The sequence below is a fragment of the Heloderma suspectum genome, chromosome 6, assembly GCF_057233095.1.
Source record: "Heloderma suspectum isolate Gila_16-S chromosome 6, 16-S_ref, whole genome shotgun sequence".
NCBI lineage: Eukaryota > Metazoa > Chordata > Lepidosauria > Squamata > Helodermatidae > Heloderma > Heloderma suspectum.
This window is the reverse complement of record NC_139463.1, coordinates 16530181-16674359: the sequence shown is the minus strand read 5'-3', so window position 1 is coordinate 16674359 and position 144179 is coordinate 16530181. Positions and strand designations below refer to the sequence as shown.

The following is a 144179-nucleotide window of genomic DNA, read 5'->3' as shown; positions in this document are numbered from 1 at the left end:
TCTCCCAACTGTCAGTCAGTATTCCATGGCTACTGAGCATGCTCAGTCTTCATTGGGCTGCTTTGGATTCCGCCCCCCACACACACACTTTTTAGCCTCCCCCCCACCTGCCCCCGGCCGAGACTGCTGATACCTCCCTCTTGTGCATGGATGGTGCTGTTTTGGCTATATAAAGATCCACACTCAGAGAATGAGTTTCCTATTGGTATATAAGGAAATGGGGTGGAGAAAGTGGATAGAGATAAGTTGGTTTCCCTCCTGTAAAACTAAAACCTGGGGTCATCCTATGAAGCTGAATGCTGGGACATTCAGGACAAATAAAGGAACCACTTCTCCACATATCACACGCTTAAATCCTGGAATTCTCTACCATTAGACGTAGCGATGGCTGCCTGCCTGGACAACTTTAAAAGAGGGTTAGACACATTCATGGAAGGATATGGCTATCAGTGGCTACTAGTTATGATGGCGATATGCTGTCTCCAGGATCAGAGGCTGTATGCTAGGGAAGAATAGGAGGGGAGGGCTATTAGCTTCATGTCCTGCTTCTGGGCTTCCAGAGGCATCTGGTTAGCCACTGTGGGAAAGCGGATGCAAGATTAGTTTGGCCTTCGATGTGCTCCAAAAGGGATCTTTTGATGTCCTCACAGAACAGAAGGAATGTGTTTCAAATCGGGGTGTCAGGGAGCTTTCATATACAAATGAAACCAATGTGGTTCAAGGGGTGAGCACAATTACAAAGCTGCATTTCCGGATCACCCTTCTAGCGAGCTGTTGTGGTTGCACTTCTTCTATGCGAACCTGTTCTTGAGAATGCCCCTTGGTGATAGGAAATTCCACAGAAGGGCTGTGCGTTGTGAAAAACCCGTGTACGCAGGAGCACAGGAAGCTGGCTTACGCTGAGCCAGACCACAGGTCCATCTAGCCCAGTATTGTCGACACTGACTGGCAGTGGCTCTCCAGGATTTCAGGCAGGAGGTTTTTCTTGCCCTACCTGGAGATGCCGGGGTTCCAACCAGAGACTTTCTACATGCAAAGCAGGTGCTCTATGATTGAGCTTCAGCAGCACCACCCCGCTCCACCAGAGTGTAAGTCCGCACTTCCGCAGGCAGCACCTTTTGCTCATGTGCAGGATGCGTTGTGGTAACATTCTGAGTCGGAACCTTGCACGCTATTTTAAAATGAAAGCCGAGACATCTTTCTGATAAGTTGTGGTGCAGGCCTATAGCCAGATGTCTTGCGATGAGAGGGCCTAAGGGAGTGGGGGAATCTTTGAAGGACAGCCAGAGCATAAACAGAAATAGCCAGATACATTTAGCATTATTTACACAGCAATCCTATGGAAGTGGGGGGGGGGCAGGATCAATAGGGGCAGAGCCAGCACTTCCTACGGTGGAACATGCAAGGTGATGGCTCTTTACCTTTTTAAAACATGTATTCTCACTGCTTTGTCTCCCCACCACCCCCTGCATTGGTTTCACTGTGGGAGAGAAAATAATGACAGCTCTAGGGTTGGCATAGTTTCCCCCCTCCCCACTCTCCCATTCTGGGGATGTGTCCAGGGAAAAAGGGTCTCTCCTGATCCACCTCTGACACACCCCTCGAACGCCCTCTTCTTGCTCTTGGGGCAGCAACGGTGGAGTGGCCATGGCAGCCTTCCACCACTGGTCAAGGGTGTTCCTCTGTAGCAGACTTCCCTCTCTGCAGGTGGACTTTCCTCTCTTCCCACAGAGGGGGAGCTCCACAGTCTCCTATAACCTATATTGGTTATATAGTTATATGACTATAGGGTTGCAATACATCATAAATTGTATTACATATCAAATCAATCCATTTTCATCTTCTAAAATGTCAAAAGAGGGATGTAGCACTTGTCAAGCTAGTCCATTGCCATAGCACTGGCCAGATTCAATTGGCCAGAATATTCAGAGCTAAGAACAAGTTTACTTTTTAGGGAGCAACTGGATAGAGATACCACCTTCATGCTTTTCCTTATATCTTGATGTGAAGGTTTGAGGCCAACAGAGGCAAAGGGGGGGTGGGGAAAGGTCAGGCTTAGAGGCTTGGAGTTTTCTGTTGGGAAGGGGGAATCCTGAGAGGAGGAGTTTCATTTCTTCTGTTGGATGTGTCAGTTTCATTTCTCCACTTAAGTTTCATTTCTTCAGGTTTGAAGCAGTACTTTCAGTTAGGAGGGAGGAGGGTATATAAAGAGAGTAAGGGAGCAATCTTATGGCCTCTAGTCAATGGCTAGATGGCCATAGGATATGTGGTTTTCCAGGAACTGACCTCAGACTCCACGCTCTGAGGTCGGTTCCCAGAGAACCAACCTCCCCCCGCCCTTCCGAGCTGCCTCACAGGCAGTGTGGAACAGCCCTGTGCTCCGTGCTCAGAAGAGGAGCGCAGAACGGCCAAAATGGGGCATTCTGGGGGACGTTCTGGGGTAGGGAAGGTGGAAATGCCAGTACGACACATCCTATGTGTCATCCAGCGGCCTCCTTCCCCACTCCACCTTCCTGTGGCTAGACAGCCACAAATGCAGGGCAGGAGAAGCATGGAGGGAATGATCCCCTCTGTGCTTCTCTTGCCCTACATTGGATAGGCGGTCGCCTCCAAGTTCGGAGGCAGACGCCTATCCCCATAGGATTGCGCCCTAAGAGAGCCAGTAAGAGAGAGACAGCCAGAGCCTGAAGTGAGAGCAGAGTCTGAAGAATGAGCAGGAAGAAGCAGCCTAGAAAAGTCTAAGTACAGCTAGGGTAAAGGAACTTGTGTTTTTGTATCACTAGGTTCTATTCTGTAAATACCTGTAATTAAAATTTATTTGCTTTAAATCTGCTAGTAAACTGTTGTGGCTAAACCCTGAATCTAGAATGTCAGTCACCACACATCTACAGCCTAAACCCCATGTTACTGGGAAGGGGAACTTTAAAAGAAGGAAGGTGGTTCTCTTAAGAAGGCAAGAAATCCTTAAGGGGTTGCTCAGCGGGTCCAGGTCATAAGTGGAACCTTGACGCTCCACAAGACAAAGGGCGTGAGAATTCCATTGTAATGAAAGCTGAACATTAAGGGAGGGAGCATGAAATATTCCTGAGGGGGCCCAATCACCCTCCTCCTTATTCCCATAGCTCCTGGAGCTGATGATCTCTCATTGAGTCTCAAGAAAAGCACAGTAAGAATGAAGAGAGCTACTATACACAGTCCAGTGCTTGGACAAAAAGCCATTTCCCCTCTCCTCAAATAATGAAGTTCTTTCAGAAGAATCATAGTGTTATAGATCAGCAAAATATAATACTTGTGTTCATTCACTCTCTCTTCTCCCTTTAGAACTTCTTCCAGCCATTCTCTCAAACTCATTCCCTCTGGGTGTTTTTATTAATTTTTATTGTAAGTTTCAACAAAACAAAACCATAAATATGTAGCTTTGAATTGAAAAAGCTGATTGACCAATGTTTTTTTTTTTAACCAACGATCAAATAGGAAATTGCTCACAACAGTGTCATAAAATCAAAACCTAAAGATTAGCTAATAACCTGAGGTCTGAAAAGAACTGACACGCCAGCCCACAAAGGCGCTCTGACAAATAAAACGTGGGTTGTTGTTAAACTCCACCAGCTGCACGTCTGTTTTCCACTGAGCCCAGTGTGAAACTTTAAAGGGGCCACTGAGCAAAGGAAAGTTTTTGACAGTTTTCTAATTGGGGCAGTGCATGGGAGTCTTTGCAATGCAGACGTGGGCTGTGAATTGGAACCCTCACTGTAAAACATACAACTTTTTTTTAAAGTGTGCCTATTGTTCATTCTCCAAAATTTTGCAATATTATTTCCTTATTTATTTATTTTTAAAGCATGCAATGGATTTGTGTCTAAGCTAATGGGAACAGCTGTGCTGGATGGTGCTTGCCAAGTGTTTCCTCTGTCTCCTAGTGTCCCCGTTGCCTCTCTTGACAGTGCGAAAAGTGAAATGTGTGGGCATTGTATGGTGGGCACTCCCTGGCATTGCATAAAAGCCTTAGAAAGTGCTGGAGGAGAAAGATTATAGTACACCCTGTTCATGCCAACATATTTTCACAAGTCACACTTTCAAAGCTAATTTCAGCCTACTGAGGCATTCAATCTGATAATGAAATGATTGAAGTCAAGCCTCCCCCCCCCCCGCCCAATCAGCTTAATTAAGGATAGCTACCATTTCAAGCAGTCCCACACTGGCTCCCAAGAGTGCACAGGAAGTAAATAGACCTCACTGTGGAGTGACATGAGAGGCAAGGAGCAAGAACCCCCATGAGGGGATGTGGCATGCTTCAAAACACAGGAACATTTACTATGTCAAAGCAGGACGAATTACATGTTACTCCTCATAGGCTGTAGGAATACCAGCTTGGCAGCGACCCAACTGGTAAACAAAATTATTTAAGTTCTGGACATCACATAGGCAATGATAGGGAAAGGTTTCGGTCAACGTAGGGTGGTGAGAACAACAATTGTTTGCATAAATACAAAACCTACATTGGTAAGAAGGCTTATCGCATTACCATCACTTCTCTTCCTCTTCTACATTAAAAAAAAGGTAAAGGTGTCCTCAACCAGTCGTGTCCGACTCTAGGGTGTGGTGCTCATCTCCATTTCTAAGCCGAAGAGCCAGCGCTGTCCGAAGACGCTTCCATGGTCATGTGGCCAGCATGACTGAACACCGAGGTGCACAGAACACTGTTACCTTTCCCACCAAAGCGGTACCTATTTATCTACTTGCAATTTCTTGCTTTCGAACTGCTAGGTTGGCAGAAGCTGGGACTGAAGACGGGAGCTCACTCCGTCATGCAGCACTTGGGTCTCGAACTGCTGTCCTGCTGCAATTCAGCGTCTTAACCACTAAGCCACCGCGGCCCCCTAAGCCACCGTGGCCCCCTAAGCCACCGCGGCCCCCTAAGCAACAGTTAAATGTTCACATAAATCAAGTGAGAGAGGTTTAAAGGCGAGTGTTTCACCAATGCATATGTGTGCATCAGTAATGCAGGGAGCGGAGATGCAAATGAACAGAAGAATGGATTGCTGGAGCATCTGCACGTCCTGCTTGTGGGTTTCCTCTGGGCAGCTGGTTGGCCACTGTGTGAACAGAATGCTGGACTAGATGGACCCTGGTCTGATCCAGCATGGCTCTTCTTATGTTCTTATGTCCTTACTTACTAGAATCCAGCTATCAGGCTAAAAGAGGTTCTGCACCCCCGGTGTATATCCTTAAGGGGCATGATTTAGACCATGTGTGTGATTAGAAAGCAGGAATGCATAGAACTTCTGTACCTTTCTGAATACTGTATGCTTGTGAATGTACAGATATAGATGTAAATGCTTGCAACTATGTGAATATTTAAAGGGTGCATGTCTTCATGGCTAGAGCGCATGCATGACACTGAACAGATCTGGGGGTGGGTTGTAGTGTTCTGATTGCTGGGTAAGTTTCAAAAGGATTCCTATTCCAGGAGAAGGGATATATTTAAAGCATCAAGATTTTTCCCACTATGCAAACCAAAACTCTGTAAATCTTTGAAATACACACTTCCCCAAATTTTGCAATGGAGTTCTCCACTCAAAAAAAGGTGTACAAAAATGCATATATTAGGAAAAATAACATACAAAAATGCATCACCATAGGAAAATGGGTTGCAAAAAGTGCGTAAATTAGGTAAAATGCATACAAAATGCATGCATTAGGAGAAATGTGTACAAAAATGCTTATGAATTTTCATATACACTTTAAAAAAATGCTCAGAATTTGGGACAAATGGATTTCAAGACTGGAAAAATGAGAAACTGAGAAAACCTGAAAAACTTGGCAGAAGTCCAGGTTCCTATTGTTGATAACTGGCCTGGCCATTGCGTAGGTTTTCATAGGTACATAGGAAGCTCCTTATACTGAATCATACCATTGGTCCATCCATACCAGTATTGTCAGCACTGACTGGTGGCAGCTCTCCACGGATTCAGGGCAGGATTCTTTTCTAGCCCTACCTGGAGAAGCCAGGGATCGAACCTGGGACTTTCTGCATGCAATGTTTGTGCTCTCCCACTGAGCTACAGCCCCTCTCTGAAAGGCTCTGTAGTGTCTACCATCACAGGGGACATTCTTACATCTGCAACATTCTTACATGTTGCATCAGAAGGGAGCTCTGAGGCCTCAGCACACATAGTCGACAATAATGAGGTTCTAGCTTCCAATTGTAGCCATGGCTTTCCTGATGGACATTTATTTATTTATTTATTTGCATCTTTCCCCACTGCACATCCCAATCCCACTCTTTGTTCCAGTTAAAGCAGTCAACCAGCTATTATCTCTGACTGATAAATATATTGGCTTAATGCATGCATACAGGTTTCAAAGGGGTGTGTGTGTGTGTGTGTTTGCAGTGCTCTTTTCCATCTTGGCATAAATTAAGAGCAATGGCATTGAAATAAATCAACCAATGCAATTGCAAACCAAGGAAACAGAAAGCAGGATTGGCTCGGTGGAGCTTTGGTTGAGCTCCCAATTTTGCAGAAGCAACAATTGACTCAATTCTAGTCAAGAGAGTAGCACTACTGGTATTAAAGCACCATGAAAGAAGGAGACTTGAGAGTGTTTATTAGCAGTCATAACCTTAATCAAGTAACACTCAGGGAAGTATAAAGAAACCCTCCCCGGCCCCAGCACCGCCTCCAAAGCCAAGTAAAGGAGGAAATAGGACTTCTCTCAAGACTCTTCAAGGCAAGTATATAGGATTCTAAAAATACCTCTAATTCTTGGGGAGCTGCCATAGCTTACGAGGATGAAGCCAGAGGATCCATCTCATGCCATCCCTCCTCCCACAACAGACAACACCTGATGCTTTAAGAGAAAGGAAATTCCCATAATGCACCTGGCTAATTGCTCAGGCTGTATGTTTTGGAGGCTTTCAGAGATCACTTCTTTCTTTTTTACCATCCAGGGTGTTGGTGGAGAAAGTCCTTGACTAAATTCGAGATGATGGCTATGGAGAGAGAAAGATGCATGTCAGATTGTGAGCTGGGCGCACAGTGGAAAAATCAGGAGCATATTCGGCTGCCTTTCTTTGTCTTGAATCCGCGAATTGAATCCGTGAATTGTATGTCGCGAAGACCCATGGACTCGCCAGGTATGTTGTCTCCCGGGAGGACAGATTAGAGACGTGACTGAAAGGTTGCCTGCACTCATAAAGCCCACTGACAGGTATCCCTTTCTTCTCATCCATGTGGGAACAAATGATACCGCCAAGCGGAGCTACGAAGAGATCACGTCAGACTTTGAAGCTTTGGGAAGGAAACTCAAGAACTTTGGGGCCCAGATAGTTTTCTCATCCATCCTTCCAGTAGTTAGAAGAGGGATAGAAAGGGAACGAAAAATACTCCGGGTGAATGACTGGCTACGAAGGTGGTGCCGACGAGAGAGATTTGGATTCTGGGACCACAGGCTATACTTCCTGGAAGATGGGCTGTTGGCTAGGGATGGGTTGCACCTCACAAAGGATGGGAAGAATGTGTTTGGCCACAGCATGAAGAACTTCATCAGGAGGGCTTTAAACTGAATCCTACGGGGAAGGGAGATGTAATGTTGGGGGTAACAATGGACGTAGGCGCATGCACTGCAAGGGAGAGAACAGCTCTGATAGCGCCCAATAATAGTCTTCAGACACATGAAGGAAGAAAGCCAGACTATGAAGCACATGGTCTTCAATGTCTATATACTAATGCCCAGAGTATGGGAAACAAACAGAACGAACTTGAACTCTTAATTCAAGAGGGAAATTATGACCTGATAGGTATAACTGAGACTTGGTGGGATGACTCTCATGACTGGAATATAGCAATTGAAGGATATAACTTGTTCAAAAAGAACAGGAGGAACAGAAAGGGAGGTGGGGTTGCACTGTATGTGAAAAATACATGTCTCTGCACAGAAATACAGGAGGAGGAGCTTGGTAGCCCCATCGAGAGCATCTGGGTTGAAATAAATGGAGCAAAGAATAAAAGGAACCTGGTGGTCAGAGTCTACTACCGGCCACCCAATCAAGGAGAAGACAAGGATGAAACTTTTGAAAAGCAAACAGCCAATGTTTTAAGGAAGCATGATGTAGTAGTAATGGGGGACTTCAATTTCCCCGATATTTGTTGGGAGACAAATTCTGCAAAACATGGCCCCTCCAGGAAATTCCTGACTTGTGTGGCAGATAACTTCCTCCTACAGAAAGTAGAGGAAGGAACTAGAGGATCGGCTATCCTTGACTTGATCCTAACCAACAGAGATGACTTAGTGGATAAAGTAGCAGTTACAGGAACTCTGGGGGAAAGCGACCATGTTGTACTTGAGTTCTTGGTTCTAAGGGAAGCAAAAGCTGAGTGTAGTCAAACGCGTACCCTGGATTTTAGGAAAGCTGATTTTCATAAACTCAGATCAATGATCAGTAAGGTCCCATGGCAAGCGAGCTAGCGAGAAAAGGAGTCCAAGATGGGTGGGAGCTTTTAAAAAAGGACATTCTCAAGGCACAATCACAAGCAATTCCAACAAGAAGAAAAGGTGGAAGACAACAGAAGAAGACAATGTGGCTTCACAAAAAGCTTAGGGATGACCTGAAAACAAAAAAGGACACATATAGGAAGTGGAAAGAAGGCCAAGTAACAAAGGAAGAGTACAGGCAGATAGCACAGAATTGCAGGGATGGCGTCAGGAAGGCTAAAGCTGAGAATGAGCTGAGGTTAGCAAGGGATGTTAAAAACAACAAAAAGGCTTTCTTCAGCTACGTGCATAGTAAAAGGAAGAGGAAAGAAATGGTGGTTCAGCTATTAAATAAGGATGGCAAAACGATAACAGATGACAAAGAAAAGGCAGAGGTGCTCAATTCCTACTTTGGCTCAGTCTTCTCCCAAAAGAGGGTCTATGACCCCCCTGGCAAAGGCGAAGTACAGGCTGAAGGGGCAGGATTGCAGCTTGAGATCGACAGGCATATGGTCAAGGAACACCTCATTACTTTGAATGAGTTCAAATCTCCAGGGCCAGATGAACTGCATCCTAGAGTCATAAAGGAACTAGCAGAAGAACTCTCAGAACCGCTGTCTATTCTCTTTGAGAAATCATGGAGGACGGGGGAAGTGCCAGATGACTGGAGGAGGGCTAACGTTGTCCCTATCTTCAAAAAGGGTAAAAAGGAGGAACCTGGGAACTACAGACCAGTCAGTCTGACATCAATCCCTGGGAAAATTCTGGAGCAGATCATAAAGCAATCCATCTGGAAGCACCTTGAAAACAATGCCGTGATTACTCGAAGCCAACATGGATTTGTCAAAAACAAGTCCTGCCAGACAAATCTGATCTCATTTTTTGATCAAGTAACCTCTCTTGTAGACTGTGGGAATGCTGTAGACATCATATACCTCGACTTCAGCAAAGCTTTCGACAGAGTGCTCCATGATATCCTGATGAGCAAACTAGCTCAAAGTGGGCTAGATGAAACAACAGTCCGGTGGATCCACAGAATCGGACTCAAAGAGTGCTTATCAATGGGACCTTCTCAAACTGGGGAGAGGTAACGAGTGGGGTACCGCAGGGCTCAGTCCTGGGCCCAGTGCTCTTCAACATTTTTATTAATGACTTGGAGGAGGAGGTGCAGGGAATGCTGATCAAATTTGCAGATGACACAAAATTGGGCGGGATAGCTAATACTTTGGAAGACAGAAACAAAATTCAAAGTGATCTGGATAGACTGGAGCGCTGGGCAGAAAACAACAGAATGACATTTAATAGGGATAAATGCCAAGTTCTGCACCTAGGAAAAAGAAACCAAATGCACAGTTACAAGATGGGGGATACGTGGCTCAACCACACTACAAGCGAGAAGGATCTTGGAATTGTTGTCGATCACAAGCTGAATATGAGCCAACAGTGTGATGTGGCTACAAAAAAGGCAAATGCTATTTTGGGCTGCATTAATAGAAGCATCACTTCCAAATCCCGGGAAGTACTAGTTCCCCTCTACTCAGCACTGGTTAGGCCTCATCTGGAGTACTGTGTCCAGTTCTGGGCACCACACTTTAAGAAGGATGCAGACAAACTGGAGAGGGTTCAGAGGAGGGCAACAAAGATGATCAGGGGACTGGAAACAAAGCCCTATGAAGAGAGACTGAAAGAACTGGGCATGTTTAGCCTTGAGAAGAGAAGACTGAGGGGAGATATGATAGCGCTCTTCAAGTACTTGAAAGGTTGTCACAGAGAAGAAGGCCAGGATCTCTTCTCCATCATCCCAGAGTGCAGGACACGGAATAATGGGCTCAAGTTACAGGAAGCCAGATTCCGGCTGAACATCAGGAAAAACTTCATGACTGTAAGAGCAATACGACAATGGAACCAATTGCCTGGGGAGGTGGTGGGCTCTCCCACACTGGAGGCATTGAAGACGAGGCTGGACAGCCATTTGTCAGGGATGCTCTGACTTGGATTCCTGCACTGAGCAGGGGGTTGGACTCGATGGCCTTGTAGGCCCCTTCCAACCCTACTATTCTATGAATCTATGAATCCAACTGGGTGGCAGCCCTGCCTTTATGGAATCATCAGGCAGCAGCATTTCTAATTAAGAACTAGAGCTGAATTATGAAATGCTTGTTTGGGAGTCAAAGCCAAAGCACATGTCATGCTAAATGCATCTTTACCAGCTTTGACAGATATTTACATTTATTTAATAATAGGCGCACTGGTGGGTGTGTATATCCCGATTTTCATCATGACCATCACACTCATGGAGGGAAGGTTTTATCCTTTCCTCTCCAGCTGAGATCCTGATGAAAATTGCCCACTTCACCCCAGCCTGGCTATGAGACTTAGGGGGGAAAAAGATCCCTATTGATGCCAATGGGAGCTTCCCCACCCCCAAGCCTTATAACCACATGGGGGGGGGGGTGTCATCAGGATTATGGCACAGAAGGGAAATATTTTACCTCCCCTCCCAGTACTCTGCAGTTCGCAATTAAAGTTGCCTTCTGTGCCTGCTATTAAATACTTTTTTTAAAAATATGATGAACTTGTTCATGATGAGCGATTTACCCTCACATGTAGAAGCAGAGTTTTTAATTTATTTATTTACAACATTTGTATGCTGCTCCACATCTAAACAGATTCTGGAGCAGTGAACAACAAGTGATAAAATGAACAAAAGATAACAAGAATGAAACATGATATTAAAATTATTCTTTAAAAAACAGAGTGCTGATAAAACCGAGGCCAAATAACCAAGGAAGGCTTCCTGGAAAAGATCTGTTTTCAGGAGGTGCCAAACGCAACCCACTGTTGGTGCCTGCTTGACCTCCAGAGGCAGGACATTCTATAGTCAAGGAGTCACCACTCTGAAGGCTCTTCTCCAAGTTGTAAAATTTCAGAATTGGAAGGACTTTGGGAGTCATCTAGTCTGACCCTCTACTCAGTGCAGGGATCTTGAAACTACAGCATCCCTGACAGATGGTTGTCCAGCCTCTGCTTCAATGTCTCCAGCAAAAGACAGTCCACCACCTCCCAAGACAGTCTGTTCCACTGTGACCCTATGTGATCTGTACAACAGGACACAGTTTCAACCGTAACATGCAACATCATACCAATTTTTACTTTAATTGTCCTTCTCTTCCTCCTTCTCTCTCTCCCCTCTTCTCTCCATCTTTCTTCTCTTAAAAATGACAATTCTCCAGTAAGCAAGCAAGCCCTTGTGATTCCACTGGTGTTCCCCATCTATGTTTGAGGCACTGGTGGGTCAATGTCACTTCTCTAGGTGTGCTATCAGAAGTAAGAGGGGATTGGGTTGTTTGCATGTGCATGATGAATACTTGCATGGTGGGTGCATGAATATGTGAATCCACCTTAGGGTGCATTCTCTAAATCCCTTCCGCACCTATGATAAGCACATCCCCATCAGTTTCAGAGGATCTGCCTTGCACCTTTGGATATGCAAAATGCTCCAGTGAGCAAGATGGAGAAAGACTGAGAAAAGTGTTGCTTGGGGGTAGAGTTGGCAAAGTATCCCTCAACTGGCTCTACAGCTTTGCCTCTAAGGCTTGGTGTCTGGTGGGAGGGCCAGCCTCTGTAAAGCAACACCTGAAAATGCTCTTTTTTGGGAAGGATTAGGAGTCATTTTTAACCTCTGCAGAGATTAGCTGGAGCCCTGAAGTGTGAAAATTAAAAATACGACCATTCTTGCTACATCCCATGTAAGAAAATCTGAAGCAAAACAAGCTCTGTCAGGATGTTCTTTTTCCTCTCCCCTCCCAGCAACCTTCATATATTGCAAGGCTTCACGTACGTTATGTAAAACTACATTTGAAAGCAGAGAAAAGAAACAGAGCCCAGTTCGAGAGGTGTGTGCAACTAATCACTAGGCTAATCTTCTCTGGCACTGAAAGATGCTTGGCCAAATAATTTTTCAGGCCCACGACTCAACGGGTAATTTAAGCTTCAAGGAAACAGAGTCAAAAGGGGACTCGAATTCCCATGCAAACCTCTGTACGTCCAAAGCCTGGGTCCCCATGCCAAAATCCAGAGCAGGCTTCCAATCCAGACATAACAGCAGAGACTGCAGGGCTCACAGTGGGAGTGGCTAACCTCCGCTGGCGAGACAGCCAACCCGGCAGATATCCAGGGGGAAGGCAAGGCAAGCCATCACATCAACATGGAATGGTTCATTTCGGTTTAGTGCATGAGCTCTATGGATTATTTTTTTAAAAAAAAAAATACTAGAAAAGTGTCTGTCGCCGTGATGGGTGGTAGAGCACATGCTCTGCATGCAGAAGGTCCCAAGGCCAAGTACAGCTCCAGGCATTTCCAGTTAAATGGTCAGGTAGCAAGTGATAGGAAAGTCGTCTGCCTGAGACTATGAGAGCTGCTGCCAATAGACAACACTGGACCAGATGGACAAATGATCTCACTTCATCTGCTGCTGCTGCTGCTTCTTCTTCTTCTTCTTCTTCTTCTTCTTCTTCTTCTTCTTCTTCTTCTTCTTCTGCTTCTGCTGCTGCTTCTGCTGCTGCTGCTGCTTCTGCTGCTGCTTCTTCTGCTTCTTCTTCTTCTTCTTCTTCTTCTTCTTCTTCTTCTTCTTCTTCTTCTTCTTCTTCTTCTGCTTCTGCTGCTGCTTCTGCTGCTGCTGCTGCTTCTGCTGCTGCTTCTTCTGCTTCTTCTTCTTCTTCTTCTTCTTCTTCTTCTTCTTCTTCTTCTTCTTCTTCTTCTTCTTCTATCCTTGGGAGGTTTAATGTGTTTCTGTCCAGCATTGCACACCCTGCTGGATGGATCTGTATCAGTGAGGCAGGTTTTAGCCCTCTCTGTGCCTCAAGCTCCCCAGATGCAGTGCTTTACTTTCCCCCACAGCATGAGGAATGACAATGGTTCACGTATATGGGAGAAAGTAAAAGGGTGCACTCAGGGTAGAGTAGCCATTTACATGTGGCCAAAAAAGAGGAAATTCATTGCTAAAAAAACAGAAAAGAGAACACAGAATTGCATCATATTTGCATCTGCTAATTTATCTATCGTCTGTCTGTCTGTCTATCTGTCTATCTATCTATCTATCTATCTATCTATCTATCTATCTACCTATCTATCATCTATCTATAATCAAATTTAGAAATATTGACTATAATTTAAAATACACTGCATCTCCAGTGTTGTGTAGTAGTTAGAGTGTTGGACTGAGAATCAGGAGATCTGGGTTCTAGTCCCCATTTGACCATGAAATTCATTGGGTGACTTTGGGCCAGTCACTGACTCTCTCAGCCTAATCTCCCACACAGGGTTGTTGTGAGGATAAAATGGAGGAGGACCATGTAAGCTGCCTTGGGTTCCTTGCAAGAGGAAAAAAGACAGGATATAAATGTAATAAATAAATAAATAAATAAATAAATAAAAGTGGGGAAGACTGTGACCAGGTGACCTGTGTGCCTGCTCAGTCAGCTATCCAGGGGTAACTGTTGATGGACAACTTCAAGGTTCAGCTATTCCTTCTGATGGGTCTTTCTCTTGAAACCAGACTTGGACTGGACAGCCCTTCAAACAGAAGACACCTTCAAATAGAGGACAACTTTAAATAAAGGACTGTCCTCTGACAGCCCTACAAAGTAGGACAGATGGTCACCCCAACTCAGGGACACCATTGGGATGGGGGTTGACTTGCTCCATGCTTCTGGTGACCCCAGTCATATATACATCACCCCATCCTTTCATCTGTTTATTCCCATTGTAAGTTCTTTTTGTTAGGCCTACCTCTCACTGAAGTGGAAAAACTCTGTCTGGACTAGGGATGTGTGGTGCTGGGAATTCCATTCCATTTAAACCTGATGTTATTTTGCAGGGTTTCCATTCTGATAAGTGGTGGTGGACTGTAGTGGATTCCCCCCCCCCCAATTCCAGAAATGTTTTGCACGTTGGGGGGGGGGGTGATTTTCTCAAATGGTGATTTGTGCAAATTTGATCTTTTCCCCTTCTTTTGGGGGTCTTTAAATATGTGCAAATGGGGTTGTAATTTTTTAAGGATTTTTTTTATTGGAGATCTTCCACATATGTGTACGACTGCAAGTCTGCCTGTCCACTAGGTAGCCCCGCAAAGGCACAACCCTCTCTTGTAAATATCCTTGTCATTTTCATCCTCTTCACACTCTACTTTGCTTGGGAAGCACAGAAGTGGAGGAATAAATTGACAAGTTCTTTGACAAGTAGGGAATATGGTTCTGCTGGGCTAAAGGAAGCAGTATGTGGAGAGGATGAAACTGACAAGGATATTTACAAGAGAGGAATATGCCTCCATGGGGCTATGTAGCGGAGAGGTGGACTTGCAATATTGTGCACTTGCACAAGGTTGCCATGTTGTTGTTTTTTAAATGATCCCATTTGCACAAATTTCAAGATCCCTCCCTCCAAAAAAATAAAAGATCCAATTTGTGCAAATTGCCACCTTTAAAAAAATCCCAGAATCTGCATATTGGATCAACTCACTACAGATTGAGTTGATGCCAGCGGGGGAAAAGGAACAAAATCCGCCAGGGCTGAACTGGAAAAATCCATTGAGATTTCACCCCCAAAATAGAATTCTCATGTATCCCTAGTCTGAACTGTATTACTTCAGACTGCAGGTGGAGGGTCATACAATGGAAGGCTCTTCCATACAAGAAGGATCCCCGGCATATTAAAAACTGGCACATAATATATTACTTATCACATTTGTATTCCACTCCTACCTCTATGGAGGTTGAAGCAACAATATGCTCAGGGATGCTCAGTTGTGATATAATAAATGTGGGAAGATTGGTTGAAACCCAACATTTGCAGAAAACACAACCACCAAACATTAGGAAGTACTAATTCCCAAGTGAACAAGCATGTGGATTAAATGATTCCCCCCCCCCCAACATTTGGAACAAAATGCAAAAAAAAAAATAAAAAAAAATACACAGCATGCTGTGGAAAATGGATCACCTCTGCAGCCAGAGACTATTCCACACTATAAAACCAAACTTCCACAAGCATTTTCTGTTATTTCTTATGATGACAGATGAACACTCAGAAAGGAGCACAGGTCTAGGCTGCAACAATGTCAAGCTGAATTGGAAATTCTACCAAACAATCACTGGAGATTATTTATTACATTTGTATCTCACCCATCTTCTAAAAAGCCTGGGTAGTGTACATAGGGTGGCCATGTGACCTCTATACAAAGACAGTCTTCTGTTTGAAGGACTGTACAGTCCAAGTCCAGTTTAAAGATAAAGAACCATCAGAAGGAAGGAAGAGCCGGGCCTTGAAGTCACTCATCAACATCACCTGGACAGCAGACCGAGCAAGGCACATTGGTCACATGGTCACATATGGTGAGCTGTACTGTATTTCTATTTGAATCATAATGATTATTTCTAAATGTGCATGTATACATAGATCAGCTTATACACATTTTATGCAAGTTGGTGTCCTCTTTTGTTCTCCTTTCTAATGGTATGTTTTCTTTTTGGCAATTCATAAATGGCCACCCTAAGTGTACATGGTCCCCCTCATTTTATCCTCTCAGTAACCCAGGGTGTTAGGTTGGACTGAGGCTGGCCTATGGTCACCCAATGAGCCTTATGGACTAATGAGAATCTGAATTCAGTTCTCTTGGTCCTAGTGATCTGACACACTAATTGTCACACCACAGATAGGCAATGCAATGCCCTCCAGGTGTTTTGGACTACAACTCCCATAATCCCTTACCATTGGCCATGCTGACTGGCATTGAGGGGAATTGTAGTCCAAAACATCTGGAGAGCACTGAGTTGCCTGCCCCTGTGTTATACCATACTGGCTCTATAGAATAGTGTTCCATATAATGGCTCCCACGGTGCTTAGAATTTCAGGTCACATTCTGTTTGGGTCAAGGAAAAAAACACATCACTAAAAAATAAAGTTGATTAGAACAACTGAGGCTTTTCACTCAGGTGACCCCATGCAAAGAAGTTATAGGGCTCCTATATTTTTCATGGTTGTGCTGAAGAGATTTGGCAGCTGCATGCAGGGATGACAGAAAAGTAGGACTGGCCAAAATTTGCCCTCTGCAAGGCACAAAAAGCCCCATCCTCTTTGGCATCTGGTCACCTCTATTTTACAGGAAGTTAAGGTGAGTAGAAAAGGAGCAACACAACAGACAGTGAAGAATCGCCATCTCCACTTGCTATTTTTGCCGGATGGGCTGGGCCCCTCTCCCCCCTCTCCCCGCCCTGCCCTGAGGCCATTGGAAGTAGCTGCACTCTGAGGCAGAGCAGTAGGACCATGTGCTCTGGGGCAGAACTTGGTATTATCTGCCCCGCCCCCTGAACCTTACTGCAGTAGCAGGAGAGACAAGATGCCAGCAGATTCCAACTAGGCTTCAGAAGGTCAAGGTCCAACCTGTAGGACCAACAAAGTCCAGCTGCATTACAACTAGGATGGCCATATGTCCTACTTTACAGAGAACAGTCCTCAGTTTGAAAGAATCCTCTTAACTGAAGGGTTGTCCATTTCTAGGAATGTCGGAAGCTGCCTTATACTGAGACAGACCATTGGTGCATCTAGCCCATCCAGCTCTACCTGGTGATGCCAGGGATTAAACCCAGGACCTTTTGCATACAAAGCAGGTGCTCCCATCCCCCACAAGTCCAGTTTAAAGATAAAGAGCCAACAGAAGGAAGAGCTGGGCCTTGAAGTTGGCCATCAACAGCACCTGGTCAGTAGCCTGAGCAGGCACACAGGTTGTGCTCTTTTTGGTGACACATTTCCTCTTTTTTGATGATGTACTAAGTGACCACCCTTATTACAGCCATTCTGAGGAAGACCAGGTCACCAGGCTATTTTTGGAGGCCCATCTGTCCAAGGTCTGTCTTTGAACTGTGAGCAGCCTGCTTCCATCAAAGCTTCCCACAAGAACTGTATAACATTAAGACTTGGTGCCTGCATTTTCCTCTTTTCCTTCCTCCTCCTTTTTTCCTTTTGTGTTGATGTAGATCGTAAGCATTGGGGCAGGGACTGTCTTCTTTCTGATGCTTTGTAAAACACTCTAGGGGGCCTTTCGAGATGAAAAGTGGGGTATAAATGCTTTACATCAATAAGCAAACAAACAAAGAACGCATGATCCTTTCTCATTGCTTGGTGACTCTTACAACGGAAGTGTCCCTGCAATCATAAGAGGAACCCTGCTGGATCAGACCAAAAGATCCACCAGCTAGACAAAGGACATGCTTCCAAATAAGCATGTTTATGACTCTGCTGTGCAAATGTGTGTTCCCAGTCTACAAAGAGGCTGACACAACTGATTTTTATAACACCAAGAAAGAGGCAACATGTGAGGTCTAGTGCTGACATCAGTGGTGTGCATCTCATCCCCGGAGGCTGAATTAGACAAGAAAGAGAGAACAAGCAGAGATCAGCGAAAACTGTCAACAGCCAGCAGCAGGTGCAGCTTCCACACTTACAAGACTTCATTTGAGATGCATAACTGCTGCTGTATCAGTCCCAGGGAAAAGAGAAGCATCAAATACAAAGGGGTATTTTGGGAAGGGGCACATGTAAATCACACATCCATGTAAGGGCATATAAGTTTTAATGTTGTTCAGAGCTCTTCAGTGAACAGGAATGAAGCCAACAGTGCCATTCGCACATGCATATTCTTCACGTGATGGTTGCAGCATCAAGCAATATCTGTTTATTTAGTTATTTATTTAAAGCATTATTAGCCAAAAAGAGTCCCAGAGCAACTTCCATTAAGATCAATAAAAACAAGGCAGTCCCTACCTGCAGGTTTACAATTGAAAAGACAGAGCACAAAATGAAAGAAAGAAAGGAAAAAAAGGATGGAGAGGGAAAACCAGCAACTGTGGAGTCCAATTTTTTATAGTGACATAGCAGTTCTTATAATGACCAGCTAGAATGGAAATAGCTCGGGGAGGGCAGAAGCCCAGCATAGCTGGTCTTTCAGGAGAGCTGACTGAGTAGCCCTGCTTCGTATTGTACAATTTGCAAAATCATATTATCATTCATATATATATATATATATATATATATATATGGTTGCATGTCTGCAATATTTCAAAAGAAAGCCATATTAGAAAACCTAACATGGCTTTATTTTGAAATATTGCAGGAGAAATGAGAATTTGCAATTTCATAAACAACAGCTAACACTTACTGTTAGAAGAGAGAGGCCATATTTTCTCATTCCTCATCATTGTACCACACTAGAATCTCCAGTAACCAATATATGCATTCTTGACTCTCAGAACAGAACCATAACACTGGCTGTGTCAACTGATCTACCAGTTAAACGGCTGAAAGCTTGCAGCCATAGTAGTCATAGTAATCATTTTGCTTGGATCACATGCAAACCTTTCGCCCCTTTTGGGGTGAGCAGAGGAATGTTTGCACATCCCCACTCTCATTCCCTATTGTCTCTTCCACGATTAAAATTTAGATTGTAAACTATCTGGCACCAGGGCATAGACCCGTGGGGTGGGTTCTTGTTGTTGAGTTGTTTATATTACTCTATAAAGAATCATGTACCTGATGGCACTATGCAGTAATCATCATCATCATCAACAACAACAACAGCAGGTATTAAAATACCCAATGTACTTATTTGCTTTGGAAATTCTTTGTCTTTTCTTTGGAAAGTTTAGAAGATATATTTCAAAACTGATTCAGCACTAAGCTATAGCAATCAATCTTTTACCCTTCTTGTACTGTGTGATATGCATCTATTGTTTAGCCCTAATCACTCCTGGGGGTGACACATTTGTGTGTGGTGTGGGCGTGTGGCTGTTGTGATGGCCGAGGCAACAGCACCACCAAGTGTCTGGCACAGCTTTCCACTGATATTTTGATGAGGAGGCAGACAGTTCCCTCTAGCGGCTTATACTGAGAATGGCTGATCATGCAGAAGGGATGCAAGTACAATGAAAATTGGACCTATGCTATGTCTGTTTCCATTTGCTGTCTTGCAAACATCTTTAACCCAAGCCTGTAAGGACAAATTACATCTCCATAGCAGTACCTTATTTTATTTGAAAGTGTATATATTGACTAGATTTGCATGACACGCCAACCCATTGTGGGTAAGTAAGCGCAGTGGCTTGTCAGGTTGTCCGAACCTAGACCCACTTCCTACAGGGTGGCTTATTTGGGGGCAAGAAGTCACCCTGACACCCCATGGCTTGTTCTAGGGGTTGTTCCACCCACGATGGGTTGGCGTGTCATCCGAACCCAGCAGACCCAAACTGTTGCGGGTTGTGGAGATCCAGGCACAGAGCTGCTCAGCAAGAGCAGCAAAAACCCCTGCCACTATTCCCGATAATGGCTGCCGATGCAGCCTCAAGCCTCCCTCACCAGTGACTGCCCCTCCAATGATGCTCAAATGACACTTTGGAGGGGTTGTCCCTTGTTTGCCAACATCTTAAAAAAACAAAACAAACAAAAACAGCCCCAGAAATTTGCAGAAATAGGATCATTATTGTTGTGATGATGATGATGATGTCGGTCTTTGGGAGGTGCACAAGTGCATACTTACGGCTGTCTGATATGTAGAGCGTTGTGTTGTCTTGTACATGTCCTTGTATGTTTCAGCTGTCAAAAGGAAGAGCAGTAGGAAACATGCAAGGAAATTGACAAGGCGAGACTGCTTAGAGGCTAAGTTGCGCACCACTGACAGTAACAGGTTGGAAAATGGGGAAAGCTCAGGAGAAGTAGGACCATCAAAAGTGGTGGTGCAGGGACACGATATTGCCCACTTAACAAGGTGATCCTCTGGCTTTAACTGTTAAATTGACACGTGTCAGTGTCCTGGTTCCTTTCAATATTTCCCCGACTCTCCAGCTACTTGAGAAAGGGGAGATCTAGGCTCTCCCCTCTCCTTTTTGTTGCTCCAATTTGCAATAACCATGGAAGTAACTGCTCCGAATGGGAGCTGTGAAAATGGCAGTGTGTGTGGGGGGGTGTCAAATCATCTGTCGGGTGCACTGTGGGTTGTTCCGTGACCAACCCTCACTGCATAGCTTATTTGCAGGGTGGGTTGTTGTGTCATGTAAACATTGTCCCAGTTATCGGCCTTTCAAGTGGTTAACAAACTACATTTTATTGTGCTTTTTTGTATTGGCATAGCAGAAAAAGGCCATGACACATGGTTACAGTTTGCCTTTAACGGCACTGTTGCTTTCCCAAGGAACTGATGAAAGTGGGCATTTTTTCCTGTCCATTTTTTCAATGGAAATATGATTTTGCTTAGTAGATACCTTCAGCCATTTCCTGCAAGAGCAAGTTTTGAATACTACTCTCTGGTGTAAGAAGAAACTCTCTTCCCCAAATTGTCTCCTACAAATGTTAATGTTGAATATTATCCAGATATTCACTGAATACCTGACCATTTGATGAATATTCCCTCGGAATATTTGTCATCTGTATTGGACATTTTGATGGTATTTGATCTCAGTATTTGATATTTGATAGCATTTGAGATAATTTAATATGTGACTGTATTTGATAACTGACATATAACGGTGTTGAGTATTTGACTGTATCTGATAGTTGGGATCTAATAGTATATACTAGTATTTCAAATTATTGGATAGATAACATGGAATCACATTTAATATCTGACAGTTTACATCTAATGTGAATTCATGTTTATGAGATTAAATAAGAGGAAGAGTTGGGAAGCAGGTGCCCTCTCCGCTAGCTTTGCTGAGAGACCAGCTCTGCAGGGCTCCTCCCTTCCTCAATTGTCATTTAGCGGGAGCTATTCCTCCAGGGAGAAATGGGAACCAGGGTCTACTCCATCAGCACTCCTGAGAGACCAGTTCCATTTGTTTCTTCCTATCCCTGAACTGTTTCCATTTATTATAAGACCACTGCCATTATAAGAGCTTTGTAACTTTAAGAATTGGTGACCGAGCTTGCTTGTTTTCCCTCCTCAGCCCCTTTCCCTTTTATTTTTCTTGCCTTTCACTTGCTGTAATAAAATTAATCATACTATTCTGGGGCTGACAGAAACCTGAGCCTCTCAGATAGTGGTCAAGAGGCTAAAGTATTGGCTTTGGTGCTGTGTACTGGCTAATATGTCAGACTAGGATTGGAGAGACCCAGATTCAAATCTTTACTGAGCCATGAAGCTCGCTGAATAACCTTGGCCCAATCACAATCTCTCAGTCTAACTTACCCAACAGGGTTGTTAGAAAGATAAAATGAAGAAGGGGAGAACATGTACATGGCCTTCAGCTTCTCTGAGGAAGGGTAGGATAAAAGCTTAATGAATAAATGAACCCAGGTTCAGCTCACTAACTCTTAATCTAGCCTACTTTGAAGGGCTGTTGTGAGATTGAAATGCCACTCTGAGCTTTGTAGAACATAAGAAGTGCTCAGCTGGTTCAGACCAAAGGTCCATCTAGTCTAGCATAACATCGATCAGTCTTCACCCCGATGTAATCATGTATACCAAGTTAGAGATGCTTTTTTTTTTTTCCTCTCCCATTTTCTGACTTTCTGTGGTATATTCGGTACTGGGTATTGTTCCCAACACAACACTGGACTGGAGAATCTAACAGACTTTCCTTCTATACTTGATTTCAACATTTTTGTCCTGCTTAGTTAATGTTTACTTGATAGTTTGATTATTTTAGAGTGGAGTTCTCTACCCCACAGCGACAACTTGGGAAAGTGATAGTTTCCTATCTCAAAGGAACAGAAACCACATTATCACTCCATGAGTGTGGTCTATATCCACTGTCTCTTATTTCTTGGCCATTCTTTGTGCTTGAAGTTCAGGGCCAGCTCTACCATTAGGCAGAGTGAGGCAATCGCTTCAGGCAGCAGATACTGGGACATAGCAGCAACATCTTGGAGAAGAGGGCTGTGGGTTACACCCTTGCCCTGAGCCTCCTAAGCTAGCCTGCTGCCTTCAGGTGTGGTAGAAGATGCTGTCCCTGTGCCAGTGTTGAAGAACAATTCAACTGTCAGTCCAGTCTGCTTTTGTACATAGTATGGGACCTTGTACTTTGCCGCAGGCAGCAGAATGGCTTAGGCCAGCCCTGTTGAAATTCTCCAGTCTTCTTTTTGCCCATCCTATTCCTGTGAAATTGCTAAAGATGTTTGCAGCTGATTGCAAAACAGTCTCATAAAATGGGTCCAAGGGCAAAAACTGGTCAAAGTTGTGAGGTGGTTGAGGATTAATTTTACAACCCTTTCATGTCTGTTGCTGCTGCCTCTTACATTTCATTTCCATGCCCTTTTGGCCCCAGTGTTTAAAATTATTTTTCTTTGTACCCTAGTGTATATACACCTGCCAACTAAGGATAACATTTCATGTATCTGATGACCTGGGCTCTTGTCCATGAAAGTTTATGCCACAATAAATCAGTTAGTTTTTAAGGTGCCACAAGTTTTTTTTCTTGCAACAGACTAACACAATTAACTCTTGGGAATTTGGAGAAGGCAAGCCAAAACAATTCCCCAAGTCGTTTCAGCAGAAATAGCACACTCAGGGTGTTTAATCAAACAGAACCACCTTCTGAAGCCATCTTCTGAAACCCTTTTAAAAGAAAATGGTTATTTTAGACTGTCATTGGGAAATTAATTCATGAAGGGCGCAATCCTATGCATGTTTAGACAGAGAAAAGGCCATGGCTGGCTGGGGCATGCTTGGAGTTGTAGGCCTTTTCTCTGTTGCGCCGTAAAAGAAAAATGGCTGTAGAGCAAAGCCCCCAACAGCACAGACATTTGAAGATAATAGACTTGATTTCCCCAGGTTTGAAGGGAGAACTATTAGCATTACCATCCCGACTTAATTCAAGAACAGCAAGTTGAGGTGGTAAAAAAGAAGGATAAGCTAGCCTAGGCCTCTTCTTCCAAACAGCTAGTTTTCTACATGCAGAATCTCCATGTAGGTTTCTACAAGGAGAAGTCATGTTATTTGCAGTCTATAGTGGTCTAGTCCAGGAACAGTTTTACCACCGTGTCAGGCTGCTGTTTAGGTGCACTAGGACTCATTCAGAACAGGATGCAAAATACAAGAACTTCCTTCATCTAGGGTGTCCATCAGCCTCAATGTCAGTCTATGAGCACATTTAAGAGTTTGCATATGTTGAATGAATTTGCATATGCAACTCACCACTGGTTGCCTCTCCTTTCCCCTCTCCCTAGAGAGAAGCCAGCTCAGTTATCTAGTAATACTTCATTCGCTAACCAGCATTTTGAAGGATTTCAACCGCGATCTCACAAAGGAACCAATGACCTAGGGAGGTAGTGGGCTGTCTCACACTGGAAGCATTCAAGAAGAAGCTGGACAGCCACTTGTCAGGGATGCTTTGACTGGGATTCCTGCGTTGAACAGGGGGGTGGACTCGATCTTATAGACACCTTCCAACCCTACTGTTCTGTGATTCTATGATCATATGCAGGTTTTCCCATGCAATCCTGAGCAGGCATGTACTCCCGGTTTATGCCATAACAAGGGCCAATAAGGTCGCGCAGTTCAAAGTGCTGGAGGGGCTCTGATCGCCTTGCGGAGGACGTGGATGTCACTGACTTGCGCTAATCAATTAACACTATTAAATATCAAGTATTTCCCATGAAGCTGACATTTCTAATCCTCTTCGCTGCCTTCTCTTTTCACACACCATTGACTGAGGCCTTTCCCCACTGAGAGGGGTCCTTTTTTCCAATTTCTCCAGGCTTATTGCTCCCTCCCTCCTCAAGATTAGAGTTAAAGACATAATAAAGCGGCCCTTTAACTAGAGGGGGAGCGTCGGGTGAGGGAGGTGGAAGCGGGGACACAAAAAGGCAGGCCCCTCGTTTCAGCTCAGACTTCATCTACTTCTTCCTGTGGAGAATAAAGAGGCCCTTTCACCCCAGCAACCAGAAGGTGTGAGCTGGATATGTGCTTTCTAGATAGGCCATAGCTGGAAGCTGCCAGCCCGGGGCCTGCTTGTGGTGACATTTTTACCTCAGATTAGACAGTGAGCCTCAAAACACATTAGAGACATGGCCTGACTGGTTGCTGGGGAGACAGGCCCTTCAACAGTGGCTGCTTTTCTTCAGATTAAGGTTAATAAGGAGCCTCCCCCTAGTATCTCTATATATCCACACTTTTCTCACAGTGGACACCAGACCTAACGGAGTTGGGAGTCTAATACTTCTAATATCCCTACCGGAGAGCCTACTTCTAGCCTGCTTTTGTTCTCGGCTTATTTTTCATTATAAATATCCTCCCTCATAATGTGAACATGGGGAGAAGAGTGGAGGGCAGGAGGAAGGGGAGGGGTGCGGCTTAGGCCCACACAATGAGAAAGAAAAGCCCCGCTAGCTGCAGAATCAATAATTATCGGACCCCAGTTTCTTTTGCCAATGAACTGAAAAGATTTGTATAAAATTGGCATGGTTCGGTTGTGCTTCAGTCACTTCAATAATCTGAAAACAACAACAACAACCAGCAACTAACAGACAGCTGCATTCAACTGAGCTCAAGATCAGTAGCAGGATGCAGTCCATCACACAAATAATAAGTAAAAGGTGACTGATGATTTAGAGATAAACATCAAGTGATTTAGTTAAATGTTTGAGCTTCATCGTTTTAAAGAGAAGCCAAAGATTGAACTTGACACCCTATGCAGGCAGAGAACGTGCTCTGCTACTGAGATATGCCGGTTTCTAGAGAATAATCATCAAAAAGCTGAGAAAATATACCAGAAGCTCAATCCTATGCACGTTTACTTGGAAGTAAGTCCCACAGTGAAGCCAATGGGACTGAATCCTAAATTAGCGTTTACAGGATTGCAGCTTAAGTTTGCCATCAGATTTTATCTGGTCAAAACTAGACAGAATCAATGTATGCAACAAAACAGAAGTTTAACTTCCTACACATGTCTAGATTCTTCAGATTAAAACATCAAACAAAATGAAACCCCTGACTACTACTTTGAGCAGCTAATAACACATTTATATCCATTGCATTGATTGTTGTTGTTGTTCAGTCGTTCAGTCGTGTCCGACTCTTCGTGACCCCATGGACCATAGCACGCCAGGCCTTCCTGTCCTGCGCTCTCTCCCAGAGTGTGCTCAAGTTCATATTCATTGCATCGGTGATGCTATCTAGCCATCTCATCCTCTGTCGTCCCCTTCTCCTTTTGCCTTCAGTCTTTCCCAGCATCAGGATCTTTTCCAGAGAGTTTTCTCTTTGCATTAGGTGGCCAAAATATTTGAGCTTCAGCTTCAGTATCTGTCCTTCCAATGAGCACTCAGGGTTTATTTCCTCTAGGATTGACTGATTTGACCTCCTTGCAGTCCAGGGGACTCGTAAGAGTCTTCTCCAGCATTGCATTGATAGGTATTCATAAATTTAATTTGCTTCAGTTTGTCCCATTATATTCTATTTATTGCATTTATACCCCACCTTTTTTCCTCTTGCAAGGAACCCAAGGCGGCTTACATTATCCTCCTCTCCATTTTATCCTCACAACAACAACCCTGTGAGAATTGATGGTCAAACACACTGGACTTCAGATAACTTCACCAAAGCCTTTCTGAAACCAGGTTTAACTTTGAATTGGTAAAGTGAGAAAGAAATATGTGCGTGTACAGTCCCCTAACTTACTGGTGTTGGGGGACTTCAACGTACATTCGGAGGCCATCCTCACAGGAGCACCTCGGGACTTCATGGAGACCATGGCCTCCTGGGAGCTGCACCATATTCTAACTGGGCCCACCCATGTAGCCGGTCATGCACTAGACCTTGTGTTTGTTTCTGGAGAAGTGGGGAGTGATCTGGAAGTCGGGGTTATATCCACCACCCCCTTGTCATGGTCAGATCACTATCTGGTGATGTTGGACTTCTCGGTTCCACAACCCCTCCGCAGGGGTGGAGGACCCATTAAAATGGTCCGCCCCAGGCGTCTTATGGATCCAAATGGATTCCTGAACGCGCTTGGGGATTCTCTGGGGCATGCCAACGGCCACTCGGTCGAGACCCTGGTGGGTGGCTGGAATGCCGCAATCACTGGGGCATTAGATCGGGTGGCTCCGAAACGCCCTCTCCCCCTGAACAGGGCTCGGACTGCACCATGGTTCAATCCGCGGTTACAAGCTCTGAAACAGGAGGTGAGACGGCTAGAGCGCTGGTGGCGGAAGTCTCGCTCCAAAGACGATCAGACACGGGCTAGAGCTATATCTTCAGCCTATCACGTGGCGGTGAAGGCAGCAAAAAAGGAATATTATGCTGCCTCCATCGCGTCTGCAGAGTGCTGCCCCAGGAGGCTGTTCCAAGTGGTCCAGAGCCTGGTCGGTCCTGTGGCTCCGGAACCACTGGAGCATTCTAAGGCCTCCTGTGAGGCTTTGGCAAGGCACTTTGCAGATAAAATTGATCAGATTAGGTGTGTTACTCTGCACACTGTGGATACAGTTAGTGAGCAAGAGGCGGCCTGTGGCAAACCGGTTTTGTGGGATCGGTTCCAGCTTCTTCCTCCTGATGAAGTGGACAAGGTGCTTTCATCTGTAAGGCCGACCACCTGCTTACTTGATCCTTGCCCATCTTGGCTCATTATGAGCTGCAGAGAGAGACTGGGTGAGGGGATCAAGGCGGTGGTGAACGCCTCCCTTGAGGAGGGAGTGATGCCATCAGCCCTCAAGGAGGCAGTGATAAGACCACTCTTAAAGAAGCCCTCCTTGGATCCTCAAGTTCTGAACAACTTTCGCCCAGTCTCAAATCTGCCATTTTTGGGCAAGGTGATTGAGCGGGTGGTGGCAGTGCAGTTGAAGGCACACTTGGAAGAAACTGATTATCTAGACCCATTTCAGTTGGGCTTCAGGCCTGGGCATGGGACAGAAACGGCCTTGGTCGCCTTGGTGGATGATATGAGGAGGGCTCTGGATAGGGGTGAATGCTCCTTCCTTGTTCTCCTCGACCTCTCAGCGGCTTTTGATACCGTTGACCACGGTATCCTCCTGGACCACCTGGAGGGGTTGGGCATTGGAAACACTGTATTGCGGTGGTTCCGGTCCTTCCTCTCCGGCAGGTACCAGAGGGTAGCACTGGGAGAGGAGGTTTCGGACCAGTGGCCACTTACTTGAGGGGTGCCACAGGGTTCCATCCTCTCCCTGATGCTATTTAACATCTATGTGAAGCCACTGGGGGCTATCATCAGGAGGTTTGGGGTGCAGTGTCATCAATATACGGATGACACGCAGCTCTACCTCTCATTCAAATCTTCACCAAGGTTGGCCGTAGAATCCCTGTCCAAATGTCTGGAGACGGTGAGTGGCTGGATGGGGAGGAATAAGCTGAAGCTCAACCCTGACAAGACCGAGGTACTTTTGGTGGGAGACAAGAGGAGGCTGGGGGATGTTGACCTGGTGTTGAATGGGGTACAGCTACCCTTGAAAGACCAGGTCCGCAGCCTGGGGGTCATTTTGGACTCCCAGCTGTCCATGGAGGCTCAGGTGTCAGCTGTGAGCCGGACAGCGCTGTATCAACTCCATCTGATATGGCGGCTGCGCCCCTTCCTTCCCGACCATCTGCTCCCATCGGTAGTACATGCCCTGGTCTCCTCTCGTTTAGACTACTGTAATACGCTCTACATGGGGTTACCCTTGAAGACGGTTCGGAAACTGCAGCTGGTACAGAACGCGGCGGCTCGCCTGATTAAAGGCAGCCGCCGGCGAGATCACATCACTCCAGTGCTGAAGGAGTTGCACTGGTTACCAGTTGTTTTCCGGGCCAAATTCAAGGTGTTGGTTTTGACCTTTAAAACCCTATATGGTTCCGGCCCAGCCTATCTTAAGGAGCGCCTCCAGCAACACCAGACAGGCCGCTTAACAAGATCAGCCTCGGATGGCCTTCTCTCTGTCCCATCAGCCAGGACAGCTAGACTGGTGGGGACGAGGGAGAGGGCCTTCTCTGTGGTGGCCCCCACTCTGTGAAACTCCCTCCCTAGGGAACTCCGTCATGCCCCCTCTTTAATGAGCTTCCGTCGTGCATTAAAAACGTGGTTGTTCAGGCAGGCATTTGGGGTGGGTTAGGGTATTTTTTTAAAAAAAAAATTATGGTAAAATTTTATTGTTTTAAATTGTTTTATGGTGGGTTGTACATCGCCCAGAGTGGCTGGGTGACCAGTCAGATGGGCGATTAATAAATTTAATAAATAAATAAATAAATAAATAAATAAATAAAATAGTGGTAATAATATTTGTGCTGAATTAATAACTATAAACCCCTTCATGGATCACTGCCTTGTTGTGGCGAAGGGGCTTGCGTAACTCAGTGAAGCCATAAGCTATGCCGTGCAGGGCCACCCAAGACGGACAGGTCATGGCAGAGACTTCTGACAAAATGTGGTCCACTGGAGAAGGAAATGGCAACCCACTCCAGTATTCTTGCCAAGAAAACCCCATGGAACGTATCACAAGGCTAAAAGAGATGACGCCGGAAGATGAGCCCCTCAGGTCGGAAGGTGTCCAATATGCTACTGGGGAAGAGCAGAGGGTATTTCCAAGTAGCGCCAGAAAGAGTGAAGCGGCTGGGCCAAAGCCGAAAGGACACTCAGCTGTGGATGTGTCTGGTGGTGAAAAGAAAATCCGATGCTGTGAAGAACAATATTGTTTAGGAACCTGGAATGTCAGATCAATGAATCAAGGTAAGCTGGAGGTGGTCAAACATGAGATGGCAAGATTGAACATCGACATCTTGGGGATCAGCGAACTCAAATGGACAGGCATGGGCGAATTCAATTCAGGTGACCATCATATCTACTATTGTGGGCAAGAATCCCTTAGAAGAAATGGAGTAGCACTCATAGTCAACAAAAGGGTGGGAAAAGCAGTACTGGGGTACAATCTTAAAAATGATAGAATGATCTCAGTACGAATCCAAGGCAAACCATTCAACATCACAGTAATTCAAGTCTATGCCCCAACCACTGAGGCCGAAGAAGCTGAGGTTGATCAGTTCTATGAAGACCTACAACACCTTCTAGAACTAACACCCAAAAAAGATGTCCTCTTCATCATAGGGGATTGGAATGCTAAAGTAGGAAGTCAAGAAATCACCGGGATAACAGGCAGGCATGGCCTGGGTGTACAAAATGAAGCAGGACAAAAGCTAATAGAGTTTTGCCAAGAGAACATGCTGATCATAGCAAACACTCTTTTCCAACAGCACAAGAGGCGACTCTACGCATGGACGTCACCAGATGGTCAATATCGAAATCAGATTGATTATGTCCTTTGCAGCCAAAGATGGAGAAGCTCCATACAGTCAGTAAAAACAAGACCTGGAGCTGACTGTGGCTCAGATCATGAGCTGCTTCTTGCAAAATTTCGGCTTAAATTGAAGAACGTCGGGAAAACCACTAAACCGTTCAGGTATGACCTAAATCATATCCCTGATGAATATACAGTGGAGGTGAGGAATAGATTTCAGGGATTAGACCTGATAGACAGAGTGCCTGAGGAACTATGGACGGAGGTCCATAACATTGTTCAGGAGGCAGCAACGAAATCCATCCCAAAGAAAAAGAAATGCAAGAAAGCAAAGTGGCTGTCTGATGAGGCTTTACAAGTAGCTGAGGAAAGAAGGGAAGCGAAAAGCAAGGGAGAAAGGGGAAGATATACCCAACTGAATGCAGAGTTCCAGAGAATAGCAAGGAGAGACAAGAAGGCCTTCTTAAATGAACAATGCAAAGAAATCGAGGAAAACAACAGAATGGGAAAGACTAGAGATCTCTTCAAGAAAACTGGAGATCTCAAGGGAACGTTCTGTGCAAAGACGGGCATGATAAAGGACAAAGAAGGCAGGGACCTAACAGAAAGCAGATGAGATTAAGAAGAGGTGGCAAGAATACACAGAAGAACTATACAGGAAAGATCTGAATGTCCCTGATAGCCATGATAGTGCGGTCACTGAACTTGAGCCGGACATCCTCGAGAGTGAAGTCAAGTGGGCCTTAGGAAGCATTAGTAACAACAAAGCTAGTGGAGATGACAGTATTCCAGCCGAGCTATTTAAAATCCTAAAAGATGATGCTGTTAAAGTGCTGCATTCAATATGCCAACAAATCTGGAACACTCAACAGTGGCCACAAGACTGGAAAAGGTCAGTTTACATTCCAATTCCAAAGAAGGGCAACGCCAAAGAGTGTTCAAACTACCGCACAATTGCGCTAATTTCACATGCCAGCAAGGTGATGCTGAAAATCCTACAAGCTAGGCTTCAGCAGTATGCGAACCAAGAACTACCGGAAGTACAAGCTGGGTTTCGAAGAGGCAGAGGAACTAGAGATCAAATCGCCAACATTCGCTGCATCATGGAGAAAGCAAGAGAATTCCAGAAAAACGTCTATTTCTGCTTCATTGACTACGCTAAAGCCTTTGATTGTGTGGATCACAACAAACTGTGGCAAATTCTGAAAGTGATGAGAGTACCAGACCACCTTACCTGTCTCCTGAGAAACCTGTATGAGGGTCAAGAAGCAACAGTAAGAACCAGACATGGAACAACCGATTGGTTCAAAATTGGGAAAGGAGTACGACAAGGCTGCATATTGTCGCCCTGCTTATTTAACTTATATGCAGAGTACATCATGAGAAATGCCGGGTTGGATGAATCAGAGGTCGGAATTAAGATTGCTGGGAGAATTATCAATAACCTCCGATATGCAGACGATTCCACCCTAATGGCAGAAAACGAAGAGGATCTAAAGAGCCTCTTGTTGAGGGTGAAAGAGGAGAGTGCAAAAGCTGGTTTGAAACTCAACATTAAAAAAACGAAGATCATGGCATCTGGCCCCATCACTTCCTGGCATATAGAAGGGGAAGAAATGGAAGCAGTGACAGATTTTACTTTCTTGGGCTCCAAGATTATCGCAGACGGTGACTGTAGCCATGAAATTAAAAGACGCTTGCTCCTTGGGAGGAAAGCTATGGCCAACCTAGACAGCACAGTAAGAAGCAGAGACATCACCTTGCCGACAAAGGTCCGTCTAATCAAAGCTATGGTTTTCCCAGTAGTAATGTATGGCTGTGAGAGCTGGACTATAAGGAAGGCTGAGCGCCGAAGAATTGATGCTTTCGAACTGTGGTGCTGGAGAAGACTCTTACGAGTCCCCTGGACTGCAAGGAGGTCAAATCAGTCCATCCTAAAGGAAATGAACCCTGAGTGCTCATTGGAAGGACAGATAATGAAGCTGAAGCTCCAATATTTTGGCCACCTAATGCGAAGAGAAAACTCCCTGGAAAAGACCCTGATGCTGGGAAAGACTGAAGGCCAAAGGAGAAGGGGACGGCAGAGGATGAGATGGCTAGATAGCATCACGGATGCAATGAATATGAACTTGAGCACGCTCCGGGAGAGAGCGCAGGACAGGAAGGCCTGGCGTGCTATGGTCCATGGGGTCACGAAGAGTCGGACACGACTGAACGACTGAACAACAACAACAATAACTATAAAGCGTTAGATCAGGGGTGCACAACTTGTGCTTCCCTCCCAAAAGTCTTTATTGAAGTCGCCTATGGTGCCCTGACACCGACACCAATTTCTCCCTCAGCTGTGGTCTCCACTTGCTCTGGTGCAGCTGCCTGGGGGTGGGCCCCAGGGCCAAAGTCCAGTGGGTCCTAAACGACCAACTAGAAAGTGCCAAGTAATGGGGGGAGCAGCAAACCAGCCCAGCACGGGCAAGCTGGAACCTGGTGGGCCTGACACAGCTCTCCACAGCATCCTTTCTTACCTTAAAAAAAATAAAAAATTATATATATAAATATATATATACACACACACACACACACACACACACACACATGAGGGGCCACGGTGGCTTAGTAGTTAAGACGCTGAACTGCAGACCGGAAGGTCGGCAGGACAGCAGTTCGAGACCCGAGTGCTGCATGACGGAGTGAGCTCCCGTCTTCAGTCCCAGCTCCTGCCAACCTAGCATTTCGAAAGCAAAAAATTGCAAGTAGATAAATAGGTACCGCCTCGGCGGGAAAGGTAACAGCGTTCTGTGCACCTCGGGGTTCAGTCATGCCGGCCACATGACCACGGAAGCGTCTTCGGACAGCGCTGGCTCTTCGGCTTAGAAACGGGGATGAGCACCACACCCTAGAGTCGGACGCGACTGGTTGGGGACACCTTTACCTTTTACCTTTTTATATATACACACACACACACACACACACACACACACACACACTTGGGGGAGGCCAACCAGGTATGTACATGATTAAAAAGGCTAATTTTATTATTTTTATTATCCCTTTGTACAAAAAGATGGTGCATATTCCTAAGTAAATGTGTGTTTCGCGTTAGGGCAGCAGAAGCAAACTCCAATTTCTTCCTGTAGCCATGAAGGGGTTATGATTTAAGTGTCCTTAAAAAGTGGAATTGCACATGCTCAGAGTATTTTTTTTTTTAAATCAGCGTTGGCAAGCAGGGTGTCTTTTTGTTGTAATATATCAGGAACGTAGAAGCAGCTATAAAGCAGTGAATGGCAGCAGCGGTGAGAAGAAATAAACATTAGTTGCGTGCTTCACACAACTGAATTAATATACATGACCATCCAAAGCCCCCCCCCCCCCGCCCCAATACCATTAAGTCCAGGGTCTGAAATGACTTAGCTGCAGCAATGCCCAGACAGCCTCATAGTACAGATCACTCTGGTGTTTGTGCACATATGTGTCTGTGTAAAAGCATGTGGTCCTTCACCCCCCCCCCCAAGCCAGTGTCACATGTGGCCCTCAGGGTGAAAAATCTGTGCACCCCTTTATTAGATTCAGGTAATCCTTGTTCTTTCAGTTTCTAATAGCAATGTCACCAAAGTGCATAATTAACTTGATTTGCAATACACATTTCTCTAGCTCATAATTCTCAGATGCATTATGAACTGAGCATCATTTCCCCAGTTTGTCTCTGGCGCAGAATGTCAAATGAGACTGTACATAAATGATGTTTTGCTTTCAGCAGACCAGGTGTCCAAATCTTAGTCCTAATGCATCTCTCATTGGTTGCTGTAATCTGTGTGACCAGACCACACAGACAAGCAGCTCTTCCTTCCGATGGGGAGAGTAACTTCTCTATACGAGTCCATTCTTTCAGTTGTTTCTTGTAAATGTTTTATGAAGTTGTTATCTCCCATCCAGATCTAATCTCCTCTTTTGTTCCTAAGTGCACTTGCTTTTTTGGAATGAGTGTGTGTGTGTGATTTACATGTGGTTCCCAGCCCTTGGCTAGTGCTGAGAACTTCAGTTTCCAGAAAGCAATATGCTAACGTGCACGCACATTGCACTATCAGTGCGTGTGTGCCGACTTAATGAGCCAGAACAGATCTCTAAGAAAAGAAATGCTTGTTTTCTGAAAGCATGTACATTTACAAGAAAGCTTGTAAATACAGAGACAATTTCAACAGGACCAGGTTCACCCATCACTAGTTCTGAACTGAGAAGAAACCCCCTTCTCCCCACAAAAGTTTGATATCTGGGAAGCGGTGGGGCAAAGAGCGGGTGAGAAATGCTATGTTCCCATGTTTGCTGCTCTCAAGAGCTGAGACCTGAGAGCACCAGGAACAGCAAAAGCTAGAAATGCGCAAGAGAAAAGCTAGAAATCCATAATATCTTCCAGATCTGCAGACATACAAACTGTATGAAGGCAATCAAAGGTCCTTCTGTAAGGAATATAGATGGCCTTCCTAAAAGACCAAGCACACAGTGAGACTTCTAATTCAGCAGCTGCTGAATTAGCTGTTGGATTAAAACATCTACTCTGGCCACTTAAGTGATACACACTATCATCAGTTTTCAAACACTTGTCAAATCCAGACTATAGAGTTTGGGGTTTCAGGATCTAGGCTTTAAATATTTGTTTGGGTCCTTCTTTATTCCCAGCACTTTCCCCTCCATTGTCTTGCTGATTTTCGCATGGCTCTTAACAGTCTTTGGCTCAAGAGTTGCATTACATGGGCCTCTACATATAGGTAATCCTACACATAGCTTTTGGTGTGTTTTTTTTACTTTTGAAAGAAAGGTCATCCCATATGGATGTTCAGCATTCAGCAAATAAAGGCAGAAGCAGAGACACTGGCAAGCATTTGCAAGGTTCTGGCTGTGAACTTCTCTGAGAAAATGCCAGGGTTGGGGCAGCAATAATAGACTTAATCTGCAGTACAAGGGGATTAAAACACCTTTCTCACAGGTCCTGATAATAATAATAATAATAATAATAATAATAATAATAATAATAATACAAACCTAAAAGGAGCAGAAGCGGAAGGGGGTATGTGCAAATAAGAGATGGAGGGAACAGGGCCTGCTGTCGAAAGGAGTGGGTTGGGGGGAGTTAAAACGCCCAAAATAAAGAGTGCCAGGGAGCTGCATCCTGTCTTGTATGAAATGTGAAGTGGCTTATACAGAAAAGTAGTCTTGGAAAGCAAACAGCTTTGGTTTTACCCTTTGCACTAAACACACACACACTTATACTCTTCCGTCATCTTCAGTCAAGGTAGCCTACTTTGCCTGGCTCTGTTGATTTTAAAGCTAAAGAATGTCCAAAGAGGTTCTGTGAGCACTTGAGAGAAAATACGTACGCTTTGCTAGACCTTTCTTTATTATTATTTTAAAGAGCTTTAAATAAAGAAGTGTATTGTCTTTGATCCTCATCGCTTGTGCTCTCTTTGAGAACCGCCACCAAGTGCCGCCCTCACCCATTTGCTCTGAGAAGCTTGGGAACAGGAAGGAAGACTCATTTGGTCAAGTGATACTTGACCGCTCTGTTTGCCTGGCTCTATGAAATAAGATGAAGACAGGATGGAAGAAACTGTGGGGAGAAAGGAAAACATCTCTTTGAAGCCTCCTTACTTCAAATAACACCCAACTTTAAATGCTGAAGGTATACTAAAGACAAAGCCCAAGACACTGTGGGGCAACAGATCACTTATCCTTTCCCCCAGCCTGCTCATACTGTTAGGGATGCTGTTCACATACAGCTCTCCCAAACATGTTACTCCACCTGTTTGACATAGCAGCACTTACTTGATGCATAGGGCATGCTGTCCTAAATGCACATACACGATACCTGGATTGCAACCTAGCAACCTCAATTATATGATGGGCCAGAACGTGTACCTCCATCCGTTCTTGCCCTGTTGAGGATAGAAGGAGGTACAGCTGTAATTTAGATGCTATTTGATTCTATATTATTATTATTATTAGCTTGCATATCGAAGTAATGCTGAGCCTCCAGGTATGGAGTTGTTAGGAAACCTCATTAGACATATCCATTATCCATAACATCCATCCTCACAAACACTGCAATACTGCCAAGCCAACTCTTTGGTGTAGGGTTCCCAATTTGATCTGGTATTAATTATGCTGTATTTTGTGAGAGGATAAGTGCTTAATCTTAGAACTGTTGACACTGGAAATAACCCAGTCTAGCCTGGGGTGGATATTAGGGAAAGGAACTTGGCTTTTGCAGCTATCGCCACATCATGTGTTGCGCAAATGTTCGCTTTAGTTGTAGGTAATGGATTTCCGACAGCATCTGGGATCTTTCTCTGGCATGTCTAATCTGGAATAATATATGATCCAAGTGCTTTGCCGTATAGGGTTTCCCCTCATTTTAAAATGAAATTAATATTGTTTTAATTCTTGGCTTGAACTTAAAAAAAAAGATGCATTCCCTCTACCTACTTGGTCCTGCCCTTTTTCAATGATTGGGACACAGTCAGCCATGACAGATCGGATCACTGCAACCTGCTTTATGTGGTACTACCACTAAAGATAGGTTGGAAGCTCCAGCTGGTGCAGAACAGAGTCTGGTTCCTGTCGATCACCAGGCAGCAGAAAGCATATTACTTTTATTGTGGCTCCTATGTTCAATTCAAAGTGCCGTTTATCGCCTTTATAGTCCTTAACAGCTTGGGATCAGTGTAATTTATGGAACTACTTTTCCACCTCCCTTTCCTTTCCGATTGTCTAGTAAGGCTTTACTTGGGGCCAAACTAGACATTAAATCAGCCATGCAATTAGCGATCATGTGAATGGATTTTACATTGTAAATTGCAGGCGAGGAAGACCTGAACCACATCAGGACCAGGGTTGGGGAGACAGATGGGGACTTTAACCATTTGCCCTCCACTGCTATTTGCATCAGGAGGAAAGTTCCCATTGATGCCAATGGCAGCTTTCTTCATGTAAACAGGAGGCACAGGGGTGGAGGCAATCTTGATCTGGACCACGGGGGTAAGGCAAAAGATTAAACCTACCCTGATATTGATTGGGGTCCCAGCATCTGCAATTTACACTCTTAAAGCCACACATGCAACTGCCAGTTGCTTGAATCATGTAATGTCCTATGTGTTCCTTTTACCCATTTAGTTGGAACTTCTGAATATGTCGCTTCTGGGTGCTGGCAACCATATTAGGGAACAGTCTACCCAAGCTAATTCTCTTCTTATAAAGGAAGAATAGGTCTTGACTGTGGATGTGTGTGCATTATCCTTTTGTGTGACGTGGTTCTAGTATGGAATAAGGAGCGATTAAGCGGCCTTTTCCTACACAATACTGCTCAAGTCTTTCATCCCCCTACAGCATCCCCTTCCAAAATGTTCAACCACATTGCCAACTGAGGCTCCATTCACACAATCCTTAGGCAGACAGCAACCTGATTTTTCCCCTATATGGACTGACTGCCTACATTCAATTCAGGCAGTCGTTCCATTGAAAGCACACTTGAAACTATACTGTCAGCACTGACAGGAACAAGGTGGCCTGCCTCACGCTTAAGAATCTACATACCAAGAAGTGGGGATTGGGACACATTCTCTCACTTGCTTGGGTAGGTCTGTGTATGATGGCAGCCACACAGACCAGCATCCTATCTGTTTGACCTCACCCTTGCAGCAGCCCTTCATAAAGAAGTAGGAAGAAACATATGAATTAGCTAAAAAAGGAATGGAGATATATAAATTAGCCAGTGACTGAGCTACAGATTCAGATGGTGTTCTGTCATCGACTTGTGCTCTGCAGATCATCTTGCTGATTCTACCAATTCCATACAATAATCAAACTTTCACTTGGATAGTTTTTTGCTTTAAGAGACAATGCAAATCTCAAGAACAGTTACATGCACACCAATAAAGGGAGAGTGGATTTATTTACTAAATGTTTGGTTTTCTTCTCTTCATTGCAATTGTTTTGTAGGGAAGAAGAACGGACAGGTATCATGAAATGGAATGCCCATATAGCTACAGGTAGTCTTGGAGTGTCCAGCTTAAACACAGCTTTAAAAGACATGCAGGGAATAAAATCACATCTATCCAGGAAAGTCAGTGAAGTCTTGTTCTATTCTCAAGATTATTCACTTCTTCAAGAAGAGGATACCTTCTAATGAAGAACTGGTTTTCAGTTCTCCCACGTTATGAAACCGACACTATTTTGCAGTGCAAATACTTTGGATCATACATCTAAGATTCAGCAGCCACTGAAAGTCAGTCTTATGGGCCTTCTTCTACAGCCCTCTTGGCTCAGTCCAACAGAAATGTAATGTCAAAGAATTGATGCTTATGGTTTCTCCTCTACACACGCTCTCTGTTCCTTGGCTGCTACCAACACCAGTCTGAGTTACTGGGATGAAGGACCAGCTCTCTCAGCCACTCCACAGACAGATGTAGCTACAGATGTTGTTTTAGACTTATCTATTTGGGGATCAGGAATCAAAAACTCCAGTAGGATGTCTGAAAGGCAGTAAACCATGTGCCTGAAAGAAAGGAGAAAACAGGATTTTAATGGCACTTGAAAGTTTGGCTGAGATTCCAAGCACGAATGGCCATCCAGATGAAGTGGTGACCACTATACAACCCAGCGCCTCAGCTCAATACAGACTACAACGAAGAGGGGAAATATTTGGATGACATGTGATCAATAATGCTGAATAGGCTGAATTGCACAAATAATAATACTCAACATTTATATAGTGCAGAGGTGATGAAACGTTTTCAGCACAAGGGCTGCATTGCATTCTGAAGAAGCTCGGGGGCGGGGGGGCTGCATTCCAGGGGTGGGCGGGACCAAAGGCGAAGTGGGCAGGGCTACAGGCAAGTGGATGGGGCCAGTCCCCCACCATGCCATTGTTGCCAATTTATAGCAGGAAGCATGTATATACAGAACTAAGCAGGGCAAGCCTCTGCATGTCTACTCAGAAGTAAGCAGGACTGAATTACTCAGCAGCTTTCTCTCTGTCCTGCAAGGAAAAGGTCTTATTGAAGATGACTAGAGGTAAGTGCTTTCCCCTGTTAAGCACTGTGAAAGGGAGCCTTCTCCAGCTCTAAGCGAGGACAAGCACTTCTCTCGGATCAGCTGCCCATTGTACACATGTCTTTATTTGCCTGTAATGATGCCATGATGCCAAGATTACCTGTTTATGATGGGATGCTGCATGGACTCGAGGACTAGGCTCCAGCTCTGCCGGCATTTACTGGTCCCAAGGATTTCTAAGAGGAATTCTGTGGACATCAGAGATTGGCATGAATTCCCAAGGGCAATTTGACTCTCACAATATAACCCCTGGTGTATACAGTGAGATTTTTCATTATTTGGATACCAACAACTTGCTTGGAACAGAATAAATATCACCAGAAGTCAGTTGTCGTTTGAATGACTATACCCTTTAAATAGATCTCACGGACTTAAAATCAAATGGATTATCCAGCCTTCCCGACTCCTGATTCTAGAGGAAGATTCCTGATGAGACAAACAACCCTAATGATGAAAACTCTAAGGTAATATCTTCGAAGCCGCAGTTTATGCTTAACAAGTCATGTGTACAGAGTTTAGACATGCACACAAGCCACAAAGAACTGTCTCACTCAGGGGTGTTGAACCCCTTGCAGCCTGAGGGCCGAATTCCATTTCAGAGAAGCTCTTGGGGGCCGTATTCCAGTGGTGGGGTAGGGCCAAAAGAGGAGGGGCCAACAATACCAGCCTAGTTTAGCTTAAGTATTAAAGCCTTAGGAGTGACATTTCAACCTTTTAGAATGGGGGAAAACTGCACCAAAGCTGGGAAATCACCAAACCATTGGTGCTTAGGGGCTAGGGGGTGGGGCCAGGGGGTGTGACCATCTGAGAAACCCTGGACAACCAGATTGGGATCCCACGCAGGCCAGATTTGGCCCCCAGGCCTGAGGTTCTGCACCCCTGGCTTAACCATTTAGAGCAGAATATTAAGGCTGTGACAAAATTTTAGGTATTTCATTTTCCTAAAACCAAACAACCAGGCTTCTAGCCCTCATGGTTGCACTCAGTGTGGTTTATGATTTAACAGTATGGCTTGCCATCTCAAATGCATGGCATTAAAAGGGGTTAGGGAAGGAACTGGGAGGGATAGGGAAAATAAGGAAGTTGAGGTACCAACTCTTTCATGCTGTGACACAAGGAAGAGGTGAAATGGCCACCAAAGGATGAAGATTTGGGAGGTGAAGAGCCAAATGGCAGTTCATCACACAAATGGCATTTGTTTAAATGGCATTCAAAGCCTTAAATGGCTTGGGGCCAGGTTATCTGAAGGATCGCCTCCTCCTCCCATATGTATCTGCCTGGACCCTAAGATCATCTTCACGGGTCCTTCTCCAGGAACTCCTGCCAAAAGAGGTAAGGCAGGTGGTTACCAGGAAAAAGGCATTTTCTGTTGTGAGACCCCAGTTGTGGAATGAACTCCCTAGAGAGGTTCCCCTGGCGCCTACATCGTACTCTTTTCCGCACCAGATGAAGACCTTTTTATTTTCCCAGACATTTTTAGCATTTTAGTATTCCATTTTAGCTCTGCTGTCTTAAATCTGCTATTGCGTTTTAAATATCTGCACTGCTGCTAGGTTTTACTCTGGTTGCATTCTTATTCTGCAGTTTTAATCTATTATTTTTTATATTGCATTTTCTGTTGTATTTTGTGGTTTTAATTTTGTGAACTGTGCAGAAATCTTCAGCTATTGGGTGGTATAAAAATGAACTAACTAAATAAATAACCCTAGCCTAGCTAACAGAGGGACCTTTGCTATCTTACGTCTCCCTCAACTACTGCCAGGTGGAATGGCTGATGATGAAGACACTTTTGGAAGGGGAGAAACCAAATGGCGGGGAGCCCCAGCCAGGCTGCCTCACCTATTCCTCTGCTGCAGTCAGGTAGAACAGCAGCTGATGTGGACAATTCTGGGAGGGGAGATGCCAAGTGGCCTTTGGTGGATGGCACTCCACTGTCTCCTCTCCCTGTCTGATGCAGCCAGGGGAGAAACAGGATCTGCTTGCTCTTGCTTTACCCCCTGATCCCAGAGACCCATGCCATCATGCTCAACCATGATATTCAGACCGTTATCTGAACCAGAGGAAATCTTAGCCTAGGATGAACCTTGGAGTCCTACACCGCCATGTGAATGAGCTAGTTTGCAACACCAGTTCATTACGACCCTTCACTTGCACAAAGAAACAAACAAGCCTCACTCACCAGGCAGGATTCCCATGAGAATCTGCAAGGCCTGACTTTCTGCTGCTGCCTTCTGCTCCTCTGTCCTGAGTGGTTTGGGTACCATGGGGAGAACTCCACCAGGCCATATCGATTCCTGAAGCAACCTGAGGTACTGCACCCAGCGCTGAGTGCAGGTCAGATTGTCCACTTGAACTTCCAACCACCTGTAGAGGGGGATGGGTGGTAGTGGAGGAAAGAGATTTTTGATCGATATTTGCTATGCACCACTTTAAATCTGCAAAGCTGGAACCTCATGCAACCGCTGCTATTTAAAAGCCCAATGCTTTACAATAATATCGCACAGACAGTAAACAGGCTAAAAATAAACACGCTGATGGACCCAAACACAGGAGGTGTTTATTTGGGGTGCTTGAGAAAGTATTTTCATGCCAGTCCTTTGGGCAAAAATAGCTTGACTGTGAATATAAAAAGAAAATGAACCCATTGCTGAGCCATGACTGGTACTTCAAATGAGAAACTGACCATGTCAGACCTGAGCAGTTTTGACCCAGACAGTATAAAAAAAGAGAGAGAAAGCAGAAGCAGTGGGTGTTGCCTCTCCATTTGGAAATGCATTGCTTATGCATGCCATAACAGGGTCTGTGTTTCAAACAGATGCTGACAGAGGGATGAAGCCATTGCTAAAAGAGAACGGGTTTCATACCAGTGCTTACAATGATGCGAAGCAGGGCCAGCGTCAGGAGTGGGCATTGTTGGGCACCTGCCGAGGTCCACACCCCAGAAGGGGCCAACTGCCCGCCCCCACCCCCCATTCTGTTGCTGCCATGTGATCTGTCCAAGCACGCGAGCAATGGCAAAAGCATGCTTGGAGGCCTGCTCTTGCTTTCTGGGCCGTGGTGTGGATTGGGCCCAGAGGGAAAAGGCATAAGGCAAGATGGACCCACTGGGGGTGACGCTGGTGAGAGGCCAAGGTTGGCTGAATGTGCCCTTCAAGAAGAGAAGAGCAACAGGAAAGGCCAGAGTTGGAGAAAAAAGAGAATCACAGATCTCTTCCCCAGCATCATCACCAGCTGACAGATTAATACATCTTCTGAGTGGGGAGCAAAAGAAGAGCAATGCCTGAAAGGATGCGAACAGCAGAGGGTTGGTCTGCACATTCCTGCACATCACTTGATGGCTCGCAAATGTGGCTTGGTCTACGTTTTCAGCAGAATGAGGTGGGGATGAGGTAGTGGAGTCCTGAGATGGCAGAATGGGCTATACCATTGCAAAATGTAGGTGGTGGATCGCATCTTTAAAACTGTCCCGGCAAGTAAAAAAGTAACACCTCCTAAGAAAGATTCAAGACCAGCCAGTTCCCTATCGAGTTTTCTCCTTGTTCACATATGCTAAAAAATATTATCCCCCACCTGCAGCTTATATGGTACAGTCCATTCTAGCACCTCATAGGAGCTTTATGCCAAGCCAGATCTTTGTTCCACCTAGCTCAGTCTTATCTATTCTGACTGGCCATGGCTCTCCAGGGTCTTTCCCAGCCCTACCTGGAGATGCCAGGGATTGAAACTGGTAGCTTCTACATGCAAAGCACATGCTGTGCCTCTGAGCCTTGCCCCCTCCCCTCAGAATTTCCCTCACTACTTGAAGGATTGCCTTTTCCTGTACCAGCCTGCCTGGACTCTGAGGTCATCAACAGAGGCTCTTCTTACCTGCCCTCCACCAAAGGTGGTTAATACAATGGAGAGAGCTTTCTCAGTGGTGGCCCCACACCTCTGGAATCAACTACAATCAGGGGTTCGTCAAGCCCCTTCTTTGCAGATCTTCAGGAAAGCTCTGAAGATCCACCTGTTTTTGCTGGCCTTCCCTTAAGTCGGGGCCATTGGTATTTCCTGATAAATTTAGTTTTTAATGATTTTAATTGGCATTCTCTGTTTTTATAGATTTTACTGGAACATGTTTTATGGATTTTTAATTGTATCCACTTTGCGTGATTTTATCTTGTACACTGCCTTGAGAGGGTTCCACCCTTAAAGGCGGCCTAGAAACAATTTTAGATAGCAGAATTCAACTGCTTGCAGAATTCAACCTTTCAGGGCAGTGGATGTGAATTGCCTGTGACCAGAAAGTTATTTTTTATAAGGTTCTCAAGCAGTTTCCTATCCAGGCTCTGTCCAGAGCCATGCCCACTTAGCTTCAGCAAAGTTGCTGCATCATGTGGCTTCAGACTATAACCCTAGAATACACACACTGACCTGGTCTGTATGAAACAGTAGGCCAGAATATGAGTTGTTGAATCCTAGGTTGTCGTTACATGTGAACTTGGAACTGTGGGTTGACTATGGTTTGTTAACCACAACCCAAGAAGAGAACACATGGTTTGTTGCTGGGTTGGTTTAATGGGCTGTTTATCGGTTGTCATTACATGCGAACCCAGAACCACGGCTTGTTTCGTAAAGAAAATCCAGCTGCTCTACATGCCAGCACTACACTGCTGCAAATTTGGGATATAGGGAGGAAGCAGGCAAAGGAGGAGGCAATCTAACAACCCAGGAATTGAAAATCAACCTGCACTTTGTGTGACTGCCTGGCAGACAAATCACTGGTAAACTCTGGATAAGGCAACAACACATACTCTGGGTTGTTGTTATGTGCAAACCAAGTCACAGCATTCTCATCTATTAGAAACAAATGGGACCAACAACAAAATGTTGCAGTGTACAGTGCTCCTGTTCACTATCCCAATCCCTCGGCCATGTCCTCCTCCATTCCAGTCCCCTTCCCATCCAATTTTCCACCCCCAGCCCCAACTCCAGCACTCTATGGCCACTGAGCAGGCCTCACTGGGCTGTTTTGGGGGGAGGAACCCACATTAGGATTCCCCCCCGCCCTTTTTTATACTTCTTCAAACAGTGGTGTTCCTCCAGGCCTACTCATAGCTCCCTTTTGTGTGTGGATAGCACAGCTCTGGGTGCATCAGAGACAGAACTCATGCCCGGACAACAGAACTAATAGGAAACGATGAGTCCAGCTTCTAAAAAGGCTGTCATTTTGCCTCCTCTGCATCCTCAGAAAAGTTGTTTTAAGCACATCTCCCACTCTCAGCATCTGGCAATGCCACAATTCCCTGGTATTACAATCCCTGCCTTTCCTCTTATGCTGGAAAACTTGGACCCGGCAGCAGCCCACAGAGCAAACTAAACTTTGCTGAGCAAGTTGCTAAATAGTGTGTGAGGGAGAGAACAAAAAGAAAGAAAGAAACCTCCAATAAATCAGCAAATATGAAGCACTCAGAATGCTTCCCAAGAACTGGCCAAGAACAGAAGAAAGCAGCTCAGTATTTTACTGGAAATGTTACTCTTGCCTACCCTGTAAAAGTTTACAATGGTATAAACCGTGAACAATGTGTTCTGTACCCCTGGCTGGAGGACAGTATGATGAAGTGTTTGTTTAGCAGAACTGTGATCCTTCCTGACCTCAGAGGGATGGGAGAGAAGCTAACTAAGCTCACAGCTGCTTTGCCAGTTTACATCTAGCAGAAGGAATAAACGTCTCAGGCCCAACTCCAGGCCCAGCCTCCCCTTAAGAGGGCATACATCTGGAGACAGTCAGAGGCTGGACAAACCTTCATGCCCTGCTTGTAACCTTCCTGGAGGCATCTAGGAAAACAGAAATCGGTTAGATCAGGGCTGGGAAACCTGCGACCCTCAAGATGTTGTTGGACTACAACAGGATTTACCCAGTTTGCATATTCCGGACTGAACATGAACTCAGATGCAATTTGTGGTCAAGTCTGTATATTTCCAAGCTTGCAATGTTATTTGCGGATCAATCAATCAATCAATGCATTCGACAGCAATCGATGGGAGAAAAATGCATACCTTTCCAGGATGCGTACGTTTGGAAAAATACACACAAAAATACGCATGGATTTTCATGCGAAAAGAAAAATAAACAAACAAATCAAAGCTTGTAATCTGATATGGACTCGAGTCAGAACAAAGTTTGAAATGGAATTCTGAGAACTTTAGGCGAGATCGACTTTTGCTGATTCCCACATGCCAAGGTTCTAGTCCCCACTCAGCCATGAAGCTCACTGGGTGATTTTGGGCCACTCACTGCCTCTCAACCTAACCTACTTCACAGGGTTGTGAGGATAAAATGTAGAGGAGGAGGACCATATAAGCTGCCTTGGGTTCCTTGTGAGAGAGAAAAAAAGGCAGGCTATAAATATAATAATAAATACTTTTACTATGCTTTTTGGAAGTTGCTTTGAAAAAATGCTTTGAATTTTTAAAAGGCATGATATAAATGTCTGAAATAAATACAAACTAGGCAACTCCTAGTTTATGCCCTTATCCCAGCTTTTCAGCACAAAATTCTTCCCCTGTGCGGCTCACAATAGTTTAAAGCAAAATGTTTGCCTCCAACATCTGTTACAATCAGCACAACAGGCTCTTGCTGTATGTTCTTCCTGTCCATATTTACCAAACAAGATAAAGGTTTGAATGTGGAATGGGAAATGCAGCAGTGCTTCTAGGCCATGACTCCATCATTCTATGAAATCTGTTACAAGTTTAGGGCGCAATCCTATGGAGGTAGGTGGCTACCTCTGAACTCGGAGGCGACGCCTATCCAATACAGTGCGGAAGAAGCACGGAGGGGATTGTTCCCTCCACACTTCTCCTGCCCTGCATTTGCGACTAGACAGCTGATCTTGGCTGTCTAGCTGTGGGAAGGCGGAGCGGGGGAGGAGTCTGCTGGACGACACATAGGATGTGTCGAACCGGCATTTCCGCCTTCCCTGCCCCAGAACACCCCCTGGAATGCCCCATTTTGGCCGCTCTAAACTCCTCTTCTGAGAGTGGAGTATGGGGCTGTTCCGTCCTGCCTGTGAGGCAGTGTGGAAGTGGGGGAAGGTCGGTTCCTGGAAACACACATATCCTATGGCCATCTAGCCGCAATAGGAGTGCTCTCTTACATATTTTTGGAAAACCATACGAAAGCCACCAAGGGCAAAATGGTATGCATGTTTAGACAGGAAAAAAAGTCCTACAACATCCAGCATTCCCCAGCCTGCCATGTTGGCTGGGGAATGCTGGGAGTTATGGGACTTTTTTTCTGTCTAAACATGAAAAAGGATTGTGCCCTAAAATGGCTTTTAGTGATCTTGCAGGACATACATAATTATAACGGGATCTTTCTCATCTTTCCATTTGACCGGTTTTAAAACTGATGTTGCATGTTAATTGAGTAACCATGTTGCTACGTGATGGCTGTTTATGGATTTAACTTCTTAATTCGTGATTTTTTAAAGATTCCTAGAGTTCTTCCTGCTTATTTAACTTATATGCAGAGTACATCATGAGAAACACTGGGTTGGATGAATCACAGGTCGGAATTAAGATTGCCGGGAGAATTATCAACAACCTCAGATACGCAGATGATACCACCCTAATGGCAGAAAGTGAAGAGGATCTAAAGAGCCTCTTGTTGAGGGTGAAAGAGGAGAGTGCAAAAGCTGGTTTGAAACGCAACATTAAAAAAACAAAGATCATGGCATCTGGCCCCACCACTTCCTGGCATATGGAAGGGGAAGAAATGGAAGCAGTGACAGATTTTATTTTTTTGGGCTCCAAGATCACCGCAGACGGTGACTGTAGCCATGAAATTAAAAGACGCTTGCTCCTTGGGAGGAAAGCTATGGCAAACCTAGGCAGCATAGTCAGAAGCAGAGACATCACCTTGCCGACAAAGGTCCGTCTAATCAAAGCTATGGTTTTCCCAGTAGTAACGTATGGCTGTGAGAGCTGGACTATAAGGAAGGCTGAGCGCCGAAGAATTGATGCTTTCGAACTGTGGTGCTGGAGAAGACTCTTACGAGTCCCCTGGACTGCAAGGAGGTCAAATCAGTCAATCCTAAAGGAAATCAACCCTGAGTGCTCATTGGAAGGACAGATACTGAAGCTGAAGCTCAAATATTTTGGCCACCTAATGCGAAGACAAAAACTCCCTGGAAAAGACCCTGATGCTGGGAAAGACTGAGGGCAAAAGGAGAAGGGGATGGCAGAGGATGAGATGGCTAGATAGCATCACTGATGCAATGAATATGGACTTGAGCACACTCCGGGAGAGAGTGCAGGACAGGAAGGCCTGGCATGCTATGGTCCGTGGGGTCACGAAGAGTCGGACACGACTGAATGACTGAACAACAACAAGAGCTTCTTCAATGAGGCAAGATATGCTTCCAATACACCCAATGCCAGCCCACGGAATTCAATCCAAATGTTTTGTGGAATGCTTTGTGAAGCCATGGAGGGGTGGACCTGACTAGGAAGGCTCTTGTTCAAATCCTAGTCAACCACACAGCTGCTGGATAGCTTTGACTTTTCATCTATAAAAGTAGGAATAATAAGGGCTGACCTCACAGGACTGTAGTGAGATAACTACTGCAGAGCACTCTGCACATCAAAAATGCAAAAGATCTTGTCACTGATTCACTTTAGAGTGGGGATGTACGAACCCCCCAATGTCCGGTCCGGTGGGCAGGTCTGCCTTGGCCATTTGGGGCCCCGCGGATTCCTCCGGAGCCCTGCTGCATCTGCTGGAGTTGGTGAAGTGGCTCTCCAGCTTTCTAAAAATGTGATGTGCTAATGGTGCCTGCCATTAGCCTATTGCAGGAACATGACAGATGTAAATGGCATATTTTATGCTATTTGTGGCCGTAAAGCACTTACTTCTACCTAAATTGCAGCTGTTTATGGCTGTATTTAGGTAAAAGTGCTTTACAGCTGCAAATGGCCTACAGTATGCTATTTATGGCTGTAACGTTCCTGCGATAAGCTAACGGCAGTCGCCTTGAGCGTATTGCATTTTGTAGAAAGCTGGACAGCCGCCCCGCAGGAACTCTTCCATATGCAGAGGTGAGTGCAGCCAGTCCGCTACGGACTCCGGAGGTCAGATTCTTTGGAATCTAGCCTCATTTGAGCCCGTAGCGGGTTTCTCCAGCATCCCTACTTTAGAGCAAAGCCACCCAGAGCAGGAGATCGTGGCTGATGGGTTAGTGCCTCTTCTTCATCCTGCCAAATGGATTGCCAGCAAATCCTGTTACTATGGCCCGAAATGAAAGTGTGTGTGTGTGTGTGGGGGGGGGGGTGTTGAAGGGGGCTGCCCTTCACAATTGGCACATAAACTTTTGAAGAAATTTCCATAAGGAGACTCAGAATGCCTTTTAAAACTGTTGATGCTTTTCTTTCCTTTAGGAGATAAAAGACTGCAATGAATATTTGCTATGCATTAGATAAACCTTGTTTTAACTGTGTTTTCTTTTAGGTTTAAGTACTTGTTTTATTTGCTTTGAGAAAGAGTACAATGCAAAATGTGCACATGCTGGATATGTAATGTAATAAACATGTTTTATCTTGCACCCATGGACTAGTTCCCTCACTCCTTTTTGTGCTGTTGCTACAGAAAGGACCCCCCTCAACCAACTTCTCTCACTTCTGGGCTGGCCAATGGAGGGGCCAACTGGTACCCTTGGGTTGGAGGTGGCAGTTTTGGCTTTGGTGCTGCCAATCCCCTACAGAAATGATTGAACGACAAATACTGAAAAGTAAGAAGATCGTCCTCTTGAGTGTCCTTCAGATGTGGGGCTACTAGGCTACCTGAGGTAAAGGCCTCCCTCCACTAACATTTCATAAATGAACTCTGTTTTCCCCCCTGTGGCAAACAGACACACCTCTGGCCACTGCATGCCATAGACCTGCCAATGTGAGTAACGCAGTCTGACTGGAACACCGCTCAGCTGGAAGGAGGGCAGCCAGGCAGCTGTTCTCATACTTAGTGGCGAAAATCCCTCCTTGCCCAGAACCAAGTTATAGCTTCTGTAATAAAGGAAGAAAGGATCTGGCTGCGACAGCTGATGGGTTACATGTGGCATTGCACAGGAGCCGCCCACTCAAAGAAGCTAAGCCACTGATGTCCTTGGCTCGGGGCCATTGGAAGATCCAACTGAAGCCCTCCAGGTGAAGTTCAAATTTCAAGAAGGATCATTTCCTTCCACCTTCCTCTGATCCCAGGAAAAGCTGATGCTCAGAGGAAGAAAAAACAGTGCAATCCTATGCAGGTTTACTCAGAATCAAACCCCATTCTGGTCAAACTGTAGCTTGAGCATTACACCCCAAATGGGATTGCCAACAAGGGCCAAACCGTGGTTTGTATGAATCGCTCAAACCAAAGTTTGCCAGTTTGGCCTTAGCAGCAAACTATGGTTTGATTGAACAAGGAAACAGGGCATTACGCTGAGCACAAGAAGGGAGGAGGACAGTGCTCCAATTATGGGAGAAAAGTTAGGGGAGGGGGCCTTAATAAAACCCACAAGCCCCATCCTGATTCTTCTCAGTTGTAGTCAGGTCATGCTTCCATCTAAACTGACAGTAATAAAAAATAAAAACAGTAATAAATAAAAGGTAAGATAAAGGGACCAGGCACCCTCTGCCCACCCCACCTCAATGATTTGAGCACTGAGAGAGGAAAAGAGGGGAAGGAGAGTGAAAACGCATGCTCAGCCTTACCCAACCTGGCACAACTCCAAATGTGTTGGACTGCAACTCCCATAATTCCCAGCCAGCATAGCCATTGGCTGGGAATTATGGGGGCTGCAGGCCAAGACATCTGGAGGGTACCAGGTTTAGAAAGACTGACGTAGCTTGTTTACAGTCCTCCAAACCACATTTTGGCAGATTAGTAATGTGAGGCAGGATTGCAGTCTGCATTGCCACTGACCACAAGGAGTTACCTGAAACAAGGACAGGCAGGGACAGAGTCCAACCTTGGCAGCTGGATGGCTCTGGCAAGACAACTGACTCACCTGCCCCAGGCATCTGTTCTCAGCAGCCACAGGGCCAATGGGAGCAGGTGCCTTGAGAGAGTCCAGTTATGGTCCAGCTGCATGGGCAGGTTCCCAGGCAGATGGCTCAGAGATGCCACGGGCAGCATTTCAGACCCATGGCATTTATAAGAAGGGTGCAAGGATCCTGGACGCTGCCCAAGTCTTTCCTTTTCGCCAGCTCCTTTGGCACTAAAGCGGTAGAAGCTGTGCTCAGAACTGCAGAGGGGCCTCAATTTTCAGCTGGATCCACACCAGCCTTTTCAATTTGAGAAAGTAAGAAAGGCTGTGCTGGATCAGAACAAAGGCTGATGTACCCCAGCATTTCATTCCCACTGTGGCCAACCAGATGCCAGAGGAAGCCCACAAGCAGGTCCTGAGTGCCTTCTCCAGTGCCTGGTATTCAGAGGCATACTGTATTGCCTCTGATACTGGAGGTAATACATAACCATCATGACCTTATTCCTCTAAGCAGAGGGGGGAGAAAGGCAATCCAGCAGTTCTTGCGTGCATACAGAAAGGCGTTTGGGCTGGGGCTGCTCTCCAAGGCATGGCTGCTCATGCACCACTTCGGGAGATCATCAGTTCACTCTCTCCATGCCATTCACATGGGTATAAGTCACTATCAGATCCTCTTCAATTGGGGACAGGTTGGCTTTAGATGGAAGAGCTCTCTCCTGAATAACCTGCTAGTGGGCTTGCGAGAGGTACCTGGCTGTCCTCTGCATGAAGCAGGATACTGGACTAAATGGACCTATGGACTGATCCAGCAGGGCTCTTATGTCTGACTGTTGAAAGAGTTGTGGCTCTAGTGTGGCTAAAAGACTCAGCTAAGAACCACAAAGTCCCTGATTTGAATGTCACCTCTGTCATGGCCTTACTGTGCAGGCTTAGGCAACTCCCTCTCAGCCTCAAGCCATCCCCAGCTGCAATATAGGTACACAACATTGACCTACCTTGCAGGGTTGTTGTCAGGATCCACACATATTATCTCGTAAAGCATTTGGCACGGTGCTATATAAATGCTAAAAATTATTACATAAATGCCAAGTGTGGTCTATGAAATGTGCTTTCAGGTGTTTTGACCTGTATTTTTGTTGCTTAATTGTCTTAAACCAGCCTTCTCCAAGGTGTTGGACTACAACTCCCATTCATTCCCAAACAGCATGGGTACAATGGCTGGAGATTATTGGTGTTGTAGTCCAACACTTCTCGAGAACACCAGGTTGGAGAAGGCTTTAGAATTTCTTGGTTAGTTTTACAATTTGAATTAATTGTAAACAATCTTGAGTGCCGGAAGAGATGGGACACACACACATATTTTAAATAAAGACGTTTCCCTTTTCACTCAACTTACTTCAGAGCAAACAGCCACAGGATTGCAGAGTTAGTGTGGAGGAACTGATTCTTCTCTCATTTTGGTGCGAACAGCTTCCTTTTCCTGTTCTCATTCGACAACTACCAGTGGGCCAGCAAATCTGCCTTCCCCAGTGCAGAGTCCCTGGGTAGAGAGCTAATTAAACTGGCCACACAGCTTGATTTAAAAAATGCACACACACACCAGAAGACCCCCGCTCCCACCTGTCCCCTCCCCTTCAAAACAATCTGAGACTCAGCAAGGAGTTGCGGGTGTGAAATCTGGCTATGTGGAGAAGAAGCTATGGCAATTTAATGGTTGTCGTGGTGACTGGGAGCCCCATTGTCCACAGTGACTTTACCTCAGTGGGGAGCGACCTCCATCACAGCAAGGCCAAAGGACGGATTACAGAGGTGCTGGGAATGAACAGCTGCAAGGGAAAGACCTTGAATAGAGTGGGCTTGGGGGGAGAATTTGGGGCAGTGGGATGCAATGCGATAACTTACTCCCCTCTCCCACCGACCCAGGGCAGCAGATACTGTGAGCCTTCTGGGTATCGCTTCGCTAACAGAACAAAATATCCCAATATTGGCACAATGGTGTGAACCTCTTGGGCGGAAGAGATGGGCAACCAGGAATGACCAAGAGGTCTGATGAACCATACATCAGTCCAGCAGTATCCCCAACTGGTGTTCTCGAGAAGTGTTGGACTACAACACCAATAATCTCCAGCCATTGTACCCATGCTGTTGGGGAATGAATGGGAGTTGTAGTCCAACACCTTGGGGAAGGCTGGTTTAAGACAATTAAGCAAGAGGGGAGACGGCTAGAACGCAAGTGGAGGAAAACTCGTGCTGAGTCTGACCAAACACAGGTAAGAGCCCACTATCGAGCCTACTCTGTGGCGGTGAGGGTGGCAAAGAGACAGTTCTTTTCCACCAGCATTGCATCTTCTCAGTGTTGTCCAGCGGAGCTTTTCCGAGTGGTTCGCGGCCTGTTACATTCTGGGCCAGGGAGAGAGACGGTGGAACCCTCGGTAGCACGCTGTGACGAGTTTGCACGGCACTTTGAGGATAAAGTCGCTCACATTCGTCATGAATTGGACACCACCATTAATGCAGTTCCATTGGTTGAGGCGTTCAGAGCACTGTCTGGTCCAGTTTTATTGGATGAGTTTCAGTTACTGAGGCCTGAGGATGCGGACAAGGTGCTTGGCCAAGTCCGATCGACCACTTGTGTGCTTGACACTTGCCCTTCATGGCTTATTAAATCAAACAAGGAGGGGTTGTCCAGCTGGGTCCAGGAGGTTGTAAATTCCTCCTTGAGAGAGGGAGTGGTGCCTGCCGCTTTAAAAGAGGCAGTAATTAGACCACTCCTGAAAAAGCCTAACCTGGACCCAGAGGATGTTAACAATTATAGGCCAGTGGCCAACATCCCCTTCCTGGGCAAGGTGCTTGAGCGGGTGGTTGTAGGACAGCTCCAGGCACTGTTGAATGAAACGGATTATCTAGATCCATTTCAATCGGGCTTCAGGCCTGGTTTTGGAACGGAAACTGCCTTGGTCGCCCTGTGGGATGACCTCTGCCGGGAGAGGGACAGGGGGAGTGCGACCCTGTTGATTCTCCTGGACCTCTCAGCGGCTTTCGATACCATCGACCATGGTATCCTTCTGGATAGGTTGTCTGGGTTGGGAGTAGGAGGCACTGCACTACAGTGGTTCCGCTCCTACTTGGATGGCCGATTCCAGAAGGTGGTGCTGGGGGATTACTGCTCTGTGCCATGGCAATTGTGCCATGGGGTTCCACAGGGCTCTATTTTATCCCCCATGCTGTTTAACATCTACATGAAACCGCTGGGGGAGGTTATCCGGAGGTGTGGGCTGAGGTGCCATCAATATGCAGATGACACCCAGCTCTACCTCTCTTTTACATCAAAACCAGGTGAGGCAGTGACTGTTCTGAATCAGTGCCTGGGCACGGTAATGGACTGGATGAGGGCTAATAAACTGAAACTCAATCCAGACAAGACAGAGGTACTGTTAGTGGGTGGTTCGTCTGCCCGGCTAGGTGATATTCAACCTGTTCTGGAGCGGGTTGCACTCCCCCTAAAGGATCTGGTTCGTAGTTTGGGGGTGCTCTTGGATCCAGAACTGTCACTTGAGGCACAGGTGAACTCAGTGGCACGGAGCACTTTTTATCAGCTTAGGCTGGTATACCAACTACGCCCTTATCTGGACAGAGATAGCCTAGCTACAGTTATCCATGCTCTGACAACTTCTCGTCTGGATTACTGCAATGCATTATATGTGGGGCTGCCTTTGAAAACGGTCCAGAAACTTCAGCTGGTTCAAAATAGGGCAGCAAGATTGTTAACAGGGACTGGCCTGCGAGCTCATATTACGCCAGTACTTTTCCACCTGCACTGGCTGCCAGTCCATTTCCGGGCCCGATTCAAAGTGCTGGTGTTAACATTCAAAGCCCTTAACGGCTTGGGGCCAGGTTACCTGAAAGATCGCCTCCTCCCATATGTGCCTGCCCGGACCTTAAGATCATCATCAGCGGCCCTTCCCCGTGAGCCCCTGCCAAAGGAAGTGAGGCGGGTGGCTACTAGGAGGAGGGCTTTTTCTGCTGTGGCACCCCGGCTCTGGAATGAGCTCCCTAGTGAGGTTCGCCTGGTGCCTACATTGTATTCCTTTCGGCGCCAGGTGAAGACCTTTTTATTTTCCCAGGCATTTTAGCTTTCTAAATTTTTATCTTTGCTGTTTTAAATCTGTATTTTAAACTTCTGCACTGCTGCTAAGTTTTATTGTGGTTGTATTGTTATATTGTGGTTTTAATGTTCTGTATATTTTAAATTGTTTTATTGTGTGTTGTTTGGATTTAATTTTTGTGAACCGCCCAGAGAGCTTCGGCTATTGGGCGGTATAGAAATGAAATAAATAAATAAATAAACAAACAAACAAACAAACAAACAAACTGGTCTCAATGTGTACGGGGAAGAGGCAACAGCATCACACCAGGTGGGTGTGGCTTCCTCCTAGAAGTGGACAAGGCTGCATCAGCGGACACAGGTGATGACTTTCTACTACATGGATAGGCGCTGAGGTACAAAGTGTGGAGAATCAGAGCCAAGGTGCCCAACAGCGGAAAGAGGACCATCGATCGAATGGCATTGCCTCTTTGATTTAGCCTGTGGGGGCACAGGGGATAAATCAGCCTTCTCCAACCTGGCAGCCTCTAGACATTTTGGACTTCAACACCCATCGGCTGCTGCCAGCATGGCCAATGGTTAGGAATGCTGGGAGTTGTAGACTGACACATCTGGAGGGCACTAAATTGGGGAAGGCTGGTTTAAACTCTCACCTCACAGCCAGCAGGTTGAACTCGCACTACAGCAGGGGTAGCCAAGCTAGCACCCTCCAGATGTTTTGGACTGCAACTCCCACAATTCCTGACCATTGGCTGGTGCTGACAGGAGTAGTAGTCCAAAACCTCTGAAGGGCACCAGATTGCCTACCCCTGAACTACAGGCTCAACTCCTAAGGATGAGATGGTCTCTCCCTATGCCCCAAGACAAAGCACTTTCTTTGGGGCAGGTCGTAGCTCAACAGCAGAGGACGACATCATCATCATCATCATTATTATTATTATTAATACATTTCTATACCGCCCCATAGCCTCCACTCTCTGGGCAGTTTACAGAAGTTAAAACATTAAATATAATATAAAAACTTTGAAAGCGATTTACATAAAAGCACACAGAGAATATATACAAACAACATATAACTAAAAACAACTTTGAAGAAATGTGGAAGGCCCCAAGAACAAGCCTTGGCATCTCTAGTTTAGAAAGGAGGACCTCCGCCTGCACCTTTGGAGAGCTGCTACCAGCCAGAGGATCCAATAATAGGCTAGATGGATCAAAGTGGCAGCGGGGAACCGGCATATGAATTTCATATAGCCTGTGGCCTGCTCTGGTATCCCTCCCTGGGCATCCTGACCCCCCTCCCCCCCCACCAGATTCTTTGGAAGTGCAGATCCAGCTGGATTGATGCTTTCAAAAGGCATCCCTGCAAGCAACTCTGGCAGCTACTGGTTAGGAAGAGGGCAGAGTTGGTGGGTCCCTGCTTTCCTATGAGGAAATGTGAAAAGCACGTAGTGTTTCTCTAGTGCAGGAAAGAGGTAAGAGACTACCAAATTCTGAATGGTATAGGGGGGGTCGGAGGGATTGTTCTCCCTCTCTCATGGTACTAGGATTCGGGGACGAACTAGACATGATGCATGATGCATGAATAGGATCTCCTGCAGGGTTTTAATGCACTGATAGCGGCTACAGGGGAGTGCCAGTCCAGATCAAGATTGCAGTGCTAGGTGCGGGACAAAACTCCACCTCCCTACAACTCTCCTCTAGTGGATTAAAGATACACACATAGAAAGGTGCAGTTCTGCTGGAGAAAATGTAGAGAGAAAAAAGGAGGTGCGCAGGGGGAGGGTCGATTTGGCTTTGCCCACCATCGGATGCAGCTTCCGGTTGGCTTTTCCTGTGCATTACCAACCCTTCATAGGAAAAAGAATTCCTCAGCCCATGTCCAAAGCTCTGTCTCTGTATTAGGCAGCTCCATGCGACTTATGCCCAATAACTTGAGCAGAAAGCACCATCTGCAAGGTGCGGTATTCCTACACCCACACTCCACACACATGTCAAACTACAGGTAGACCAACACGACATAGGCTTGGTTTATGCCAGCGGTCTCACAAGGCAGGATAAGTATAAATCCAACAGCTACGTTACTAAGGTGCAGTATGGAATGGTAGAAGGAAAATGTGTATGGGACAAGACTATGGGGAGGGGGATGAAAAAAAAGAGGTGGGGGGATAATTGCAGTCCCAACTCCCCTGTCTGAGCCCATGGCCTGCCATCATCCCAAAATCCTGTTTTCCCCCCTCTCCTCGGAGAATTCCAATACTGTGCTATTTTGCATTTGGACGGAACATCTGTCCTAGCATCAATGGCAGACTCAAATGAATGGTTCTTAACTTACTGCCAATTTTCTGCAGAACGTGTGCCCAGAATCTAACAAAATTGCCCTAGAAAACTAGAACGTAACAATGCACAACTGTCCCTAGTGATGCACTTAATTATTAGAAGCAAGTAGATTGGACTGATTTATTGGGCTACATAAGTTTGCGTGGCTTGGATCAATCCATATAACCTTTCCCACCTGCAGGGAGCATTTTGGCTTTCCAAGTCTTGGCACTTTAGGTTTTGACTTAAAGATAGCAAGTGTCTCTGGGCTAAGGAACCATCATTTTCTGCTAGTCGACTTCATGTTTCTGCATTAGATATCACTTTTTTTTCCTTTTCATGTTTGCCTTGGAAGGTTTCAAAATGGGAACGAACTTTCCTAATCCTATGAGCTATACAGCACACATTTTTTTAATACAAAGAGGGCTGAGGGAGGGAGAGTGCGTCCTTGAACTGAGGTTCCTTGCAGCCAGGCTCTGGTGTCTCATCTCCTGTGCCATCAGCTTCCTGTTTCCACTGTGCTCTCATAGTGCCATCTAGGCTAAAGTACCACCTTATCCAAGCACCAGTCAGCTGATTTCAAGGGCCAATCCCTAGCCACGAGGCCCTATAAAGCTCCAGCCTCTGGCCACTTGCTCTTCAGTCTGAGCAACCGGCCCTTTGTATGAGGACACTGCCTAGGCTCTTGCTCCCTGTCCGTGGTTGCTGTTGTGAAACTTGACCTCTCCATGTTTGGGACCATGTATCTGCTTCTGGCCCAATTTGATTGAGAGCCAGCTCTACCCCCTGCCACAGTTCAGTCCCAGACCCCAACTCCCTGGAGGCTGACAGTATGTCACCAGAGTAATAAAAATGCAGAACACTGACAAACAAGAATCCCACACAGATCCAAGAACATAAGGGCCATGCTGGATGAAACCAAGGACCCATCCAGACAAGCATTCTTTCACAGTGGCCAAACAGATGCCCACGGGAAACTCACAAGCAGGACACAAGAGCAACAGCACCCTCCTGCCCATGTTCTCCAGCAACTGGTGTACATAGGTGTACTGCCTCTGATACTGGAGGGGGCATATAACCATCAGGACTAGTAGCCATTGATAGCCGTATCCTCCATGAACTTGTCCAATCCCCTTTTAAAGCCATCCAAAGATCTTATGCTTATATGCACTTTCTCCCCAAAGCTGTTTTCATAACTTAAGAATTGCCTGATGAGAGCAGACCAAGGTCTGTCTCGTACAGTCTTCCCAGCCTGGTGCCCTCCAGATGTGTTTAACTGCAACTTTCAGCATCCCTCAGCCAGCCCTGCTGACTGGAGGATACTGGGAGTTGTAGTCCAATGCATCCAGAGGGCACCAGGCTGGGAAGGTGGCTCTAATCCAGCATTCTGGTTCCCAGAAAACTTAGTCCGTGTTCCCATCAACTGACATTCAGAGTTATCAGTGAAGAACTGCAACAGTACATTGCAGTGTGGGCTGCTCCTGTTCAGGGTTCCAGCCATTCACCCACGTTTTTCCCCACATTTTTTTCCAAGTTGCCCATCCCTGCTCTAGAGCTTCCACTAAGACAGACAAATCATCCATGAATTTGCCTAATCTACGCACACATCCAAAAATGTCTCCTACTATTAAGTCAGAGGCAGCCATTTAAACGTTGGAAAGAATTCCCACCTTCTGGGACACTGAAAAACTCTGCAGGCACCATCCTAAGAACTCTTGAGACCGTGCAGTTTTTCTAGGATTCAGAGGGAGGGGGGTGAAAATGGCCCCTGAAGATCTTTGGGTCAAGCTTGCCGGTGCAGGAGCTGCAGTAAGCAGCAACAGCCGCAAAGCATTGCTCCGCGAGAATAGCCCAGTGGGAATGACGCTATACCATGACGTTGTTGACCAGCGGGGGCACTCATCTTTTCTTTCCTTTTTTAAAACCAAGAACACCACTACGAATGATGATACCTTACGGTGCAGTCTTTCCCACTGGGCCTTTCTGCAGGCAAACAAGAACGCTAATGGACTGCTGCTTACTGCAGTTATGCTGCTGCCTGAAGTGGTAGCAAAGCTGCTTAAAAAAAAAGTTGAAAGGAAGATGAACTACATCTCTCCGCTGCACCGCTTACCTACTAGAATTTCCCCCCTCCCCACCCACAAGGTCCTTGAAAAAGTCTGCCACTTTTGGGGAAGACAAATAGCCCTCCAAGTTTTATTGGGGTGTGTGTGTATTTTTGGCTTAGCCTTAATCCTAAGGTCGTTGACCATTAGGTGATTTCCTGGGAGCACGCAGCTATAGTGCTTTGATGCAGAGCTATAGTGCTTTGATGTTGAGAGGAGAGCACCATTGGTTTTACTTTCTACATTACAAACAGGTGAGAAGTTGTGCTGCAGTGAGAGCCTGAGATATTGGCCTGGTTTACACAATTGCCACAGCCCACTGTTCTTCATTTAAGCCACGGTGGGTTGTGGCACATGCCCGTGGCCACTGTGAACATTCAGGCCGTGGCAGGCGGGCACCAAGGCTTATTGCGATGTCCGAACCTGCCAAGGGTGGATTGTTGCCGTGGTTAACACCCCCCACCCCCGTTCCTATTTCTTTTGAAAACGTGAATGACCTTAGGACACGCTGAGCTGGAAAGCTGTTGTATTATAGCAAAGCCTTTGGGTGCATTGGAAGGCGAGTGGGAGCCATTTGTTCTTTCCTGAAGTTGGCAGTGGAACGTGCTGGCAGCCTGTTTCGCAGGCTTAAGTTGTGCCCCAGTTCTGATGTCGGACATGCATCAGTGGTACACCGCTTGATCTGAACTACAGCTGAAGGAAGAAAGCAACATAACCAAGGCTCGCAGTGCCCTCTTGTGCTTACAAATGAGAATTCCAGTGCAGTGAAAACCGATACGGGACGGATGGGGTCAAAACTACTGCTGTTGGGTTTGTTTGTTTTTGACCACATGGCTGCCTGAATCCACATGAACCCAAGTGTTTCAGTGTCTAAAATGACAAGCGTCGGAGCTGAAAACCTGCCTGGACGTTATACCTGCTGGATGTCCCTTCCTATTCATTCCCAAGGTGCAAAAGCTGGTGGATTTCAGCATGCGCTTCAGCAACACTACCTTGACGCACTTTTCTTGCCTCTGGGTTAGCAAGTAGGGAGTGCTGAGGCTGTGGTATTCCTCAGAGGGCTGGCTTTGGGTCAGGGGGCTCTCGCTGCCAATTCCTTCTAGACACAAACACAACGGTAGTGAACATCCAATTAGGCAGAACTTGCTCGACCACATGAAGATGAAAAGTAGATACTTCTGATCTGCATGAAGACCATGTGTGTACAGCGATGTATCAAACTGGTGGCAGATAAAACGAACTGCCATTGGGCGCGCTAAAGAACACTAAGGAACTACAGGAATCTTTAACTCCAAAATGCTGGGTTTTCCCAACTGCTTGATAAGACTTTAAAAAGAAAAGGAAAAAGAAAAGGAAAAACATTCAGCGTATTACAAATCTGCATATTTTTCTGCACCATATGATTGCTTTCAGAGTTTCAAACCCAACTGAATTCAACGACTGGCAGTTCTCGCAAACAGAAGATGAGGCTGTACCACTTCAGGCTGCAGGTGGGGCTCACATGGTTTGAAAGCTCCTTTATGTACAAGTGAAAATAATATCATCATCGTCGTTGCTGTCACCACCACCAACCATGCACCTAGCAAACGAACAGGCTAGAAGCCTTTTCCTTGACATATTAGTTCTTTCTGTACAGGGAGGTTTTTTTGGGGCGGTGTCGCAGGAGCATTTGAACGTTGTTCACTGCAACCTGAAAAACAGTTTACTAACTTTATCTGCTGTTTGTGATAACCAAACTATTACCATGAATGTTTTTTTTTTTGGGGGGGGGAGGTAGAGTGGGGGCAAATTTCTGTCAGCTGAGTGCTGATTTCTACCAGGGTAATTAAGAAAGAGAAGGGTTTCACATTGGCCGTGGAGGGGGAAGTGTCTGTAACATGCAGGCCTGTTCTAGACTGTCAAAGTGCCACAATTACAAAGAGAGGCATGCGTGGGCAGGCACAAAGGCTAGTCAAAGCATTTCTAAGCCAGTGGCTTTTGCAGCATTCTCCCTGCAAGGCTGCATACCAATTCTATGTCACGCCAAAGGGTCAGGGAGAGGGAATCTGAAAGGAAGACTGACTCGGTGGCAGGGCCAGAGGAGGCTTGCCTCGCCACCAGCCAAGCTGAGGATGTTTCTCGTTTATTTTAACTCCTTCTTTGGAACCTGACACCGACCCTGCTGGGTGCGTGTACCCGCATTTCCCTTGAAGACACAGATGCTCTTCCGAGCCCCCATCCCAGAGGCCGCTCCGCTTGAGCCCTGCTCAGGTTTCCAAGCGCAGACAGGCCAGGATGTGACGAGACGTGCTCTCTTTATCTTTGGATTAACAGTTTGCATAGAGCGTGGAACTCAAATGACACTCAGGAAGGAGGCCAGGGAGGTGGACTTAGAAGAAGGCTGCAGAAACAGTCGAGTCTTCCCCAGCCTGGGCTATGGGACTGCAACTCCCACTGTCCCCCAGCCAGCATGGCTAGTAACAAGATCAAAAGGAACAGGGGGCTTCGCTTTGGAAAGGAGGCATTCCCAAAAGGAGCAGCCAGGCAGGCCACATTAGGCCCCGGGCCGGAGGGTCCCCGTAGCTGCCCTAGAGCAACACCACATGGCAAGAGACGGCTGGTGGCGGCAGGCAGGCGAATCCATCTTCATTGATCTTCTCCTTGAGAAGACAAGCCTCTAAGGAATGCATCATACGTGGGGCTGCCTTTGAAAACGGTCCAGAAACTTTAGCTGATCCAAAATAGGGCAGCGAGACTTAACGGGTTCTGGCCAATGTGATCATATTACGCCATCTGCACTGGCTGCCAGTCCATGTCCGGGCCCAATGCAAAGTGCTGGTATTAACATTCAAAGCCCCAAAAGGCTTGGGATCAGATTACCTGAAGGATCGTCTCCTCCCATATGTACCTGCCCGGACCCTAAGATCATCCTCAGCAGTCCTTCTTCAGGAGTTCCTTTCAAAGGAAGTGAGGCAGGTAGTTACCAAGAAGAGGGCCTTTTCTGCTGTGGCACCCTGATTGTGGAATGAGCTTCCCAGAGAGGCTCACCTGGCACTTACATTGTGCTCTTTCCGGTGCCAGGTGAAGACCTTCTTATTTTCCCAGGCATTTCAGTATTTTAGTTTTGTTTTAAATCTATTACTGTATTTTAAATCTCTGCATTGCTACTAGGTTTTATTTTGGTTTTACTTTTATACCGTAGTTTTAAACTTTTAAATTTTATATTGTATTTTATGCTGCATTTTGTGGGTGTAACTGTTGCGAACCACCCAGAGAGCTTTGGCTATTGGGTGGTACGGACATGTCATAAATAAACAAACAAACCCTGATGCCCCCCAGACACCATTCAAAAGCCACTGGTCTACACCCATTGCCAGCGACTAATTTGGAAAAGTCGCGTGCACTGATCAAGGTCAGGAAGAGCACTGCCTCTGCCCACTCTCTCTTCCCCATAGGAGCCCGGAGAGGGACCGCAGATGAGTGGAACAGCACATGCTTTGCATGCAGAAGTCCCAGGTTCAATCCCCAGCAACTCCAGTTAAAGGGACCTGTGCCTGCGACCCAAGAGCCACTGCCAGACTAGCCAATAATTGCCTAGATAGACAAATACTCTCATCTGGTGGAAGGCAGCATCCTGTGAGCCAAGAGACAGGCATTCCGTCCCTTCCTCTCTGCTGTGAACCAACCACAAAGGCTTCGGCAGACCTTTCCCCTTTATTATATACCAGCTTTCGCCATGCTGTTGCCCTCCAGGTGTTTTGGACTTCAACACCCATCAGCCCCAGCTAGCATAGCCAATGAGCAGGAATGCTGGGAGTTGTTGGTCCAAAACATCTGGAGGGCACCAGGTTGGGAACGGGCTGATTTGCACGCTTATTCCAGCTGCTGAAGCTGGCATACACATGCAGAGTAAACCTGCGATCCTGCCTGGGTTTACTCAGAAGTAAGCCTCACTGGATTCAACAGGGCTTGCTCCCAGGTAGGTGCGCCCAGGAATGCTGCCCAAAGGCCTAGTTCTCACAAGCAAAATGGGGTGGCACAGTCCTGAGGTGGTTGAATGGATTGTAGTGCTCCAAACTGCAGGTCAAGGAATCGTAATTTTCATGTTCCCTTACATAACCCCCATCCCTGCAAGGAGAAAACTAGCACCACAGGGAGCAGGCATACAGATACTGAGACAGAACGTAAGGTTTGGTCTGGACATGCTGCAGAATGAACATCAGTAAGCGCTCTTAGAAGGAAGCATGGAATAAACCCCCAAACTGCTGGTCGGCTATCCTTCATCTACATGATTGCCACTTTGACTAGGGAGAGAAGAAGTTGCCTGACACCAATTCAGCCTATTTGATCATCAAGTTGCAGACTCTGGCCTCATCCATTGGCTAGAGAACCAAGGGCCACTGGGGGGCTGCACCTCCTGCCTCCCAGGATGAACATCATTGCATTCCACATTTCTCTAAGGGTCCCTGGGCAACATGTGTCCCCAGAGATGTTCTCAGAAAGTAAAGCTGGCAGGCTTTGCTTTGAAGTGCTCCCACCATTTGAAAAGATAAGGAAGCAAGCAAGCAAGCAAGCAATGGACCCCATCGCCTCTGGCTAGTAAAGGAGGAGGTTTGGGGATGGCAGTGGGACAACTGGAGAAAGAGCCGGGAGTGACCCAGCACAGCAGGTCACTCCCAGAAAATGCACAGGTGGACTGCGGTGAGCAACAGGAGGGTTTAGGAAGGTCCAACAGAGGGCAGAGAAAACAGAGAAGGGGGCTCTGTGCATGTGTTTTGGATGGTGTGTGTGTGTGTGAGGGGGGGTGATCCTGAATGAGAGAGAACTGTGGGTTCACAGTGCCTTGTATCCAGGTTCTTGGGTGAGTTACTCATCTTTTAGCATCACCTGTTTCTATGAAATTGGTGTTTTGACTGGCACACCCACAATGGCTGCCATTTTGCCAAAGGGCTTCCTCATGGCAGCCATTTTGCGTCGGCATCCATGACACTCTCGGAATTCCAAATGTGCCGACTGGCCCAGGAAGATTGGAAACTCCCTCCGCTAACTGGCAACAGGGTCTCAGGCAGAGAGAAGCTCTTCCCATCATCTGCTAGCTGATCCTTTTAACTGAAGATGTCAGGGATTGAACCTGGGGAGTTCTGCAGGGAAAGCATGTGCCCTACCTCTGAGTTATGGCCCCTTTCTCCGAAACACCATAATCATAAATGATACCATGAGCAGATTCTCCAAAAATGGATTAATACCTTTCCCATAGCCAGCCTGGAATTTTATTCTTCCAGGAAGTCTATTTTTAAGTCACTAGTTCTCAAGAGCAGTCGCCTCACAGGACCGCAAGGGAATCTTGCCAAGGGATGAGGCTGTCTTTCCCTTGACAAGCCAAGCCCACGTTCTCAACTCCTAACCCTATCTCCAGCCTTCAAACAGCTCTGCCACTCAGGTGTCGTATTTCTCACAGACGTACGCATTTCCCGCCATGCTCCCTCCTTCCAAATCACGCCTTGTCTATATCTGTTGGGTTTCTTGGCTGTTCCTCACATCTGCCTTAAGAGCCGGCATTCTGTGGATCCGGTTTTGTTCACATTAGGTCTACCCTCAAACCGGACCCTGATTTGACCAATGCCAGAGTTCTAGAACATTCTTTTTTTCTCTTGGTGTTCACACCTTCCCAGTGTATGCTGGATTAACGTCATCCCTCCTTCTGACACAGTGGCGTTTGCTGCCAAAGAGGACAGTTTGAGGGCAGGGCCCAGAGAGGCAGGGCTGACACCTTGCGCTCTAGCTGCCAGGCCTGTATTTTTATCCCTCCGCTGACTCACAGGCACAAAGAAAGAGATCAGCATGGCGGGGATGCTCACTGCTCTCTCACCTGATGGTGCCAAAAGCCACGAATAACCAGGGCATGCTTTGTCCCTCCTTTGAAAACAGACCTAAAGGGTCCTGAATTTCCTCCCCCTACAGGATTAGTCCTCTCACCGATGCCAACAGACCATTCCATGAAATGATGGTGGAGGGGGATGAATTCTAATCTACATGCAGACACACAGACGTTCCTGACATTTCATCACATTTGCAGTCTGACCCAGAAGCTGAACCCAGGGTGAAGCGATGCAGAGGCAGGGGTGGAGCTATGCAAATGAAGGGGGCATGGCTATGGAGAAGAGGGGCTGTGGCTTGATTCTTAATAGCTGAGATCACCAGCAGGCTTATCCACTTGTCCTAATGGTGTCCCCTAATACACCCATGGCTGCCGTCGACTCCTATAGTGAAAAAACATTAAGGGGTACAGTGAGGGCTGCCACAGACGGGCAGTGCAAAGTATATATCTCCCCCTCCCCGCCTCCCCCCTGGAGTCCTTTGGTGATATGCAAGGCCCGCCTTCACACACACACACACCGCTTGTCAAAAAGACAAGCCCTTTGCTAGCAGTAACAGTAAAACGCCGGGATTGGACCAAAGAGGATTGTTTACAGACTGGGCAATGAGACCACCCAAGTTGCAATCTTTTCTTGGCTTCAGATGATCTCATCTCTTGGCTGACTGACCCCCCCCCCCCCCCGCACACCCTATCTCCATTAGCCACCAAAAAAGGATCGCTCCACGTTACATAATTGGTCAGGACTGCCTCTTCAGATGGGGCGTCGTACTCCTTCCTTCCTTAGCAATACCTTTTTCGGTCATCTACTTTTTCTCTCCTGGCCGTTGCCACAGAAGCCATCACAGGGAGAGATTTAGAACAGACACCCTCTGCAAATTTCTCTTCCCAGTCATGGAAAGAAGGATTAAAAGTGGAGATGTTGCCCACAGGGCAATGTTTAGGGGGGAGGATGCCCTTGTCTGACAGCAGCAGAAAGTACAAGACAGGTGCTGCGGTTTGCAGGTGCAGAGGCTATGGCCAAAGGCTTCTTCTTTTTTTTAAAAAAAAATAAGAATACTGTGGTTCAAAAGGTAGTGGATGGTTTGAAAGCTGCTTGGAGTACCTGCGAGGAGCTGTTTCAACCCTCTATCCTGCCCCAAGCACAATGCCAACCTCCCAACCCCACTCTTCCTGCCTAAGCCCTATCTAACATTTCTATAAAATCTACTTGCCCGCATTACACAAAACTCTTTAAATTAGAAGCCTGAAAGCAGTGTTTGCTTTTTTTAAATTTAATTATTGCACAGCACCCAGCACTGGAAGCACTTTACAGCTAATAACAATAACTAATTATAATAACTTAATATTATTGCTAAAGCATTACCAAGAAGAACCCAGGATGGAGCTAAATAGAAAAGAGCAGGCGATTCTCAGCAACTGGAGTTATTGGGAGGCAGGGAGATATGATCTGACCGTAATGGTGCCCTTCAGCACACCTCTTTAATATATCCCATATAAACACAGGAAACTGCCTTATACTGAGTCAGAACACTGGTCTATCTAGCCCAGTACTCTCAGCACTGACTGGCAGCAGCTCTCCAGGATTTCCGGCAGGAGTTCTGCCAGCTCTACCTGGAGATGCTGGGGATTGAACCTGGGACCTTCGGCATGCAAAAAAAATGCCCTACCACTGAACCACGGCCCCTCCCTCGAACAGCTGACATTCACTCCTGTGGGGGAAAAGAGGTCATGCTATTAGGGCCAAACCAGATGTTTTAGTGGCACAACCTATGCAATACAGTACAGGCCCATGAGCTGGGGTGGAGGGAAGTATGAAATTACTTTGCAACGAAGAAAATTAGAGTTGATCCAAATGCTTCTACTATTCATACGCAACCAAATGGGGTGGGGGATTGGTAATTTTTCAGGAAGGGGAAATGTTTTTGGTGGAGGGGGGATGATGAATGGCTGTGGTGCTCCCATGGCCACCACCTGCCATTTTCCTTCCCAGAATGCCCTTTGGGAGGATGCTACTGTCATCTTGCAGTGTCCTTCCAAGAAGCATTACAGGAGGAACACTGCAGTTGCCACTGTGGAACAGGCAGTGATGGCAGCAAAAATGACTTCTTTCTAATAAATGACTTCTTCTCGTGCAGCTTGGAGGCTTCCTCTTTTGTTGTTTTGCAGGACCCTTGATTAGCCTCAAGAACGGTTGATGTTCCTGCCAATGTAGTGCTTAACCATAGTTAAGGTCAGAGGGAAGAATTTGCTCCAGGGAGAGAAGGGAGCAGGCGACCTGGCCCCCGTCTGCCATTGTCCAGAGAGACCCCCCCGCTGCATTAAATCTGCACTAGCTCCCTGCAATTTCCCCCAACTGCAGTCTGTAGTAGCAGAGTCCAGACACAGTTTTAATATACGTGGCCTTCTGTTTACATAGACTGGTTCTTAAGAGCAATCCGTATCAGTCAGGATTGAATGACGCACACAGACGTCCATTTCTTGGATCATAGAATCATAGAATACTAGGGTTGGAAGGGGCCTATAAGACCATCGAGTCCAATCCCCTGCTCAATGCAGGAGTCCAAGTCAGTGCAGGAATCCAAGTCAGATCTGGTCACTGTAAGGCCAGAATGACGCATTCTGTGGCAGAGCTGGTTGTGAGAACCCAGGCCTCTAGCGAAGTGCTGCGACTTGGCTGAGCGAGGGGCTCCAATTACAACATAGAAACTATACGTGGGATCGGGCTGTTTAACCCTTTCATATCACTTCCCCCCTACCCTACCCGTGACAACCTTCACCCCCCACACACCAGTTGAGGTCCCAAACACAACTTTGTCACATTGCGGGGGGGGGGGGATCAGCTAATTGGAGGATGTTACAGGTAAAAAGCAGTGGTGGTAGTGGTGGAAGCACCCCCACCTGCTGACCAGATCTGACTTGGATTCCTGCACTGATCCCCCCTCACCCCGCCATTGTGCAGCTGTTCAGCAGAGAACTGGGTGAGCTGCTGAACATGGTGTTCTTCTCGAATACACAGCCCTGCACGGGACATTTTTGAAGCTCAGCCCCAATGGGAGTCCAAGTTAAGGCAGGCATTTAACATGTGACTCCTTTTCCCTTAACAAAAAATACCAAGTTCACATGACCAGCACCTCAGGCTTATCAGGGCCTGGCATATTAGCAGGCAATGACATTCCACTGCAAGGCCTCGTGCCTCTAAGCATCCCTCTCAAGGGTATCGACTTCCAGCTTGATCAGTCCAGTTTTTAAAAAGCCTGTTTAGGAGGTGCGGCTCATTCTTCCTGACCCGATTTTCTTTAAAAAGAAAAACGGCATTCCAGCACCTGTCAGCATCCCCTCAACCTCAACGCTTTTTTGGCAACCTTTGACTCGGGTAGCTCAAATAAGCCAGAACGCTAACATGCTGTCCCTCGTACCCCAGACGGCTGGCCTTTGGGGCTGTCTGCAGGTTTTGGGTCTTAGAACACCAGAAAAGATTCAATAACACCAGAAAAGATTTGATAACACCAGAAAAGATTTGATAACCAGGGTCTTTCTTGAGGCTTGCAAGGCTTAACTGGTAGATTAATAAATTAAAGCTTTAGCTGACTAATGTGGCAAGAGCGCATTTTCATTGGAGGTGCTGGAAAGAACCACAGTTGCTTATATTTTTCAGAGGGCACTTTTGCTTCTGGTGCATTGCTTTAGTTGGGAGCAAAACAAAATTGGAAATGCACCGAGATCCTCTTCTGAAGCCCTCCTGAGGTGAGGCAGGTCCAAATGGGGGTAGGGGGGAAAGCTCTCTCTCTGTTGTGACACTCCATTTAGTGTCACAACAGAGGAAGGTTTGCTTGGCACCTACACCAATATCTTTTTCAGCACCAAACAAAGACCTTTTTATCATCCCAGGCTTTCAAAATATGAGTTTTTAAAAAAATAAAAAATCATTTTTAATTGCTGATTTTATTATGCTACTCTGTAGGTGAAGCATGTTTGGTGACTACACGAGACAGGGCCTTCTTGGTGGCTGCTCCCAGGCTCTGGGGCTCTGTGCTAAGGGTAGCTCACCGAGCCCCATCTCTGAGGACCTTCCATCAACAGGTAAAGAGGTTTTTATTCAGACAGGCCTTTGGTCTAATAAGCTGTGTGGTGATGGCCACTGTAAACATGCCCCGACTGGCTTAACTGGTTGCTTTGATTGGTTTCACCAATGTGTTTGCCTCTTAAGTTTTTCATTGCTATTTTACACTGTATTTTACTGCTGTTCTCTGCCTTGAGCAGGATTTAATAAATCAATTAAATGTCATTGTGGGTTATTTAATCATCTTGTTGTTTTACTGTGCAAACTATCCTGGAAATTACAAACTCAAGTGTAACATTTATAAAGTAACCAAGCAGGACAGTAACCAGGATCTGTAGGTTCCATTGCCGGGTTAACACTAAGTGTTTGTTCTCATCAAGCCATACCCTATTCCAGCCTTCTCCAAGCTGGTGCCCTCCAGATGTTTTGGACTTCAACTTCCATCAGCCCCAGCCACTACAGTCAATGGTTGGGAAACTTGTAGTCCAAAACATCTGGAGGGCACCAGCTTGGAGAAGGCTGCCATATACAATCCCTTTGGGACCTGGATTAACAGCAAGCTGACCAAGTACATTTAGCTTTCCTAACGGCAAAGCCTACTAAGGACTCAATGAACTAGAGGTGGGCGAATGAGTGACATTCAAACCCACCAGGCGTCTCCAAACATTGTCTTGCCACTCATCTCATGACAGATTCCCATTCATGCTTGCTGCTCGCTCTGTGCAAACAGGGAACTTGTGCAAATCGAGCTGCAATCAAACGGCAGATTTGCGCAAGTTTCCCCAACTTTAACTTTTGTCCAGAGACTAAAGTGGGTCTGATTTAGTCTACAGATGAAATTTGCGCAAATCGAACTGGGAATCGGGAGTGAGAAGAGCGTGAGCGCATGTCTGACAATTTGCAGATATTTTTGGCGGAGCATCAAATGGGGCAAGCGTATGCTTTGTGAGCAAAGCCAACATTCTCATACATCCCTAGAATGAGCTCTCTGGATCCGAGATCTGAGGCTCTTCGTCCTCTGCCTAGCACAGCCTTACCTTTGGATCAGGGTCCCAAACAGCAAGTGCAGAACCTTCTGCATATTTTCCGTGCACAGCCAGCTCCAATGATCAACCATGATCAAACGGAGAAGGTCCAGAGCAACGTCAGCCAGCAATGTCTCCGATCCTGTCAAGTCAAGGTAGAACGTAAGGAAAACTCTTTTATACCAGGTTAGACTATTTGTACAGCCAGCTATCATCCTTCCTCTAAAGAAAATGTGGCTTGGCATGCGGCCTCTTCTGGGCCAGATTAGCAAGAGGGCTGCCATAGTGGAGGTTTTTTGGCTTGTTCTGATAGCCAGAAAGAATACAAGTCAGCCAGAGTGGGATGGCTGATGAGCCATACTTGGCTCTACAGTAGCCACAGAACTTGCTCACCCCAAAGTCCACCGGGTGGATACATTGCAGCTACACAAGCAGACTCTGCCTGTTTAGAGAGAAACCTTTTCATCTGGGGTGACCAAAGCAGGTAATACTCCTGGACAGTGGAGGCTGGTGGCTCCTATTTCAGTGGGGTTGTAAATCCGTTCTGGGTTTCAGTCACAACTCTAAGGGAGCTATCCAAGGTGCTGAACCCATTTTGGGGCTCAGCACTGTGGATAGATCCTTTAGAATTCTGACTGGTTCTAACTGAAGCCCAGAGCAGATTCTCTGCCCCACTGAAATAGGGGGCACCGGCCTCCACTGCTCCTGGGTGAATACTCCATGCAACAGAGAGGTTTGGATTCAATGCGCTTTGGGTAGTCACTGTGCTGCCAGAAGTGTGCAGACATGTGTTGCGCTGGCCGGCATGGAAAGGATGGAGCACGCATATACATGCGCTGCAAGGCACGTGTGTAGAGAAAGGGAAACAGAAATGAAGGGTGGCATAAGTTAGGTGGGTTGGAAACGTAATGCCTCGAAACGGATGAGGTGTGGGAGCTTCAGGAACTGGGTTCCTGAAAGACCAGGCAAGGAAGACAAATATTTGACAGTTGGTGTAGCGTAGAGGCTAAAAGGCTCAGCTATGGTTTTGGAAGTCCCCATCCGAGCCTTGACGTTGCCATGAATTGGCTCCTCCCCCTGCCAACTGGGGAATAACAGTACTGATTTACCTTACAGGGTTGTTGTAAGGATTACAGTGAGATAATGCATACAAAGTGCATTATCTTATAAGAATATAAGAAGAGCCATCCTGGAACAGACTGAAGGTCCATCTAGCCCAGCACGCTGTTCACACAGTGGCCAACCAGCTGCCCATGGGAAACCCACAAGCAGACACGAGTGCAGCAGCACCCTCCTGCCCATGTTCCCCAGCAACTTGTTACATAAGCACACTGCCTCTGATACTGGACGTAGCATATAGCGTCAGGACTAGTAGCCATTGATAGCCTTCTCCTCCAGGAATTCATCTAACCCCCTTTTGAAGCCATCCGAATTGGTGGCCATCACTGTGTCTTGTGGTAGCAAATTCCATGGGTTAACTATGCACTTTGGACACTTAAATTAAAAACGGTAAGTATTATAATTACCTACACAATGGCATTGCCTACTCAATGAATTTGTGTTTAAGTGTCATAGCTTTCCCCAAAGAGCCTTGGGAATCATCGTTTGAGATCCCTAAACAACCCCTCCTCCCTCATAAAACTACAGTTCCCGGTGTTCCTTGGGGAGAGGTAAGGACAACTCAACGATTTTAAGTCAGTGCGATAACTACGCCCTTAGTTCACTATTGCTACCTCTTCCTGTTCCTCGCCTACCACACAGACGACGGTTCTTTTAATTCACGTCTCTGCTGCCACCTTATGGTGCTGTCTGGACTTAGCAGTGGAGGCCGTCAGCCACCGAGCAAACATCTCCTTGCAAGGCCTCTGCTATTTGCCACATCAAAGGGAGTTCAGGAGAGGAAGGAACACAGGAAGCTGCCTTACACCAAGTTCAGACATTGGTCCATCGAGCTCAGGCTGGATGACGTCGATTGGCAGCGGCTCTCCAGAGTTTCAGGCAGGGCTCTTTTCCAGCCCTGCCCAGAGATAACGGATCCTTGGACCTTTTGCATGCAAAGCATGTGTTCTACCACTGAGTTATGGCCCTTCCCCTAAAAGTAAAGCAAGATTCCAGTCCTCATGGCTCTGAATTAAAGTTCTGAATTAAATGGGAGCAGTACAAGCTGCCTTATACGCAGTCAGACCCTTGGTCCAACTAGCTCAGGATTGTCCACATTGACTGGCAGAGGATCTCCAGGGTTTCTGGCCGGAAGCTTTCCCAGTCCTTGCTGGGGACTGAATCTGGGATCTTTAGTATGCCAAGGAGGTGCTCTGCCATGATGCTACAGCCCCGACCCACAGAGGAATACAAACACATAATGTACTAATTCATATAACGTTCAATTCTCCCTCTCCTTGCATAGCCAAAATGATGCCATCCACGCATAAGAGGTTTGCAGATGCACCCAAAACTCTTTAGGAAATAAAGACACCCTAACGTGCAGATGGGTGGGGGAGAACCCCCCAAACAGCCCAAGGGGACCAAGCATGCTCAGTGGGCACAGAATGCTGAGGAATGGGATATAACTGCTGTGGAATGGGATAGCGTATCCTGGAAGAAAGCCCGGCTGAGTGGCTGGAACAGTCAACAGGCGCACCCCATTCCGCAACAGCTCCCACCTACATCACCGAATGCCAGAGGCTGGGAAGAACAGCAGGGGAAGGTCACTGAGTCCATGCCCCCCTGCTTGTGAGCTGCAAGGTCCCCCAGAAGAACAACAACTCCTCCTCCTCCTCCAGAATAAATCCTTCTGTTGGACACTAAGGCGAAAGAAGCAGAAGGAGAACTCACAAGAACCTGCATGCCCATCTCCTCCTGGGATCCCCGCTCTTCCAGGTCTAAGCCTGGCATGTGAAGACTGGAGCATGTAACTCTGATCTTATTTCAGCTTCACTGCTGCCTCTTTGTTTCTGGGCTCGATCCGAAGTGCCAATATGTAAAGCCCTAGACAGCTTGGGAGGCAGCTCCCTTCGAAACCACCTGCTGCCATATGAACCTGCCTGGCCTTTGAGACTGACCTCAGAGGTCCTGCTGTCTGTTCTGTGAATACATGAGATCGGGGGGGTGGGGATAAGAGGCACGGCCTTCGTAGTGGTGGCACTGTGATTGTGGAACTCCCTTAGGGTGCAGATATGCCCCTCTTTTGACGGTTGGCAAACACTTGACTTAGGCTAGCTTTTAATCAGTAACCAGCTGCGTTTGTGAAGTTCCCAAAAGTTTTAGCACTGCTGCCTCTTGATGTTTTATTACTGATGCCTTACTGTTGTTGTGTTTATTACTGATGCCTTACTGTTGTTGTGTTTTGGAATGGTATTATTTAATTGTTGTATTTTTTGTACTTTTTTTTTTTAACCGTAAGCTGCTGGTTATTATAGGATGAATATAAAAACAACCACCTAAAAGAATGCTATGTTCTGAAAAGCACTGAAGATTGACCAAACCTGCAAAAACTTTCACCTACCAACCACATGTAGCGCACCCACCACACACTGTGGCCTCTCAGTTGCTCAACCACCCCATTTTTGTAATCCCAGGAAACAATCTCTCTCTCTCTCTCTCTCTCTCACACACACACACACACACACACAACCCTAAACAAGGCCAGAAACGTATCATACACAGCTGGTATGCAGAGTTAAGCTCGAAAGATCACAAGTTGTACAGACCTGCTGCACTTGACCAATATTTCTGGGAACCCATAAACCCATGCTAGCCACCCGGGATGATGGGATGTGAGGCCCAACACAATCTGGAGGTCACCAGTAAATGAAGCTGGAGGAGTTATTGTGAGTAATGATAATAGGCCTCCTTGAATAAGGCAGCTGCCTACACTGTCTCCCAGAATGCACCGAGGCAGAGAACAAATTCAGTTTTACCTCTGGATAAGCTTCGCTCTTGTGTGGATGTTTAGAGTAAGCAGCGAGGGAAAGGGTCAAATGCTCGTAAACAGAAGGTTAGGCCTCACGAGGACAAACATCCAACCAGGAACCATCCCAGTTAAATGGATTGCTGTGGCTCAGCCTCAGTTACTCCCCTGACTCTCATTCCCCCTGCCCAGGTCACTCTGAAAGGTCTATTAAGCCAGCACATTTTGAACATCTTTGAAAAAACACATCCACAACATTCCTCAGAGGCTTCCTTTCCAGAACATTCCAGGCCTTCTATGCCCCGAGTGTTAACAGGGCCCTGTGGGTTCTCCCTCAAGAATCTTCTTGAGAGGGAAAGCGTGGAGCAAGGTGGGCCAGAGCAGACATCTCTCCTCTCAGAGCAGGGGGAGAAAACCCAGGGAGGGGGGTTCCTGGGAGGGGGGAAGTGTAACCCTTATCTCCCCTAAGATCCCAATGAAGATCAATCTTTGGGGGAAGGTAAGGGGTGTGAGTGTGTGTGACAGAGGCAGGGAGGGAGGGAATATGTGTGTGTGTAGTATTATTATTATCATCATTTATATCCCGCCTTTCCCCCTCTTATAAGGAACCAAGGAGGCTCACATGCGCCTCCTCCTCTCCTTTTTGTCCTCCCAACAACCCTCTGAGGTAGGCTCACGACAACCCTGTGAGGTAGGCTAGGCTGAGTGAGAGCTTCATGGCCAAGTGGGGACTAGAACCCAGTTCTACCAAGTCCCAGTCCAACACTCTAACCACTACACCACATCGGCTCTCCTGTGTATCTGTGTATGTATCTGTGTTGGAGGCAGTGCCTGGGAGGAAGAGAGTGTGTGTGTGTGTGTGTGTGTGTGTACAAGGGAGAAAGGGGGAGCTCAGGCATCGATCAACACTGGCTCTGCCCACGGCCACTGTTGGCACAAGGACCCTGGCCTGCCATCCACCACAAGTGGCCCTTGGGGACAAAAAGGTTGGCTGCCCGTCTTAGAGGCTCACAGTCGTTGTCAAAAAGGACGGCATGTGAGGTAAACAAGACTGAACGCAAACGCTTGAATGGGAGATGAGACTCACCAGGCTCACTGCAGCCCTCTGCTGGCTGCTGTGGCAACTCCACGGGGTTCACGTCCAAACGTGGCACAGGTTTAGGAGCATCGGTAACTCCGTCTCCCTCGCTCTCCGGGCCCACGCTGAACGCCGCCTCCAGCAGCCGTTCCCGCTTCTGAATGAAGGACTCCATTCTTGCCAGGGACAGGAACTCCGAGACCTAAGAGGAGGGGCAGGGAGGAACGTCACGTCACCTTCTCAGCACAGTGGAGCAAAGGGGAGGCAGCCCAGCCAAAAGCTGCCTTCTGCGACGACTCAGTGGCCAGTTTCGGGGCGGGTGTGTTGCAAGTATTCCTCCAGCCTTCCTCAAATATGCATAAACACTTACAGCAGTGCCTTCCCTGAAAGAGTATGCAATCTTCTCCTGTGCTCCGGGCACGTTCAGAACCGGGGCGATTTTACTGGATGGAAACCTCAGCCGAGGCCTGGGAAAGAGAAAAACCGAAATTATTATGATTTATTAACTGCGCTTCCTCCAAGGAGCTCACACAGGTATGTTCCTTGGTGATTGCTGGTCAGAGTGTGAGTACAGTTCAGGTATTTCGTACATCTCTATTTTCAACTCTTTAGGAACATCGGAACCCGCCTTATACTGTGACAATTCTTGCCTAGTATTGTCACGCTGACAGGCAGAGGCTCTCCAGGGTTTCAGGCAGAATTTTTTTTTTCCAGTGCTACCTGGAGAACTTGGGGATCGAACTCAGGTTCTGCATGCAAAGCATGTGCTCTACCGGTGAGCCACTACCCCAAGCAAACAATGCACAGCACGCTGCTGTTAGTCCGTTGATCTATTTTTGATGACACACAGAAGCAGCAATTGCAAAAAGACCGAACGTTGCTATTATTAGCAACGGCAAGGATGGAAATAGCATGGTACTGGAAAACAAGTGGAGGATATGCAGTGGCTGGATGGTTTCCCAAAACCTGCACAGTAGCCCTGGCTGCAACAGTTCACACAGGATAAAGGATTAATCAGAGGGACAATTTAAAAAGACAGGTTCATGGAAATGTGGTTTCCGTTTATAACTTATATGAATAAAAGCTCCACTGAATATCCAGTCATATTTCTGGATGGGAATAATAGTGAGAAAGACTGGAAATCGAAAACAGGAACGTTACTGGTAGCTGTTGAATATGAAGCTTATTTTACAATCATACATGCCATCTCAAAGTCTCCTATATCTACTAATATACCTGACAAGCAATGTAATACAAACTGTATGAATTGTGTACTGTTGATGTTTTGATTGTAAGTAAAATTTTTAAAAAAATGTTATCTAGCTTCAGGGCAAAAGTGAAATGAAAACATTAACAACAACAACAAAAACCACAACAGAAACCAACACACTGTGTTTTGAGGTAGCATGAAAGGATATGGATACACCATCAGTGGTGTATCTATTAAGTTCCATTCACAAGTGGAAGTTATTCTACAGCAATGGATATACACATGTGAACCAAGCTGACCATTAAGATCCATCAACTTAGCAGGCACAGGAGACAAGGCCTTTTCTGTGGTGGCCCCATAGTTGCAGAACTCTCCCGCACAGGATGTGTGTTTGGCTCCCTCTTTGATTGTTTTTGAAAGACCAGACTGTTCCAATCTGCTTTCAACTGAATGAATGTGCTGGTCTTAATTTTAACTGTCACCATTATTTTTATTTATCAGCAAAAGTTTCAGCAGCTGGAAGGAACAGAATGTTCTTACATTTAAATTAATTGGTCCTGGATGTGTCTTTAGTTATGACTGGTAGTTCAATGTTTTTAGCTACATATATGTTGTTTGTTAATATTGTTTGTGTGGTTTTATGTGCTTTTTTGTTAATGGCTTTTAAACTTTTTATATGGTATTTAATGTTTTAATTTCTGTAAACTGCCCGGAGAGCTTCGGCTATGGGGCGGTATAGAAATGCAATCAATCAATCAATCAATCAATCAATTTATGCTTCATTTTAAAATGTGTTTTTCTCTTTTTAATTGTTTCATGATTTTATAGGTGAACTGCCTTGAGATGGCTTCTTGCCCTGAAAGACAGTATACAAGTCATACCAGCAGGCTGAAGCAGAGGGATATGAGATGGGAAACAGAGCTATTCCACCACTCTGGCAAAAGACCACATCCTTTTTCCCCGCCTCTTCCCTCGCCATCCCTTTTTTCTTTTGTGCCTTCTTTTTATTGTAAGCCTGCAGGCAGGGACCATCTTGTTTTTATTGATTGTATGTAAGGCACTCTGGGAACCTTTTTGGCAGAGTAGTGGGATAAAAATGCTTTAGGGAACAATCCTATGGAGGTTTAGACTGAAAAACATCCTACAACTTCCAGCATTCCCCAGCCAGCATGTAGGACATTTTTCAGTCTAAAGATGCACAGGATTGTGTACTGAATTAATTAAATAAAAAATAAAAAATATTTAAACGAAAGAAGAAAGGTTTATGTTGTTTCCCATGTAGTCATATATCCAGATGGCTTTACGGGGCCAAATGGAAGTGAATTTGGAAGGTCCACCTTGGATGAAGGGAAGTTGAAAAAAGAGCATTGGTAAGGCCAGAGAAATTCTTCGGGGGGGGGGGGGGAAGAGTCGCACACCCCTAGTTGTTAGCCTAAGTAGATCTCGGCTGAATCACACCAAAGGGTTCATTTAGTCCAACGTCCTGCTTCTCACGCTGCTCAACCAGACACTCTGGGAGTGCTGCAAGTAGGATGCAGCATTAATGACCCCCTCCCATTGTTTTTCCTCCAGCAACTATTCTTCAGAGCTATAATACTTCTGCACGCAGCAGTTCTATTTCACCTCTGTATGTTTGTCTAATACCCTCCTCAAGCCACTGAAGCTAGTGCCTCCACCACGGTTCCATACATTTCTTATGCCCAGTAAATTCTGAAGTGCAGGAGTTCAGCATGGCCGTCCCTATAGCCACACCCCCAAGGAGAGTCCAAAAATGCAGCTGTATTGATCCATCTATTTCTCTCTTCGTAAGATATATGATATATGTCTTTTGTATATATTTTGTAAAGCTGATGGGTCTTAACTATCCATTCAATGCCACTTCATCCCAAGATACTTTGCATTACAACAGGGATAGTTCACATCAATATATTTATGCTGGGAAAATCCATTTCCTCCCCCACCGAGAGCTAAGCTAAGAGGGAACAGGGAAGCTGGGGGGGAGGGGGGAGATGATGTAATTGTCCCTGCTTACCTTAAAGTCCCAGCATTTCCACCCAGTGAACCCCCCCCTCCCCGGAATACGAACGTGGATGAAGAAATGCTTCCTCTGCCCAGAGCATCAGTGATATCCGGGTCCTAATATTACAAAAGGAGGAAAACTTCTCTCTCTCTTTGCTTTCTCGATGCCGTACATCATTTTATAAACCTGTGCCGCTCTCCCTTTACTTACTTACTTATTTATTTATTTATTACATTTATATCCTGCCTTTCTTGCTCTTTCAGGAACCCAAGGCGGCATACACAATCCTCCTCCTCTCCATTTTTAGCCTCACAACAACAACCCTGCGAGGTAGGTTGGGCTGAGAGTCTGTGTCTGGGCTAAAGTCACCCAGTGAGCTTCCATAGCTGAGTGGGGACTAGAACCCAGATCTCCCAGTCCAACACTCTCACCACTACACCACACTGGCTGTAGTCACCTTTCCTCTAAACTGAATAGCCCCAAACTCCTTCAAACATTTCCTCCTAAGGAAGGTACTCCATCCCTCCTGATGGTTTGGCTTGCCTATTTCTGCCCCCTTTCCAGCTCTGCAATATCCTTTTTGGGATGAGACATCCAGAACTGTATACAACGTGCAGCATTTCAAACTGTCAGGTTCCCCCCCACCGCCCCCCAGGGCACTGGGTTTTACGCACGAAGCCCGCTTCGGCGGGGCAATTTGGAAGCAGCATTCCAAAGCGCACTTACTAGGAAGGATGTCTCGCTGAACGCAGTGGGACTTCCTTCCGTGTAAACGCACCCCGGATCTGGCTGCAAACCCGACTGCCAAATTTCTCTCTTGAACCTACAAATATGGAGATGCCTGAATGGTTTGGAAAGATCTTGCAAAATGAAGTAAAAAGTTTAGTTTATTGCTAAAGAATGCCACTCCCCTGCCAAGATTTTTTTAGAAATGTGGTTATCTTCCCTCCCCCCGCCCCTTCCCATTTGATTACTTTCCAGGGGTGAAGTCTCTTTCCAGGAAAAACATTAGGTATGAACACAGGCATTACAGCTCCCACTATTCCAGCAAAGACTTGTTAACCCACCCAATGGACTCAGTAACATTTAGCAATGGCAGACACTGAACAACTTTGCTGAAGTTAGTCCTCCAGATAAGCATGCCAAGTGTTTGCTGGCCTCTGCATCTGGTTATCTCTGAAGAACATGTGGTGCTTGGGATAGAAAATAAATAAATCAGGATTTAGAACCTCATGTGAATGGCCAAATAATTATCTTGTCTTTATATTTTATTTATTATTACATATCTATCCTGGCTTTTTTCCTCTTGCAAGGAACTCAAGGCAGCTTACGTGGTCCTCCTCCTCTCGACAACCCTGTGAGGTAGATTAGGCTGAGAGTCAGTCACTGGCCCAAAGTCACCCAGGGAGCTTCATGGCCTTGTTGTTGTTCAGTCATTCAGTCGTGTCCGACTCTTCGTGACCCCATGGACCACGGCACGCCAGGCCTTCCTGTCCTGCGCTCTCTCCCGGAGTGTGCTCAAGTTCACATTCATTGCATCGGTGATGCTATCTAGCCATCTCATCCTCTGCCGTCCCCTTCTCCTTTTGCCTTCAGTCTTTCCCAGCATCAGGGTCTTTTCCAGTCAGTTTTCTCTTTGCATTAGGTGGCCAAAATATTTGAGCTTCAGCTTCAGTATCTGTCCTTCCAATGAGCACTCAGGGTTGATTTCCTTTTGGATTGACTGATTTGACCTCCTTGCAGTCCAGGGGACTCGTAAGAGTCTTCTCCAGCACCACAGTTCGAAAGCAGCAATTCTTCAGCGCTCAGCCTTCCTTATAGGCCAGCTCTCACAGCCATACATTTGTTCAGTCGTTCAGTCGTGTCCGACTCTTCGTGACCCCATGGACCATAGCACGCCAGGCCTTCCTGTCCTGAGCTCTCTCCCGGAGTGTGCTCAAGTTCATATTCATTGCATCGGTGATGCTATCTAGCCATCTCATCCTCTTTCGTCCCCTTCTCCTTTTGCCTTCAGTCTTTCCCAGCATCAGGGTCTTTCCAGAGAGTTTTCTCTTCACATTAGGTGGCCAAAATATTTGAGCTTCAGCTTCAGTATCTGTCCTTCCAATGAGCACTCAGGGTTGATTTCCTTTAGGAAGTCATACATTAGTACTGGGAAAACGATAGCTTTGATTATACGGACCTTTGTCGGCAAGGTGATGTCTCTGCTTCTTACTATGCTGTCTAGGTTTGCCATAGCTTTTCTCCCAAGGGGCAAGCATCTTTTAATTTCATGGCTACAGTCACTGTCTGTGGTGATCTTGGAGCCCAAGAAAGTAAAATCTGTCACTGCTTCCATTTCTTCCCCTTCTATACGCCAGGAAGTGATGGGGCCATGATCTTCGTTTTTTTAATGTTGAGGTTCAAACCAGCTGTTGCACTCTCCACTTTCGCCCTCAACAAGAGGCTCTTGAGATCCTCTTCGCCTTCTGCCATTAGGGTGGTATCGTCTGCGTGTCTGAGGTTGTTGATAATTCTCCCGGCAATCTTAATTCCGACCTGTGATTCATCCAACCCGGCGTTTCTCATGATGTACTCTGCATATAAGTTAAATAAGCAGCGTGACAATATGCAGCCTTGTCGTACTCCTTTCCCAATTTTGAACCAATTGGTTGTTCCATGTCTGGTTCTTACTGTTGCTTCTTGACCCCTGTACAAGTTTCTCAGGAGACAGGTAAGGTGATCTGGTACTCCCATCTCTTTAAGAATTTGCCACAGTTTGTTGTGATCCACACAATCAAAGGCTTTAGCGTAGTCAATGAAGCAGAAATAGACATTTTTCTGGAATTCTCTTGCTTTCTCCATGATCCAGCGAATGTTGGCGATTTGATCTCTAGTTCCTCTGCCTCTTCGAAACCCCGCTTGTACTTCCGGTAGTTCTCGGTTCACATACTGCTGAAGCTTAGCTTGTAGCATTTTGAGCATAACCTTGCTGGCATGTGAAATTAGCGCAATTGTATGGTAGTTTGAACACTCTTTGGCATTGCCCTTCTTTGGAATTGGAATGTAAACTGACTTTTTACAGTCTTGTGGCCACTGTTGAGTGTTCCAAATTTGTTGGCATATTGAGTGCAGCACTTTAACAGCATCATCTTTTAGGATCTTAAATAGCTCAGCTGGAATACTGCCATCTCCACTAGCTTTGTTGTTACTAATGCTTCCTAAGGCCCACTTGACTTCACTCTAGATCTCCTGAGTCCCAGTCCAACACTCTAACCATTATATCAGACTGGCTCTCAATGGGCTCAAATATGCTTCTTAGCTCACCCTGGCTGTGTTGGTTATTTTGCAACCACTGCGTGCTGTTTATACAGTCAGTCAAGTCAAGCGGTAAAGCCGTTCCTAGACTGTACCACTTCAGGCTATAGGAGCAGGTGTGTGTACATGCGCTAGGGATTTGCACATTTGAATGCTCCCTCACAAAACGAACTCCTTGAATGTAGAAAGCTAGCATAGCAGAAAGATTCAGCCTAGCCTTCTCCCTATCATGCTTACTCTCTATGTTTTTTTTTCCTATGTGCTTTCTGTGGGGTTTTTTTTTTTTTCACAAGAGGGAGCAATCAAACATGGAACCTGCAGTTTCAAGCATTACGAGTAGTGATAAAAATGCAGCCCTTACCTAAGGTTACCTTATGTAGGCTCTTGGCTGCCCTTTCTAGAGAAATATCAAGGGGTGTCAGGCCCATGCGAAAGCCTGCACTACTAACAGCCACCGCTTCATATAACCAAGCCTTGCAATTTACTGTCAAAAAGCCAGCCGTGTAACTGCTAATGGTGCGAACAGTGCCGCATCTAATTTGGCCCTAGCAGAAGGATTGAGCCTCAAGAGCACCCTTACTTCGTAGCCTTCTTCCCATCCGTCTGCGACTTCCCATCCACCTCGGCCTCGCTGAGTTCTTCCGTAGGGCTCTGCGGCTCGGACCTGGGAAACGCTGTTTTTAATGTGTCCACAATGGCATTCATTACAATCTGCAAGAGAATGAGGGAGCAGAGAGGGGCCTTCAGAGACAAAAAAAATTAAAAAGGTGATGCACCTACTAAAGAGAGATTCACAGCATCTTAAGAACATTACTAAAAATGGCCCTGACTAAGCATGTGTACATGGTGGGGAAACCTGTATGTTGCAGGAATCTTGTGTGTGCAGAAGGTTAGGGTCCTTGTTGGTGATGGCACATCCAATCAAGAGCGCTGGGCAGGTTTTGCCTTTCCCATGCTGCAAAGTTATCCCCAGCTATTGCCTGGCTTTTCCCTACATAAATGGATGTCTGAAATTCACTTATAAGGGAGAATCGTAGAGTTGGATGGGATCTTGGAGGTTGTCTAGTCCAACCCACTGTTCAACACAGAATCTGCAATGCAGGATGCAACCACAGCAATCCTGGCAAATGGCTGTCCACCCACCAATTAAATACCTCCAGCAGAAAGCGCCCCCCCCCCCACCTCCCAAGGCAGTCCAGTTACACCACTTACCATTGGAAAGCTTCTCCCAATGTTGAGCCAAAATCTACTTCCCTGCCATTGCCACCCGCTGGTTCTAGTCCTGACCTCTGCAGAAACAGAGAACATGTCTGCTCTACCTTCTACGGGACAGCCCTTCAGATATTTGAAAACAGCTATCCTGTCCTGCCTTAATCTTCTCTTCTCTAGGCTACAGAGAGCCAGCTCTTTCATCCATTCCCCATGGGACTTTGTAAAAGGGTGAGTGCTCTATCTGCCCCACAATGACCAGCATTTGAGCTGAAAGTCAGGTTTTACCCCCTCTCAGCAGTATGCCAGACTGCAGCTAACTTACTTAGGCTGCAATCCTATGCAGATGTATGTGTGAGTAAGGCCCATGGAACATAGCGGGACTCGCTTCCAAGGGAACATGCACAAAGTCACGCTGTCAAATCATACAGAACTCAATAGTGCTGTTCACACTAACCCACTCTCAGTGGTTGAGTGTGGGTTGTTCTTGATCTGTGGGTTGTTTGTTGAACTGTGAGTTAGCGTGTTGTCTGGACCCAGGACATTTTCTGCAGGGTGACTTGTTAACCACGCAGTGTGGCTTGTTAACCACCCTGAACAACCCAACAACACCCTGAACAACCCAACAACAACCCATAGGTTCTCAAGGTGGCTTGTTCAAGAAAGGTAAGTCACACTGCATGGTTAACAAGCCAGCCTGTGGAAAATGTCCTGGGTTCAGACAACACGCTAACCCACAGTTTAACAAACAACCCAAAGTTCATCAACAACCCACATTCAACCACTGAGTGTGGGTTAGCGTGTTGTGTGAACAGCTCCATGGGAGACACTGAGAATGGAGAGCCAACCACCATCTGCATAGCCCCACCTCTTCATCTGCATAGCCCACCTTGGGTTCTGCTTCTTGCTCACGTTGCAATGTGGCAGAACATTGAGAAGTGACTCTTAGCTATACAGTAATGATTTTTTTTTTTTAATCGTCTTTCTCTAGGAGAGCTTTCCACTAGGAACACGCTACCTTGTCAATCCTGGAGACCACGAAGGGCTTTTTGACAAAGGCAATTCTGGCATCCGTGTTCAGGGCCAGGAATTCCTGCATCTCCTCACTGTTGGCAATCTCAGGAATAGCACACAATTGCTGGAAGATGAAAACACTCTCACAGTAAGCTTAGGAGCACACGCACAGGTGCATTTTAACCAGGGTTAGCAACAGTCACACCTAACACCAAAACCAAGGAGAGCAGGACATACTCCCTAAACTCTAGTCCGTGGTTTTACATAGCAAAAGAAAAAATGGCTGCCCGGGCCCAAAACAATTCCCGCTGACTGCACCATGCAGTCACGGATTTCTCCTTGCATTACTACACTGGGAAGGCCCACTCTCCTCCCAGCCCCCACCCTTGCTGTCTGGATGGTCCGACAGGGTAAAGAAAAGAACTGTGCCTACCAAGTCCCCCGCATACGGTTTATAAAATAACAACAACAACCTGGACTTAGATCTCGAATGATATATCACAGCTATTAGTACAAGTCTGAAAGAAAACTTTTCAAAATTTATCCTCTGCTGGTATTTAATGCCTACAAGGCCTAACCGTATTTATCATAGGGTTGATAACAGGTGCTGGAGATGTAAAATGTCTAACGCAGATATGGCCGGTATTTTCTGGTTTTGCCCAGTGATTCAGGACTATTGGCTAAAGATGATAGATGAAATTGAAATCATATTATGTATAGACTACCACTGGATCCACTAGTTATTCTCTGGTTATGTAAAGGAAGTTGTTCTGTCTGATGACATAGAGATGACAGTGCATTTACTGATCGCCACCAGAATGCTGGTATCTGTAAAGGGGGAGGGATAAAGCCCCCACAATTGATGATTGGATTATTAAATTATGGGAAATAATATATATAGTTAAGTTCACTAATATAGTAAGGGTTAGGGAGGGAAGACAACAAAATAATAGATTATAGAAAAGTGGTCCTTATTTCTAATGTATTGGTCAAACACGAATCAAGAGAATGTGCAAGTTTTTCTGCTCCTGGGAATCTTGCGATCTTTGATGGCTTTGTTGGTAAATTTGTTTATATTCTCTATTGTTAAATTGTTGATAATACTTGGTCCAATTATTTGTCTGTATACTTTTGTACACTTTTGTCATCATTGCAAATAATAATAACAACAACAACATCTGCCACATCTATTTAAGTGCCATGACAGGAAGAAACAGTTCCCACCTTCAAGAATGACTCCAAAAGGCTTTTTCTGGCTTCCACTTTGTCGGTGTCCATGTTACCAAACGGAAGATCAGGAAAGAGCTTCTTTGGACCTTTTATATCTGGAAATTTAAAAATGAAGGAGAAACGTATGGCAACAATAATCATATTAAACGTATCTGTTTTATTTATTTCTTAAAATACTTACACACCAGTTCCGGAGAAGTTCAGAGCAGTTTACAATAACAAAAATACAGTTTTAAACCAATGTTACAACATAACTCAATAATAACATGGGAGCTACCACAGAAAACACTGTTGGATGTTGTCAGTCCAACAAAAAAACAACATGCCTCATTTGTTTCTTTGGGGGGAGACAGTGAGTAGTGGCACAGAGCTATGGCAGACAGATGTTGTGTGTGGCTTACCCACAGGGTTTGTGTGTGTGTGTGTGTGTGTGTGTGTGTGAATTCCATCCTCACCAGCAATGACACTACCTCTCACTCACTCACAATCTGTGCTGGGAAATCTGAGATACTACAGAATGTATTTGTTCACTTAGGACTTGTATCCCACCCCTTCCAAACATCCCAGGATGGGTAGCAAGGTGTTTTTTATTCTACCTGACCCCTGGCTACCAAAAGCCAGCTTGAATAAAGATGGGTCACTCCACTTTTGGAAGACTCACAGGCTCAAACACTGCTGAGTCTCCAGGAGAAGAAAGTTACGAAGTCAGAGGAGAGCAGCAAAAATCCCTCTCTGCACACTAGTGCAGACCTGGTTTGGTGCAAAGAGGGTGTATATAAAACACAACTGCAGTCAATTGTAAAGCTCATGGTGGAAGCAAGGGTAAAGGTAGTGTTTATTGGGAGAAAAGATCAGGTAAGGGGGGCTGAATTCCACAAGCTGAATTCCACAAGCCTCCCAGATGTTGTGGGACTCCAGCTTACATCTGCCCCAGCCTGCATGGCCAATGGTTATAGATGATGGGAGTTGTGGTCCAACAACATTTGCATTTTCTTTTCTTTCTTTTAGTTTTAATAGAACATCGCTTAAATTAGGTATGCTGTTTATTTTTAAAAAAATAAAATTATTTTAAAATTTTAAATTATTTTAAAAATAATTCTATTTTTAAATATAATTCATTTCTGTTTCTCAATTTCTAAAAAGAATTATATTAAATTATATTTCAAACAAACTTTGCTATTATTACTATTATTATTATTCTTGTAAAATGTTTATTTTTTGTTTGGCTTTGTTTATGCAATAACAAAAGTTAAAGAAAAAAAAAAAACCAACAAGTATGAACCATCCCCTGCACATAGATATGCTTAACCATGGGGCAGCGAAAAGTAGCTGAAATAAGAACAGGCCATCCTTTCTGAAACTTGCTCAGGCTCTGGAGAGTCTCCATGGGAGTAAAACTCCACTACTGAAAAGCAGGCGGCACAAATGGATTTCAATGTGTCCATGCTGAACAAGCTTTTTCTAGCTATTGTAAACATGAGGTACATAGAATCATAGACTAGTAGGGTTGGAAGGGGCCTATAAGACCGTTGAGTCCGACCCCCTGCTCAATGCAGGAATCCAAGTCAAAGCATCCCTGAGAGTTGGCTGTCCAGCCTCATCTTGGATGCCTCCAGTGTGGGAGAGCCCAACACCTCCCTAGGTAATTGGTTCCATTGTTGTATTGCTCTAACAGTCAGGAAGTTTTCCCTGATGTTCAGCCGGAATCTGGCTTCCTGTAACTTGAGCCCATTATTCCGTGTCCTCCACTCTGGGATGATCGAGAAGAGATCCTGGCCTTCCTCTCTGTGGCAATCCCATGCAAATTTAGATAGAGAAAAGGCCTACAACTCCCAGCATGCTCCAGCTCCCCATGCCTGGCTGGGGAATGCTGGAAGTTGTAGAATTTTTTTCTGTCTAAACATGCACAGGATTGTGCCCTTTATGGATTAACCCTACTAATCCTGGGCAGCTACGTAACTGAAATTTAAGGTGAGATTGTAGCTCTGAGCTCTCCAGCAGCTCAGATTTAGTGAAGTTGTATTAATTAATGTGCACTCTAGCTTTAATATGGATGTCAAAGGAGTTCTTCCAAAAGCCATTCCTGTGGCTAACGTTGTGCAAAAAATATATTTCTCCTTCACTCTCCTAAAACAATCTCAAGGCTGCAGGTGAGAAGTTTTTAGCCATTTTGAACTATTAGGGTATTATTACTATTGTGATTATATATGTTATTGTTAGTTCTTGTGCTAAAGTATCCTGTACAGTGTTTAAAACAAATCTAGAGGGCCACAGGTTCCTCACCCCTGATTTATTCTCCAGACTCCCTAATCTCTAACAGTCTCTCTTTAAGGCCATCCTGGGGTGCGGCCATTTTAAGACTGGAACTTCCTTCAAACCCTTCCATTTAATTTAATTGAATTCTGCCTTGCCCTTCAACCCCGAAGAATTGTCAGGGTGGCGAAACAATTGATTAAAATGCCCGCCATCAATATTAAAATATAAGAACAGCAGAACATCAAAAGCAGAGGATAGAAAGAGAGGCAGAGGCTGCAATCCTATACCCAATTACCTGACAGTAAAACCCACTGAACTCAGTAAGACGTATGTCAGAGTAGACATGTATAGGACTGGGCTGTACAAAAAGGTCCTGCAGAAAGCATAACTGAGCACCAACTTTTTATGAACTTCCGCAGATCTTGCTTCTCCTCCAGTCTGGTTTGCAAGTTCAAGAATTCTCGATATCGCCGGTTCACAGTGTGGTATGCCACTTGCTGGAGACCGCTAGTATTATCACTGTCCAAAGTTGTCTCATACTGTAGGAAAGAAAAGACTGTCCATATGCAAGGAGATAAGAAGACCATCAACTTTCTTACTGGAGGCTATGTGAAAGCACAGAAGACTTCAGAGGGAAAGCTCTAGAGCACAGACCTTTCAAGAGTTATGAGAAAGAATTTTAAAAAGATAACATCAACTGCCATGTTAATGACTGATGTACAGACATACTAGATTCTACTTTCTGCCTGCTCCAGGGGTGTTGAACCTCTTTCTGCCTGAGTTCCATTTTGGAAAAGCTCTCGGGGGGTGCATTGCAGTGGTGGGCAGGATCAAAGGCAAAGGGGGTGGGGCCAACCCCCCCTGCATATTTCAGCTTAAAGCTCTTACTGCAGTAACTAAACCTTAGGAGAGGTGTTTCAACCATTTAGAATGGGGTAAAAAACTGCATAAAGCTGGGAAACCACTCAGTGATCAGTGGTCAGGGGAATGGGCCATCTGAAGAAACCAGATTTATTTTATTGTATTGATTTATTTCATTTCTATACCGCCCAATAGCTGAAGCTCTCTGGGCAGTTAAAAAAAAAAATTAAAACCACAAAGTGCAGCATAAAACAATATAAAATATGAAAGCTTAAAACCGCAAAGTTTTCAGTACAGTACAACCAGAATAAAACCTAGCAGCAATGCAGAGGAATAGGGATGTACGAAATTGGCCTTACCTGGCTCTGCCGGGTTCCGCTTGGGGGGGGGGAAGGCACTCCGTCCCTCCCCCCGGAATCCTGGCTGGCCAGCTCCGATCCGCGGAGATTCCGCGGAGCCGCCGGCCGGCTCCGCCAGCAGCCGGACATCCGGCCGCTGGCTAGCAGGGACGCAAATGGTGGCATCCGTAGCCGCTGCCGTTTGCGTCCCTGTAGTCAGCCGCGATAGGCTATGTAAATCTTTTTTTTTTTAAATGCGCATACGCAAATGGCGGCAGCTTCGGCCGCCGTCATTTGCGTTCCTTATTTTGGCCCGCCTTAGTCTACGTAAATATTTATGTAGACTAAGACAGCGAAAATAAGGGGAACGCAAATAGCGTAGCGGACACTATTTGCGTTCCCCCTTATTTTTGCCATCTTAGTCTATGTAAATATTTATGTAGACTAAGATGGGCCAAAATAAGGAATGCAAATGGCGGCAGCCATAGCCGCCGCCATTTGCGTACATGCGTTTTTTGGGTTTTTTTAAGTCAGACGTGATAGGCTACGTAAAGATTTACGTAGCCTATCACGTCGTGGTTTTTTTGTTTTTTTTTAACCTAGCCATGATAGGCTACATAAATCTTTACGTAGCCTATTACGTCTTTTTTTTTTTTACACTGGAAATGGCGGTGGCGGCAGCCAGTCGGAAGACCGGCCGCCGCAGCTACCGCCGCCGAAGCCGCCACCGCCCGGAAGATCTGCCCCAGGTAAGTCTCATCCCGGGGGGGATCTGCAGGGGGGTGGGCGGGGTGGCAGGCCGTTCCGCCACGGAGTTTGGGGGGCCGAATGCACTGGCATTCGGCCTCACCGAAACCCATGGCAGAATTCTCTGCCATCCCTACAGAGGAATTGCTAAAATACTGGGAAAATAAAAAGCTCTTCACCTGGCGCTGAAAGCAGTACAACGTAGGCGCCAGGCAAACCTCTCTAGGGAGCTCATTTCACAGCCAGGGTGCCACAGCAGAAAGGGCCCTCTTCCTGGTAGCCACCCACCTCACCTCCTTTGGCAGGGGCTCATGGAGAAGGACCGCTGAGGATGATCTTAGGGTCCCGGAAGGCATATATGGGAGGAGGTGATCCTTCAGATAACCTGGCCCCAAGCCGTTTAGGGCTTTGAATGTTAATACCAGCACTTTGAATCAGGCCTGGAAATGGACTGGCAGCCAGCGCAGCTGGAAAAGTACTGGTGTAACGTGATCTTGTTGGCCAGTCCCCATTAACAATCTTGCTGCCCTGTTTTGGATGCACCCCTCGCCTACCCGCTCAAAACACAAAGAGATGAAGAATCGGGGTACCTTCACAGTATACAAGGTGTAGGGATGGAAGCCCGTTCCACTGTGCTCCCGGGCAGTGATGGTGCCAGTTATCCGCAGGTTTTGAATGACGACTGGGCCATCCGGGCTACTGAGCGGCTCAAAGCTGAAAGTGCCCAGGGGGGCAGTGGGGGAGGAAGAGAGCAAGCCCGGCAGCTGCGCTAAATCCTGAGGGCTGTGCGCCAGGCTCTCGGAAGACACCAACTCTTTCTCCAAGTAGGATGGCCGCCTCAAGAAAGCCTTTTCCGAGTCCTCCAGAAGAGCTGTCAAGGAAGCCAAGGTCTCCTCAGCTGCCGGTTCAATCTGGATGTCCGGGCACGGGCTCAGGGAGGTGGCCTGAAGGCTGGCTTCAGAGCTAGCGCCAGCATTATCCTCCACGCACCTGGCTTTGACTGCCAGACCATCCTCTTGATCCAAGCTATCAGGTCCCCCCAGAGCGAGGGAGCCTGCAAGGAATCCCTCAGCAGACACGAGGGCCATGGGGCCAGAGCCTTTTTCTACGTCGGACACGGGAGACTCAATTTCCATGTCTTCACATGGGAAAAAGGACCCCAGGGTATCTGGCTGAAGGCTGGGCATGGATGTGCTACTGGCTCTCCTTTCATCTACATCAGCCCTCAACTCTCTGCTGATGGGTTCTTTCCCCTCTGGCAGGTGGCACTCCAAACCATCCAGTACGTCACCAACCGAAGGCTCAGAACTCCTTGGAAACCCAGCCCTGGCCTCTGGGGCGGCCTCCAACTGAGACACCAGCAGCAAGGAGTGGAGCATGGCAGGCTGGCCAGGGGAAAGGGCCTGGTCCGAGGATGACGCCTCCGCGTTCTCATTCGCTCCGGCGACTCGACCGCCCATCTTGGAGAAAATCGCAATCAGCAGCAGATTGAGCCAGTCGGGGTCCGCCATTTTGTTGATCATGGGCAACAGCACGTTGCAGGTCACGAGCTCCACCACCACAAAGCGCCCGGTCTTCGTTTCCAGGTGCGGTTCAGGAACCAAGGTGCGCAGCAGCAAGTCCACGATGCGCCGGGTGTGCTCCACCTCGTTTGCTGGGCTCCGGACAGCCATGTGCGGCACCAACAGCTCGCGGTACGCTCGCCACAGCCGGTCGGCTCTTTGAGCCACGTCTCCAGGGCCCCCCGCCTCCTCCACTGTTTCCCGGGCCTTCTTGTAGGTCTGCAGGTGGCAACCGCCAAGCAGAAGCACCTTCTGGGTCAAGGCTTGCTTGTCGACCAGCGCCATCCTCCTCTTCAGCTCCAAGGCCAGGCCCATCATCCCTTTCTGCACCTCATTCTCGAAGCCCTGCTCGCTGCTCACGGCCTGGTACCAGGAGGAAACGAAATCCCGAACGATCTTCCGGATCATGTTCTCGATCTCCGCATCCAGCTGCTTCTCCGCCTCCGGGTTTTGAGGGTAGCTTTCGAGGAGAAGGAATCTCTCCAGGTGGATTTTGTTGCTGGTCCCAATCACCACTTGGGAACCCAGCCATCCGCCCAGCAGGGCCAGCAACCCAGAGAGGAGGCAAAGCAGCCAAACGTTGACCAGCAGCTGGACCACCAGCAGCGAGCCCAGCACGGCCCCCAGGGCCATCAGTTTTCGGTTGGCCACCATGTCACCCAAGCCGCTGCCAGGACCAGCGGCCGGTTCGCGGGCCCTTAACATCTCCTACCCTTCCTCCTCCTTAAACACCGTGCAGCAACCTCACTGCTGTCAACTCAAGGCTTCTCATCGCTTATCAAAGTTGAACATGTACATATATAATCTCCTAATACCTAAATAGCACGATGCTGCCCTTGCTTGGCCCGTTCCAAGCAAAGGGTTCAGCCAGCTCTTCGCAGCCTTACCAGGGCGACGCAGCAGAGGCGGGTGAAACTTGCACGAAAATCCCCCGCACGCAAACTGCGCGCTGCGATTAACCGCGGGCTCTGCATGAAGGGGGCGCGAAAGGGCATCTGCGGGGAGGCGAGGGAGGAAGAAACACTCCACAAAGCCGTCCCCCGGGCGCACCGCCGCTGCTTGCCGCAACCGGAGCTGCGCGCCCGCGCGCGCACTTGGCAAACGCGGCAAAAGAGCCCTCCTTTTTGCACCGCGGGGATGATCTGTCCTCCTCTTGTTTTTGCATGGGAGACCGGCTAGCCTCGCGGAACCGGATCGCGCCGCTGCGCCACGGGCGGGCCGGGGCTGTCTGCAAAGCGCCGCCGCCGCGCAGTCCCTGCAGTTCCCCGCCGGGGTCGGAAAAGCCGCACGCGTCGCGAGGCCGGCGCCCCTCTCCGGCGACAACGCTCGCTGCAGGGTCTTCCGAGCGCTTCCTGGGTCTCTGCCTGCTAAAGAGGCAGCCGGAGAGGGAAGGCCGCGCGGCGCGCTTGCGACGGTGGTGCCATCTGGCGCTGGAAACGGAGCGCCGCGAGCACGGGCTGGCGAGCTGGCTGGCGAGCTGGCTGGCGGGGGCGTGACGCTTTCCTCTGTTGCCGCCGCCGCCGCTTCTTCTGATTTTCACACGCCGTCCTTATTTTCCAGGAGGTCGTCCCTATTTTGGGGGGACCCTGCTTCCGGTAACCTTACATGCCCTTCGCTGTTTGACAGATGGAAACAGCGGACACGCTTGCAACACCCCTCTTCTCAGGACCGGCCAAGACCCTCTCGCCCCATTAACTGCTCCTATATGAGAAGAGCAAGCTCATTCTCCTGGCGCGGGTCCTAGGTAGCCGAAACGGCACTATCCAGGAGCGGCACGCTCGGGAAAAGCCCAGGGTTTGCAGGGGGGTGGGGGAATCTTTAGAACAGCCCCCCCCCCCCCCGCGCGCAAAAAACAAAAAAACAACATAAAACATCCAGTTTGCTCAGTGGCCAAGGAATGGTAGGTAACTGCTGCGGCGGGGCGGGGAGGAGAGGGGGAATGGAATGGAATACATGGGAAAGGGCATGGCTGGCTGGCACTTCACGCTGCAACATTTTGTTGCAGGTCCCACTTGTGTGCTCCAATTGTTCTCATTTACTAGGGTCAATTCATGTGTTCTGGTCCCTGCCCCACCGGTAAAGCACAGTTCTTATTTTGTTCTGCTATTTTTGCCTTTGGAGGATGCCTTGTTAACACTGTGTTAGTTGTTTGCTAAAGCGATCATTCATTCGTCAGATCCAGTTCCCTCCACAGAAGTTAGTAGCACAATCACCAAAGTCCTCCTGTGTTCAATGGGGCTGACTCACTGCAGCCTTTATCACTAAGGGTGTGGGTGTGGGTGTGCACGCGTGTGTACGCGCCTTGCCTCCTGTGCACTGATGCATTTCAACAGAGAGGTCTCTAACTTCAAGCTATTGAACACAATCATGACGAGGCTGGACAGCCATCTGTCAGGGATGCTCTGACTTGGATTCCTGCATTGAGCAGGGGGTTGGACTTGATGGTCTTACAGGCCCCTTCCAACCCTACTATTCTATGATTCTATGTAAGAGCATGTGCTTTCCACCTCCTGCAGTATTTTGACTGATGAACAACCTATTGCAGGGCTGTGGTGTTTTTTGTAGTGTCTCTTTCACCAAATACACACACACACACACACACACACATTGTGTTTTAATATGTGGAAAATGGGGGGTTGCAGATTAACGGAACACAGCATAAAGCAAGAGGAGAAGCCTTCAGCAAAAGTGTAATACTAGGGGGAAAACTTGGGCAGTGATATCTGGCATGGGGCTTGAGGGGGGTTACAAACCTGCCCCACGTTTTGCTTGTAAAATATTGGAGCAGGCTTCTTCAACCTGGTGCCCTCCAGATGAGTTAGACTAGAACCCCCAGACCCCGCCCCCAGCCAGCCTATAACCAAACCCACTGTAAGATTAAACACCCCATTAAGGATTTTTAAGGTTGTGTTTGTTTGTTTTAAAAAGGGAAACTGTTGTGACTGGTTTCTGAACACCCCTGTTTCAGGAGCCAATGCACGGGACAGACCATTTCAGACACTGCTGGGTCCAGGGTCTGGAGAGGGCTGTTGAGCAAGTCACCCTCGATGTCAGGGGTGTCTCTGAGTGCAGGGAGTGGGATAGCAGTTCAGATTCTGAAGGAGAATCATCAGACGTGGGGGAGGTGTTTTCCCAGGCTAGTCCAGATATGAGTAGGCCTGCTTCTTAGGTTACAAATGTACAGATGGCTGAGCTTGAGGGTCCCTCCTCACACACACACCCCGTGAGAGGCAGCAAACAGGAGGTTGACCTAATAGACGGCAGGCGCAGAGCAAAGAGAGAGAAGTCAGGGGCAGAACTTAGATGGTCTCCCCAATTGGCCTTGCATGAGAAGCTGTGCTTAGAGGCCTCATGAGAAGAGAGGGACCTCCCCCCGTTACGTTAGGCTAGTGAGACCACCTTCCTCTTCAAATGGCGGGCAACTTTCGTAACTACCTTTTGAACCCCCTGAAGGCATTCCTGGTAGACTGAGAGCTTCTCTGAGAATTTGCATCTGTATGACCTTGTGAAGTAATGGATTAAAAGCTGTAGACTGAAGCCTCTCTCTGTGTACGTTTGGGCATTGAAGTGAAGTGGGGCCTAAGGGAATTGTGACACTCAATGGACCCCCTCCCGCAATGAGTCTACCTTCTCACCAACATTGTCACCAGCTGCTGTTGCTCCTCATTGTCTTTCTCATCGTTGCTACCACTTGCTTGCGTGACAGGCAGAGAACCTGTGAGGAAGTAGACGGTGGCATCTCCTGCGCCTCCTCCTCACCGCCAGTGGTGTCTGGGCCAGAGTGACAGGCAGGTAGGGATGTTGGAGAAATCCGCCACAGACTCCAGTGAGGCTGGATTCTTTGGAATCTGGCCCCCCGGAGTCCGTGGTGGAACAGACTACCCCCCCACTGCCACCCCCCGAAATCCCCCCGGGACGGACCCTACCTGGCAGCGGATGCTCCAGGTCGGGTTGTCCTCCTTCCGCAGCCGGCCTGTGGAACGAAATGGCAGCCGTCGTAGCCCGTTTTTGCGTCACTGTCCATGGCCATGATTGGCTACGTAAATATTTACTTAGCCTATCACGGCAAAAAGGAGGGATGCAAATGGCGCCTGTTACACCATTGCGTCCCTGCCCGTGGCCGTGATAGGCTACGTAAATACTTACGTAGCCTATCACAGCCTAAGGCAGGGACGCAAATGGCAGCCGGCGTAGCGGCCGCCATTTGAGTCTGCAGCGCGGCAGCAGTGGCCGGAAGTCCAGCTGTGGCCGGGGAGGATTCCAGGGGGGATGGACAGATTGCCTCCCCCCCCGCAGCAGATGCCCCGACTGGAACCAGGTAAGGGATTCGTACATCCCTAGAGGCAGGTGAACAAGCAGGTTGCAGTAGTGCAGAGGAAGGGCAGCTTCAGGGAGTTCTGCAGGGCTGTGGGCCCTTGGCAACTGCCCAACCATGCCAACCCTCGATACCAGCCCTGATTTGAGAGTATATAAAATAGAAGAGGCAGCCTTCTGTGTAAATCTCTTATTTACTTACTTACTTACTTACAATATTTATATACCTCTCCACATCAAAAGATTTCAGAGTGGTGAACAGCAAGATAAACGAGTAAAACATCAGGTTATGACAGTTACAACATTTTAAAATGACAAATTCCAATAAGGCGAATTTAACAAACCGTAGGTGGTCACTCAAGGAGGGCCTCTTGAAATAACGATATTTATTTATTTATTTATTTAATTTCTATACCGCCCAATAGTCGAAGCTCTCTGGGCAGTTCACAATGTCTTCAGGAGGCGCCAAAAGGAACACAATGTTGGCACCTGCCTGATCTCCAGAATTCCACAGGAGGGGGGCCACCACATTGAAGCCCCTTTTCCTGGTGGACTCCAACGAGGACCATGTGGAACCACCAGGAACATGGTGGAAAAGAGGTAGGGAAGAGAGGTGCTCGGCCATGCTTTGTGTGACAATAGAGCTATCAGGAATACATGACAAGAGTCTTCATAGTGAAATCCTGGAGCATATGACTTCAATGGGACAACAGCAGGGCTGGCCCAAGGTATTTTTCAACCTGAGACAGAGCAGTAAATTGCACCCTTCCCACGTACCACATCAAGAAACAAGTACGCAAGGCTGGTCAAAGTATTTTGGCTCCTCAGACAGAAAATCCCACAAGCACCTTTTCCTAGTAAAAACAAAAACAAAACAAACATAATATATTCAATAGCAATTTGCCGCCCTTTTATCAGCTGTGCAAGGCTCAGGGCTAGGTTAGATTTGACCTCTGGCTCCCCCGTTGGCTAGAGTGGGTGGGAGAGGGTGTGTGTGTTTGGCTTGTGCTGTGTGTATGTGTTGCCTGGGGGGGGTGTTTCTCTGGGCACCCCCAGTTTGCCTTCAGTGAAATGGATGTTTTGTTGTGCTTTGTGGCGACAAATATACAATTTGGCATTTGGATCTCAGGCCCCCACCTCTGCCTGGCACTCAGATTCTTCACCAAGTTACTTCTCTCTGAGCCTTCTCAGTTTGCCTTCTATGAAATGGGTGTTTTGTGACCAGCCATGTCTCCAATGCAGGGCCGGCTCTACCATTAGGCATAGCGAAGTGATTGTCTCAGGCAGCAGATTCTGGGGGAACAACCACCCAGTTCTTCTTCCCAAACTCTCTGGCTCCTCCCCTCTGCTGAGGGACAGAGCTATGTGTGCCACACAGCCTCACCTGGGGCCCCTAAACTTGCCTGCTGCCTCAGATGCGATGGAGGACGTTATATCACATAACCAGTGTTGAAGTAACATTCAATTTTCAGTCCTGCTGGCGTCAGTGCATGCTATGGGGAAGGGGGTGCCATCTTGTTCTTTGCCACCGGAAGCAAAATGTCTTGGGGACCGCTGCAGTAGTTTGTATTACTTCACTTACTTCAAGGGGTCGTATGCCCTCTCCCCTGCTTTAGGCAACATCTTTATACAGAGAGCCAGTATGGTGTAGTGGCAAGAGTGTTGGACTGGGAGCTGGAAGATCCGGGTTCTAGTCCCCACTCGGCCATGGAAGCTCACTGGGTGACTTTGGGCCAGTCACACACTCTCAGCCCAACCTACCTCACAGGGTTGTTGTTGTGAGGATAAAATGGAGAGGAGGAGGATAATGTAAGCCGCCTTGGGTTCCTTGCAAGAGGAATAAAGGCGGGGTATAAATGCAATAATAAATAAATAAATAAATGCTGAGCAGGAACCTGGACTTTTGTTCCAAAATTCAGCTCTGACAACACCGCTGCTCCCATGCAAGCAGTAATTGCGGCAAGACTCATTTCTCAAAGTCCTGCATGGTACCCTGTTCTTGCCGCAAACTCCCCGAAGGCCTCTAATGATGGCTCATGGAACTGGTGTGAGATTTTAAATGGGGGACTTCCAGACTCGCCATCCCTGCTCTGAGCCACTGCACAATGACACTGCCAGCTGTCCTAGGAGTTAATAAAGAGGTGTGAGTGCGTGTGTGTGTGTAGGGGGGTGGCCATCAACAGCAGGCAGCCGAACACGCTATATAGTCTTATGTGGAAATTCCCTCGAGTGTTATACCCCAACAGGCAAAGGTCAGGCAATGCAAATGCTCAACACATTGCTGGGAGGGTGAGTGGGCAAGGATCCCTGAATAGGGAGGTTCTCCTCAATCAGGAATATAATAAGCCATCTCCTTTTGCTGAAAAACTACCTGTACATTTTGGGGAGAAGGCTGGAGTGGGAGGGGGCAGGAAATGGAGTTAAAGGGGACTTTTGTTGCTCGAGGGCGGGGGGGGCTTTCCAGGGGATTTTCCAAACAAATTAGCTTGCACATATTAAGTCTCTCTTTGGGTCTCCACTTCACTGCATACAGTGCATAGGAAGGACCTGTATGGGTGCCCTAGGAAGGGTGCTGAACAGCAAAGGACATCCTGCTCAGAAAAACTCATCCAAAGATGATGAGTCTGGGAACGGAAAAGGGGAAAGTGTCCAAATTCTGTCCAGGAACAGGTAATGTCTTTCTTAAAGGGAATAAGTCTTGATCGTCCCCAGAGACACAAAGGAACTTGGTTTATACCATTGGTCCATCTAGCTCAGTATCTTTGTGTTTTTTGCAGTGACTTCCTAAAAATAAATTTCTCTTGCTGTTGTCAACTTGTAACTGCCTCTTGCTCCTGAGGTTTTTAGCAGCAGCTACCCACTATTATCCTTTGCAAAGCCCAAGAAGCCAAAGGTCTCTTATCTTTCCAGAAGGTGTTAATGCTACTCATGTTGGGAGTTTGAGATCCAATATATAACTCCTCTCCTGGTAGCATTTACTCTTACTGAAAGATAGCAGCTGTCCAGCCCTCTGAGCAAGGAGGAGAAGCTGCACAAGGTGAGGAAGAAAGATGTGCTTTTCAGATTGTGTCCAAGCCTGTTTTTTAAACATGGTAATTGAAAGACAATGTGATAAACAATATGTTTTTTTCTTATTGTAACATGTGAAAATGCTTGTGAGAATGCACATTCCCCCCCCAAAACATGAAACACATTTTCACGCTTTAGCCTGGGGCAGGGGTAGAGGGTGCATTTGGGGTTCATGCTTGGAAAAGTGCATATTGTTTGTGTTTGAAAATCCACACTTTTTCTGTTAAAAAAAAAAAAAGATACTCGGGCTCAGGAGGACAAACGAGGCAAGACAGGGATTGAGGTGGAAAGCAGAGAACTTCAATGAACTCGAACTTCATTTGTTCTCTCATCTCTAATCTGCATTAATTGCCCTGGCGATTATGAAGAAATATGGGAAAAGGGGTTGCTAGAGTTATATATCTTGGGGAGAGGATGTGACACCATTAGGAGTTCTTTGGACAGGGTTTGAGCACCACCAGGGATCCAAGATGGATGGATTGTTTCAGCCATCATTCCCTCCAGAGTAATTTTATTTTATTTTATTTTTTTAAATGTATCTTGCAAGGAGAGGTGAACTTCTGCATGTCTTTTTTATTTTTATAATACATTGACTGAGCAACCATTTCTTATGTTAAAGTTATTTCCGTCAGAGAGACTGGAAGGATGCGAAAGCAAATGCCAAGAGATTTGGAAAGTCATTTTGATCTTGACACTTGAACTGACAAATGACTTCATTTTGGACTCAGGAGGATGCTGGGATGATTTTAACTGCTAGATGCGAGTGAGAAGGAAGAACCGGGATAAGAAGATGGTGGCTTATAGTTAATCATTCAGTTACTTTTCTTACCAGAATGACTTTTGAAAAACCAGCTGGGAGCTGTTGATTTTGCAGTGTCTGGAAACCAGGCCAATTAAAGAGAGATTAATTTGTAACCATTACACACCATGAATTTGACAGTCAGTTATGAATGCATAAATGGGGGAGTTGTTTTATGTTGAGTGCTTCATGTTAGAAGATTGGGAGCATCTGGCTGGCTGGAGCAGGTGAGAGAGAGCAGTGGAGGGAAGATTTAGTCTTGTGGGATCTCCCAAGCAGAACCAGTTGCAATATAGTGGTTCAGGGAGGTGGACATAGAATTGCGGAACAAAGTGCCTGTGAGCCCAATAATTTGTTTTCAGCACCACAGCTGGAGCTTGCAGACATTGACTCCATCCCCCACCCCCACCCCACTTTCTTGCCTAATTTAGGAGAGGAAGGAAAGGCCTTTTGTCGTGACCTTTAAACCATTCACAGCTGGAATTATTACATTTATATCCCACCTTTTTTCCTCTTGCAAGGAACTCAAGATGGCTTGCATGGTAGCGTTGTGCAGAAAATTCCTCTCACATTTTTTTGACCATTTTCATTCAATTTGATAGAACAGAAATTGCTTTCAAAAAGAAATTCAATGGTGAATAAATTTCAGAGAAATTCTCATGGGTTTGGGTTTGGGTTTCTTGGGCTTGCCTTGCTTAGGAGGTGGCCGAGAAGTGAGCACAAGGGTCCTGTTTTTCATTGTGCAATCATCTCTCTTGCTGCCTGTAGCCTCCTCAGCTTCCTTTGTTGTTGTTCAGTCATTAAGTCGTGTCCGACTCTTCATGACCCCATGGACCAGGCCTTCCTGTCCTCCGCTCTCTCCCGGAGCGTGCTCAAGTTCATATTCATTGCAGCATCGGTGATGCTATCTAGCCATCTCATCCTCTGCCGTCCCCTTCTCCTTTTGCCTTCAATCTCTCCCAGCTGGTCTTTTCCAGTGAGTTTTCTCTTCGCATTAGGTGGCCAAAATATTTCAGCTTCAGCTTCATTATCTGTCCTTCCAATGAGCAGTCAGGGTTGATTTCCTTTAGGATGGACTGATTTGACCTCCTTGCAGTCCAGGGGACTCGTAAGAGTCTTCTCCAGCACCACAGTTCGAAAGCATCAATTCTTCGGCGCTCTTACGGCACCATGAGGCAATTCCTCTCATAGGGCTTTTTCAGATCAGGACATGCAGGCAGGCTGGGAGGCTGGCTGTGATAGGTAAGTTCAAAAATGCCACAAAAATAAATAATAAAACATCCTGAACGAGGCAGAACAAAGGGAAACCTCTTTCATGGGGGCAGAAAACTTTCAGGAAATTGGAGGATGGATTTTGGCAGAGCACAAACGCCACCTCGTCCCTGGAGCCAGACACAGCACTGCCCTCACCTGCATTGTGGTGGATGCAAACTGGGGGCCAGCCTGCCAAGGCAGTTGCTGCTGTTGCAGCACAAAAACCCACAAGCCCCTTAGGAAAAAAAGAAATACGTTGTGCTACAAGCCCTGCCAGTGGAGAGCCCTAGGTGGGAGAAACGGTGGAGAATTTCTCCTCCCCCTGGAGAAATTCGTTTGTCTCCCAGTTTTCTCTGCCCACAAATAAGGTGGAGAATTCCAAAAGGCCAGTTGCGCACACCTCTATCATGGTCCTCCTCCTTTCCCTTTTTGTCCTCACAACAACCCTGTGAGGCAGGTTGCACTGAGAGTCAGTGACTGGCCCAAAATCACCCAGTGAGCTTCATGGCCAAGTGGGGACTAGAACCTGGATCTCCCGACTCCCAGTCCAACACTGTAACCACTACAGCACACTGGCAGTCCAATATACAGTGTACTCAAAGGCACTAAGGGGAAATGTCTTCAAGCCCAACGTGTTTCAGGGAGAAAAGCTTCATCAGGGGCAAGAAGTGGTGTATGAAGGATAGCCACCACCTTTGTAAGCTGGCTTAGGTTGTTTGCAGCATTTCCATTGAACTGACAATTAGAAGTTAGATAGGGATGTAGGGATTGCAGAAGCAACATCCAGTGTGGGGGGTGTGTGTATAGGATTTTAGAAGGGGTAGAGTAAGTAGGGAAGTTAGGGCCAAGCATTAATGAATAATACGAACATATAATTCTTCATGTTCCAAATAAATCTTTGGGTTGTTGTTGTTGTTTAAAATATAGACTCTGACCTGTTGATTGAACTGTGACGCTAGCATTATTCAATCTATTTCCTTGTTAAAAAGGTAAAGGTGTCCCCAACCAGTCGTGTCCGACTCTAGGGTGCAGTGCTCATCCCTGTTTCTAAGCCGAAGAGCCAGCGCTGCCCGAAGACGCTTCCATGGTCATGTGGCCGGCATGACTGAACACCAAGGTGCATGGAACGCTGTTACCTTTCCCGCCGAAGCGGTACCTATTTATCTACTTGCAATTTCTTGCTTTTGAACTGCTAGGTTGGCAGGAGCTGGGACTGAAGATGGGAGCTCACTCCATCACGCAGCACTCGGGTCTCGAACTGCTGTCCTGCCGACCTTCCGGTTTGCAATTCAGCGTCTTAACCACTAAGCCACCACAGCCCCTATTTCCTTGTTACTTCTCCTGTAGTGGGTTGAGTAGGGACAGCGGAGAATTCCGCCACGGATTCCGGGGGGGGGGTGGATTCTAAGAATCCACCCCCCTGGAATCCGTGGCGGAACGGACCACCCCACCTTATCACCCTGTGAAGTCCGACCCGGCCGGATCCTACCTGGCAGGCTGGCACTGCTGGCTCCGGCCAGGTCCATCTGCGGCCAGTCTTTGGACACGAATGACGTCTGGCCTAGTGGACGCCATTTGCATCCCTTCCCCTTCTGTGATAGGCTACGTAAAGCTTTACGTAGCCTATCACGGTGAGGGACACAAATGGCGTGCGCTACGCCATTTCTGTCCCTTCCCATGATAGGCTACATAAGCTTTACATAGCCTATCACAGAAGGGGAAGGGACGCAAATGGCGTAGCGCACGCCATTTGCGTCCCTTCCTGTGATAGGCTACATAAAGCTTTACGTAGCCTATCATGGAAGGGGAAGTGATGCAAATGGCATCCACTAGGCCGGAAGTCCAGCAGTGTCTGGCCCCGGCCGCTGGCTCCGTGGTCTCGCCGTGGAGTGGAGATGGCTGGGGAGAATTCTGGAGGAGAGGACAGGATCGCCTCCCTCCCAACGGATGCAAGGTAAGGGGGTTTCGTATACCCCTAGGGTTGAGAAAACCAACTGGGCATATTGAGTTTCTCTGGAACCCAGAAAGAGAGTAAAAGGGCTGAAGCCTACCTGGGTGTCAGTGGAAACAACTGATCCAGGTGAAGGCAGTCATTTCCTGAGAGGTTTGCTTCTCAGTTTCAGAAGTGGAAGCTGGGGAAAAGGTGGAACTCAGGCAGGAACATCACAGCACCTTTAAGAACACATTCTTCTTTTGCATTTTGTTCAACTTCTGTGCCTCCCTTCTGTGTGTGTGTATTCAATGTGTGTGTTTCTCCAATATACCGCAAATCACCTGGACATTTGTGAATTACCAAAAAAAAAAAAAAGGTACATCATCCAAAAGAAGAGCAGCAATTTCCATATGCTTATTTATATGTATAGATGCAAATTTAGAAGTACTTATTATATTTTAAAATAGAAATACATCTCACCACAGTGTGGAAGACTGTGACCAGGTGACCTGTGTGCCTAGCTCAGTCTGCTGTCTAAGTGCGGTTGATGGGCAACTTCAAACCTCTCGGGCTTTCCCTTCTGATGGTTCTCTACACTAAACCAGGACTGGATAGCCCCCCCCCCAATAGAGGACACCTTCAAAACAGGCAGTCCCTCGGCAGCCCCTCCAGTAGAGGACACCTTCAAAATACACAGTCCACCGGCAGCCCTCCCAACAGAGGACACCTTCAAAACAGACAGTCCACCGGCAGCCCCTCCAACAGAGGACACCTTCAAAACAGACAGTCCATCGGCAGCCCTCCCAATAGAGGACACCTTCAAAAGAGGCAGTCCACAAGCAGCCCCTCCAACAAAGGACACCTTCAAAACAAACAGTCCACCGGCAGCCCCTCCAGTATAGGACACCTTCAAAACACACAGTCCAACGGCAGCCTCTCCAGTAGAGGACAACTTTAAAACACACAGTCCACCAGCAGCCCCTCCAATAGAGGACACCTTCAAAACACACAATTCACCAGCAGCCCAGCCGACAGAGGAAACCTTCAAAACACACAGTCCACCGGCAGCCCTCCCAACAGAGGACACCTTCAAAACAGGCAGTCCACCGGCAGCCCCTCCAACAGAGGTCACCTTCAAAACACACAGTCCACGGGCAGCCATCCCAATAGAGGATACCTTCAAAACAGACAGTCCACCGGCAGCCCTCCCAACAGAGGACACCTTCAAAACAGACAGTCCACCGGCAGCACCTCCAATAGAGGACACCTTCAAAACACACAGTCCACCGGCAGCCCTCCCAATAGAGGACACCTTCAAAACACAAAGTCCACCGGCAGCCCTCCCATCAGAGGACACCATCAAAACACACAGTCCACTGGCAGCCCCTCCAACAGAGGACACCTTCAAAACAGACAGTCCACCGGCAGCCCTCCCTATAGAGGACACCTTCAAAACAGGCAGTCCCCCGGCAGCCCCTCCAACAGAGGACACCTTCAAAACAGACAGTCCACCGGCAGCCCTCCCAACAGAGGACACCTTCAAAACATACAGTCCACCGGCAGCCCCTCCAATAGAGGACTCCTTCAAAACACACAGTCCACCGGCAGCCCTCCCAATAGAGGACACCTTCAAAACACAATGTCCACCGGCAGCCCTCCCAACAGAGGACACCTTCAAAACACACAGTCCACCGGCAGCCCTCCCAACAAAGGACACCTTTAAAACGTAAAGTCCACCGGCAGCCCTCCCAACAGAGGACACCTTCAAAACACTCAGTCCACCGGCAGCCCTCCCAACAGAAGACACCTTCAAAACACACAGTCCACCGGCAGCCCCTCCAACAGAGGTCACCTTCAAAACACACAGTCCACCGGCAGCCCTCCCAATAGAGGACACCTTCAAAACGCACAGTCCACCGGCAGTCCCTCCAACAGAGGACACCTTCAAAACAGACAGTCCACCGGCAGCCCCTCCAACGAGGACACCTTCAAAACACACAGTCCACCGGCAGCCCTCCCAACAGAGGACACCTTCAAAACGCACAGTCCACCGTCAGCCCACCCAACATAGGACACCTTCAAAACACTCAGTCCACCGGCAGCCCTCCCAACAGAAGACACCTTCAAAACACACAGTCCACCGGCAGCCCCACCAACAGAGGACACCGTCAAAACACACAGTCCACCGGCAGCCCTCCCAATAGAGGACACCTTCAAAACAGACAGTCCACCGGCAGCCCTCCCAACAGAAGACATCTTCAAAACACTCAGTCCACCGGCAGCCCTCCCAGTAGAGGACACCTTCAAAACGCACAGTCCACCGGCAGCCCCACCAACAGAGGACACCGTCAAAACACACAGTCCACCGGCAGCCCTCCCAATAGAGGACACCTTCAAAACACACAGTCCACCGGCAGCCCTCCCAACAGAGGACATCTTCAAAACACTCAGTCCACCGGCAGCCCTCCCAGTAAAGGACACCTTCAAAACGCACAGTCCACCGGCAGCCCCATCAACAGAGGACACCTTCAAAACACACAGTCCACCGGCAGCCCTCCCAACAGAGGACACCTTCAAAACAGACAGTCCACCAGCAGCCCTCCCAACAGAGGACACCTTCAAAACAGACAGTCCACCGGCAGCCCCTCCAATAGAGGACACCTTCAAAACACACAGTCCACCGGCAGCCCTCCCAGTAGAGGACACCTTCAAATCGCACAGTCCACCGGCAGCCCTCCCAACAGAGGACACCTTCAAAACAGGCAGTCCACCGGCAGCCCCTCCAACAGAGGTCACCTTCAAAACACACAGTCCATGGGCAGCCCTCCCAATAGAGGACACCTTCAAAACGCGCAGTCCACCGGCAGCCCATCCAACAGAGGATACCTTCAAAACAGACCGTCCACCGGCAGCCCTCCCAACAGAGGACACCTTCAAAACAGACAGTCCACCGGCAGCCCTCCCAACAGAGGACACCTTCAAAACATACAGTCCACCGGCAGCCCCTCCAATAGAGGACTCCTTCAAAACACACAGTCCACCAGCAGCCCTCCCAATAGAGGACACCTTCAAAACACAATGTCCACCGGCAGCCCTCCCAACAGAGGACACCTTCAAAACACACAGTCCACCGGGAGCCCTCCCAACAAAGGACACCTTTAAAACGCAAAGTCCACCGGCAGCCCTCCCAACAGAGGACACCTTCAAAACACTCAGTCCACAGGCAGCCCTCCCAATAGAGGACACATTCAAAATGCACAGTCCACCGGCAGCCCCTCCAACAGAGGACACCTTCAAAACTCACAGTCCACCGGCAGCCCTCCCAACAGAGGACACCTTCAAAACACACAGTCCACCGGCAGCCCTCCCAATAGAGGACACCTTCAAAACGCACAGTCCACCGGCAGTCCCTCCAACAGAGGACACCTTCAAAACAGACAGTCCACCGGCAGCCCCTCCAACGAGGACACCTTCAAAACACTCAGTCCACCAGCAGCCCTCCCAACAGAGGACACCTTCAAAACGCACAGTCCACCGGCAGCCCTCCCAACAGAGGACACCTTCAAAACAGTCCACCGGCAGCCCTCCCAGTAGAGGACACCTTCAAAACGCACAGTCCACCGGCAGCCCCACCAACAGAGGACACCGTCAAAACACACAGTCCACCGGCAGCCCTCCCAATAGAGGACACCTTCAAAACAGACAGTCCACCGGCAGCCCTCCCAACAGAGGACATCTTCAAAACACTCAGTCCACTGGCAGCCCACACAGTAGAGGACACCTTCAAAACGCACAGTCCACCGGCAGCCCCACCAACAGAGGACACCGTCAAAACACACAGTCCACCGGCAGCCCTCCCAATAGAGGACACCTTCAAAACAGACAGTCCACCGGCAGCCCTCCCAACAGAGGACATCTTCAAAACACTCAGTCCACCGGCAGCCCTCCCAGTAGAGGACACCTTCAAAACGCACAGTCCACCGGCAGCCCCATCAACAGAGGACACCTTCAAAACACACAGTCCACCGGCAGCCCTCCCAACAGAGGACACCTTCAAAACAGACCGTCCACCGGCAGCCCTCCCAACAGAGGACACCTTCAAAACAGACAGTCCACCGGCAGCCCCTCCAACAGAGGACACCTTCAAAACACACAGTCCACCGGCAGCCCCTCCAACAGAGGACACCTTCAAAACACACAGTCCACCGGCAGCCCTCCCTATAGAGGACACCTTCAAAAGACGCAGTCCACCAGCAGCCCCTCCAACAGAGGACACCTTCAAAACAGACCGTCCACCGGCAGCCCTCCCAACAGAGGACACCTTCAAAACACACAGTCCACCGGCAGCCCTCCCAACAAAGGACACCTTTAAAACGCAAAGTCCACCGGCAGCCCTCCCAACAGAGGAAACCTTCAAAACACTCAGTCCACAGGCAGCCCTCCCAATAGAGGACACCTTCAAAATGCACAGTCCACCGGCAGCCCCTCCAACAGAGGACACCTTCAAAACTCACAGTCCACTGGCAGCCCTCCCAACAGCAGACACCTTCAAAACACACAGTCCACCGGCAGCCCCTCCAACAGAGGTCACCTTCAAAACACACAGTCCACCGGCAGCCCTCCCAATAGAGGACACCTTCAAAACGCACAGTCCACCGGCAGTCCCTCCAACAGAGGACACCTTCAAAACACACAGTCCACCGGCAGCCCCTCCAACGAGGACACCTTCAAAACACACAGTCCACCGGCAGCCCTCCCAACAGAGGACACCTTCAAAACGCACAGTCCACCGGCAGCCCTCCCAACAGAGGACACCTTCAAAACACTCAGTCCACCGGCAGCCCTCCCAGTAGAGGACACCTTCAAAACGCACAGTCCACTGGCAGCCCCACCAACAGAGGACACCGTCAAAACACACAGTCCACCGGCAGCCCTCCCAATAGAGGACACCTTCAAAACACAAAGTCCACCGGCAGCCCTCCCAACAGAGGACATCTTCAAAACACTCAGTCCACCGGCAGCCCTCCCAGTAGAGGACACCTTCAAAATGCACAGTCCACCGGCAGCCCCATCAACAGAGGACACCTTCAAAACACACAGTCCACCGGCAGCCCTCCCAATAGAGGACACCTTCAAAACACACAGTCCACCGGCAGCCCTCCCAATAGAGGACACCTTCAAAACACACAGTCCACCGGCAGCCCTCCCTATAGAGGACACCTTCAAAACACAAAGTCCACCGGCAGCCCTCCCAATAGAGGACACCTTCAAAACTCACAGTCCACCGGCAGCCCCTCCAACAGAGGACACCTTCAAAACAGACAGTCCACCGGCAGCCCTCCCTATAGAGGACACCTTCAAAAGAGGCAGTCCACCAGCAGCCCCTCCAACAGAGGACACCTTCAAAACAGACCGTCCACCGGCAGCCCTCCCAATAGAGGACACCTTCAAAACAGACAGTCCACCGGCAGCCCTCCCAACAGAAGACACCTTCAAAAGAGGCAGTCCACAAGCAGCCCCTCCAACAAAGGACACCTTCAAAACACACAGTCCACCGGCAGCCCCTCCAGTAGGGGACACCTTCAAAACAGACAGTCCACCGGCAGCCCTCCCAATAGAGGACACCTTCAAAACAGACAGTCCACCGGCAGCCCTCCCAAGAGAAGACACCTTCAAAGGAGGCAGTCCACAAGCAGCCCCTCCAACAAAGGACACCTTCAAAACACAAAGTCCACCGGCAGCCCCTCCAGTATAGGACACCTTCAAAACAGACAGTCCACCGGCAGCCCCTCCAATAGAGGACACCTTCAAAACACACAGTCCACCAGCAGCCCCTCCAGTAGAGGACACCTTCAAAACAGACAGTCCACCGGCAGCCCCTCGAACAGATGACACCTTCAAAACACACAGTCCACCGGCAGCCCTCCCAGTAGAGGACACCTTCAAATCGCACAGTCCACCGGCAGCCCTCCCAACAGAGGACACCTTCAAAACAGGCAGTCCACCGGCAGCCCCTCCAACAGAGGTCACCTTCAAAACACACAGTCCATGGGCAGCCCTCCCAATAGAGGACACCTTCAAAACGCGCAGTCCACCGGCAGCCCATCCAACAGAGGATACCTTCAAAACAGACCGTCCACCGGCAGCCCTCCCAACAGAGGACACCTTCAAAACAGACAGTCCACCGGCAGCCCTCCCAACAGAGGACACCTTCAAAACATACAGTCCACCGGCAGCCCCTCCAATAGAGGACTCCTTCAAAACACACAGTCCACCGGCAGCCCTCCCAATAGAGGACACCTTCAAAACACAATGTCCACCGGCAGCCCTCCCAACAGAGGACACCTTCAAAACACACAGTCCACCGGGAGCCCTCCCAACAAAGGACACCTTTAAAACGCAAAGTCCACCGGCAGCCCTCCCAACAGAGGACACCTTCAAAACACTCAGTCCACAGGCAGCCCTCCCAATAGAGGACACATTCAAAATGCACAGTCCACCGGCAGCCCCTCCAACAGAGGACACCTTCAAAACTCACAGTCCACCGGCAGCCCTCCCAACAGAAGACACCTTCAAAACACACAGTCCACCGGCAGCCCTCCCAATAAAGGACACCTTCAAAACGCACAGTCCACCGGCAGTCCCTCCAACAGAGGACACCTTCAAAACAGACAGTCCACCGGCAGCCCCTCCAACGAGGACACCTTCAAAACACTCAGTCCACCGGCAGCCCTCCCAACAGAGGACACCTTCAAAACGCACAGTCCACCGGCAGCCCTCCCAACAGAGGACACCTTCAAAACACTCAGTCCACCGGCAGCCCTCCCAGTAGAGGACACCTTCAAAACGCACAGTCCACCGGCAGCCCCACCAACAGAGGACACCGTCAAAACACATAGTCCACCGGCAGCCCTCCCAATAGAGGACACCTTCAAAACAGACAGTCCACCGGCAGCCCTCCCAACAGAGGACATCTTCAAAACACTCAGTCCACTGGCAGCCCACACAGTAGAGGACACCTTCAAAACGCACAGTCCACCGGCAGCCCCACCAACAGAGGACACCGTCAAAACACACAGTCCACCGGCAGCCCTCCCAATAGAGGACACCTTCAAAACAGACAGTCCACCGGCAGCCCTCCCAACAGAGGATATCTTCAAAACACTCAGTCCACCGGCAGCCCTCCCAGTAGAGGACACCTTCAAAACGCACAGTCCACCGGCAGCCCCGTCAACAGAGGACACCTTCAAAACACACAGTCCACCGGCAGCCCTCCCAACAGAGGACACCTTCAAAACACACAGTCCACCGGCAGCCCTCCCAACAGAGGACACCTTCAAAACAGACAGTCCACCGGCAGCCCCTCCAACAGAGGACACCTTCAAAACACACAGTCCACCGGCAGCCCCTCCAACAGAGGACACCTTCAAAACACACAGTCCACCGGCAGCCCTCCCTATAGAGGACACCTTCAAAAGACGCAGTCCACCAGCAGCCCCTCCAACAGAGGACACCTTCAAAACAGACCGTCCACCGGCAGCCCTCCCAACAGAGGACACCTTCAAAACAGACACTCCACCGGCAGCCCCTCCAATAGAGGACTCCTTCAAAACACACAGTCCACCGGCAGCCCTCCCAATAGAGGACACCTTCAAAACACAATGTCCACCGGCAGCCCTCCCAACAGAGGACACCTTCAAAACACACAGTCCACCGGCAGCCCTCCCAACAAAGGACACCTTTAAAACGCAAAGTCCACCGGCAGCCCTCCCAACAGAGGAAACCTTCAAAACACTCAGTCCACAGGCAGCCCTCCCAATAGAGGACACCTTCAAAATGCACAGTCCACCGGCAGCCCCTCCAACAGAGGACACCTTCAAAACTCACAGTCCACCGGCAGCCCTCCCAACAGAAGACACCTTCAAAACACACAGTCCACCGGCAGCCCCTCCAACAGAGGTCACCTTCAAAACACATAGTCCACCGGCAGCCCTCCCAATAGAGGACACCTTCAAAACGCACAGTCCACCGGCAGTCCCTCCAACAGAGGACACCTTCAAAACACACAGTCCACCGGCAGCCCTCCCAACAAAGGACACCTTTAAAACGCAAAGTCCACCGGCAGCCCTCCCAACAGAGGAAACCTTCAAAACACTCAGTCCACAGGCAGCCCTCCCAATAGAGGACACCTTCAAAATGCACAGTCCACCGGCAGCCCCTCCAACAGAGGACACCTTCAAAACTCACAGTCCACCGGCAGCCCTCCCAACAGAAGACACCTTCAAAACACACAGTCCACCGGCAGCCCCTCCAACAGAGGTCACCTTCAAAACAGACAGTCCACCGGCAGCCCTCCCAACAGAGGACATCTTCAAAACACTCAGTCCACTGGCAGCCCACACAGTAGAGGACACCTTCAAAACGCACAGTCCACCGGCAGCCCCACCAACAGAGGACACCGTCAAAACACACAGTCCACCAGCAGCCCTCCCAATAGAGGACACCTTCAAAACAGACAGTCCACCGGCAGCCCTCCCAACAGAGGATATCTTCAAAACACTCAGTCCACCGGCAGCCCTCCCAGTAGAGGACACCTTCAAAACGCACAGTCCACCGGCAGCCCCGTCAACAGAGGACACCTTCAAAACACACAGTCCACCGGCAGCCCTCCCAACAGAGGACACCTTCAAAACACACAGTCCACCGGCAGCCCTCCCAACAGAGGACACCTTCAAAACAGACAGTCCACCGGCAGCCCCTCCAACAGAGGACACCTTCAAAACACACAGTCCACCGGCAGCCCCTCCAACAGAGGACACCTTCAAAACACACAGTCCACCGGCAGCCCTCCCTATAGAGGACACCTTCAAAAGACGCAGTCCACCAGCAGCCCCTCCAACAGAGGACACCTTCAAAACAGACCGTCCACCGGCAGCCCTCCCAACAGAGGACACCTTCAAAACAGACACTCCACCGGCAGCCCCTCCAATAGAGGACTCCTTCAAAACACACAGTCCACCGGCAGCCCTCCCAATAGAGGACACCGTCAAAACACAATGTCCACCGGCAGCCCTCCCAACAGAGGACACCTTCAAAACACACAGTCCACCGGCAGCCCTCCCAACAAAGGACACCTTTAAAACGCAAAGTCCACCGGCAGCCCTCCCAACAGAGGAAACCTTCAAAACACTCAGTCCACAGGCAGCCCTCCCAATAGAGGACACCTTCAAAATGCACAGTCCACCGGCAGCCCCTCCAACAGAGGACACCTTCAAAACTCACAGTCCACCGGCAGCCCTCCCAACAGAAGACACCTTCAAAACACACAGTCCACCGGCAGCCCCTCCAACAGAGGTCACCTTCAAAACACACAGTCCACCGGCAGCCCTCCCAATAGAGGACACCTTCAAAACGCACAGTCCACCGGCAGTCCCTCCAACAGAGGACACCTTCAAAACACACAGTCCACCTGCAGCCCCTCCAACGAGGACACCTTCAAAACACACAGTCCACCGGCAGCCCTCCCAACAGAGGACACCTTCAAAACGCACAGTCCACCGGCAGCCCTCCCAACAGAGGACACCTTCAAAACACTCAGTCCACCGGCAGCCCTCCCAGTAGAGGACACCTTCAAAACGCACAGTCCACTGGCAGCCCCACCAACAGAGGACACCGTCAAAACACACAGTCCACCGGCAGCCCTCCCAATAGAGGACACCTTCAAAACACAAAGTCCACCGGCAGCCCTCCCAACAGAGGACATCTTCAAAACACTCAGTCCACCGGCAGCCCTCCCAATAGAGGACACCTTCAAAACACACAGTCCACCGGCAGCCCTCCCTATAGAGGACACCTTCAAAACACAAAGTCCACCGGCAGCCCTCCCAATAGAGGACACCTTCAAAACTCACAGTCCACCGGCAGCCCCTCCAACAGAGGACACCTTCAAAACAGACAGTCCACCGGCAGCCCTCCCTATAGAGGACACCTTCAAAAGAGGCAGTCCACCAGCAGCCCCTCCAACAGAGGACACCTTCAAAACAGACCGTCCACCGGCAGCCCTCCCAATAGAGGACACCTTCAAAACAGACAGTCCACCAGCAGCCCTCCCAACAGAAGACACCTTCAAAAGAGGCAGTCCACAAGCAGCCCCTCCAACAAAGGACACCTTCAAAACACACAGTCCACCGGCAGCCCCTCCAGTAGGGGACACCTTCAAAACAGACAGTCCACCGGCAGCCCTCCCAATAGAGGACACCTTCAAAACAGACAGTCCACCGGCAGCCCTCCCAAGAGAAGACACCTTCAAAGGAGGCAGTCCACAAGCAGCCCCTCCAACAAAGGACACCTTCAAAACACAAAGTCCACCGGCAGCCCCTCCAGTATAGGACACCTTCAAAACAGACAGTCCACCGGCAGCCCCTCCAATAGAGGACACCTTCAAAACACACAGTCCACCAGCAGCCCCTCCAGTAGAGGACACCTTCAAAACAGACAGTCCACCGGCAGCCCCTCCAACAGATGACACCTTCAAAACACACAGTCCACCAGCAGCCCCTCCAATAGAGGATACCTTCAAAACACACAGTCCACCGGCAGCCCTCCCAACAGAGGACACCTTCAAAACGCACAGTCCACCGGCAGCCCCTCTAACAGAGGACACCTTCAAAATGCACAGTCCACCGGCAGCCCCTCCAACAGAGGACACCTTCAAAACACACAGTCCACCGGCAGCCCTCCCAACAGAGGACACCTTCAAAAGAGACAGTCCACCGGCAGCCCTCCCAACAGAGGACACTTTCAAAACACTCAGTCCACCGGCAGCCCTCCCAATAGAGGACACCTTCAAAACACACAGTCCACCGGCAGCCCCTCCAACAGAGTACACCTTCAAAACACACAGTCCACCGGCAGCCCCTCCAACAGAGGACACCTTCAAAACACACAGTCCACCGGCAGCCCTCCCAATAGAGGACACCTTCAAAAGAGGCAGTCCACCAGCAGCCCCTCCAACAGAGGACACCTTCAAAACAGACAGTCCACCGGCAGCCCTCCCAACAGAGGACACCTTCAAAAGAGGCAGTCCACCAGCAGCCCCTCCAACAGAGGACACCTTCAAAACAGACAGTCCACCGGCAGCCCTCCCAATAGAGAACACCTTCAAAAGAGGCAGTCCACAAGCAGCCCCTCCAACAATGGACACCTTCAAAACACACAGTCCACCGGCAGCCCCTCCAACAGAGGACACCTTGAAAACACACAGTCCACCGGCAGCCCCTCCAGTAGAGGACACCTTTAAAACACACAGTCCACCGGCAGCCCCTCCAACAGAGGACACCTTCAAAACACACAGTCCACCGGCAGCCCCTCCAACAGAGGACACCTTCAAAACACACAGTCCACCGGCAGCCCCTCCAACAGAGGACACCTTCAAAACACACAGTCCACCGGCAGCCCCTCCAGCAGAGGACACCTTCAAAACACACAGTCCACCGGCAGCCCTTCCAACAGAGGACTATCCTCTGTAAATGGGAACACATGACCACCCTATGGCAGAGATTTACCAGTAGATCTTTACCTACCTTCTTCTGCCCCACCCCTACAGTAGTATATATGTTATCAATCATTGGTGAAACACTGAACTTGGCAACAGAATTGCAGGGGCTGTGTGTGTGTATGTGTGTGGGAGGTAGGACAACATACCCCTTACTGTTTGTGACAACTTCCTGAGCTCCTGTTTTGTTGCTTTTTAGAAGGGTGTAGGTGGGTGGAGAGATACTCGGATAAAATTTGGGGAAAGCAGGTCAGATTGTGTTTGAAGATTTCAATAATGCCCTCCTCCTTTTGCCCACAAGTCAATCAGTGGTCAGCACCGCTGAAATGTGTCCTGTCCTGTCCTGCCCATGAGCCCACAAGGCAGGTGGAGGGTCCTTGTTGGGCAGGGCTGGGGGAAAGTGAGCCCAGTTGTCAGCAATGGCAGCCATCAGTCAATCAGCCAGCCCAAGAAGCATGGCGGGTCAGACTGGAATAGCAGGATGGCTGGAGCCCAACTGAGCCCCTCTACCATGAATACTGCCCCCTTTAGGATGGATGGAGATGTTTAAAGGGTCACCCCTCCTTCCTTGAGTGTTCCACTCTGGGTCTTGGGCAGGTGGAGGATAGAGATCAGGAGGTTCTTGGGAGTGAGGGTGGGAAACATAGGAAACTGCCTTATTCTGAGCCAGACCACCCGTCCATATAGCACAGTCTTGTCCTCATCAGGGGTGCAAAATCCCAGGCCTTCTGGCCAAATCCAGCCTCTCTGAGGTCCAGGTCTGGCCATTCCTTCCTATAGCCATGCCCACTTTCCCCCTGACGGATCCAGATCTCAAAAGCCCTCACCAGCACCACCACTGTTAGGGTAAAAATAAAGGAAAAAAAGAAGCAGCTGCTCCACACAGTCTTAAAATAACGTCTGTTTTGGCCCTGGGCTGCCTGCTGCGGAGCCTGCATTTAGAGGCTGGCTTGTTGCTACCCTTTCAGATCCCAGGAAGTCTTTTCTTAATGAGCGCTGATTGATTTCCCAAAGTTGGCTTATCAAACGGAGTTGACAGGCCACTTGCCAAAGCCGCAGGCTGTAGACTGACAAATCACTCTCCCCAGAGATGGGACTATGATTAAAAATAATAATGACGACGTGGTGAGTTTGAGTATTAACGAAAAGAGATTTTCTTTATGGAACGCTGGGGAAACTGTTAAGGGAAGCAAGTGGGAATCAGGGCTAAAATAACAGTAACTTGCTGCAAGATGAAAAAGCAAACCGGCAAATCCCAGACATGCTTAATAGTGAATGGGAAGTGGCAATCAACGTTGGATGCAGGAACTAATGGGGTATTTAAATATTTACACCCTTCTTAGTTAAGCATGGCTGTGTCTGTTGGGCCACAGAATGGAGTCTGGCAAAAACAAAAAGCAGGCGAGAGCAAGAGAGAGAAAAACTCCGTGAGAAATTTGCTTAAAGTTTTGCTGCGGGTAGACGCAGAACAAAATCTTGGTTAGCCCTCACTCAGGGTGCATCTGGATGAGGCTCTTTGTGCGCGGTCGGTCGCCCTGCCTCATTCGCGGGATTTTACAGGGCATCCAGATGACGTCATCATCCACTGACACAAAGGGGAGGGTAGAAGCAGGTGGTGCAACTGGGTAATTTTAGACCCCAGACTTACTGGCCTTATACCACCCCCCTTTTTAAATGGCCAGTTGTATCGCTTCAGTTACACCCCATTCAGGTTTCTGTGTCCCCTCCCCCGTGCTATACCATGCATTGCAACTGCATCAGCATTCCTGTTATGTTAGAACAATGATAAAACCCCTTTTCAACTCTGATTTAAAACTAGAAAACTCTCAGTATGTGCAATTTTGCCTTAAAAACTCACTCACATCTTAGCACCGTCATGATTACAGAAATAAAATGGAGTTTGCTGCTGCTGCTGCCCTCATCACCTGTCACCCTCTGGTGGCTCTGATGTCAGTGGGGCGGGGAATCCACTCTGGGTTTCCGTCAGAGCTATCCAAGGTGCTTCACACCTTGGAGAGCTCCTGTAGAGTTCTGACTGGTTCTGACTGAAACTGAGAGCGGATTTACAGCCCCACTGACATTGGAGCCACCAGCCTCCACTGTTCTGCACCCTCCAGACTAAGGAACCCTGGACTTCAGCCCTGAAGTCCAGGCCTAGCTGCTCTGTTAGGTGGAAGACATTCTGTAAATGGTCCTCCAGTATATACATGTTGGAAAGTGATCTCAGGAGCTAGGTGCTTTGGACTGGAGGGAAGGAAACTTGCCCCTGAAAATGAGCTTCAAAGAGCCTTAATTTATCCATTATTTACGAACAAAAAGTTCTAGCCCTGCATTAGCTATGACCTGCACAATACGCTAGGCTTCGTTTTCATTCTAAATAGTTCCATTATTTTTTTCCCCTCTTCTCCTATATTTTTTTTTATTTTTTAATGCATGTCTCTCTCTTCCCACAAAATCAATAACTAAAGCTATGCATAATAATGGCAGCCTCTGAACCGTTTTGGCTTCTGGAGAGCTTCTCAATGTTCAGTTTTGCCAGTAACGAGCCTGTTTGCTATTCATTAGCCAAGTGAATGGAGAATTATGCAGATCATAATAGCAGCAGGGACATAACCACATTTTGTTGATCGGATCCTACACTGCTAATCCCCTCTCATGAAGGGTTTATGTTTTAATAAACTGCAATGCAGGCCTCTGAAACTGGAGGCCTGCTGGGTTAAAAAGCAATTGAGACACAACCATGCCGTAGTGGAAAATAAAATTCCAAGATGCTTTTCTGTTTTTGTTGTTGTTGTTTTGTTTTTAAATAGAGATGCATGGATTGATTTTGGTTTTTGGTTTTTCATTCAGTCTAGCCCACTTCCTGATATTTAGTTAATTAACTAATTAATTTTTAGTCTGCCCATTAACAAACACTCTCTGGGTTGATTACAAACAGTTAAAATAATAAAATACAATACAAAATGACAAACATCACAGGAATAGATAAGATATATAAGAATAGACAAAAAATCTAAAACAAAACAAAAAAAGTATCTAAAATGCCTGGGAGAAAAGACGGGTCTTTGCCTGGCCTTCAAAAGGTAGCTGTCAGGAGCGCCCTAGCTGTCTCTTGCAGTCCCCACCAATAGCCAACTCAGGACACAGATGACAAGGAATTCTTTCCAAGACTTTATTCCTTACTTTATGACTCTTTCAAATACTAGTCTCTAGCGCCAAAGCAAGGAACAGCCCTGAGGAAAGATAGCTGAGTAGCCTAAGCTCCAGGTAAGGCAGTTGGTCCCCGTTTGAAGGAGAATCACGGGAAGACCCTGAACGTATGGGCTAGGGAGAGATCCTCCCTCTTTCCCTTGGGTCCTTGGGGCGCGACTGTTGTTTGTGCGCCAAACAAGCGCTACGCCTCCTTTCTGCGCCCTCCATCTGTCGTCGCTCCCTGATTCCGCGCCGAGCATCCAGCAAGTCCCCCTCCAGCGCTCTCTCACTGCCAGGGTCACCATCTATCCCAGGAATGCTGGCAGGAGGAATCTCTGCCAGCTGCTGTGCTTGTGAGAGATGGGCGAGCTCCTCTCCCACGGATTGCTGTTCCTCCTCAGAATCAGAACTGCTTTGGGGCTCTGTTGGCTCAGTTTCCACCCTGACAGTAGCAGTGTAGGAACCAGCCAAGACTCATTGGGGGGGGTGGGGGGAATTCCATAGGGTGCCACATCTGAGAAGGCCCTTTTTTTTTGTAGCTACCCACCTAACTTCCTTCAGTGGGGCCACCATGGAGAAGGGCCTCCAAAGATGACCTAAGAGTCTGAGCAGGTACATACAAGAGGAGGGCCTTGTTCCTTTAGATCAATGGTGGGCAACTTGTGGCCTGATGTTTGGCCTACAACTCCCATCATCCCTAGCCAGCATAGCCAATGGCGAGGGATCATGGGACTTGTAGGCTGAAAAAAAACCTGGAGGTCCACAAGTTGCCCACCCCTGCTTTAGGTGCTCTTGTCCCAAGCCATTTAGGGCTTTAAAGGTCAACACCAACACTGAATGGGGCTCAGAAATGGACAGGAAACCAGTGCTGCTGGTGAAGCATTAGCATCACATGATCATATAGACCAGTCCCAGTTAGAAACCTGGCCACTCTGTTACGAATTGACTGAAGTTTCTGAGCTGTCTCCTGAGGTGAGCCCCGTGTACAACACATTGCAGCCGCCCAACCGAAAGCTTACCAGAACATGGATAGCTGTCACTAGGCTATCTCTTTCCAGATAGGGTCACAGATGGCCCATCGCGCTGAGCTGATAAAAGGTGCTCCAAGCCACTGAGAGTGCCTGTGCTTCAAATGATGATGGACAGAGAAGCGCCCCCAAGCTGCATGCCAGATCTTTTGGGGGGAGCGCCATCCTAGGGCTCCCGGCAGGACCTGTGATGGACTCCAGCCCCAGGACCCCATTTAAATATGTGGCTGGGTCTTGGAGTCATCATTTACATTTCTGATGACACCCTGCTCGGGCCCAAGAATGGGCAGATATCATGGCAGAGGCAGCAGGAAGAGCAGTTCTCCGGTGGCACAGAGGGATCACGTCTGCGGCTTTTCTTGGAGATCAGTTGCCCAAGCGGAGGGAGAATCTAGGGCTACATAAACGGAAGAGCCATTTCAACTGGCCATTCAGGCACGGATTTTGCCATCAGTCTGCCCACTCCCTGCATACGTTCTGTTTCACTGCCCTCCTGTCTTTCAGTTCCCCTCCAAGCTGCCAGCCCCCTGATAGCTGAACTCATTACATGGGTGGGTTAACTGAGCCCTTGTGATCGAATCTCATTTACTTCAATGGATTGACTTGCATTTGCTTTCAGTATGTGCTGACTCGCTTTTAAATCTTGGTGTGCGAACTAGATTCCCTGATGTAGCCTTTGTACCTGCCCATTTCATGGGTGCCAGCTTTTATGCAGAAAAGCTCAAGCCACAATGGCAGTTTATCATTGATTTTCTATTAGATTGCTAATTGTTCTGGCTTTAATGGAAGGGAGAGCAAGGAATCATGTTGGTCTGCTACTGGACTAAAACATTAGGTTTTGCTTTTCAGAAAAAGAAGATTTCAGAAAAAGAAGCCATGACAGAGGCAACCCTGAAGTTTTGGAGGTAGATAGGCCTTGGATGGAAACAGGAGGCTAAGATTTCCATTGTGAACCAAGGACTAATCCAGGGCTAGGCAACCTGTCGCCATCCAGATGTCTTGAGCTACAGCTCCCATAAGCCCCAGACAGCATGGCCAATGTTCAGGGATTATGGGAGTTGTAGTCCCATACCAAAACATCTGGAGGGCACCAGGTTGCCTACCCATGAGTAACTGATATCAACACATTCCTCTCTCCCAGAGAGATTAGACACTGAGTTGGAAAAATAACTGAGAACTGCATAGTAACTGCATAACTTTGCTTGTTAGCTAGGGAGATGTAAGGAGTGGAAGAAGAGGAGGAGGCTTTTCAGAACAAGATGGGTGCTTGTTAGGTGGTTAGTCTGGGCTGTTAGAATTGGCAGGCTTGCAGGTTTGGGAGACAGGCTAGATGCTTGTGAGTACTGGTGACAATCTATTGAATTAGAAGAGCAGAGAAACTATTTTAGTTTTTGATACCTTTCCAGGAATCCCCAGTGAGAAAAGGGGAAACAACAACAGGGTAAAAAAATGAGAGACAGAGACTGAAAGAGAAACTCATTATAATATGAAAGAGAGACTCAAAATGAAAACTTTGCTTATTTTTCAGTTGATATGCTGGATTTAAAAAACAGCAACAACCCGGAATGGAGTTAAACGACTAAGAGCCATAATGTAAATATCTAGCTATCTTTGCATGTTAAGGGAATGGTATGAACTCGTGTGTGTGTGTGTGTGTGTGTGTGTGGAGAGAGAGAGAGAGAGAATTAATCTTGCAGTTTAAAGGGTTCCTCCTGATAGGGGACAAGATGTTACAGACCCAGATTCTGGGGTGCTTTTTCACAATTCCATCTATGTCCTGAGGGCAGATAATACTTTTGCTTGGGAGTGATTGAATCCATCACACCACAATAAATGCTTTAGTCTTTAAGGTGCCATAAGACTCTTTGTTGGTTTTGCTGTATGAGGCTGTATTAACATATAAGCTGTCTTATCCTGAGCCAAACAATTGGCCCATTTGAGGGCCAAGGTAGACATGATATAATTCTCACAATTAGCAACTGTGTGCACGTTGTTGCTGTTTTAGATCAGGGGTGGGCAAATTTTGGCCCTCCAGTTGTTGTTGGATTTCAACTCCTACCATCCCTCAACATTGGCTATGCTGGCTAGGGCTGATGGGAGTTGCAGTCCAACAACATTCCCCACCCTTTTTCTAGAATAAAGAGCAGGGGCTGGGAACCCAATGTGGATCAGGACCCTTGTAGTAGGATATTTTAGTCCTTTGACCCCCTGCTTCCTCTGAGTGCAAATAGTTTGGTATGGGCCCCCTATTCCAGATTAAGATTGCAGTGGGGAGCAAAGGGTTTCAAATGCCCTGCCATCCACCAGGGTCCTGAACTGGAATGGAGAGTCACACCTGCTATTTAAAAACAAAACAAAAAAAAAAATCCAGGCAATTGCTAATGGGATGAATGGTGTTATATCTAGTTTGGCTCTAAGTCAGGGATAGGGACAGTGTGACTCTCTAGATGTGTGGCTCTCCAGATGTGTGGCCCACCAAATGTGAGAGGGCCTTCTCTGCAGTGGCCCCACACCTCTGGAATAGATTGCCATGGGGGCAGGGTCTGCCATGCTCTAGCATTACTTTTAAGAAGGTCTTGAAAACATATTATTTTACTCTGGCCTTCTCCTGATACAACTACTATTGTTGCTGTTTTGGTTGGTGGTTTTTATTGCTGTTTTTGTTGCTGTCCATAAAGGCTCAAGATTCCTCTTTTTCCCCCTTTTTTTCTTTTTGGCCACACACAATTGCAGAAAGGGCAAATCCGTAAATATGCATGACAAGAAGGGTGTTAATAAAACATGTCAGTTCCCCATCTAAACCTGTGTGGGGTGGGGACTGGTGTGTGTGTGAGAGAGCATGTGTGTATGCTTATCTTGGGGTGGGGGGAGGACTTTTCTTCCTCCACTTCCTTCAGAAGCAGACAATCGCACATTACACACAGAAAGATATGCACTGCATATAAACCGCTTCAGATGTTATCATATTGAGTGGTATCTAAGCATTATGAATGAATAAATAGAACAATAAATAATGTGTTTTATTGTTCTATGACACCTCAGGGGGCTCCTGCCCTGAAAGGCAGCCAAGAAATATTGATGATGATGATGATGATAATGATGTTGCTGGACTGCGACTCCATCATCCATCACCATAGGCTAAGCTGGCTAGGGCTGATGGGAGTTCCAGTTCACCAACATCTGGAGAGCCACATGGTCTCCACCCCTGCCCTAAGTACAGTATCTTCTACTCTCTGCCTGGCAGGAGCTCTCACAGGTCTCGGATAAAGGTCTTTCCCAGCACTGTGACCTGACTGAGATTCTTTAAAGTCAGGGATGTAAAACCTCTGGCCCAGGGGCCAATCTGGCCTTCTGGCATTCCCTAGATGGATGGCCATACTCCCTTCCCCCAACCACTGGTGGTTTGGTGGCTTCCCAGCTTTTGTGCAGTTTTTTCCCCATTCTAAAAGGTTGAAATGCCTCTCTTAAGGCTTAGTTCCTAGCAGTAAGAGTGTTAAGCTAGGCTAGGCTGGTAATTTTGGTCCTGCCCCCTTTGCCTTCTGCTCCATCTACCTACCACTAGAATGCTGCCCCAAAGAGCTTCTCCAAGGTGGACCCTTTCAGAGGCTCAATATCCCTGCTTTAAGTGGAGATAGCAGTGACTGAATCTGGGAGCTTTTGCATGCGGTGCATCATGCATTCTGCCACTGAGCTATGGTGACTCACTCAGCTCCCTTCCAGAATTTGATTGACAGAGGATCAGACTTGTGTGCATCACTCACTTGCCTGTCTTCGTATTGTAATGTCATGGCCCACCTTTGCAGATCTCAGGCCCCTGAACAATGCAAATGCCTCATTAGCAAATAAATTTGCTGTATTCAGAGTAATGATGCGTACGAATGGAATGTGTGCACATCACAGAGTCCCAAAACATACTGTGCACAGAACTGGAATAGCCACAATGATGAATGTGTCATGCAAAAATACCAAGGCACTAATTGAAGGTGGTTTCAACAGAATATTCAATTAATGTTCTCTTTTCATTTGCAGGCGCTCCGTAAAGTGGCTGCATTGTCTCCCGAGAATCTGCATTACCGTGATTCAAATAGATGAAAATGAGCTGCTTTATGGGCTTCTAATTGAAAATGGATGCACTAATTGTATTAAGATCTTGATGATGTGGGGGAAATAGGTGCTGTAGAGGAAGAGGAATGGAGGACTTCCATCAACAGCATCAGTCTGTATTCATGCCACTAAACTGAAGTGATCCTGGAAAGTTTTGTTTGACAGCTCACATGATCTTCTTCACCCAAGTGAAGTTGGATGAGCATCGAGCGGAGAAACTCATCATTCTAGTCTTGTTGGGTGAATCATATAGAAGTGCAGAGTTGGAAGGGGTCTTCTAGGCCATTTAGTCTCTAAACCCCTACTCAAGGCTGGCAATCCGGAGCAAGAACATCCCCAACAGACGGCTGCCCAATCTTGCAGTGAGAGAAAGCCAGCCACCCCCCTCTAGGTAATTGGTTCCATTGTTGAACTGTTTTTACCGACAAGTGTCTCCTCCTATTTCATGTACAAAAGTTGACCAGATGGGAAGTTGAATCTTAATATTGACAATGGGGCAGCGTCCTCTACCACACCTCAAGGCAGCAGTCTAGCTTAGGGGTCACACAGAGCACACAGCTCTCTCTCTTCCATCTGTTATACTTCCCACAATGCAATGCTCAGCATCCAGTGGAGCAATGGTGGTGGTGCAACAATTGGTACTACCAAAGAAAGTGAGAACTTGGAATTCACCAGCTAACTGAGTCAGCCCATTGGTCCCAATATTGTCTTCTCTGATAGGGAGTGATTTCTCCAAGGAGAAGTTCTTCCTAGCTGGCTGGACACTGTGTGAACAGAGTGCTGCTGGACTAGAAGCACCCTTGGTCTGATCCAGCAGGGCTCTTCTTATGTTCTCATGTACCCTCTTGTAACTTAACCCTGTTAGATTTAGTCAAGTGCTTCCCCCTGGGGCATCAGAGAAGGCAAAAGAATGACAAGTCTGCAGTTCAATCTCGCTATGCAGACATTAGCTTGCTAGACATAACGGGCTAAAGTGGGGATGTGAAAGCATGCGTGCCATGCCCCCCAAGAGTCTCCACACCCCTGGTTGTGACATAGAGCTTCGCTCATTGAGTGTGAAGGCCTGCCTGTACAGGGCAGGGATGCTGAATAGGGATGTACAAATCCCTTACCTGGTTCCGATCTGGGGCTTCGGCGGTTGGGGGGAGGCGATCTGTCCCTCCCCCCGGAATCCTCCCCAGCCGGTTCTGCTCCGTGGCAAGGCTGCGGAGCTGCTGGCTGGGGCCGGCCGCAGCCGGACTTCCAGCCGCTGCTGCGGCCGCAAATAGCGGCCGTCGTAGTGGCCATCATTTGCGCCCTTGCATTAAGCTGTGGTAGGCTATGTAAGTATTTATGTAGCTTATGCTGAATCTCTTTCAGCCCCAGGACCAAATTCCACATCAGAGATGCTCTTGGGGCTGCATTCTAGGGGTGGAGCCAAATCTACAAGCATAGTTTAGCTTAACACTCTTGCTGCTCGTAAACCTTAGGAGAGGCATTTCAAACTGCACAAAAGCCAGGAAACCAAACAACTGGTGGTTGGGGGGAAAGTGGTGGGCCCAGGGGAAGCGGGCATAGCCATCAGTGGGAACCCTGTAGGGCTGGATTTGACCCTCAGGCCTGAAGTTCTGCATCTTGGGGGTGGGGAGTGTTGTCAACACATTCAGCTGAACGAGCTTATACATCTCCCACAGTGGAGGCTGGTGGCTCCGATGCCAGTGAGGTGGTAAATTCGCTCTGGGTATTAGTCAGAACCAGTCAGAACTCTAAGGGAGCAAATGATGGGTTTCTCTGCTAGATGCTCATCTAACTGCACTCGGTCGAAGAAGATCATGTGAGCTGTCAAACAAATCTTTCCACGATCACTTCAGTTTAGTGGCATGAATACAGACTGATGCTGTTGATGGAAGTCCTCCATCTCTCTTCCTCTGCAGGACCCATTTCCCCCACATCATCAAGATCTTAATACAATTAGTGCATCCATTTTCAATTAGAAGCCCAATTAGAACCCGGAGTGGATTCATCACCCCACTAGGCATGTCAGAGAATTCCGCCACGGATCTCGGTGAGGCCGAATGCCAGTGCATTCGGACCCCCGAACTCCGTGGCAGAATGGCCTGCCACCCCCCCGTTCCCCCGCGGATCCCCCCCAGGACGAGACTCACCTGGGGTGGATCTTCCAGGTGGCGGCGGTGGTGGCGGCGGCGGCAGCCGGTCTTCTGACCGGCTGCTGCCGCCGCCATTTCCAGACTTGTGTGTAAAAAAAAAAAAAAAGACGTGATAGGCTACGTAAAGATTTACATAGCCTATCATGGCTGGGTTAAAAAAAAAAGAAAAAAAAGACGTGATAGGCTACATAAATCTTTACATAGCCTATCATGGTTGGGTGGGTTAAAAACAACAACAACAACAGCATACGTAGGCTAAAATGGTGAATGAAAAAGGGACGCAAATAGCGCCCGCTACACTATTTGCGTTCCCCTTTATTTTTGCCATCATAGTCTACATAAATATTTACATAGATTAAGATGGCCAAAAAGAAGGAACGCAAATGGCGGCGGCCGTAGCTGCTGCCATTTGCGTACACGGTTGTTTGTTTGTTTGTTTTATCCAGAGCCCTCTGTGGCCGGAAATCCGGCTGCGGACAGCTCTGGCCACAGAACACAGCTGGCCGTTCGAGGATTCCGGGGGGAGGAACGGAGCGCCTCCCCCCCCACCATCACCATAATCCGTGAAAGGTAAGTCACTTTCGTACATCCCTACACCCCACTAAAACCTGGAGCGGGTTTCTGACATCCGAGCCACCAGCCGCCACCGACCTCCCGATCGCTGGAGCTGTGGAAGTACGTTCACCAGAACGCACTGATACAAGCCCCTATATAGACCATGCTCAACATGTGAAGGTCTATGAGGCAGCTGGGGGCACTTGAGGGTGGGGTGTGCGAGCTCACACACATGCCATCCCCACTTCTTTCCTCCGCCCTGTGGGTGCCATTCGCATGCCTGCCATTTCCCTAATTATCCGCACCATGGTAAGGGGTTGTCATGTTGTCTGAATCCAGCAAGGTGCCTGGTGGGGACAGCTTCTAAACCACTCTGCAACTCATGGCTTGTTGTAGGAGTTACAGGGTCTTTAGAAGCCACCCCACTGTGTACCTTGCCGGATTTGGATGACACGACAACCTGCGGTGCGGGTAATTAGGGAAATGGCAGGAGCATACCTGACAGCATGCCTCTCCTGAAATGGACCTACCCATACTCTACATTCAACATCTAAGGTCTTCCTCTGAGTGCCTCCTCCAAGGGAAGCTTGGAAGGCAACAACAAGGGAGAGGGCCTTCTCACTTGTGGCCCCCCCATCTGTGGAATGAGTTCCCCGATGAGGTCTGCCTGGCACCAACATTATTACCTTTTCAGTGCCAGGTTAAGATTGATCTCTTTTCCCCGGCATTAGGCAGCACATGATGGGTTTTAACCAGTCCTGGATGTGTCTTCAGTTATGAGTAACGGTTCAAAGTTTTGTTATGTGTTCTTTGTGTATATTGTCTGTGTGCTTTTATGTAAATGGCTTTTAAACTTTTTATATTTGATGTTTTTACTTCTGTAAACTGCCCAGAGAGCTTCAGCTATGGGGGGGGGGTATAGAAATGCTAATAATAATAACAACAACAACAACAACAACAGTATGAGCAACACACATGGGGCAGGGGGGGAAAGCCATGGTGGCTTCTTTCCCCTTGCTGATTGTCTGAACCTGATATAGGCAAACGCCTGCTTAGACCTAATGATAAGGCTGATTCTGTGGGTTGGCATCTTTATACCATCAGCCAGCCCCTGGCTCCATCTCTGGAGCTCTATCTGCCTCCTCTCTCTGGAGAGAAAGACGAGTGTGGATCATCAGAAGAGATGGCCTCCCTCGCATATCCCTAATTATATTGTACCTGTGTATGGATTTTAATTGTAAGCCACTTCAGGAATTAATCTTGGTTGAAAAGTGGGGTATACATTTTATTTATTTATTTATTTATTTCATTTCTATACCGCCCAATAGCCGAAGCTCTCTGGGCGGTTCACAAAAATTAAAACCAAACAACACACAATAAAACAATTTAAAATATATAGAACATTAAAACCACAATATAACAATACAACCACAATAAAACTTAGCAGCAGTACAGGAGTTTAAAATACAGATTTAAAACAGCAAAGATAAAAATTTAGAAAGCTAAAATGCCTGGGAAAATAAAAAGGTCTTCACCTGGCGCCAAAAGGAGTACAATGTAGGCACCAGGCGAACCTCACTAGGGAGCTCATTCCAGAGCCGGGGTGCCACAGCAGAAAAAGCCCTCCTCCTAGTAGCCACCCACCTCACTTCCTTTGGCAGGGGCTCACGGAGAAGGGCTGCTGACGATGATCTTAAGGTCCGGGCAGGCACATATGGGAGGAGGCGATCCTTCAGGTAACCTGGCCCCAAGCCGTTAAGGGCTTTAAATGTTAACACCAGCACTTTGAATCGGGCCCGGAAATGGACTGGCAGCAAGTGCAGCTGGAAAAGTACTGGCGTAATATGAGCTCGCAGGCCAGTCCCTGTTAACAATCTTGCTGCCCTATTTTGGACCAGCTGAAGTTTCCGGACCGTTTTCAAAGGCAGCCCCACGTATAACGCATTGCAGTAATCCAGACGAGAAGTTATCAGAGCATGGATAACTGTAGCTAGGCTATCTCTGTCCAGATAAGGGCGTAGTTGGTATACCAGCCTAAGCTGATAAAAAGTGCTCCGTGCCACTGAGTTCACCTGTGCCTCAAGTGACAGTTCTGGATCCAAGAGCACCCCCAAACTACGAACCTGATCCTTTAGGGGGAGTGCAACCCCCTCCAGAACAGGTTGAATATCACCTAGTCGGGAAGACGAACCACCCACTAACAGTACCTCCATCTTGTCTGGATTGAGTTTCAGTTTATTAGCCCTCATCTAGTCCATTACCGTGCCCAGGCACTGGTTCAGAACAGCCACTGCCTCACCTGGTTTTGATGAGAAAGAGAGGTAGAGCTGGGTGTCATCTGCATATTGATGGCACCTCAGCCCACACCTCCGGATAACCTTCCCCAGCGGTTTCATGTAGATGTTAAACAGCATGGGGGATAAAATAGAGCCCTGTGGAACCCCATGGCACAATTGCCATGGCACAGAGCAGTAATCCCCCAGCACCACCTTCTGGAATCGGCCATCCAAGTAGGAGCGGAACCACTGTAGTGCAGTGCCTCCAACTCCCAACCCAGACAACCTATCCAGAAGGATACCATGGTCAATGGTATCGAAAGCCGCTGAGAGGTCCAGGAGAATCAACAGGGTCGCACTCCCCCTGTCCCTCTCCCGACAGAGGTCATCCCACAGGGCGACCAAGGCAGTTTCTGTTCCAAAACCAGGCCTGAAGCCCGATTGAATGTAAATAAATTATTATAAATGTAATAAACGAAGCAATAAATAACTTAGAACAACTGTAGAATGAGGCATGACTCATCTGATTGTTTAAAATAGGGATGGCAGAGAATTTCACCATGGATTTCAGTGAGGCCGAATGCCTCGCTGAAATCCGTGGCGGAACGGCCTGCCACCCCCCCGACCCCTGCGGATTCTCCCCGGGACGAGGCTTACCTGGAGCGGATGTTCCGGACGGAGGCGGCTTCGGCGGCGGCTTCGGTGGCAGCGGCGGCTGGTCTTTCGGTGGCGGCGGCGGCTGGTCTTTCGTGGCCGCCATTTGCATTCTGGTCTTTGCCATGATAGGCTACGTAAGTATTTACGTGATAGTATTTACTATCACGGCAGCCTGGAAGGATGCAAATGGCGGCCCCTACGGCGGCCACCATTTGTGTCTGCAGCAGCCCATCCGCGGCCAGAAGTCCGGCTGCGGATGGCCCTGGCAGGCTGCTCCGCGGAGCTGCCGCAGAGCAGAGCCAGCTGGGCAGGATTCCGGGGGGGAGGACCGGATCGCCACCCCCCCGTCGAGGATTCCGAGGGGAGGGACGGAGCGCCTCCCCCCGCCCAGCGGATGCCCTTACCGGAACCGGGTAAGGGATTCGTACATCCCTAGTTTAAAAAGGTGGGGGAATCTCTTAGGATTCTTATAATATGCTTCAGCTTATTCATTTGGTAAGATGATTTCATGAAGGAAGGGGGGGAAACTAAATAAGATAAGAAGAATGTATTATGAAAATTGGGATTGATTTATAACCTACCAGAATAGACGATTTAATCAAAAGGTAGCTTTGGAAATATTAACGTTTCGAATAAAATATGCATTCTCTTCGATTGAAATGACCATTTTGAACATATGATTAATTGCTGCTGTTATTATCTTGATGATGAAATGCAGGGCTTTAATAGGTCTAGTTGGCTGATGCATCAGTAGAACGCAGATCGTTCTTAGCATATATGTGATAATGTATTAGGTTTAACGTGGCATTTTAATGACGTGTTATAAACTATATAAGCTGCTTCTGCTTTCTCCTTTGGATTAGTCACAGTCACACACATGTTCTCACTCAGTCAGGGATCATGGGGTGAATGTGATTACATCACAACCCTTCCTAGCCAATTACAGTTGAGTTGACTAGGTGATGGGCTCACTGAGGGCTAATGAGGGCAATGTACGCTGTGAACAGGGATGGATGCTGCCAAGCCAATGGAGAGCGAAACAAGTAAGCAAACCATTTTTGAATGAGTGCCAAAGGGGATCTGTTTTGAAAATGTTCATGAACTGGGGCTGTGCAGGGACCTCCCGATCCGGAAGCCACTTAAAAAATGGCAACTTCCTGGAAGAAGACCAGTCACCGCGTGTCCAGACCTCAGGAAATGGTGGTGGTGGCAGCATGGGTGGCAGCGGCGTGGAAGAAGATGACAGCAGTGGCAGCAGCTGTGCAACGGAGAAGGTGGCGGCGCAGCGACGGAGGTGGCAGCAGAGGAGGAGGCAGCCCAGGTAAGGAACTGGGGGGTTGCGTGGGGGTGTCGGGGGCTGGGCTGGGATCTGAAGCTCTGAAGCACACTGAGCACTTCGGTGAGCCCCCAACCCACACCGGGCTGCTTCGTGCCCCCTCTGCTTTGCCTCGGAAGGGGTTCAAAGTGGCCTGAAGCAGCCCGCTTTGACTCGGGGTTTGGGCCTCAGGCCAAAGCGGTGCACAGCCCTATCATGAACCCTGTGAGCAGTTTCAGTTCAGCCATAGTCAAACCTACCTTGACCACTTTAGTTCATTTCCACAAGCACCTTTTCCTTCTTCTTTTTTAAATTATCCCTTTTCCAAAATTGCTTCAGGGAAAAGCTGGCCCTGGCTGGATATTGCTCATTGTAGAGAAAACAGCACAGCTATTCCCCTTATTATGACAGCTCGGGCATGGGTGGAGGAAGGCATTGTCAGATGCCATAGAAAAGAAATAAGATGACAGACGGTTCCGTTCCCTGTTGTTCATTTCTAGCACAGAAAAGTAAGAGGCATCTTTAGGAACATTGGAAGCTGCCTTATACTGAGTCAGATCTTTGGTCTATCTAGCCCAGTACTGTTGGCACTGACTGGCAGCTGCTCCCCAAGGTTTCAGGCAGGAATTTTGCCAGCCCTACCTGGAGATGCTGGGGATCGGATCTGGGACCTTTTGCTTGCAAAGCAGGTGCTCTACTTGTAGTTGTTGTTCCTTTTTAAAAATGACTTCATTATCATTCTGTCTAGTGCCTTCTCCCTTACCAACCTGCTCAATCACTGAGGTTATCAAAGGGCATGCTCCTGGTGGTTCCAGGTGGACCTATGGCCCAAATGGAGTCCTCCTAGAGAATAGTCTTCTGTGTGGTGGCTCCCTTCCTGTGGAACTCCCTGCCTCTGGAGGTCAGGCAGGCACCAACACTGGGTTGTTTTTGGCACCTCCTGAAAACAGCTCTTTCCCAGGAAGCTTTCCTTAGTTAACCAGCCTTGGTTTTAGTGGCACTCTGTTTTTTAAAAGAATAATTTTAATATCATGTGTCATTCTTCATTCATTCATTTTATCTCTTGTTGTTCACTGCTCTGGAATCTGTTTAGGTGGGGAGCAGTATACCAGTATGGCAAATAAATAAAGATGTGTGGAGTTCTTGTATGGAGAACCAACTAGCAGTGGTGTGCTGGAGCCAGGGCTCATAGGGACACTGATGTCATCCCCCCCACACACACACCAATTTGGCATTCCCTGTTCCTTCTGAGCTTGGCTGCAATCCTCACAGTAGCTGGAATGGGGTGGTGGGTGGTGGGTGGAAAGGGGCATGAATTTTCCTAGCAACAACATAGAGTCATAGAATAGTAAGGTTGGAAAGGCCTTCAGGACGATTGAGTCCAACCTCCTGCTCAATGCAGGAATCTTAAGTCAAAGCATCCCTGACAGATGGCTGTCCAGCCTCATCTTGAATGCCTCCAGTGTGGGAGAGCCCACCACCTCCCTAGGTCATTGGTTCCATTGTCGTACTGCTCTGTCAGGACATTTCTCCTGATGTTCAGCCGGAATCTGGCTTCCTGTCACTTGAGCCCATGATTCCGTGTCCTGCACTCTGGGATGATCGAGAAGAGATCCTGCCCTTCCTCTCTGTGACAACCTTTCAAGTACTTGAAGATATGAGCTATCCTATCTCCCCTCGGTCTTCTCTTCTCAAGGCTAAATTGAGTGATCACACTCATTGTTCCTTATGGTTAGGTGAAGTACCTTGGGGGCGGCTTAGTGGGCAATTAAGACCCATCAGCTCTACAAAAGACCTGCTTTTACCAGAGGAAAACTCCTAGAACTGGGATCAACACAGCCGCCAGCATTCATGGACTCTCCTTAGGGGCGTGGCTACAGGGACTACCGTGATGAGCTCCTGCTCTTCGAAATTTGCTACTACAGCATTCAGTGATGCAAGCCCCCGCCTGCAGCTAGGGTGGCCATGTGTCCTCTTTGACAGAGGACTGTCCTCTGTTTGAAGGGCTGCCCAGTCCACGTCCAGTTTAAACATTACAGAACGAACAAACAATGAGAAGGAAGAACGGGGCCTTGAAGCTGCCCCTCAACAGCACCTGGTCCGAGCAAGGCACACTGGCCACCTGGTCCCAGTCCTCAACACTATGGTGAGATACTGTATTTCTATCTAATTTATAATAATTATGTCTAAATGTGCACCTACACATAGAAATTGGCATTTGTGAATTTTATGCGGAAAGGTGTCCTCTTTTGTCCTCTTTTTTGGTGATGCATGTTCTCTTTTTGGGGCAATTCACAAGCGGCCACTCCGCCTACAGCCTGGTACTGTCCAGACACAGATTCATCGGTGGAGGCTGTAGGCTCGGAAATCCACTCTGGGTTTCAGTCAGAACTCTAAAGAAGCTCTCCAAGGGGCTGAACTGCACCCAGGTTGGGGAAGAGGGTTCAGCACCTTGGGCAGCTCCTTCAGAGTACTGAGCAAAGCCCAGAATGGCATCACAGCCCCACCAAAAGTCAGAGCCACCAGCCACCGCTGACGTTCACCACCTCCATTAGAGCTGGCCACAAATCTTATTTATTTTATTTTATTTTATTTTCATTTCATTTTTTTCATTTATTTATTTCATTTATATCCTGCCGTTTTTTCCTCCAAGGAACTCAAGGCAGCATACATAATCCTCCTCCTTCTTCCATTTTATCCTCACAACAATAACGCTGCGAGGTAGGTTGGGCTGAGAGTCTGCAACTGGCCCAAAGTCACCCAGTGAGCTTCCATGGCTGAGTGGGGACTAGAACCCGGACCTCCCGACTCCCAGTCCAGCACTCCAGCCACTACACCACACTGGCTCTCTCTAAAATCTTTCATATCTGAAGCTACAAATTTATTTAGCATGGGTTCTCTGGGATTAGAGGAAGGCCCCCCCACCCCCCCCACACACAACCCTGTCAGCCAGTCTTTTTCTGACTGTGTTTCCAAGGTGCCTCCTCTGCTCGGGCAGGTGGCTTTCCCACTGAGGCTCATCATGTCACTTCTCCATTTGCATGGCAGGCTCCCGACTCTTTCTTACAGTGGCAGCTTGGAGAACAGATGCTGGGTATGGTGCCCGCGCTGCAGAAATGCACTCTGGTGTGTGCTGAGTCAGTCCAGCTTTCCATCAGTTTTGAGGGGACCAGCTGCCAACGCCAAGCCAGGGGGAGCTGGGGGTTTTCCAGTCGCCGCTGCTTTGTTGGCGCTTCCTGACTGAACAGTGGCATCGGAATGGACGGCCCTGAGTCCATCACGCAGGACTGAGCGTTCGAAGATGCGAGGCTACTTCCTATCGTATTTCATGAAGCAGTATCGTATCGTAAAGGGATCGTATTTCATGAAGCAGAATTAAAGAGACCACCAGAGAGCCTTGGAGGGACCAGCTGCCTTCCGAAATGGTCTCTGCAAATTAGATGGCAATTAGGGAAATGGCTGTTGTTATGAGCAAGGGGAAGCGAAGAAAGGGTGACCGTCAGCCCAGAAGGATGTTCTGGGCACAGAGACAGATTGTACCCCTCAGTCCTTTGCAGGGTGATCTCTCAAGTTTCTCAGGGAGATCAGAATTCTGTCTGCCCAGGCTCAAGTGGGCCCTTGGCATCATGTCACCAAGGACTCCCACCCCTGACGCCGACTGCCCCCCCACCCCCGGTACTACAAAGTTTCCTTTCCTGGCCTGGGGTACCACCACCATTGCTCCATTAGGTGCTGAGCATTGCACAGTGGCGCAGGGCTGGCCCTACCATTGGTCAGAGTGAGGCAATTGCTTCAGGTGGCAGATGCTGGGAGGTGGAAGCAAGGTGTTGGAAGAGAGAGAGCTGTGTGTCCTGTGTGACCCCTAAGCTAGACTGCTGCCTTCAGGTGTGGTGGGGGACACCGCCCCACTGCCAGTAATAAAGAAAGATTCAACTGCCCTTCCAGTCAGCTTGTGTACATGAAATGGGAGGGCACCCTATCTTGTTCTATGTCTCAGGCAGCAAAATGCCTTGGTCCAGCCCTGACATGTCACCATGCTCAGCTTTCATAAGACCACCAGTTCCACTGCATGGGGGCTGGGGGGACACTGCAGCATTGTCAGAAGACTCAAATGGTACTGGCAGTCATACCGGTATATGAGTGATGGAGCAGGGCCCCAGGCAGCATAGGCCTCAGCCCTGCCATGGTGGCTCTGGCAACCATGGCAACCATGGCATGACAGCCATACAAGGCCCAAGTGTGACAGCTGCTGATGCCAGGCCTGGTCCTTCTCCAGTAGACCTGGAGTCAAATTCGCAATGGCAGGAGTTTGAAACATGAACTCCCCTAGTTAGAAAAGCCTCCATTTCCATCTGGATCCAGGCATTGGCCACTTGGAATTTGGGCCTGGCACAAAATAGGGTTTGTTTCCACCCCTAGCTAGCCCTTCTTGTCAGCCTTCACCCTGGGAGCATGCTGTGGAAGTGTGTGTGTCTTTCCTTAGGGCTCAAGGTTGAGGTGAAAAGCAAGCATGCTTGCCCCCCTGATATCTGTCAAGTTGCCTTTTGTGAGGCTAAATAGGAATTTGGGGTTTCTTTCACAGAGTTTCTGATCAGGGTTTCTGATTCTGTGGAGTACTGTAACCATGTTCAATCAAATGTGGTTACAGCCTATTCTCAGACCTTCCCCATCAAGACAGGGAGGTCAGGGGTACTCGTATGGTGGCCTTGTGTTCAGAGGACCATCCTCTATTTAAAGGTGTCCTCTGTTTGAAGCACTGGGCTGTGCAATACCAATTTAAAGATAAAGAGCCATAAGAACTGTTACTCATCCACAGTTAGCACCTGGGCAGCAGACTAAACAGGCAGCCTCACAGGTCACCTGGTCAGAGTCTCTCTCACTATGGATGCATAGATGTTGTTAAATTCATTCCATCTGTGTTTCATGGATTGTCAGGTGTCTTTCCTTGTGTCGTCTGCTCCCTGATGGAAGCAGATTTTTTCGTGTAAGAATTGTGTTTGTTTGCAAATGCGCACTCATGCTAATATGCACTTGTGAATGTGTGCACTTGCACCAACGTGCGCATGTGCAAGTGAACATTTGTGCTATCCCCCCCCCCCCTGAAAAATCCGTCCACATAATCCGCACAACTTGGATTCATAGAAATCTGAACTCATTTCTTCCTGCTGCAGATTTGTCCGGCATCCCTATGGTGAGATTATCGCATTCTTATTTAATTATAATGATTATATTTAAATTTGCATCTATTAGTAGTAGTAGTTGTAGTAGTATTAACATTTCTATACTCCCCAATAGCCAAAGCTCTCTGGGTGTTTTACAAAAAATAAATTCATTAAAAATACAATATACAGAGATTAAAAAACATTTACATCAAAACACATGAACAGACAATATAACAAAAGAAACAGATATCTCAAACAACTTCGAACAAACAGTCTCAAAAGCAAACTACCATAACCATAAGACATTCCAGGATTGATTAAAATGTATCCTATGCTGCTGAATTCCTAGGAGAAGAGAAAGGTCTTAACTTGGTGCCTAAAAGATAACAATGCTGGCACCAGGCCAGCCTCGTCAGGGAGATCATTCCATAATTTGGAATCTATACATATAAATTAGCATCTGCCACTGTAATGCAAATCCCTGTCCCATTTTGTACTTTTTAGGGGATGCGTTGCCTCTTTTGGGGTGATTCATAACATAAGTGACCACCCTAGGTGGAGGAGCGGGGCTGGTACATGTATCCCCTACCTGTCTTCTGTGCTTATGGTTTTTGAATGCTTGAAGAGGGCTAGATTCTCAGAACCATCTGAACAATGATACATGCACATGCACAGTGGGAACACATGTTCAGTGTACCATGTGAACACCCCTAGTAGGTGACCCTTAGCAGTCAATGGGGGCATTGCTGACAAGTAGATGCACCCCACATAGAAGAGGCCAGGTATGCGGGCTAGAAAGCCTGCATGCTACTCCCTCTTCTGCTGTGTATTTGTGTTGCAGGCCCTGTCAACTCAGTCCCTGCATCAAATCCAGATGTATGCCCTTTGTGCTTAGATTTCATTGGAACGGGGGCAGCCCTCAGGCATTGGGCAAGGTGCCAAAAGAGCCTTCACTGTTCCAGTGATGGCAATCCCTGGTCTCTGTCATTCGTGGCGGCTCTGTCCCAAGCCTAAGTAGAGCACAGCATTACTTGGCCCCATCCCAGTTTTGTCACAAGTGCCTGAATGCCCTTCAAAAAGGCATCAATAGTTTGCATTTGATATCAGGTTAAATATGATCCAATTTTTACTTTTGCAGCAATGACACATGGGGGAATCTGACAACTACTGTGAAGCAATGAGCTGGAGGGGAGTGCAGGGGGGTGGGGAAATGACTGGAGCACAGTAAATGGGAAATGACAAACGAAGGGGGACCAGGGACCGCGCAGGCAGCAGGCTTGGCTCTTGGAAAATGGAAAGAATAAAGGGTTTTACTGCAAACACTAAAAGCAAATATGAAACCATCATACTGAAAATAAAGCTAGCCATTTACCAATAGCCTTTATGCTGTAAATCACGTTTTAGAGGAATTCTGAATACGCGGCAACGTTTTTACCAAGCGGGGCTGAAAAACCTTTGCTTTGGTGTGGAAAGCAAAAAGGGACAGGGTTCGGATGGGCAGGAGGCGAAAAGGGGTGCAAAAAGGGGGCCGGGTGGTAGGATGCACAAATGCTGTCACTCTGTCTTTTTGACAGCTTAGCTCCTGAAATCCAATCCTCCCAAAGTGTGATATGCAGAGCCAGAGACTGGTAGGCTGCAGTCTGTGCAGTAGTTGATTTTTGTGGCTCATATACTGAGAAGTGTGCATGGAATTATAATTGTCCCTTCACCCCCCTCCCCCCTGCCCATCCTCTGCATCTCATGTCTTTTATTTATTTATTTAAAATACTTCTATCCCACCTTTCTGCCTGACAACAGGCCTCCAAGGCAGCTTTCAATAAAATAAATTTAACATTCCATTGAGCCACTATACAATTTAAAAATAAATAAGAAGGCAAGACTGCAGAGTGGTGGTCAATATTTACATGGTAAAACACCTTAAAAATATCTTGCGGGTTCCCCCACCTCATTAGGCTCAGAGCTTCATATCTAGGGCAACATTTTGGGGCTGCTAAGCAATTTTACAATGGTGCTCACAGAGGAGTCTGCGAACTTGGGATTCAGGTCTCACATTAGTTACTATTTGTTAGGTGATGTAACGGCATAGAGCCCAAGTCTAGGAAAGGTCACAACAAGGTCCTAACAAAGAGTTCCAAGGAATTCCTTCTCCAATCTGAAAGTCAGGTGTAAAAACAAAACAAAATGGAAAATGTAATCCCAGCTACTCCAGTGTGAGGATATTCCAGTGGGCTTGAGTCTCTGTAGCATCTTCTCTCAGCTTCTCAGACCTAGGGTGCTACCTTGAGGTCCACTGAGACTTAGGTAGATGTTCTCAGTGTTGGATAATAGGAACAACTCTGCATGCTTCCAGACACAAGGGGGCGATAGAGAATGTCCTGTAGCTTGATCAGACACTTCCTATTTCCTGCTCCCTCCCCTTCCTCCTTTCTTCTTCTCTCTCTCTCTCTCTGCCTCTGCAACAAGCATCATGCAGCTCTCTCCCTGAAGGAAGCACGTAAACATATGTCATGTCTTCACTCACTTACACTCACACGTTATAGAGGGTGCTTGTAGTTAAACAGTGTTAGATAGTCTTCTCTGTCAATATCTATAAAAGCATTAATGAAGTTGATTTTAACTTCTTCTAAACTGGCTCTACCCTGAATATATTGCTAATTTATGTGTTGCCACGCTTTCTCTGTATAAAGCAACTCTGCTGTAAGTCATGCTAGATTTTCCAACGCTCATCAGCTCAAGAGGCCTCCTCACCAATGTTCATAGCTGTTCGTAGTTTGGCCTCTCTTCATATTCCAAGGGCATCACTTGTAGCAGGTATCTCTGCCGGGCTTCTGGAATTGCTCTCTAGCCACAGGACAGCCTTGGATGCTTGATAACATCTGCATTTACCTCTCCCTTTTTTCTCCATGACCACCCAGGAATATGTCAGCCCCTCAGACCAGGGAAGGAAGCCACACAGCCACTTCACTAGACAGTAACCCAAGGACTCAAGTTCACTCTGATGGGATGAGCACAACTCATATCTGTAGCATGAAGAGATGAGTTGTACATCCTTGTTGTCCTCCAAGGGGCAAAATGCCCTCAGTACCCCCGCTCCTCGCAGCTGTTGCCTGTGGTGGGAGCTGCTCCTCCTCCTTTCCACTCCCCTAGAAAGCCTGCAAGCAAGGGGAGGGGCTGCAGCTCAGTAGCAAAACACCTGCTTTGCATATAGAAGGTCCCTGGTTCAATCCCTGGCTTCTCCACATAGCGCTATGAGACACCCTGCCTGAAACCCTGGAGAGCTGCCAGCCAGTGTCAGTGATACTGGGCTAGATGGGACCAATGGTCTAACTCGGTATAAGGCAGCTTCCTACATTTAAGCAAACAGACAACCATGATCAGGGGCACCAAGAACCAGCTGGCTCAGTCCTCTCACTCAAACAGAGAGGTGGGCTGATGAAGAAACAGGTGGCAGTGGCTGCTGGTGCTCCACACAATCTCATCACACCTGCTCACCTGTCCAAGGCAGTGGGCATAGAGACCATGGCGAAGAGCAACAGCAGCAGGTCAGAGGTTTGCAGTAGGTCCTCGGGAGCAGCTGAGATGTCAGCAGTTGCCTGAGAATGCCAGCCTGGCCCTGAGCATGATCTTCTGTCTTGCCTGATCAACAGAGCAGTCCTGTCTGCTTGCTGTACTTCAGGTTCCAGAAACTAACTTCAAGGACCTTTGGGTTGGAGATCGCACACTCCATGTCTGTGTGAGGGTACATCTACCCATGGGCCAGGGTAAAGCTAGTTCCAGGCTTGGGGGTGCTGCCCATACAGTGTATCTGCCCTCCAACCAGTGGGCCCTTCTGGTGGGCTGCCCCCCAGCAGGATTATGTGATAATGGTGCTTCTTCAATTGGAGTCAGGTGACCATTGTACTGAATGGGGGCTAGGCGGCTGCCATTTTGATTTCCTGTGATATCCCAATGCAATGTTACATTAGTGCTCTGGAGCAGGGTTGACCCTACCATTAGGCAAAGTGAGAAGATAGCCCTAGGCGGCAAATGCTGGGAGGTAGCAGCAATGTGTTGGAGGAGACAGCTGCATGCTATGTGGATTGCCCTGCACCCCCAAAGCGAGAGTGCTGCCTTCAGGTGTGGCGGAGGATGCTGTCCCATCATCAGGGTGAAGAAAGATTTAACTGCTAGTCCATTTGGTTTTTGTACATGGAATGGGAGAGGACACCATCTTGTCCTTTCTCTTCAGGCAGCAAAATACCTTGGGCCAGCTCTGCTCCAGAGCACGGCAGGGAATTTAAAACGATGGCTCGTAGGTACCCACAATGGAGGCCCAGGGCAGGTGGCACAACACACATGGCCCCAGCTAGGGCATGTGGGCCTCAACCACAGTCCAAGGATGCCCAGTGCTGACTGGCCCTGACCAAAGGACTGGCCTTGTCCACCTCTGCAATCCTTCCTGCACCTCATAACTGAAGCATAGAATGGTTTCATGTCTTGGTCAATGTCACTGCGTGACTTTTTGTGTGTGCTAATAATACCCTCAAGCCCTGATTCCACAAACACTTCAGCTAATATTTACATTAAGCTGGTTGCCCATTTAAATAAAGGAAGATCCTGCACATGCTTCAATCACATGAACCTTCACCACTTGTGAGAGAGAAAAGGACCAAGAAAAGTCATCTGGTGGACTTGAATCCTCTTGGTCATTTTAATTACAACTCTCCATGTTTCTACATTACATTAAAAAAAAATCTTTCCTACTTTACATTAAAAAAACCTTTCCTAACACCCTATCATCGTTATTTTAATAGTTTTGCAATTACAAAGTGATCCAAAATAAGAAGGAAAAAAAAAGGCTCTTGAAGTCAAGCCAGGTCTGTCTTTACGACGGTCAAAAGAAATGGTTCATTTGAAGTGGATTCAAAGGGACAAGGGAAGACCTTTTTATATGTAGAAATTATCATTATAGCATTGCTGGGTCTTTAATTACATTGGCTTCCAACAGCAGTTTACATAAAGCAGTTGAGATAATGGGGAACGATAATGCAATAAAATAACAGCCAAGTGCAGAATCTAAATGCTTAAAGTGGTATTTATATGCCTGCCTATGTGCTTAATCAGCCCTCGCCTTTTGTCTGTGTAGTAGATCCAGTAACAAGAATGGTCATACCATTGCCTTCTAGCAGAGGAACTGGTCTATATCTCAGTTCAAAGAGTAAGCATGTAAGACCTTTCTTGGATCAGATGAAGGCTCTTCTAATTTCAGTCAACTTTTTTGCTTCCAACACCAATCAGCCAGATACCGCCAGCCTGTCCCCTCCCCCACCCCCCAGGAAGCTTATAAGGAGGGCATAAAGGCCACAGGGGGTGTGGCTTAGTGGTACAGCGTATGCTTTGGATGCAGAAGGTTCTGGATTCAATTCCAGACATTTCAGATAGGGCAGGGAAAGTCCTGGAGCTGGAGCTGAAATGGAGCTGCTACCACTACAGCTGAGCTGAAATTTCTCAGAAGATGTTTGTTTTCTCACCCCCACCTAGGGATGTTGTGGGCATCCGGCTGGGACTCAAGGCCCAGCGAGAAATCACCAGCTCGGCCCCCCCGGATGCCAGTCCATGGATCCCCATGCTTGCCTGACTTGGCACGCGCATCCCTCGCCAAGCCACAAAATGGTGTCTTGTTCTTTTTCATAAAGGCCGATTTTACACAAACAGTGGCTCTAAAGCAAGCATTTATGCAAGATTACGGGCATAAATGGCCATTTACGCCTGTAATCTTGTGTAAATTGCCACTTTATCAGGGATGCTTTGACCTGGATTCCTGCACTGAGTGGGGGGTTGGACTCGATGGTCTTATAGGCCTCTTCCAATCCTACTATTCTATGATTCTATGATTTATGGCCTCCATTTACATAAAATTAGCCTTTATGAAAAAGGCTGAGCCACCATTTTTACACAAAATGGCAGCTTGGCAAGGGATCAGCGAGCAGAGGCAGCTGGCCAGTGGGGGTACAGCGAGCAGTGCTGACCCAGACCATGGTACGTTTGCCCATCCCTACCCCTAAGCCTAGAAAAGGGACACTTAAAGCATTTTCTGTGAATATTCTCCACCATTTTTTTCCTCGAGGCCACCATTTCCCCCACACAATGCCCCAGAATGAAGCTAGGAATGGGGCATTGTGGAGGATGCAAAATGGTGGCCAGGCTGCCATGTCAGCTGCTGCTGCTGCGCCTTGCAGGGGTGGAACACCCCTTCCCCTACGTACACACACGCACAATCTTAGGGAGGAAGGAAGAAGCCGGTGGTACTCCACTGCTGGTGAGCCCTGCCACTGAGAAACCAGTGGAGAATTTCTCTTTCCCCTGTAGAAATGCAGTGAAACTCAGTTTCTGTGCCCACAAAGAGGGAGGAGAATTTCAGGAGGCCATTTGTGCAACGCTCTAGCATAGCTACATAGACTGCTGGTCTGGCGCAGTATTCTGATTCTTTGTCTTCAGCATCTGGTATTTAGGTGTACACTGCCCCAGAATAGGCATGAATGAATCTGTCGATTTCAGTTTCTCATTTTTGCAAACTTAATTTCTGTTCATCCTGAACTTTGAGCTTTTCAAAAAGTTGCACGAAAATGTGTACATATTTGTGTGCATTTCTCCTAGTACGTGCATTTTTTAATGCAACTTTGCCTAACGTACCCATTTCTTGCAACCAATTTCCCTAATATATGCATTTTTTGGTGTGCATTTTATGATTGGAGAAATGCATTGCAGAATTTGGAGATGTGAAAAGTCCGAAGGATAACTGAGTTTCAGTTTGCATGTTGAGTCAAATGTGCAAAATTAGGTAGCAAACGAATTTCTCTCCCGTTCCTAGGAATGTATGGGAAATTCTTTTTTTTTTTTTTCTTCAGGATTTACCCAGCTTGCACCTTCTGGACTGCACATGCTCAGATGCAATCTCCAGTCAAAGTCTGTACATTTCTCAGTTTGCAATATGAATCACGGACCGCAAAAATGCACTTGACACGATGGCCTTGTAGGCCCCTTCCAACCCTACTATACTATTCTATGATTCTACATTTGAAAAATGTCCTTGAAAAAAGTGCACACAAATACACTTGAATCAATAGGAGAAGAATGCATACATTTCAGAGATGTGCACAATTGATGCATACATTTGGGAAAGTATGCATGGATTTTCATGTGAAAAGATAACAACAACAAAGCTCACAATCTGATACAGACTTGAATTGGTTTGAGATGGAATTCACATACCTTTGGCAAGCTCAGGTTTTGCTGATTTGCACTTCTCTACCCATTCCTACCTACCTCAGAATATGGAGGTTCCATTTTGCTATCATAGCTAATGGTTGTTGATAGATCCATCTCCCTTCATACATTTGTTTAATCCTTCTTCAAAGCCCTCTAAGCTTGTGAGCATCACCACAATTTGTGACAGTTCCAAAAGACAATCAAGTATCGTATGAAAAAGTACTTCCTTTTGCCAATCCTAAACCTACGGCTGTACCATTCCAGGCCATGGGTTCTGTTGATGTCCTGTGCTGTAGCCTGGGTTGCAGGGTTCTGCTATGGTCTGATCTTGAACAGAGATCTGAATAGGTTAGTTTTCGCAAGGACGCCAAACAGGAATAGGTCAGCACCATGGAAAGCTCCAAGTGGTGCTAGGGCTGGATGCCAGACAGAGTTGTATGAATGTTGCTCCAACAAGTATCAGAGCAAGACTGAGCCTTCAGTAAGAGCTTAGTTGCATTTAGACTACTTGGCCCCACCTCTATACTGATCGAGGTTTGTTTCTTAAAGATGCCTGGGCTGTTTGAGCAATCTCAGGTTGGGACAATGTGGGAGTGCCTGTGCCATGATACTTTCCTCATGGCCCAAATCCATATAATCTGAGGACAGTAATGCAACTTCCTCTGGGTGCAAGGGAGCCAGCCTCTGGGGTCTTTCTGGAAAACATGTCCTCAGGAAGTGGAAGCCTCATGATACCTTTCCATAGCCATATCCCCTCCCTGAACATTAACTCTGGAGCCTCTTCTTCTGCAGAGAAGCGGTTAGAGAGCCAGTGTGGTGTAGTTGTTAGAGTGTGAGACTGGGACTTGGGAGACCTGTGTTCTAGTCCCCACTCGGCTGTAAAGCTCACTGGGTGACTTTGGGCCAGTCACTGACTTTCAGCCTAAACTACCTCACAGGGTTGTTGTGAGGAAATAATGGTGAGGAGGAGGACCGTGTAAGCCGCCTTTGGTTTCTTGCAAGAGGGAAAAGGTAAAATATAAATGTAATAATAAAATAAATAATAAATAAAGGATGAAGGTTTGGGACCCTGTTCCATGACACTGGCTTATTGTTTTCATTGGATGGCTGTGGATTCTAGTATCATGAAATCTCTGTGCCATTTATAACTCTAAAAGGGGATACGTTTATGCATGTTCATGTTTCATACCTACAAAATTTCACCAGAAAAGGGCAGCTATGGAGGAATGTACAGGTTTGGCAAGTGTGATGGGGAGAGAGTTTGGGAATACTCCAGCAGGTGCTGGTGGGCCAGTGTGGATTTTGGAAGGGCAGGAGGCAGGTTTGGTTTTAAATTACATTATAACATTTTCCCAGGAACATTCTTCTTCAGTTTTATTCTGTGGTTGTTTTAATGTGGTTGAGATATTACATTATGTATGTATTGTTTGTGACTTTTATGGTTTTCATCTTCAGTCATGAGAGCTTCAGCTATTTAGCAGTATAGAAATGCAGTAAATGAATAATACAATAAATTAATTAATAAATAAAATGCAGTAACTAACTAACTAACTAACTAACTAACTAACTAACTAACTAACATTCAAATTGCCCTTGAGCTTTCCTAACTCAGACACCTCTTATTGTCTCACTGAGTATTCACACTGGATTTCCCTCCCCACTGTGGTGTAAATCCAGGTGTTAATTCTCCTGAATCAGGGGCGATTTTATAGGCACCAGGGTGGTGTAAACGGCACCAGGATTGTGCCCAACTCATCTCCTTTGCTGCTTAAAGCCACCTGTTCCCAGAGATAAAACAGCTGCTATCTTTCTAGACTGAAATGTGACATTCAACTAGTGAGGTTTGTGCTCTCCCCCTCGCTTTAGATGCTCAATGATTTCTTTTCTCAAATGTCAAAAGAGTTTTTCAAAACTTCATTGGAATTCTCCTCTCAGCCTCCATGTCTCTGTTAAGCTCCCCCCCACCCCTGCCCCAGCCCTGGAGGAAATGTGGTTGATTTATTTACAATGAGTGGGTTTGTTTGTTGTTGTGCTACAGCACTTCAGAGAACTTGGCTTCAGCACTGAATCCATCAGCTCTGGGTTAATATTTCTGTGTATTATTCTACTAGCACAAATCGGTTTCAAACTTTCTAACATCAGGGATCTCTTTCTGAATTGACTCGTCTGCTGAGCAGCCATTGCACACCTGTCATGGAATCTCTACCTCACCCAGAGCATTCTGGAACATGTTCTAAAGGCACATATACCTAGCTCATGCAAGGCGCTGGCTTGACCTTTGGGGCTTCACTGCTATTCATGGAGAGTGGATCCTAGAACCCCGCCCCTCCAAACTACCGTGCAATCCTCTATTATAGGGGATGATATTAGGGGTAAGCTAGCTGTCAGTTTTTTCCACAATTGCCAATATCTTCTTTGTCAAAGCACCTGAGAAGTGTCTGAGAAACCTGACAGATCTGAGATGAAGGCAACTTTCAATGTAATGTGAAGAAGAAGTTGCCCTATTCAGGAGCAGAAATGTCATAGCGATGTCAGAGGCAGCAGTGCAGTTAGGTAATTTTTTAGGTTCTGGTTTTAAGGGTCTTATGGTGGGGAAGGGCTCTTTAGATGGCAAGGTGTGTCACTTACTTCAAAGTGTGGTAAGCCAAGCTTGCTGCAGTGGGGAGGGTTCTCCTCATTCTGCTAAGTGAGGCCCTGGGCTTCTGCCTCCAAATCCTGCCCTGATGGAACCATTGATTAATTATGTACTTCAGGATGGACCAAAAAGAGTCCAAGAGCAGACATATAAAACTGGAAGTCCAGCTGACTCCCTCTCAAAATCCAGATATTACCACACAACCCTAAATTTCTTGGAAGCCTTTGATAATGTGGGCACTTCTGTCCCATATGTGCATGCATAACTAAACTACTGTCACATTCCTTCGTCCTCCCCCTTCACAATCAACACACTCCAGGAAACAAGGCTTCAGGCTGACTACTTTATTAGTTAACAGTTAAGGACTAGCTTCTTTACAAATGCAGATTCTAGGAAACTCTTAGACTGCAATGAAACAGCTAATCCACACATCTACGAATATCGATAGGGGCACCAAAGTGGAAGTTAGAGAAGTTGCCAGCTGTCTGGGCAAGACCTTCTCAGACTAGGCAAGACTAGGTTCTCAGGGATGCTGCTCCCCTTAGGGTGGCTCCCTCCTACGTTGGCTTTCACTAGTGACCAACCTGGTGAAACGTCTTAGCCCTGCCTCTAACTTTTCCTGCTTCTCTCTACGACAGACCCTAGCACCCTTAAGTCACACCCCTTGCCCTCCTCCTCCTCCGAAATGTGAGTTCTCATGGTGGAGGAAAGGGGGAGCCATTCAGGCTGGGCCATCTGTATGTCAAGGTCTTGGGAAGAAAGTCTTGCCAGATCTGGGCTCACTAGGGAAGGTGCCTCCCCCTGTTCTGGCTGTTCCCATTCTGAATCTGAGCTGCCAGACATTTCCACACACTCAGATTCATTCCTGACAACTACCGCTTCTGCAGTGCAAACATTTCATGTGC

General features: G+C 47.5%; 1 protein-coding gene across 2 annotated transcripts; it reads right to left on the bottom strand.

Annotated features, from left to right (window-relative positions):
• Window positions 1–37653: 37653 nt before the first annotated feature.
• SNX19 (sorting nexin 19) lies at window positions 37654–91741 on the bottom strand. Of its 2 annotated transcripts, XM_084803642.1 has the most exons (11): window positions 89061–91741; window positions 86925–87063; window positions 84263–84363; window positions 83043–83162; window positions 81396–81526; window positions 74659–74755; window positions 74298–74490; window positions 69316–69445; window positions 41012–41196; window positions 38933–39020; window positions 37654–38275 (listed from the first exon to the last, which is right to left on the bottom strand). In XM_084803642.1, exons 1-11 carry the CDS (start codon window positions 90735–90737, stop codon window positions 38140–38142), a joined length of 2997 nt encoding a protein of 998 aa, XP_084659768.1. In that variant the 5' UTR covers window positions 90738–91741; the 3' UTR covers window positions 37654–38139. The 2 variants fall into 2 exon arrangements, with proteins under 2 accessions (XP_084659768.1, XP_084659769.1); XM_084803643.1 differs by lacking the exons at window positions 37654–38275; window positions 38933–39020; window positions 41012–41196 and adding an exon at window positions 64496–64600 and having other exon boundaries at window positions 89061–91286.
• Window positions 91742–144179: the final 52438 nt, after the last annotated feature.

Excerpts from the sequence above, each read along its gene's own strand:
- SNX19 (XM_084803642.1), bottom strand. The coding sequence starts at position 90,737 with ATGTTAAGGGCCCGCGAACCGGCCGCTGGTCCTGGCAGCGGCTTGGGT. Across the intron at positions 69,446-74,297 it reads AGAGGGCTGCAGTGAGCCTG|GATCGGAGACATTGCTGGCT; the intron begins GTGAGTCTCATC and ends TTGACTTGACAG. Across the intron at positions 39,021-41,011 it reads TCTCATGGGAATCCTGCCTG|AATTCCTCTTAGAAATCCTT; the intron begins GTGAGTGAGGCT and ends TGATGTCCACAG.